A 116,808-nucleotide genomic window follows, 5' to 3' on the forward strand; every position below is an offset into this window, starting at 1 on the left:
AAATGAATAGATGAAGCACAGACTGGAAGAAAATATTTACAGCACAGGTATCTGAAGAAGGGCTCTGTGTGCAGAATACATAAAGAACTCCTATGATGTTATAAAAAATGGCAAACAAGCCAATAAAAATTGAGGAAAGACTTGAACAGCTAGAAAATAAAGGAAAATATACAAATGACCGATAAGGACACACACAAAAAAGTGCTCAACATTATCAGTCATCAGGAAAATGCAAATGAAAACCACAAAGACATCACTGGACATCACTCCTGTGGCTGAATTGAAAAAGAATGACACATCTCTTACTGATGAGGATCTGAAGCATTCAGAACTCTTAAAGGTTACTGTTGAAAGTCTGAAATGGTACAGTCATTTTGGAAAACTTCCAAAAATTATTTTGGCAGTGTCTTATGAAGTCAAACATATACATTTATGGTATAAAATTACGATAGCCTGGCAACGTCACTTGGATGAAAGAAAAACAAAATCACATTGCCACACAGGCATTGGCACATAAATGCTCCTCAGCAACTTGATTAGTGTTAGTCCCAAATTGGAAATAACCCAAAGAACAAATAATCAAATTTTGGCATATCCAGAAAATGAAGTACTATTCAGCAGTCAAGTAGGACAACCTACTTACACACAGAAGAACATGGGTTAATCTCAAAATTTTTTTGCTGAGATAAAGAAGCTGTATCTAAAGAATAAACTTGGTACGATTTCATTTGCATGAAGTTCTAGAAGAGGCAAAACTAATCTATGCCTCTAGAAGAAGGAAACTTACGGGAAAGAGGGAATTTTATGGAACAATGGAAATGTTCTATATTTTGTTTGAGATGATGTGTTCATAAACAGATGCATTTGTCAAAAATCACTGAACTACATTTAACATATTTGCATGTCACTGTAAAGTTATCTCGATTTTTTTTTAAGTAGGGATACTACTGGAAGGATAAAAAGAGTCCATGTGTGTAAAGGGGTATTCTAGATGCCACTTTCCTCTCAATGTTTGCAATGACTGCAACTGTAGATGTGCCCCCTGCCCACCCACACCGATTTGGTGTCTCATAAGACATTCATTCTGTAATGTTCCATTATCAAGTTTCAGAGCAGAAATACAGACCTTGCCTCCCATGGTCTCCAAAGCCTCAACTAGCAGAGTCTAGCCTGTTCTTCATGCTTCTGCCTTTGGTTTATTGAACATAACTCATCACAGAGTCTAATAAACTCAATATGTCATAGACAACTAGAGTTTTTCTCATTCTGGCAGTACAAGTCACCTATTACTTATCTCAGAGATCAAAAGTCTACTGTTCCGTTCCAAGCTCGTAAACCTGAGCCCAGATCTCTGCAGACATCTTAAAGCCTGCTGTCCACAGACTTTTTTCCTCTTATATTCTATACACTAACAATAAATAAATAATAACACTCCAATATCCACTTTGCATTTGCTTTTATTATTGCAGTTAGACACATCTTTTGGTTTTCAAGTGACCTGAATATGCTGAAACATATACTGACATCAAGCATGTTGCCATGGGAACTGAATGCAGTTACACATTGAGATTTACAGGCAGGTAATTTAAGAAGTCCTGGAGCAAAGTATGAGTGCTTCATAGTGTCCTAAAACCCTCATACCAGGGCATATGAAAATTAAATAAAGCACCAAGTCTTGAAGTAAGGGGTGACCATTATATAGTGAACAGTAACTGAAAGAATAAAGCATTTCCCCCTAAACATCAGGTTATTAAAATATGCATTATTATATTCATTTGATGAGAAAAATCAGGTCTAGATTCTATCTGTGCTTACTCACTATGTCAAAAAACATGATGGTTTGAAAATCATTGAGTATGTGCTTTATTAACAATATTATTTGCCCTCAAAAATGGATTAATCGTAAATATATAAAGACAGAACCATAAACTTAGAATTAAAGGAATCCTTAAAAGTAATTCACAGATTAGGGTTCAGTGACCCGATGCCCTGACTCCAGAGAAGGGTCCGATCCTGTATAACATTGACAGCCCCAGTTTGGAAACTACTGATACCATTACTCTTCCTAAACAACAAAAATACATCCATGCCAAATCATGAATAAGTGGTTTTCTGACCTCTTTATAAACACATCCAGTCGCATGATGCTCATAGCCTCACAAACTTAATAGTTGTAAAATATAATTCTTGCAAGAGACCTAAATACTGGGAGGTTTGATCTTCAATCACTATCTCTTCTGCAGATCAGCAAAACTGAGGGAAAAGTGAATTTTATCTTCTTTACCTTCCTACCTACTTACTAGCATGGCCATTTTCCTAATGTTAGTTTAAAACACTCAGGTTGTCAAAATCAAAATTCTTAGGGTGCCTGCGTGGCTCAGTTGGTTAAACTTCCGCCTCAGTTTTGGCTCAGGTCATGATCTCACAGTTTGTGGGATCGAGCATAGCGTTGGGCTCCAGTCTGACAGCATAGAGCCTGCTTGGGATTCTCTTTCTCCCTCTCTCTCTGTCCTCCTCTCTCTCTCTCTCTCTCTCTCTCTCTCTCTCTTTCTCTTTCTCTCTCTCTCAAACTAAATAAATAATTTTTTTAAAAAAAATCAAAATTCTTAATAATGACAAATTCCTCATACTCTGTAAAATGTTTCCTATAAATTGTCTGATTTTGGGGAAAAAATTGTTTGATTGCAAAATGTCCCTGATTCTACAAAAAATTTAATACTTTCTACAAGTAAATTGATAATTAAATGATACACTAGAAAGAACACAAGATTTTAAGATTTCAAGTCAGAAGAACTCATCTTGAGTCTTGAGCTTGCTACATACCAACTGTGTGATATTGGCCAAGACTTTTAATTTCTCTATATCAAAATTTCTCTCTTTGGAAAGTGGTGACAATAATCATGCTTAGCTCCCAAGGTTAATTATTAGATTCCAAATGATAATGCACATAAAAGTTTTTAAGATCATAAAATAATAGACAATTATAATATTTGATATTTTGAAGCTGAAAATTATTACTTGTTCCCACCATTTCTTCCCTGACAATGGGGAGTAAGCTTAGATAACATAATTGTAATATGGGATTATAAAGATAAAGATCACAATTCAGTGATGAAGGAAGCTTGCACAGTTAACACAGCTCAAGTAATAATAACAGTTATCATTTGTTGAATGCCAATCAAATGCCAAGAAGTCTACATTCTATCATTCAATCCTACTAACAACACTATGAGATAGATCTTAGCTCCGTTCTGGAGATATTACAATTGGGTATTGTGAGCATATTGTTTTTATCCACCAGCATCACATCCTTGAGGGAACCACTCATCCCCATTCCATGATGTCCTGGAGAAGTCTTCCATTGCAGCTTCCTGGCTTCCCATGGCTTTAGGAGTGGAAATATGCAAAATGAGACCAATAAGTCATCTCTGTGGATAGCTATAAGAACTTTGGGAGGAAATTGCCCTGAGTTGCTAAAGGATTAGAGTCCGAAGGTTTGATCTGGTGGTCACCTTGCCTACTGTGTGCCACAAACCTCCATGCAGAATAAAGTTGAGCAGAGACAAGCAGGTGAAGCCCTCGTAGCATCTTTATAACCTGATTTAACCAAATGGAATCTGGATGGACCTTTCTCTCAGACCCAAGTTATAGTAGTAATGAATTCCATTTCGGTTGAGCTTATATGAATTACTGTGAAAGGGTCCTGGAAGGAAATAGAATTTCCTGTGACATAGTAAAGCTCTCATGCCTGAAGCTCTGCCCAGCTCATGAAGTAGACATTGAACTTTGCTATCTAATATTTTACTAGCCTTGGTGATATTCTATCATTCTGGCTTCATCTTCGGGATGACACTGTGAGTCTGCTGACTCGCCAAAGCATGGGATAACACAAACCAGTCACACCTCTCTCTTCACCACATCAAGGAAGCAACATTGTATCATTCAATTCCACATTTCTTTCTGAGTGAACTAAGTTCCCAAATAGTTTGGCATTGTTTGGGGACAAAAAGAGGAATCTAAATGCAACATGGGCAGAAGAAACCTTTAAAAAGCACATTGAACATCAGAATAAAATGGGAAATGTAATTATAGAAGGCTTAAACTAAAAACTGTGCTATGAAAATGCATTTGAGTTTAAGATTACTAATGGCAGAGGTTTGAAATAAAGGATGCCATTTTGGAGATGATGTATTACAATGTATACTTAGAGGCAAGACTGGGCTTTATGTCTTCAGAGGAATGAAGTATGGCCACAGTCGTTCTTTTAATTCATACGACAAATGGTTATCGAGCCCCTATTATGTGCTAGGCACTGATTTTCCTGCCTATGTACAAATCAACCTCATCCTACAGAGGATTACTCTTACAATGTTAGACCTACAAAAAAATTGGGGTCACTTTTGAAAGAATGTTGGGGATAAAGTGTCAAGAATCAAGGATAGAAAGATTTTAAAGGACTCTAAAATATTTCTCAAATTTGGGACAGGATGCATTTCATGAACTTCACAAGAAATTCTGACAATAGGCCATGATTTTTCCTCATGCTACGACATGCACTTAGACGGAAAGAAGAGAAATAGAAACCCCATTGGAAAACCAGATTATGCAACTGTGGGCAACTTCAAGAGTTCCAGATAAAACTTTCTTAAAAAAGGTAGTAGATGTTTAAAGAGCATTAGAACAAAGGCTAATCTGAGTGACTGAAGGCAGAATCCGTGAATAAACTTCAGAGAATGAGCTGGAACTTGGTGGGAGGAGGAGAACAGGCAACAATTACTAATATGTGTGAGGTTGTCCAGTTCAAAAAACATTTTGATCCCAAGTCTGTGTAAAGTCAGTATACATTTAGCCTTAATTTATAGGAAAGGAAATTTGTGTTGAAATATATTGAAATTTTCTTTTAAGCTCTTCAATAAAATGTTTTTCCTTCAGTGTTTACCAGCACTAACATGGGTAAGAGTCCCTGAACTACAAAAGGCAGGGTTTCAAACATCAAACATTTTGTATCCTATTTTTATTCACACGTTTTTTGCCCTAATTTCTAAGTATAGTTGAGAAATTTACTTTAATTATCTCTGTTCTCCTCTCTGTTATTGTCAGCCCCACGCTATTCTGCAGTGTGAAATTGATAATGAGAAGAAAGCTGATAAAATATGTAGGAACAGAGGCTGAAATCAAACGCAAGATGTTGAACTATTTTTGCAAGTAAAATAACATAGATTTTTAGGGAATTTTGGATTTGTTTTATTTTTAGGATTTTTTAAAAAATTAATTTCTATTCATGCTAGAACCAGAACAGAGTACTAAATCAAGGTAACAAAGTCAAAGCTGAACTAACAAGTCTTGTAATTCTGTAAGAGTCAATAAATAAGACATCTCTCTGTTGCTACCTGGTATACCATGGCAGATTGTGTCTGGAATGGCCTAGAAAGATGGGCTCTTTTATACAAATTCGAAACAAAATCCTCTAGACTACTTAACCCAAAAAGAGGCATCATCTTTACACCAAGTTTATGATTTCTCACTGGGCACAATTTTTTTTCCATTTTTGTTTAAATCCAGACCTTAGATGCTGACGAAGTCAAGGGCTGGGTTCTGCCTCTGATGCACATAATAAAAATCTCTTTTGGATGAGGAGAGACAGTTAACATAAATTTATTCTGACATCCTCCAGTCTGCCACAGTAAACAATCCAAATATGTGCATAACAGGATCATTTTTTTAAATATTAACATATCTTCCCAAGTGTATTCCCTTATTTGACCTTCAAACTTCCCCGCATCCCACATGCTTGCAGGCAGAGTGAGGCTGCTTCTGCTGCATGCTTTGTCTTAGTCTGTCCAGGCTGTTATAATAGAAGACCACAGATTGAGAGGCTTATAAACAACAGAAATCTGTTTCTCACAGCTCTGAAGGCTAGGAAGCCCAAGATAAAGGTACCAGAAGATTCACTGGGGAGATCCTGCTTCCTGGCTTACAGATGCCCATCCTCAGCCGTCTCCTCACCCATACCTCAAGTGGTAGAAAGGGGCAAGGGAGCTCTCTAGGGTCTCTCTTATAAGGACACTAATCTCAGGGCGCCTGGGTGGCTCGGTTAAGCATCTGACTTTGGCTCAGGTCATGATCTCACAGCTCGTGAGTTCAAGACCCGCATCAGGCTCTGTGCTGACAGCTCAGAGCCTGGAGCCTGTTTCAGATTCTGTGTTTCCCTCTCTCTCTGCCCCTCCCCTGCTCACTCTTTGTCTCTCTCTCTCTCTCTCCTTCAAAAATAAATAAACATTTAAAAAAATGTATAAGGATACTAATCTCATTATGAGAGCGGCAACCTCATGACCTAACCATCTCCTTAAGGCCTCACTTCCTAATGCCATCACACTGGGGATTAGAATTTCAATGTGTGCATTTGGGGGGACATATATATCCAGTCCATCGCAATGGTTGCCTTAGAAAAGAAGCGTCAAGGCAAAAGGTCTGAAAGAGCCTGCAGACTTTTTGGCTTTGGTCTCCAAAATGGAAACAGAAAGCACTTGGGACTGAGGCCTCACTTTTGAAAAAAGTGAAGATTAGAGAGAGGGACACTCACCTTTGAGTCTCCACGATGTTCTCTCAGAGTGCGAAGGGAATTTGGGGAAAGTAACAGGAAGAGAGGGAAGAGAGGGAATGAAAATGGATACACTGGAGATATTGGAGGTTGGAGGAAGTGCTAACATAAAAGGCTCCTCAGGGGGCGCCTGGGTGGCGCAGTCGGTTAAGCGTCCGACTTCAGCCAGGTCACGATCTCGCGGTCCGTGAGTTCGAGCCCCGCGTCAGGCTCTGGGCTGATGGCTCGGAGCCTGGAGCCTGTTTCCGATTCTGTGTCTCCCTCTCTCTCTGCCCCTCCCCCGTTCATGCTCTGTCTCTCTCTGTCCCAAAAATAAATTAAAAAACGTTGAAAAAAAAATTAAAAAATAAAAAATAAAAGGCTCCTCAGAAAGGCATAGTTGAGCAACCAGAAGCTGTGCAGGACAAGTTAATCATCATTTCCATGCTTCCTGTCACTACTCAAGTGAGTGTGAACATAACAAATAACTGCCTTTCTTACTGGCTTTCTGATGGGACTTCCCTCTGACAACTGCCAGTACTTCTTTAGAAGATGAACCATCAAGAAGCAGACCACCTCCAGTGTCCTGAGAATTTGCTCAGTCCCCATCTAACTTACTCCATATGGACCAAACGCTAAATGCATGCTTTGCTACATATCAGAACAGAGTAAGTCAGAAAGAAAGAAGGAGAGTAGTGTCCCAAATGCAGAGTGACCTGGTGAGAGGAAGGTTATGGGAAGTGCCATGAGATACTCATCTGGTAGGAGCAAAGTCTAGAAAGAGTAAGTTCCTTTCTCCCCACTGGGATCCCTACCAACACCCCTCCTCCTGTCCAGCCACTCCCAACCCTGCTCGCCTCCCTGGCCTTGCTTACCTGTGCCAAGAAGAAACGGTTATGACAACACTCACCACGTTTTATAGTGTACCAAAGGCTCTTTCGTACACAGCTTCATCTATCTGCACAACTCTACAAGATAGGTCCATTCGCATTGTTGTCTCTAATTTACAGATGAGTGAAGGTAAGACCTTGAAAGGCTATGTAACTTACCCAAGAGCACACAGGTGCTAGATCATGACAGAACTAGGACTCACCTGGTCTCAGTGTGTCCATTCTCTGTGGTTACATTGCTCCTTTGCTACTGCTTTGGCTCTGCTCCAGGACAGGGCAGGCGTCCCTACGGTTTAAGAAGCACTGGAAGGCCTTTCTTCCCAAATGTTCCTTCCCAGACCTTCTTCAGTCCCAGAATACCTGGCCTTACAGACATTCCTCTAAGTTTAAGCAAAGTCTCCGGGAGCCCCTTGGTAAAATAAGACAATACATTAAGCCATTCATTCAATCCAGGCTCCCTTGCCTAAGACTTCTATGGGACAGAGTGCTGCTTAAGAAAGTTAAATGGGAAGTCACCAGGCAACGTGACTAGTATGGACTAGGTGCTCAATAAATTCGGGGGAATTTTTTTCTAGTTAAAAAAATTTCAGGAACGTTTTGACCCCCATGAGATAATCCCCATGCTTTTCCCAAAAATAAACAAACAGCATAGCCGTGGGTAATATAACTTCTTATAACTCTAATAAGAAAATGAAATCTCAGGGGAAAAAAAAATTAATCTCAACAAATCCGAATCTCTCTGAACATAACAAGCATGTGAAATTAGAATCCTAAGGGAAAACAGTTAATTTACCTTAACTCTGTTATCAGTAGTAACATACTAAAAATTGTTTTCATGGAAATTGCTGCATTTATCAGGACCCCCAGCTCTTTGGCATATAAGCATAAAGAATAATGCACCCTGGGAATATGCAAAAACCTAGATTAATATTGAATGAACAGCAAAGGATAAACAGGACTTTCTGCTCTGCTCTCACTAAAGATAAACACAAACAGTAAGCCAAGAAGCAGGCATGAATCAAACCAGTGAACGCATGCATTGGCTACTGCAATACCAACAGGGCTTTTAAAATGTCAAAAGAAAAGTATACTTTAATAAAAATACATAAAAACCGTGCTGAAAAATTAATGTAACACACTGTGTGCAAATAAACCCTGCATGAATAGAAAGTCAAGATTAACTTCAGGCATCAGTGAACTTAAGGTAATAAATCACTGATGGCAATTTCACTCCCCCTTTCAGATATGATTAGAGGTGTTTGGGGGATAGTTGATACAAAACGCTGCTCAAAAATTGTAATGCACACCACTTGGATATGCAGAGAAAATGTGTTGTTGTTGTTTTTAGTTTTACACATGAGACCCCATCCTCTGGCTGGGGGAAATTTTTAAATACGTCTCTAACCCAGTTTAAGCCTAGTCTGATTTGATTATTTCAATAATCTCTTAAGGCAATAGTCTTCCTAAGGGTAGAAAGAAAGTTCAGTGTCTCAGTTTTCCTCTGCCTTCTCCTACTCAGCTCTGAAAGAAGGCAGTTGGGTGTATGAAATGGGAGGCAAGGAAGAGAGTGTGTAATGGAGAGACACAGAGACCTTGAGCATGGTATTTTTCTCTCCTGGATGATGTTGTCTTGTCCATCTGGCTGCTGTCTGTCTTGCCATCCATGGCTAGAGTCTCTAACTGGTCTTATTCTCCCAATTTGGTTACAGCCAGTTCACTCTCTGGCCAATTCAGTCTCACTTTGGCACCTGCCGGCCCTGAATGCTGAGGTTCCTGGCCGGTCTCTGCTGCTAAGAGACTTCCCTGTGCCTCAGCAGACTCCAGGCCAACTCCAACGCCCGGACCCCAATCACCTTGGGAAGCCCAGGGAAGCAAGTCCTCGGGCTCTGGCTCACGACAACACCGCACAACCAGAGGAATGAAGGTGTGTTCAGTGTAGGATGAGTTGGAGTTCTGCCTTTGTGAGCCTCAGAAGGGAGTCAGGACCGACAGACTCCTCCCTTTACCTCCCTCACAACCAGGGTCCTGCATCTACCCGCAGTCCAGAGAGTTGGAGTGGAGGCACACATCTGACCAACACACTCTTTCCTTCTCTTCCTCTCTCTCCCCTTCCCACTATCCTCCTCCAGGCCTGGGAAAGATGTAGGCTTTGCTTCTCTTTCTCCTACATTTCATCTCTGTCAAGAGCAGGGTTTTGCTGTCATGGATGGAAGGGTACTTTCTCCGCTATGGGATCCTCTGGGTTGAGTACCTGATATGTTAGAGGGCAAAAAACAAAAATATTTGGGAAACTGTCTCTCGGGATCATCGTCTGACTTGTAATGCTTTTATGTTGCCTTATCCCTGCTTTTCATGCCAGGAATTATATATTGTTCTGTTTTTCTCTTCATCATTTTTATAATAAATTCTTTTCCCCTGTCAGGCAGATTTGCTGTCTCAGATTGACTGGGCCAAAGGTCATGGACTCTGAAAGGTAGATGCATTAGTAATTTCCAAAAATGATACCACACACCCCCATTTCCATAGATAGATAGATAAATAGATGATAGATAGATATGGTTGGCTGTTCTTATATGTCAACATTACATGTTTAAGACAACATAGATGGGTGTGCAAAGCTATCATTTCATATGAAAATTTTGTTATGTAATATTTATTAAAAAGTGTTTCTGCTATGGTTTGTTTTTAACATATGACATCTATAGAAGATGATTTTAATGACTATCATTTCTGTGGCATTACCATGAAGAAAGACAAGTTCTTAATTTTATGGCAGATATGATAAACTTATGTGTTAACAAATATTTGTTTTACAGGTGACTGGAGTGAATGGAAAATTTATCCTGATAAGGAAACGTTGGGGGTGGGAAAAGTGTATGGGAGAATAATACAGCTGTCTTCAAATGTATAAGGGGTTTAGAAGTAGAGAAGCTAACTTTGTTACACATGACTCCAAGAGACAAATTTAAGATTAAGGAAGAAGTAAACGGGTAATACAATGTGGTTTGGCTTTCTAATAATCAAAGCTGTCTAAATATGGAGTGGGTTGGTGCCTGGAGATTCAATTATTATACAATAGGGATGGTTCAAGGTGGGCCATGTGACCATTTAGCGAGAATGTCATGTCAATTATTTAAGGATGTTAAGCTTGTTTCCAACACCCTGAATTTCTATACTTAGAATCTTCAAGTCTGAGAACTACAGAAGTTAAATAAAAGAATAAAAGAAAGATTCATAGGAGCATACATGGCACTGGCAGAAAAATTGACCATGGCCATTTGGTGATGATAATCACTCAGTAAATAGGAAAAAGTCCAAATTGCCTATTTAAAACAGAATCCAATTTTAAATTACAGATTATGGCAAAATTGGTGAAAGTAAGCCCATAGAAGAAAAACCAGAATGTTTTGGCAATGGATATTTCAAAGAATTGAAAGAAACTGAATACAACTGATTTCCTGGTTTGGTAAAACAAGAGAGAAAAGTCGTCACTAATAGGGATTCTATAAATAGGGAAAGAAAGAGTATAAGGTGCAAAGCTAAAATGGTGTTGCTGTTAAATTTAAGATGATGCCATTTTTGAAGATTTTACTTATTTTAGCAAGTCTCAAGACATCTCAGCTTATATCTTTATGGATTCTTTCCTGTCCTCCTTTAGTGTTCTGCCAAGAGAAATAACGGTAGAAAGGATAGATGTGTAACTGATAACTGTCAACAGGTAGTTAACCAAAAACAGGTAGACAGGTGTTAGGAAGAAGTGTGGAAGGAGAGGGCAATTTGAAGGCTATGGATAGGTAGCTGCATCATCGGTCATCCTTGTCATATGTCATGACCCATCAGAAAGAAGGCTGGGAAAGGGAAAGAGTCAAACTGGCCAGACAGGTCTCTAGTGCCTGGAAAGTCAGTGAGTTTGGCCAGCGCAGGAGGAAGCATGGCCAGTGCAGGAGGAAGTATACATGTCTCTGGGAGTGGAGGTCAGGAGAAAGGAAGTATATAGGCATCGAGCTTGTGGTGGGTACCAGCCACTGTGATAAAAACTGTATACTGTTAAGTTATGAATTCTTCACTTGTATCCTAATAAGAAAGTATTAATATTCTTTTTTTATATTTAACGAAAATGAAACTGAAGCTCAAAGAGCTTACGTATCCCAGGTCACACAGCTAGTAACTAGTCACTGGTATTTCAAATCCCAAAGCTCACAGTCTTTCCACTAGATCACACTAGCAAAATGTGCTTAGGTATGAGCAGATAAAGATAAGTGACAAGTGATACCAGGGGCAGGAGCCAGGTGGCAAAAATAAATCAAGCTGGAATGAATAAAAACAATGAGGCACGGGGTGGGGAGGGTAGAGACATAGGGAGGGCTGGAATGTCTAAGATTCACAGCCACTATTTGAGTCAATTTGAACTAAGCAAGAATTCTACCCAAGAGTCAGAAAGATACCAAACATGGAAGATGGTGGGGGGTTGAAAAAGCAAGGATGTTTTTAAAAAGGAACCCCACACAAAATACTCCTAAACATTTGGGTACTGTTACTACAGTCTTGTCTTTTATTAATTCTTCATTCTCCTTTATTAGGGGTTTCCATATGCTGAACTGAGGGGAAGAAGGAACTTTTGGCTTCCTCATATCATCCTTCATTCTTACTTGATCAGCACTATAATCTGTGATTATGAGCTCTTCAAGGTCAAACTGCAACAAGAGGTAAGAATTGAAATGGAAAGACTTTGGAGAGATTTCAGAAAGGAGTCACCACAGTGTTTCTTCTCAAATTTGGGGGATTCATTTTTCCATAGAATCCATGAATTTCCTCATCATGAGTAGTTCACAAGTCACCAGTATCATCTGAACAACAAGAAAGAGGAACAGAGGCAAAATGAGCAAGAGGAAAAATCCTGCCACTTTATAGGCTGCAGCTTGCGTGTCAGATTTAGCAATTTTTATCAACCGGAAGAAGCCCTTTTTGCATTTGGACAACAAAAGTCCTTGTTTAGTCATTTTCCAAGTGGAAGCATGAAAAAGAATGTCTTAAAACTAAACAAGTCAAAGGATATACTATGTGAGACACTCTCAAAGAATGCAGTAATTACCACAAATATAATAAACTACAATTATGTTCTCAGAAAGAGGTCTATTCAAAGAAGTCATTCGAATATGTGATAACGCATGACAGCAAAGTGAAGGCGGCGTTAGCAAGCGCTGTCAATATGCAAATGCTTTGTTGCTACCAGGCCATTCTGATATTGTTTATCAAATGGAATGAAACATTGGAAAAGAAATAGACTTCTCTTATTTCCCTAACACACAGCAAACGTCTCTATTTCCAGACACGTGAAATAGTCTCTTCCTTTATCTCAATACCTTGCTAATAACTAGACTCATCTTCTTTGGATTTTATTTTTAAGGGTAAAATTTTTCATAGTTACTAGATTTTATTACAATTTAAAAACAACTCATTTAGAAGTTTTGTATTACTGGGAAAGTAGAATTACCAGTTAGAAATTGCTGCTGGGGCGCCTGGGGTGGCGCAGTCGGTTAAGCGTCCGACTTCAGCCAGGTCACGATCTCGCGGTCCTTGAGTTCGAGCCCCGCGTCAGGCTCTGGGCTGATGGCTCGGAGCCTGGAGCCTGTTTCCGATTCTGTGTCTCCCTCTCTCTCTGCCCCTCCCCCGTTCATGCTCTGTCTCTCTCTGTCCCAAAAATAAATAAAAAAACGTTGAAAAAAAAATTAAAGAAAAAAAAAAAGAAATTGCTTTGCTGACCCAAGGAGTATATTTTCAGACATACCAATGCCAAATTAGCTCCTATGAAAACATCTAGGTGCACACATATGTACAAATACACACATATACATCTACCCGCACACTTTCTCTCTTTCCCCATCTTTCAGAGGAAATCCATAACATCTTTTACTAGCTGCCCATTATAATTTAGCTCCATATGATTGAAATATAAACTTAACCATTGTGTAAGATCTCCTACAGACATCATTTGAAAGCTTCAGGCTAAGGGCCCCGTGGCATATTTGTACAGATGTTACCTTTGCTGGCTTTTCACAAATGGCTCCATCAAAGCATAACATGTGACTCCCATAACTGAATGCTAGTAATATCACAAGGAAAAGGGGTTGTGTAACCATAACATTGCTGAGGCCCATGATTTTTGTGTTAGTGACTAAAGAAAACTCTTCTGTTTCCAGGAAAGTCGTCTCCTGGTTAGTCCTGGATTTGATTAGCGATCCCACTCATGGGTGGGTAAAGCCAGAGAGCACTCCGTGTGCCCAAGCATAGGCATCACTTAAAAGCAAGAGGAAGAAAGCAGTCTCGAGCTTGGACCTTAGCGACATCCGCATCCCACCCCTACAGAGGGGCAGACCCCGTGCTGTAAGTGCCAGCCACGTGAGACTCTTGAGGCATGTAAATGGGGGTGAGTGCACAGGTCCAGGAATAGGAAAGTGGAATCATATAGTAACAGTTTGTAAATGAGCACAGGAGAAAATTTTATATCCGGGCCATGGACTCCCCCTCCCAGATTTCCAGAGTCAATGTGAGGAGCACACAGGGCCATACAAGAGGAAAGCCAAAAACAAAACAAAATCTTAAAGCAACAACTCTCACATGCTCACAAGGGGCCCAGAACCTTCTAGAGGGAATCCATTTTGCCCAAAATTTGGGGTATTCCTCAAATCCAGGAACTATAGTTTCTTCGTATCCATTTGTCTGCCATAGCAAATTGAAATGTGCTAGCTTCAGAACCTTGTGGGAGCAACTTCCTTTGCATTACCCATTATGTCTGTCTCTGTCTGCCTCTCAGTTTCATTCAGTATTTGTGGAACACCTGTTATATTCCATACCTCTGTACTAGGTATTATGAGGACACCCCAGATGAATAAAACCTAGTCTCTGGCTTCATAGAACAGACTGCTTGGTAAGAGAGACAATCCTGTAGAGAACCAGTCTAATCCAGTCTAGTAAGAGAGATATATATTTTTATAACTGTTTATAGTACAATAAGGAGCAACTTGATTGCTTAGGAGAGGCGACAGATTTCAAGTAAAGAACATCAAATCCCTGGTTCCATCAAAGCTCAAACCCTGATGTGTAATATAGGGAAAATCACTAATATCTGTTGCTTTTTCTCAAAAATGGGAATGATCACACCCACCTTCCTTTTTCCCTCATTGTCTTTGGGATCAAATGAAATGTATTGACAGAGTCTTTAGAGATTGGACAGTGATTCACAGGCCTAGAAAAGCTAATATTAATTAATTTGTCTGTGCCCCACACTGTGTTAAATAATTTAAATATTTTCTGTTTTAATCTTCATAACAACCCAGAAGCTTAAGGAACATGCTTGAGTTCACAAACTGACTCCTAACCACACTGTTATACAATTTGTTCTCTGCTACTGATAAGCTCAATGACTTTGGACGACTCCTTTAACACTTTTGATTCTCAAATGTTTTCATCAGTAAAATAAAATTGGTCTCAATGAAATCGTCTTTTTTTAAATGTGGTGCATATAAAATGAGATCTACTCTTTTAACAATTGTTTAAGTACACAATACAGTATGGTTCACTATAGGTACAATGTTGTATAGCAAAGAGTAAGTATAGAACTTACTCTTCTTTCCTAACTGAAATTTTATGCCTGTTGAACTGCAGCTTCCCATTTCCCTCTTCCCCAGGCCCTGGCAATCACCATTCTACCTTCTGTTTCTATGATTTTCATCATTTCGGAGACCTTGTGTACATGGAATCATGCCATCTTAGTCCTTCTGTGACTGGCTTCTTCTACTTAGCATAACGTCCTCCAGGTTCATCCACGTTATCGCATATGGCATATGGTTGTCACGTATTTCCTTTTTTAAGGCTGAACAATATTCCATTGTGTGTATGTACCACATTTTCAAGAAAGTTTCTTAGACTGAACAGTACTAAATGCTACAGTAAAGGTTTATCTTTTAATGTATATTTTGGCGGGGGGGGGGGGAGAGCAGAGAGAGAAGAAGAGAGAGAATCCCAAGCAGGCTCCACTCTGTCAGCACAAAGCCTGACATGAGGCTAGATCTCACAAACCGTGAGATCATGACCTGAGCCAAAATCAAAAGTTGGACACTTAACCGACTAAGCCACCCAGGCGCCCCTACCTCCATGAGGTTTAAACGGTTTGGGGAGCACAGAGAAGTCCCTATTAGTCACGGGTTTATTGGTGTGACATAAACCCCAACTCATTACCCCACTTTTTTTTTTTAATTTTTTTTTTTAACGTTTTTTATTTTATTTTTGGGACAGAGAGAGACAGAGCATGAACGGGGGAGGGGCAGAGAGAGAGGGAGACACAGAATCGGAAACAGGCTCCAGGCTCCGAGCCATCAGCCCAGAGCCCGACGCGGGGCTCGAACTCACGGACCGCGAGATCGTGACCTGGCTGAAGTCGGACGCTTAACCGACTGCGCCACCCAGGCGCCCCGTCATTACCCCACTTTTGATGTGCCTGCTTGATCAGAGCATCCTTTTATGGTTTTACTGACACTCTGAGTCCTACTGGCAGCTAAGCCTTATTCATTGTTATCACCTTCCTGAGACCCATGCAGATGTTTGTTGAAATGACTAGATGAATAAGTGGGTAGCTGGATCATACCTGATAACCTGGCCAATGTTGGTCTTCATTATCTTTCTTTTTCTGATCCCTTCCTTACCTTCCTAAACTTCTGGACCAGGTAAAGTTCCCTTGCTATGTATCCCTATAACTTTTTGTACATTAATGTGATTGCCTATGGATGTTTGTCTCCTCTACCAGACTTTAAGTTTACTGAGATGAACACCATCTGTCATGTTTACCACTGTGGCTCCAATGCCTAGCTCATAGCAGGTAATCATTAAATATTTAAAAAGCAGTGAATGACTGAATGAATTTTCCAAAGCCCATCTTTTTCAGTGACCTAGTTTTTGGCCATCCAAAAATAAATTTTGCTCTTAAAAAACCTTACTGACCTGGTATTGCTGCTCTATTTAAGATAAAATACTTAGCATACTTTATTCAATACTTGTAAATATCAGAAGACTAGATATAAGTTATCCTTTTAAAATCTATTTTCATGATAAAATACATATACACACGCAAACACACCACATACACCAGACTGATAAAAGGATGGTTTTTAAGAACTGCCTCAAAGTTGCAAACTGAAGATGAATTATATTTTAGTCCAACTATCTGCAGATTCTATTTTAATATCTCGATACTAGATACCCCGAGAAACACTACAAGAATCTAAAGCATCAGAAGAAGTAAACAAAATTCAGTCTTGTTTACTAATGCAGGAGAAAAGAAAGAGACATTTCAGAAAGATCTTTAAAGATTTTAGTGTTTTCTAGATACCCTTGAGTTAAGCGGAATGTATCTGAAGCGGAGTATTGTTTAAGCCCCATGTTTTTACTAGAAAAAGCTAAATAACGTTAAATATTTGAATCGTGCAACCAAACTGCCCTTTATCTTATTCCCTGCCTATTCCATCATTCAAGGTCCAACCAGGAAAACAGAAGACGATACAAGGCATTCAAAACGCAAGGGTATTTGATGCAGAGTCCTGGTTGCACAGATGTTAGAATTGCCGAGAAGCTGGGGAGGAGTTGGAAAGGCAGATGGAGGGATTGACAATAGCAGGAAGCTGCAAACACTGCTCAGCTAAAGAGACAAAGGGAAGAGAGCCTGGTGCTGGAGCCTGAGGGCCGGGACACGTCACGGAAACTGGAACCAGGCAGGAGACAGCCACCACCAGCGAAGCCACCTATGGCAGAGATAGATGAGGACACAGAACTTAACTTTTTCCCCCTCCTGACCTCTGATGTGAGGAGTCAGCTCCTCTGTGACATGGAGAAGAGAAAGGGAAGGCCAAGGAAGCTGTGAGGGCACACAGCCCGGCCCGAAACCAGAGCTCCAGTCTCCTGGTGATGTGCTTATCTAGTTGCAGAGTCACGGAAACAAATATCAGGTTGACAATTGATTTCCCATTAATATTAACAAACTGACATTCTGATTTAAAATATTGTATTATTGCTCAAAAAAACCTCTTCTGGAACTGTTGTTCTTAAGTTCTTTTCTTTTATACTCATTTCACATTTAATGTTTCTGTTTCAAAAGACAACACTAACCTGCACATTATTATGTAAAAGACACATTACCAAAAAAAAAAAAAAAAAAAAAAAAAAGCACAACTATTCAATGTTAAGGATTATTCATAAGAGCAGAGGAAATCTGCCATGAGGAGAGGCATACTAACATTGAAAGAGCTAGAATACTAAAAAAAATTTCTGACAAATTTCTGATGTCAATAAGAATCATTTTGGAAAACAAAATCTTTTGTCTTTAATTTATTTTAGAAAAGGAGCATGTGCAAGTTGGGGAGAGGGGCAGAAGGAGAGAAAGAATCTGAAGCAGGCTCCACGCTCACCATGGAGCCAGACACAAGGCTGGATCCCTGGACCCTGGGATCATGACCTGAGCTGAAATCAAGAGCTGGACATTCAACCAACTGAACCGCCCAGGCACCCCAACAAAATCTTTTTTAAAGTATGCCTAAAGTCATCATTGTCAAAGAGGTCTTATAGAAATTTGGGGTACCTGGATGGCTCAGTTAGGCATCCTACTTCAGCTCAGGTTATGATCTCACAGTTCCTGGGTTCCTGAGTTCAAGCCCTGCATCAGGCTCTGTGCTGGTCAGCACAGAGATCTTCTGTCTCCCTCTTTCTCTCTGCCCCTCCCCCTCTCTCACATGTGCTCTATTTCTCTCTCAAGAGCAAACACTAAAAAAAAAAGTCTTACAAAAATTTAAATCACTTGACTATTCAGAAAACATATCTTGGAATATACAACTTGCACAAGACTTGCCCAGCTCATATTAAATATCCGTTTTGATAGGCTAGCTCAGTCACTCCGCTCACTCCAGACTTGCTCGTGACCAAATTTCTTTGGTCCGTGACCTCATCAGATCTTACAAGCCAAATGACGGCCAGGTGTTGCCATCACCGTTTGGGTGGGGTCTTTCCTACCCATGTAAACCATGGTACAGGTTGATCCTAAAGAATCTATCAGACGACCAGATTTGGTGTCAGTGCTTTCTCATTCCCCACTACAACTGACTCTTCCAATCTCAAGACCAATTTTCTTTTCAAAACAAAACAGAGCATGCGTTGTCATTAAAATCACCAGGAAGCCTGCCTAGACATGCCCAGTCCCCACTCTGCTGAGACGAGCTCAGTCTTGTGAGGCGTGTGAAATTCAGAGCTCTAAACCACTAGTGACCATTAAGGATTTTCTGGCAATTTTCATATGATTAGGAATGGCCAAACTGCAGCTGGGGAAATTACATTCTCACTCCTCCCAACCCCCCTGCGGTTTTAAATACATTAGATCTTTTCTGCTTTTCCTGCTTTAGAAAGGTAAATTAAGTAGTGCAGTTGTGCACTACTAACCAGCTACTGTACTCCTTCCCAGGAGGGCAGAGTAGAAGGGGAAGGAGTCTCATTAATTCAGCACAATTCTTAGCCATTACTTGCCCCTATCACAACAAACCAAGGAGCACGGTTTACCTGCTTAGAACCACTTCCCTCAGAAATTTTGACTACTTAGATGAGGTCAAGAACAAATCAATTTTTGTCCTAAAATGTGCCAAAATGCCTCAATAATATAGTTTCATTATTTAATGTACCTTTAAACAAAAGGGTGACTGGATGGCTCAGTCGGTTAAGCACCCAACTTCAGCTCAGGCCATGATCTCACAGTTCATGGGTTTGAGCCCTGCGTTCAGCTCTGTGCTGACAGCCCAGAGCCCAGAGTCTGGAGCCTGCTTCAGATTCTGTGTCTCCCTCTCTCTCTGCCCCTCTGCCCCTCCCCCATTCATGCATGTGTATGTGTGTGCGCTTTCTCTCTCTCTCTCAATCTCTCAAAAATAAACATTGAAAAAATTTAATATGCCTTTAAGCAGAAACAAAGGTGAGAAATGCACACCATGGATGAGAAAATACTCAGATATGTCAACATAGAGATCAGTTTTAAATCAGGCCAAATGATGAAAAGAAAATAGAACTGAGAGGAAAAATGAAAATTTTTACCCTAGAAGTAAACACAGATGTGCGTATCAGAAGATGTTCTTTCTACTAGTTTTAGAATGATCCCTACAAATTTTTCAACTTTGATAAAAATTGAAAACCCAAGGCAAAAAAACATAGGGGCTGTTATTATTTGTATCCTGTGGTCTCCCCCCTCTGCTTAAGGGTAGACAAAATTCTTTTGCACACTTTTCACAAACTTAATAAAACCAGACCCTGATCCCACATCAAGAAAATATTGTTACTGAAGTCACTACTATTTCTTAGTGGGCACCAGGCTTTGCATATACCTGACACACATACACTAATCTAAACTCTTCAGCATGAGTGATGATAACGATCGAGTAACTTGGACTTCCTACTGGCCAGTCTAGGTATGTGCAAAAGCCAATACCTCTGGCTACACCTGGATTAATGGCATATTTAACTGGGTTTGCTCTAGCTATGAAGCCTGGCTATATTTATTTTCCAAGGAGTCCCTGGTTACTGTACTGCAATCACAGTCATAATCAGACTCATCAGATGTCACCTAAGACAAACAGATTTGGCCCAAGCACCTATTGCACTGTATTGGCATAAGGATAAGCAATCGATGGAACCAAATGGATAATCTAGAAATAGATCCACCCATATCAGTTGTTTTTTGACAAATGTGGCTGGGTATTTCAATGGAAAAATGATTGCCTTTTCAATAAATACGTGACATCTATGTGAAGAAAAGAGAACTTCATCCTTCACTTCATACCATATATAAAAGTCAACTCAAACGTAAACCTTAATACTTATACTATAAAACTTCCAGAATTAACCATAGTAATATATTTTTTTCAAATGTGGGCTAAATAAACATTTATTAAGAAACCAAAAGCACAAACCATGAAAGAAAAAAAGTTGATGAATCTTGATCCTCACCAAAAATAAAAGCGTCTACTCTTCAAAAAATAGCCAAGAAATAAAAAAAAAAAAAAAAAAAGTCAGACTGTGGAACAAAATATTTGCAAAACACATATCTCATGAAGGACTGTGTCCAGAATATATAAAGAAAGCTTGCAAAACAATAATAAAACAAAAATCCAATTTAAAAATCTGCAAAAGAAAAAAATTAATTAAAAATAAAAATATGCAAAAGAGTTTGACACTTTATCAAAAAAAAGAGATAAGGATAAAAGCAACACATAAAAAGATGTTTGCCATCATTAGTCATTAGAGAAGTTCCTAAGAGCCACAATGAAAATCAAAATTCAAATGTGTAAGAATTTTCAAACAGTGGTGGTTGGACTGTTTGGTTGGTTATTCTCAAAAGAGAATAGCTGTTTAGAAAACACACGTCCACACAAAGACTTGTACTCAAATGTTCTTAGCAGCTTTTTTCAAGATAGCTGGGAAGTGGAAACAACCCAAACATCTACCAACAGGTAAACAGAATTTAGTAAATTCATGCAATGGACCACTACTGAGCAATAAAAAGGCAGAGAAACACTGATATATGTGAGATGGGAAAATCTGAAAATCATTATGCTGAATGAAAGAAACTAGACATCGAAAAACACATACTATATTTTTTTCATTTATATAATGTTCTAGAAAGTTGCAAACAAATCTAGAGTGACAAAAACAGATCAGTGCTTGTCTGGGGTAAGGGTAAAAGGAAATATGGACTGCAAAGGGGTGTAGAAATCTTCTGGCATGATGGAAATGTTCTGCATCATAATTGGAGCCATGATTTAATGAGTATGTGCATATATATGATTTCTTGTATATTGTAAAAACTCATCAAATTGTAAACCTTAAACGGATTTATTTTACATAAATTATGCTTCAATAAAAATGATTTTTAAAAAGCCCATTGTAAAGGGAGGCTTAAGTTAACATGATTAACTCAAGGTCTCCAAAGAAGTTTCTGAGTTTCAACCCAATAGGTTTCTCTTTTCTGAGTTGGGAAGATGTTACAGGATCAACACCCAAAAAGCTAATAGTCCAACTGCTACTTACAAAGGATTCCCTGAAAAGGGCAATACTCTTGATGAAAGCAACATCACTTCTGCATGAGGAGAAGGACAAAAGCAAAGTCTAGCAGCACATCGTCTTTCCCATACCGGTGGTGCAGCACCCACAATGGCTCCTGAGGCCCTGAGCTCAGCATGGCAGAAAGCGCCGCCTGTAAAAGGCTTCTGAAGCCCAAACAGTTCCACTATTCTGCAAGGTCGTCCCTCAAACATCCAAATATGCCAACCTAGAACTGCAGTACACTGCCATCATTTCGCTTTTGAGCGGTTGAAATCGAAGAACTTGCACAAGTCCAAAATTTGTCTCCTAAAATGGCCTCCATTTCAAGTCAATACTTCAGTAAGTTCAGTATTCTAGATGAAAGTGCACAAAAGAAATTCAGTACAGAGGTGCCCTAAAAGTTCTCTCCTTCTCTAAAATTAAGAGCAACTTTTCAAAACCTTCTTTTAAAAAATGAACTGCCTAACTTTGGTGCAGATATATAGAGATTTGGCTTTTCCATCTTTATGGTCTTTATGAAACCAAAACATCCTGATAGAAAACAAGTTAATTCAATTATTCAATTATTCATAAACTGGAACAGAGTTTCTAGATTTTCCTCCCAATTATCCAGAATTCTGTTATCCTAGGAGAGGAAAAGTATTCTAAATGATTTATTTTCACTTTAAGAAGAAAATGATTTATTTTCCCTTTAAGAGCAGCTTCTGTATATTGTAGATACAGTCTTGTAGCAATGTATCTTCTTAGTAAAATGCCCCACATTTAAGAGCATCTTCCTGCAGGATGTGGTTTGTTTTCCTAATCGTCCATCATAGTGATAACCCTCTCCTCCCCTGCTTCCCAGTGTGGTCCCCCGCATGGCTAAAATAATGCAGTTGAAGCAGTCTGTTGGCTGCAGGAGCCGTTTTGAAAACTTAGCAATTGGTCTAAGTTTTAGTTTAAGTAAAAATGACTTAAACATTGAAATGGTTTTCTTCTTACTATTTGAGGATCTAACTAGACTAGACTACAAAATGATTAGGGGTAAAGGAAGCACGCATTTTCTGTGAGGGAGAAAGACAGAGATGGAAGTTCTCGCACTGCCTGGATGAGGAAAGATGACAAGTGGTAGGAGATTGATGAGCTGGCCGGCATTCCCTGTTCTAGATTTGCAAACAAATCCTTAAAAAAGAAAGATTTTTGATTCAAAATTCAAGTAATAGCCACCTAGGGAGACATAAGGTGTGGTATGTATGCCCCCCAAAATGGAAAAAATAGTATGAAAGAATATTAAGTGAAAATGATTTGACAAGAGATAGAGATCAAGAAATGGTACTTCACAGGTCCAGAATATTTGAATTATTCATCTTCTTCTTTTAAATGTGTCGGTTGTAGTGAACTTCACCAGAGCTTTTCACACCAACGCTTTTTACACCAAAGTAATTAATGGTGCATTATACTGAGAATAAAAAGTAAAATTAATACCCTTTAAACAAAAGTGTGTTTTCCTTTAAATTATTATTTTTAAAAGAAAATAAATTAGATACTTAAATTAATGAATCTAACATCTTAAACAATTTAGCCACCCATGTGTCTATCAGTTCTTTTAATAAAACATGGAAATAAACATATTGTCCAGTAACAAAATAATAAGAAGGTGAGGGGAAAAGGAGCCCCTGGGTGGCTCAGTTAAGCATCCGACTTCAGCTCAGGTCATGATCTTACTGTTGGTGGGTTCAAGCCCCACGTCATCAGGCTCTGTGCTGACAGCTCAGAGCCTGGTGCCTGCTTCAGATTCTGTGTCTTCCTCTCTCTCTGCCCCTCTCCCCTCGTACTGTGTCTCTCTCTGTCTCTTGAAAATAAATAAAAGTTAAAGAAAAAAAATTTTTTAAAAAGAAGCAAAGTGGAAAAGCATAGACTGGACTGCAAACAAACAGCGTAAGTCTAAAAATGTCCCCTTGTAAAATTCAGAAGCTGGGCCAAACATCTGTTTGGCTGGCTAGTGGCCATCCTAAGCAATGATCCATGCCTTTTACTTCCTGGGAAAATAATTAAGCAGTAAATCCAACAGTTCCTTCCAGCTCCCCCAAGAGCTGAAAGTGCCAATGACTCAGGAGTTTGTTATAAAAAATTTTTTTAACTATGGACCTTGAGTAACAAGGCTGCTCAGAATCAGAAACAAGGCAGAGATGTAGGCATGGCACAGAGCCCAGCCCAGTGACTTGTGGGTTCTGTTTTTGGTGTTTGGGGTTGTCACGAAGCCTCCCCAAGGCCTGCATGAATGACCTACCATCGTAGGCTTCTCTCCTTTCTTTCAATCCTTCCTCTCCTCCAAAGGAATCTAGATGAAGCAGAGACCTGCAAGGACCAGTCCTGACTCTGTGAAGCCCAATTTCCTCTATGAAAACAAAACATGTGTCCACAGGAGCTGAGGACGTAAGAAGAACAAATTCATCTGCTTTTGCTTAGATTATCCTAATCAATAAGACAAAACACACCGATATAGTTCCAGCTCGTAAGAAAAGAAGGGAAGGAAGGCCACAGTTCTATGGTACCTAATTAAGCTTTCAGTGAGTAAAGTAGGGAAAGTCTCCTATCTATGCTATGCACTAGTATATTAGGGATGTTACTCCATTAATGCGTAATGTAAAAGAGAATTAAACCTGTTCAGAGAAAGATTTATTTTACATTATCATTTAATTACCAACAGGTCTCTATATTCAATTATAGGACTATCGTTTCATTAGGCACATGCGCTAAGATTTTCTAATTAAAACCTTCCCAGATAACCTGATGCTTCAGCAGATTTGATTAGCATTTTTATCTTTCTTTTCCTCATTGAAAGCAAAATAACCTATCTTTGTGTTTAAGTCAAAAATAGCAACCTTCTTCCTAGGTCTCTTTTGCACAGACACTATTCACCACAATTTCCTGCAGGTTGTCTCCAGGGACAATCTCACCTTGCACAATTCTTTTAGAGGAGGCTATGACTTTATGGAACAGAATACTGAGTCTCCCTGCACTAGTACGGGTTAAAAATTTAAAGGCTTTAGGGGCATCTGGGTGGCTCATTCAGTTGAGCATCTGACTTGATTTTGGCTCAGATCATGATCTCATGGTTCCTGAGATTGATCCCTGCATCTGTCAGTGCAAAGCCTGCCTGGGGTTCTCTCTCTCTCTCTCTCTCTCTCTCTCTCTCTCTTTCTCTTTCCCTCCCTCTTCTCTGCTTTTTCTCTTTCTGTCTCTCAGAATAAAAACAAATAAACATTAAAATAATTAAAGTACAAAATTAAAAGGCTTTGGAATCACCTCCACCACTAACCTGTTACACTTCTTGCAAATTACTTGATTTCTGCAACAGTTCCACATTTGTAAATTGGGGAGTGTTATGAGGAAAAAACAACAAAATACGTGACATATTTAGCCCAGCATCTGGCACATAGTAAGTGGGAATTTTTACTGTTGCTATGGTCATTTTCGTTGTTGCTGCTGTTACAAAGTATGGATAAGGAAAATATTCAGAGATATCAATTATGGTGTATGTTCTCAGGCAACTTAGTTTCTGAAAGTCTATACTATAAGCATCTTGCTCCATAGACTGATTGGCACCCATCCATTTAGTATTAAGGTTTGAGCAAGTTATTTGTTCTGGTTATTCTCTGATTGTACCACCTAGTCGTTTCTCTGCCCCTCCTGGCTCTGTTTTGTATCCCTGGGGACTGACCCACACAGTTTTCATCACTGGAGCTCTCCTGCCTCTGGCTTCTGGTTGGATCCAGCCAATATGAGGCATCAACTGGAAGTCTGAGAGTGAGAAGACAGGTCAGGAAGATCTTCCTTCACTGCCACCCTGGGGCCATTGTTCTAGCAAGGGTCACATTCCTCTGCACCCATCACCCAAGGCCCTTCCACATCTCCAGCTCTCGCTAGACTCTGCTAACGACCCTGTTTCTTCCCGTTGTTCCTTCAGACCCACAGTGGTGTTTGCTTCATCTCTTACTAGTACTTGGGTTCGGAACACTCCTCACTGGTTTATCTATACTTTGTAAATAGTCTCTTCATTAAATTCTCATTAGAACTTCATCCAAGTATGCTTCTGTTTCCCGTTGGAATCATAAATAAAAGTGGCCCTTGCTTAACATATTTTCCTGTAGCCAACAAGATTAAGGTTAATCTTAAAACATTCAATTAAGCCCTTACTATGTGCTAAGCACTTGGCTAAGTACAAAGTGCCAGGGAACAGTAATATATCTATACATTTAAATGTGCACGTGTGTGTGTGTGTGCGCGCGCCATAGTCTTTCTTTTCAAAGACTTCAGTCTTCACAAGAAGCTAGATCTATAAGCTGTAAGTCATAATCCAGTATAACAAATGTGGTATGTGTATATACAGAGTACTACGAGTACATGAATATTTATATTCTAACTTATTGTAAGGATGGAGGGGCAGTCAGGAAGAATAACACAAAAAATCTTTCAGTTTGACCCACAGGAGAACAATTTAAGGGGCAGAATCATGAGAAAGTGGTATTTGAGGCATAGAGAATGTTTAAGAGTCATGAGGACACGAATATACACAGCGCGTTTAGTGAAAAGCAAAGTCATGCAGGGTAAGCAGAACATAGTGCTAAGATTGGAAATGTAGCAAGGTGGGTGGAAGTCATCATGAAGTATAGTGAAGTGGCTGGGGATCGCCAGGTTTTGAAGGACATCACCGCAACAGGAGCAAAAGAGTGAAGGCTGTGGAATGATTTGACCCTAACTAAAATTTGAATTGATAATTTTGAAGATAATGAAAATAGGGTGAACAGTTCAATGGATTGTAATAATACAGATGGAAGATAAAAGTCTAAAATAGTAGCCACTGGAGGACATACTGAACAAATATTTCAGAGAAAATTAGCAAGATTTCAAGACCTTTGAATACAGGAGGCAGAGGGGGATTAGCTGAGATGTCTTGTTTAAACCATGTCATAAAGTGACTTTGTTAACTGAAACAGGAAAGAGAGGAAAGGGAGAAGATTAGGCAGAGGTAGATGAGTTCCTTTTGAAAGAAAAAGTATCAACTGTGGGGGTTACAATAATTGGTTTAAAAGAAAGATATGAGTGTCACTTTAAGAGAAAAGGAAATAATCTCACGATTTAAAAAAAATATTCATCGGGCACCCAGATGGCTCATTCGGTTGCTCATCCAACGCTTGGTTTCAGCTCAGGTCGTAATCTCACGGTTCGTGGGTTGGAGTCCCACCTTGGGCTCCACTCTGAAGCTGCTTGGGATTCTCTTTCTCCCTGCCCCTTCCCTGCTTGCTCTCTCTGTCTCTCTTTTAAAATAAATAAATAAACTTAAAAAGATAATAAAATCAAAATCACTACACCAAATGCCTCTCAAGTGCAAGGGATTTCAAAAGTAAATGCTTTAGAAGTGTTGAGTCAGACATTCACTCTACTTTGAGATCCTCCTTGTATATCAAGCACAGTTAGCCTCCGTCTATGCTGCACTTCCACAGCATCACCACATTGTACTCTTGTTTGTTACCCGTATCTTTCTGTCCCCCTAGCTTACTTTGACATATATCCATAGTGACCTATGCAGGGCTTGGCAAGTGGTAAGGGCACTTAATAATCAGTTTTTAGAGGCACCTGGCTGGCTCACTTGGTAGAGCATGCAACCTTTGATCTCAGGGTTATGATTTCAAGCCCCAGTTTGGGCATGGAGCTTACTTTTAAAAAATAAAATAATGGAGGTGGCGGGGGTGGGGGGGGGTGCGGCTGGGTGGCTCAGTCAGTGAAGTGCCTGACTCTTGGTTTCAGTTCAAGGCATGATCTTGCAATTTCTTGAGTTCGAGCCCCACATTGGGCTCTGCCCTGGCAGTGCAGAGTCTGCTTGGGATTCTCTCTTTCCCTCTCTCTCTCTGCTCCTCCCCAACTCATGCTGTTTCTGTCTCTCTCAAAATAAATAAATATACTTTAAAAAATAATCAGTTTTTAGTATCATACTTTGGTAAATGCCAAAATTATGACACCTTCCTGTGTTTTAACATTAAATTCCAAAATAATAGGAGACATGTTATTTTTTTCTCATCAAGTATTCTAGTCATCAGTAATTTTTTAAACTACACGGATGCTTCCTCCCACTTATTACAAAAATAGTTATATAAGGCAGATATTTTACTGAAGTACAATTAAGCTTTTGAAAACAGGATCACCTATGACGGTAAATCTCAATCTGAAAACCCAATAATTTGCTCAAATAGTTCCCTTAGCAAAATTTTTTACAGTTAAAACTGTCAGGCTTTAGAATCTACGCACATTATAATTATTGTTTTCTCCCCTCACATTACCATGTTAAGAAATATCACTGGATTTTTGAGACTGGCAATATGAATATTAAACCCCACTTTATTCAAGTGAAGAGTGTGGACACACACACACACACACACACCGTAATACATTCCAGTATAGCAATCATGTCACCACATCTTGGATCTTATGCAGAAACATCCAGGACTTTACCTCCAGGTATTAGAAGTGTGTTCAAGTAATTTCAAACACAAAGTATCTCTCTGTACTCTATCAGAGATAATTAACTGATCCATATGATGGAAATGTTGATTGCTAAATTAGGATAATACATCACTTCTCTAGGGGGACCTATAGAAGGGGAATAAAAGGCTAAATGGATTCATTATTCTTGGTTGTTCTTATTCTTTTAATTAAAACCAAAACTAAAAATGAAATTATATTTGACTCTGCTTTGCCATTAAATTCATTCACAATTTTACTTTCCTATTTGCCTTTTTAGAAGAGTCTAAACATTCTGTTTTTGTGACGTCTTGCTAAAGGAAGTAGAATACAGTGAAAAAACCTTGAATTCAGTGTTTAAAGACCTGGATTTACTTGAAGACTAATAGCGGGGAAAGGGAGTTACTAGCCCAACCAGATATAAACATATCCTAAGGCCTCTATAATTAAAACAATGTGTTGTTGACATATGACTAGCCAGGTAGAACAGCAACAACAACAAAAAGAACCCAGAAATACACATGATTAATTGTAGTATTCAATGAAAGTGAAATCACGAATCAAGTGGGAAACATGGGCATTTTAATAAGTGGTACAAAAATAACTGGGAAGTAATAGGAAAAAATAAACATGGGATTTATTTCTTACACCCCAAACTAGTGAAAATTCCAAAAAAAAAACCCTAGAAATTTAAGTGTAAAATATGAAACTACACAAGTACAAACATTCGTAAATTTCTCTATAACCTAGAAGTGAATAAAACTTTCTGACTCAAAATCTTAAAGCAATAAAAAAAAATAATTAATAAATCTGACTACATAAAAGTTAAAAATGCATGGTAAGTACAATTTCATTAGCAAAGTAAAAGATCAATAATGCTATTAAAAAAACAGTCTAGAGATATGAACAGTTTCTACAAAAGAAATTACAGGGACACTTGGGTGGTTCGATCTGTTAAGCAACCGACTCAGTCTCACTCAGGTCATAATCTCGCGAAGTGTGAGATCGAGCCCTACATCGGGTTGCATGCTGAGAGCTTTGAGCCTGCTTGGGATTCTCTCTTTCTATCCCTCCCTCTTTTGTGCACATGCATGTGCACGCACACCCTCCCTCCCAAAATAAATAAAATAAACTTTAAAAAAAAGAAAATACAAATGGTCCTCACATGTTTGGGACTCTCAAGTACATGAGGCTCATAATTAAGAGACTAGCTCACAGAGAAATACAAATTAGTATCACACAGATATATTTATCTTATTTATCAAATTAACAGAAAAACAAAAGCTTGACCACATACTTAGTTGGAAAGCATAAGGGGAAATAAATACATATGCATTATTAAAAAGAATGCAAAATGTTACAAGTGTTATGGAGACCAATTTGACACTATTTAGCAAAATTGCCTATTATGTATGTTTACCTCTTCTCTAGGAATCTATCTCAAAGATAAAACAATAAAATGTGAAAAGATATACATACATAGACATTGTAAATTTTAAAATGGTAAAAATCCAGAAACAACTTAAATTTTCATCAAAACAGATGAATTAGATTAATTCTGATATACTTACAATGGAACGCTATACAACTGTAAAAAAAAAGAATTATTACTTTCTCATGTGTGATCCTCCGTATACACCATGAAATGAAAACAGCAAGTTGTAGAAGCAATATGTACATATACACCGTATTACCATTTATCTAGGAAAGGGAGGATATGTCTGTGTAGGTGTCTGGACATACACACAATGGGATATTACACTATAATTACATGAAATTATCACATGTGATAAGAGAAAACATAAATTAGATATAAAATTCCAGAGCAGGAAATTTATAAAATGAATCTGAATACTTTGCTATTCCATAAAGCAAAGAAGTTATCAGTATCTGAATATTGTCGGAAGGATTCATGAGCCATCTTGAAGCAGCTCCCACTGTTCAAAGATGAGTCATTTACAGCATCAATAAGAGTAATAACATCAGAGGATATAATGAATCAAATATGTTAAAATCCAGGAATTTGCAATGATCATTTTGAAAAAAAAAATTGATCACCTTTGGAGGATGCTGGGAAAACCAGCTCATTATTCTAAATACTAGTAAATATTATTGGCCTATGAAATATTTTTACATGTATGATTTTTTACCTTACCCATTTTCAGTCAGAATTAGACACCATTAATCATTCTGGATATTCCCAACCTATCAGCATTGAGGGCAAATGGCCATTAAAATAAATAAATAAATAAATAAATAATAAATAGCTAGCTAGATAAAGTAAAACTTTATTTATTTACAGTAAAACTGTATTTATAGTAAATAAATAACTTTATTTACAGTAAAAACTGTACCTCAGGGTATTAAAAATGTTGATGAGAAAAAAAATTCCTTCTACAGAAGTATTCCAGCTAGCATGTAAGGATGTAATAAAATAATTGGAATGTCACCATTTTGCAAACACCTAAGTACACTCTGAATCTGGGGAATGATTCTTAATGGCAGTTAACATCACAGCAGAAGACAGCTGGACATTATGCATCTCTTGATGGCAATTCACAACACCACTTAAGAAATAGTCTTGCCAAAAAATATAACCTAAATACGACCAAGCCTTTTGATCTAACCCACAGGACAGGAGACTATAGGGAATGGAGAAGTAGATTTGGGGGGTGGGGTTGTTTTTTGGCTTTTGTTTTTTAAGTGAGAATGCAATCAGCAATATACAGAATGTAGGAAAGTTCACAAGACAAATTACTCGGTTTCTTCAACAAACCAATTTCAACTAAAAAATTTGAAAAATAAAAGTTAAGTAACCTATGAAATAAAAAATCTGTAAGAGACCTCCCAACAGAATGCAGTGTGCAGACTGTTGGATACCAGTGCAAACAAATCAGTAATATAAAATCTTTAGACAAACAAATAAAACTGTGTATGAGAAAATACCGACTGGATATTTGATGATGTGAAGACATTACCAGAATTTTTCTATGTATGAACAAGGCACTATGACTGCACTGTTTAACAGAAGTTATTTTTTGTTAGAGGCACATACTCAAATATTTATGGAGGAAATACGTCTGGGAACTTGTTTCAAAAGAATTCTGGGGGCAGAGACACTAATGGTGTGCAAATGAATGCAAGTATGACTGTGAACAAGTGTAACTATGTTAAGTCTGAAAAACGGGTACAGGCAGATGCCTCATTCCTTTCTCGCCACAATGTGTGTTCAAAATTGTCCAAATACACTATTGGTGGGAATGTAATATGATGCAGCTGTTATGGAAAGTATCATGAAGTTCCCCCAAAAATTAAAAATGGAATTACCATATCCAGCAATCTGACTTCTGGGTATCTTTCCAAGAGAATTGAAATCGGGATCTCAAAGACGTATGTGCACTGTACATCCATTGTAGCATTATTCAAAAGCCAAAACATGGAAATAACCTAAATGGCCAGTGGTAGATGAATGGATACATAAAATGTGGTATATACATACAATGGAACATTATTCAACTTTAAAAAAAAAAAAGACATCCTACTATATGCAACAATATAAATGAACCTGGAGGACATTATGCTAAGTGAAATAAACCAGTCACAGGAGGACAAATACTGCATGATTTTACTTACATAAAAAAATTGAAAAAAAAGTGACCACCTTTGGAGGATGCTGGGAAAACCAGCTCATTATTCTAAACACTAGTAAATAAAGAGAATCTTACAGATAACTTCTGTTTCCAGTAAAAACTGTACCTTAGGTATTCAAAACGTTGATGAGAAAAAAAAAATTCCTTCTACAGAAGTATTCCAGCCAGCATATAAGGATGTAATAAAATAATTGGAATATCACCATTCCAATTGGAGATTGGGGATTATGAGGGAAAAGAGGAGGTGGGAATCAGGAATTACCTCACTCAATAGGTATAAATTTCATCTATGCAAGATGAATTAGTTCTAGAGATCTGTACAACGCTGTGCCTATACTTAACAATACTGTATTGTGCCCTTCAAATGTTTGTTAAGAGGGTATATCTCATGCTAAATGTTCATAGTACAATTTTTAAAAAAGTATCCATAATAATAAAAAAAATGTATATTAAAAAGGACCTAAGTACAAATCCTGGATCCACCACTTGTTGTCTATTTAATACAAACCAGGTCACTTATACATTCTGAGCCACCATTTTCTCATATGTAAAACAGGATATAATACTAACAATCTTATAGATTGGTTTGGCACCTCTACTCTTGGAGCTTGATAATGGTTAATTGAAAAAAAAGAAGAGGTTTGAGAGTCAAAGATGACTCCCACTATGATATTACCCTTCTATGACGTTAGGCAAATACCTGGCTTCTCTGAGCCTTATTTTCTTTCTCGTTAAAATGGGGATCATACTAGCATCATACCATTTTTATGAGAACTACGTAAAGTTGGCACCATATAAATAGCACTTTCTCTCCTCCATGAATCCAGTTTGACTCCCAGTTGGAAATACTCTCCTGATAAATATACTTTGGTTATTATTATACCATTAATCTCCTTTGACTTATTACCTAATAATTTTTTATTACAAGGCTCTGGGCCCCTTAAAAACAGAAACTATTCATATCCTTCCCCTCATGGAAAGTATATCACACATAGTTGGAGATCAATAAATTCCGATGAATTAAATCCCTTAAATAGATTAGATGCTACCTTCACAAATTGATTAATCCCCTGAAACTCCTGACCCTAAAGGCTGTTGCCAAGTATTACTTAACAATTGTAAGATGTACATAAGAACCTGGGAAAAAGTCAGATAATTTCTTGGACAAACCATGAATGTGATAGGCGAAAAACAGGGTAGGATTTGTAGTCCACGATGATCAACACGGTGACCTGGGCAATTTATTGACAGGTGACAAGCTATAGGATGACTGTCCGCCCTAGGTTTGTCAGCTCCTACATGCCATACAAACGTGTCGTGGATCCAGTAGAATATTGTTTGCAGCATAAAGTGTCAGCTTTGTTCCAAAACTTGTGTGGCTGTGAAGAATCACCTCGCACAGCTCCCTGCCGTCACAATGGGCAGTGGGAATGGAGCAGCGGAGTTTCATACAGGTGCCATTCCCCTCAGATCAGGTCAATAATGAACGGGAAAATGAATGGGGCCTCCAAAACACAACAGATTCCAAAAGGACCTAAGGTTGGTGATAAAACAACCAACCTTAAATGTAGTTTAAACGTATTTCTACTGGGGGCTAAAACTCAATTCCAGCACTTTGACAACGTCTTGACAACATAGTTTTTACTTCTGAGAATTGTTAAGGCCGTTTCCTCATAAAACTTGAAGAAAGCCAAAAGCAGTTCAATTAAAATGTCTAAATGCGGTCATCTGTTACCTACAGCTCAGTGGGACAGCTCAGCTCAGCTGAGGATGATGGAGTGGAGCTGTGCACTCTTCCCAGAGTATTCCCGAAAGATTCTCTGAAGCTATTAATTGTGCAGGTCACTGTAGCAAAACTCACTCTTCAGTGCTCTCCCTTGATGTTCACAAGCAAATACTTGAGTATCGCGGAGATAAATGGAGGCTTTCTCTCTAATTAAAGGAAAGATCGTGATCTATAATTTCAAAGCCCGTCAAACATAATCCTATAAAAATATATGAGCTATGCATTAAGCAATGGGGTCTATATCCCCCCCCAAAAAAAGATAATAAAATTAAACCAAGCTTAGTTTACACCTTACAACATAAGATATTTGACAGGAGATCATTGCAACATCATTAGTTCACCATAAAGCAATGTTTTGTAAGACCAGGACTGTACTAAAATCTTTAAAGTCTCCACGCAATTGTGTCAAAGCATGTTTGATGCCGTAACTCACAATTTTATTAACGTTCTTAATTTACATCAAATATTTTACATAGTGTGATAGGGGGATTTTATTTCACTTCCTGGAAAATATTATGCTTAAGAAGGGATGTGGAGCACTTGCAATATATTCCGTAGAGTTTTCCTCAATTTACATTATTACATTCTGGAGTGAGTTGAAATATGCCAAGACTTTATGTAACTGAAATTTTCTATTATTTTCATGACTTGAAATGGGAAAGGGAGTGAAAAATCAGTCTGTAAAAGAACAAAACATAAATCCATTGTCGTCACGTGTTGCCATAATCAGGAAAACCCTGTAGAATTGCTTAAGAAAGAATCTGAACAAATGACTGCATATATTTCGCGGAGGCTGTACTCATGACAACAAACTACAGTTTAATTTCTCCTTTAAAAAAAATCTGTTAAAAGTCAAGATAAGATTCATTATCCATGAACCAGAAATCATAACTCCTGCCATACATGTCACAGAAAATGTTTGTGACATTAAAAAATGAGCTAATATACATGGGAATGGAGAAGCTTTGTAAAAAGCAAAGGAGCAGACGCATAGAAGTGATAACCAAGAGGATGATCATTACCTGCTTATTTGACAAAAATAGATGATATTACACCCAGCGTGTAGCAAAGTACTTAGCACAGAGTGTCTACTATGTTTTTTTAACTGAAATATTAATAGATGTTGGGCAGGCACATTGTCAAACATACTTCTTTAAGTAAAATTAAACACAAAACGAATCTGGAGCATCTTGCAATGCCAGAATGTAAGGACATACTAAAAAAATAAAAACAAAAAACAAAAACCACCCCAAAATGACATGACATAGCATGCCAAGGGAACTCCGGAACCAGAGAAACAACTTCCAGTGGCCAAAGCTGCAACAATCTGAGCATCAAAATAAATAAGATAGAATTGGACTATAACCCAATATAACCCCAAATATAAGATAAAAACAATCAGCCCATAGTGTAATTAATAAACAAATTTAAAAATGAATGGGGGAGAATTAACAAACTCTTGGGCAAAAGAATTCCGAATAATTTATGGAGATATTTCAACCTCAAGGAGAGGTAGCATAACTCCCTACTCATTAAGTGTGGGCTGTGGACAGTGTGGGAAACAAAGGCGAGAAGGAGGAACTTTCCAGTGGAGAAATCTGACACCACCTCAGCCCTCGATCAAGGTTAACATTAACAGTGATGAGTCATGTTGGTGGTGTATACCCCTGATACGATGTGATGAGAATGGCATTTTGCCTCAGTGGTCTTCCACCCCAAAACCCATAACCCCAGTCTAATCACGAAGAAAACATCAAACAAATCCCAGGTAAAGAACATTAGATATGGAGGGTGGAGTGTCAAGGAGTATATGGGAATTTTCTGTACTATCTGCTCATGTCTTCTATAAATCTAAAATTTTAACTTAGAAAGAGGCCTATCAAATATGCCTTCTTCTTTTCTTTATAGATGGTGCAGGAGACAGCAGCAACTTGCCTTCCAACTTGAAGAAGATATCGCAATGTGTTCCTGAGCATTGGATTTCCAGAAACTTCACTAAGACGACAGTCTTCTGAAAGATGGTAGGATTTTATCTCCCTGCTCCTGGTTGACACATGTCTTTCTAAGGCATAAAAAGTACTTTATTAACAAACACGCTAAGGAGGAAAGAGTCTTGGTAGTGCGGACACCGACCCTCTGGGAGGTCATGGGGGGAGGAGGGGTGGGTGGCTTTAGTCTGCAGCCTAGGAATCCCCGATGATCTTTGTCCTGTGCTGGTGCTGGTGCTGGAGGGCTGAGGGGCGGCAGAGCTGGTGCAGGGGGTGTAGTCCTCACAGCAGAGCACACGGATGTGGTAGTTGAGGGAAAGAGAGAGTGTTATATTACACAGCCCTAAAAAAAGACTGGGATCGTGTCATTTGTGACAGCATGGATAGACCTAGCAGGGATTATGCTAAGTGAAATAATTCAGCCTGAGAAAAACAGGGGCACCTGGGTGGCTCAGTTGGTTGAGCAGATCATGATCTCACAGTTCTGGAGTTCAAGCCCCAGGTAGGGCTCTGTGCTAACAGCCTGGAGTCTGCAGCCTGCTTCAGATTCTGTGTCTCCCTCTCTATCTGCCTCTCTCTCTCTCTCTCTCTCTCTCTCTCTCTTTCTGTCTCTCAAAAGTAAATAAACATAAAAAAAGTTTTTTAATTCCATATGATTTCACTCATAAGTGGAATCAAAAAAAAAAAAAGAAAAAAGAACAAAAGAACAAATGAATTGAATAAACAAACAAAAAGCAGAATCAGACCTCTATATACAGAGAACAAACCGATGGTTGCCAGAGGGGAAGAGGTAGAAGATTAGGCAAAACGGGTGAAGGGGAGTGGGAGATACATGCTTCCGGTTATGGAATGAGTAAGTCATGGGGATAAAAGGCACAGCATAAGGAACAGAGCCAATGATATCACAGTCGTGATGTGGGTGACAGATGGTAGTTACACTTGTGGTGAACACAGCGTAATGCATATACTTGTCCCACCACCATGCTCTACACCTGAAACTAATGTAACATCGTGTGTCGACTATACTCAAATTTTTATAAAAAGGCAGTCTCAGGGGGTGCCTGGATGGTTCAGTCAGTTAAGCATCTGACTCTTGATCTTGGCTCACGATCTCACGATTCGTGAGGTGGAGCCCCGCCTGGGGCTCTGTGCTAACACTGTGCTGACAGCAGGGAACCTGCTTGGGGTCCTCTCTCTCCCTCTCTCTCTGCCCCTCCCCTGCTTGCACACGGTCTCGCTCTCTCTCAAAATAAATAACAACTTAAAAAAAATTTTTAAGGCAGAATCAGACCTATAAATACAGAGAACAAACTGATAGCTGCCAGAGAAGAAGAGGGTAGGAGGATGGCAAAACGGGTGAAGGGCAGCGGGAGGAAAAGAAGGTACTTGACCACGTGTTGCATTATATCTGAACAGCATGATGTCCTCAATGTAGTGACCCCAGTGACATTTGGTCCAATTTCAAAGCAATAATGATCTCTGAAGGCTATATTGCAGCAGAGAGTAGGTAGGCTGACAGGCAAAGCAGTGAAGGTGTAATACTAGCTCAGGTTAAAGCAAATACCTTTGGTGATCCTTACAATACGAAGAAAAGAACACTGACCAGGTCAATAACTGCATATCCAGTGCCAGAAGCTATGCTAGTTTTCTTCAGTAAAGATGCTCTATCTTGAACAACAACTGCTGTCTCCATCTGATAAAATTTACAATAATCCACAGTCACTCTCCAAAATCTATCCAACTCCTACATAGGCCAAATAAGCAAGTTAAAAAAGAATGTCATAGGTATTACCCGCCCCCCTCACTTTTTGCCTTTGATGGTATCACTAATATGTGAAAATCCTCCCAGAGATGTGGTATTGCTTCTGGCTTACTACTGTGGTGAGAAGCAGAAAAGTTCAGAAGTTTCCATTAGCCCTTCCTACCATGATGGCCCTTAACCGATGGGTCACAGGCCAATGTGGGGATTCTTCCAAGTGCCAAGTATTTCCAATCCAATTCAGAAATTAGTGAAATGATAACAAAGTGGGCCTATGAACTAGCTGGTTATGCTGTGGGTCACACCTGGGTTGACTCCTTGTGTCACCTGGTCACAACTACACTGGGGTCACCAGGAATTAGCAACAATTTAGAGACAGTGTTTAGCAATTCCCAGAGGTCTGAGAATTTTTCCCTGATGCAGAGTCACTCTAGTAAATGTATGCAAGCTTGAAGATAGATTCATAGTTTATACTTATGGCAATGTTTCAGGATTCTTCCTGAAAAGAACTTGACTTTCCCTTCAATTAAGAAGCTCTGGATCTATGAACAGGCTTAGGTCTGGACACCCAGGGAAAGGCCATGACCCTCCTCAAGCATTTAATCACTAGTCCTAAAGGGTTTTCTGTTATAATTAAGCCATTTTCTCATAGACTTCCCATCTACTCCATTCCTAGGAAAACTGTGATCTATTTTCTGTAAGTTCTGATTATCGTTATGTCCCTGCTGACCTTTCTAATAAATGTGACAACTTATCTTTCCTCAACTGGTCACTTGTCTTCTGATACTCTAAGATCCTATCAACTCTATTAAAATCAAGGAATCTATGCCAATGATAACATTACCTGCATTCATGCTTGGCTACAAAGGACAGTGAGCCCAGATCTTTTTTAAGGATGCAGGTGATCCCCTCCTTAATGTATTTGTCATCACCTGGGTAAAGAGATTGAAGTCTGGGCATTTTAATTCCTAAAATCACGCCATATAAGCACTTGTATCTCAGCATCATTAAACATAAGCCACCACTGACTTTAGAGTTTGGTCAACCAACCAAAGAAATTGTTAGAGTCACTTCCAACTCCATGAGCTAGCACAGTCAATGCAAAATTTCAGCAATTGCACCTATATCAATGTACTTAGTCCCACGCTTCCAGTGTCGTTTCTGTCCTTCTTGGTCTAACACCCCCAGAATCCACTTCCACATACATTCCCCATGTTATGGATTATAATCAGCAAACTTTGCAATTCTATTTCTTCTTGACTTCTATACCTGAGTTCTGAAACATATTGAGATTTGGCCCCAGTTATAGGTCAAGTGGCAACAAGGGGTGGATATGAAAAAGCATGAACATCCCCCTTACAAGACCTGTGCCCAAGGTAAGTTTGTCATGGATTTTCCAGCAAAGAAATTCCCATACCCTTAGACACAGGAGGGAAAGCTATTTCCACTGGCAAGAAAGACTCAGAGTAACGTGGGAAGTTCAAGACTGTTTCCATCCGATTCCAACCAGTTGTCCTGATTTTAGTTTTTAGGGTCTCATTTGTTACAGTTAATTATGTAAATTTCACATGAGAAAAGGTTGAGGCTTTTGGTTCAGCTGATGTTGTAATTCTGCAATGCTTAAAATTAATTTTGTGTTTGATTTTCAGCCATGAAATTTCTCTGATTCTGAGATCATGACATAAGCAGAGAATTTAAAGAAGGACCTTAGCTTATCATTTGTTTTTTTTTCTGCAAGTGATCCAATTTCCTTATGAAAAACAACATAGTTCTTGCAGTCACCACTGCTGCCCTAACAGTCAAGTATAGCAGCCACTTGGGCTCTCAAGGCATTTGGTTCAAATTGGCACTTCATTACAATGACAGATGATGGATGGCTTCATTAATCGTGATGCTACCGTATGTCATGGACTATCATCCCATTTTCTCCTGATAAAAAGTGCAGCACTGCACCAGACCCCAAGGACATGACCAGACCAATCTCGAAAATTCCATCTTTAAAGCCTTTTCTATGAGGACCATTCTCATCATCAGTTCTATAGCTGCTCATGTCCAATCAAAAACCAGAAGCCACACAGTAATTAGAACACAGAAATTTTCATTCAAAAATAATCAACTAGTAAAAGGTGGTTAATTGTTAAAAGGAGGAAATAGGACTATAAAGGGTTCAGAAGTAGCAAATACAGAAAGCAAGAGGAACATGCAGACTGACAATGGCCGGAAGACAGGTGCTTGAGCTGGTCTACAGAAACAGCAGACCCAGGTTTGGAGAAACTTGCCTGAGGGTCCAAGGAAGGCAGAGGACTGGTGGCTATTTTTAAAGGGTGAGCTGTATAGGCAAGAAAGCAGAGACCTGGAACTAAACAGGTACACAAACTTGAGCAGGAATTATACGTGGTAGTTGCATCCTCTGGGATGTGGACACCAAGATGGACTTAGAAGTACATATATGCTGGGAGCAAAACCTGTGAAAGATGAAGGAAAACTGGGGCAAGGTCAGCAGAGAAAGGCTTAAGACCATGATGCAGGTCCAACACGGGTGACAGGGAAAAGGAAAGGAAAAATGGCAGGAAAAGACTCAGACTGTGGTGAAAGTCTCATTTAGCCCAATGGTTGTTCACAGAGGAGTTCCTCACAGGCCAGATATAGTGGGCATTTTTGTCACCACCATGTTCAGTCATTAGTTGAGGGTTGCCTTGAAAGCACAAGACTTCAACTCAAAGCAGAAGATCCTAAAAGCACCTGCAGTCAGGGGTTTTCGGCTAACTGCACTCCCCAAAGTAAGATCTGAGCACGGTCCTCCATGACTATCACCTAAGTTAGGTCCAGTTGCTACCAAGAGGATAAGTGTGACCATAGTGGATGGAGTAGGCTGGGACTAGAGAGAGGGAAGAGAGGCACACAGGGTGCAAAATTCAAAGAGGCACTTGCTCGCAGGGGCCCGCCATGTACTTGCACGAGTCTAAAGTGAGTGTCTCCAATTTTGCAAGCTGTATGCCTCCCTTGCCTCTCCTGAGTCCCAGCCCTGCACAAATTCACTATTCAGATACTACAGTTCACTTTATTATATTTGCTTTTTCATATATTTATCCAGCCAACAATTCATCTTTTTAAAAAAAAAAATTTAACGTTTATTTATTTTTGAGAGACAGAGCACAGGCGGGTAGGGCGGAGAGAGAGGGAGACACAGAATCCGAAGCAGGCGTCAGGTTCTGAGCTGTCAGCACAGAGCCTGATGCGGGGCTTAAACTTACAAACTGCGAGATCATGACCCGAGTGGAAGCTGGACGCTTAACCAACTGAGCCACCCATGCACCCCTCACCCAACAATTCATTTTAATTTTTTTATGTTTTTTGAACTATGCTCGTTTCTGAATATTTCTCCTTTTGTTTTATTAACTAGAGTTTACCATTTTTATGGTTTCATTTTTGAGATAAAATTATATACAGCAAAATGTAAAAATTTTCATTGGATGTTTACTGAGTTGTAAAAAATGTAAACATCAATGTAGCATAAACCTCTGTCAAGATACATAACAAGATAGCTCCCAGACAGTCCCCACACACCCCTTGCCAGTGAGTGTCCACCTCCCCCGCAAGAGGCAGCCACTGTTTTAAGTCTTTTTTTATTATTGTTAGGGACTCGTTTTACCTCTTCTAGAAATTCGTATAATAGAGTCCCATAGCCTAACTATGCTATGTAGAGATGGCATGTTTGTGATTCTGTACAGAGTTTTTTGAACAAATTTTGCTGAAACTTGGTACCTGGGTTAAGAGTTTGTCATTACAAAGGAATTTATACCAGTTTACCTAGAAGGATTGTCCCTACTCCAGAGGTATTTGTCTACATTTCACAGGGGATGAGGCCCAGACCTTTAGAGTCACTGGATTCTGTTATTTTCCTCAAAAGTATAATGGTTAGTTGGTTCGTTGATTGGCTGCTTGATTGGTCTGTGTTAGCAAACAGTTTAGCTGGACTAAAATCCCTTTGATGAGTGGAAGACGAAATCTATGTTAAAGTGTTTGTTTGGCTCATTGGTTGGTTTTAAATCCTTAGTTGGTTTGCTTATCATCCACCCCTACATACGGAGCTCAGAGGTCAGCCAGAGAATTGAAAAGAGTTTATATGTAGAATGTAAATCTTCAGCTCTCTGGCTCTCCTCTTCCTGAGACTGAATTCCCTTCTACTTTCAGTCTACTGTGGTCATCCAAACCCTATCCTCTGGTTTACCAAGCCAGTGAGACTGCACATTTCTACCAGAGTGTCAGTTATCTTTTATGATGCTGACAGGGCTCTGCACTCAGGCAAAGGGCCAACCAGTGTCATTCCCTTCTTCAAACAGTTGTTTTTTTTTACCCTTTTAAGAGAGTTTATAACTGTTATCTGTAGAATACAAAACCTCCTCCACACTGAGTTTTTTAAAGGCTCAGAAAAAAATAGCATATGTCACATCTATTTTTCGTATCATTTGCGCAGCATATTGTGTTTTCCTAAATGACTGCAACATTACCCCCCCTCCCCCCGCCGCGCCCCAGCCCTCGTTTCTTTTTCAAAGTGACTTTAGCAGTCCTCACACCAAGAGCTTTCATCTATGGGGATGGGGCTTGTGCCCACTCTGACCACTACAGTACAGTGAAAGTAAGGCCGTCTAACTTCAAGTCTAGGTCTTTACAAGGATATGCATCCACATGTCTTTCTCTTGGGCTGTTAGGTCTGGGGGACTGAACCAGCCAAAACCCCTGATCACCAAATAAGTGAGTGAATGAGCCTTTGGATGATACCAAATTCCAGCCTTCGAGGCTTCCAGCTGACCCTAGACATCACGGAGCTGGAACAAGCTGTCTCATTGTGTTCTCCCTAAACTACTGACCCATAAAATTCTTGGCTGGTTTTTACTAGTAAGTTTTGGGGTAATTTATTACAGAACATAAATGACCACAATGACTTAGATGTTAGGATTATCCAGGTATGACATCTGTAACACCAATGATTTCCAGATTTATTTGGGTTGATATGGATGCTAAAAAAGATGCTCCCTTTTTCTCTCCCAATTTCCTCTTAAAGTGGCAAGTTAAGAAAACGAAGTTAAATTTTCCAGATAAAAGAGGACTGTTGTTGACTGAAATGTATTCCTTCATTGGGATTTCCTGCCCCTTGAAAATTTTAAATGATTTGAACCTGAATTCTCTGTTTCTAAGAATCAATAATTCAATTTTTATTTGAACTATTTATGATTAATTGTAACACTTCCTGTAATATCATATATGCAAGGTCAATCTTTTACTATACAAGCCAGCGTTATTGAATCTTAAACAGGACATGAATGCTTTTAGAACAAATTCAACAAAGGAAGAGTTCAGTAAATTCTATCTTTTGTCAAATAATAAACTGCATATTAGTAAACAATTGCAAATAATAATAAAGTATACATACATAGCTCCATACCCGGGGGGAAAAGGCTAAGTTATAGATAAACCCCTTTTTAGAGGAAAAAAATTGACAATGGATTCAACATCAAGGGGAATTATGTAAAATCTGTTGTATAAAAGTGGATTAATGTTTTGAAAGAAAACAATTTCCATGCTACATTTCTTTTGATTTATTCACAATTTCTTCAAAAGTTATTGATATACATGATCTAAAATCTATCTAAAATCTATCACGTACAATTACAGGAGAAAACAAGAGAGGTAGATAATGGGATATTAATGCTAGATTGTTAAAGACTAACTCATTTATCACTAATGGCAACATAAACTGGTACAATGCTTTTGGAGAGCCATTTGGCAACGTCTATCAGGAGGAATAAAACTGTTCATACCCGATGACTCAGTGGTCCCACTGCTGAGATATAAAAGCTATAAGTATGAAGGTTTCTATTACATAAAACTTCTAAACTAAAAAATGGCAACAATATAAATGTTGAACAATTAGGGAATGATTTTAAATAGCCAGTGGACTTTTATGTAGTTATTAAAACTAATAATTTTAAAGGCTATGTAATGCCTGGAAAATATACTAGTTTATGATAAAACATTAAATGATAATATAATAATACAAAGAACATTATTAAATTAAAAAATAAATATAAAGGTAGACAAGTACTAGAAGGGAAAACATAAAAATAAAAATGTATTGGTTTTTAGGAGTTGTGAGCATCTTCAGTTAATTTTACCTTTTAAAATTCTGATACTGTTTAACTTAGAAGCAATGCTGATTGTACAATCAATTATAATGGACTCATACTCTTTATTTTGTTTTTTAAAAAAAACGTTTATTTATTTTTGAGACAGGGAGAGACAGAGCATGAATGGGGGAGGGTCAGAGAGAGAGGGAGACACAGAATCCGAAACAGGCTCCAGGCTCTGAGCTGTCAGCGCAGAGCCCGACACGGGGCTCGAACTCACAGACCGCGAGATCATGACCTGAGCCAAAGTCGGATGCTTAACCAACTGAGACACCCAGGCACCCCTAGACTCATACTCTTTAAAACACTGTTGGCTATTTACTTAGACCTCTGTCATTTCTGACAGCATTAATAAAAAATTATGCTAACCATTCAACATGATATCTCATTGTGGTTTTGATTTTCATTTCCCTGATAACTTGTGATATTAAACATCTTTTCATGTACCTGTTGGCCATTTGTATGTCTTCTTTGGAAAAATGTCTATACAGTTCCTCTGCTCATTTTTTAATTTGATTGTTTGGCCTTTTATGTTAATGAGTCATGAGTTCTTTATATATTTTGAATATTACCCGCTTATCAGAAGTATGACTTGCAAATATTTTCTTCCACTCTTTAAGTTGCTTTTTCATTTTGTTGATTGTTTCTTTTGCTATGCAGAAGCTTTTTCATTTAACATACTCCCTGTTAGAATGACTATCATCAAAAAGACAAGAGATTACAAGTGTTGATAATGACGTAAAGAAAAGGGAACACACTGTGCACCGTTGGTGAGAATATAAACCGGTACAGCCATGATGGAAACCAGGAGGGAGGTTTCTCAAAAAATTAACAACAGGACTATCATATGATCCAGAAATCCCACTTCTAGGCATATATATAAATGAAATGAAAACAGGATATCAAAAAGATATCTGTACTCTCATGTTTTTTATTGTCGCAGTATCCACAATAACAAAGATATCGAAATTGTCTGTTGATGGGTGAAGATGCACCTTATACACATATATACACACACTGTATATACCCAATATGGTGTGTGTGTGTGTGTGTGTGTGTGTGTATGTATACACACATACATACACATATATATAACAATATATATATACATATATATACATATATATATATATATATACATACACACACTGTATATACCCAATGTGGTGTGTGTGTGTGTGTGTGTATATATAATATATACACACATATATATACCACATATACGTATATACATATATATACCACATATATATATATATACACACACACTGTATATACCCAATATGGTGTTATGGTGTATATATATACACACACATATGTACACATATATACTCACACATATGTATATATATATATATATATATATACACACACACACACACCCAATATGGTGTATATATATATACACACACATATATATACATACATATATATATACACACATATACACACACATATATATGTATATATGTGTGTGTATATACAATGTATACAATATACATATATATATACATATACATAATATACAATATATACAATATATGTGTGTGTGTGTGTGTGTGTGTGTGTACAATGTAATATTATTCAGCCATGGAAAAGGAACTCCTGCCATTTGGAACAACATGTATGGACCTTGAGGAAATTATGCTAAGTGAAATTATGCTTAGTCAGACAGAGAAAGACAAATACCATATGATATCATTTTTATGTGGAATCTAAAAAGACTGAATTCATAGAAATAGAGAATAGAATGATGGTTAACAGGGGTTGGGGCTGGGGGAAGTGGGGAGATGTTGGTCAAAGGAACAAACTTTTAGTTAGAAAATGAGTAAGTTCTGGGAATCTAAGGCATAGTGTTGTCATTTTAGTTAACAATACTGTATTGTATACTTGAAAAGTGCTAAGAGAGTAAGTCTTAAATGTTCTCACCACTAAAAAAAGGTAATTATGTGATGCGATGGAAGTGTAGTTAATGCTATCGTAGTAATCTTACTGCAATATAAAAGAGTATCAAATCAACACATTGTGTATCTTAAATTTGCACAATGTTATAGGTTAATTGTATCTCAATAAAACTCGAAAAAAATGTATGCAGCAACTCAGACATAGCTGTGAAGGGAGTGAACTGTTTAAGGAGCCGAAATTTCCTAAAGCTGAAAGTTTTCAGCTTAAATAATACATATACACATGGCAGCCCTTGCCTCTTTGAAGCCCTATGATTTGAATAGATTATCCTAGTAAATGGAAAATACTTTGTTCCATAGTCCTCACTCTGCTCCAGATTTTACAAGCTTTTTCCAATTTTTTTCAGAATCTGCATTTTGTTTTAACATAGCGTTAACTAATGCTATCCTGGTTTGACAAGAGATTTTTCAGGGAGAGGTAAAAACACAAGTGGCTTGGAGTTAAAGGTAAAAGACACAGTTAAGCAAATATTTAATAAAAAGGAGACTAAGTTTCACCTACTTGATAATTTTGTTTGAGATGGACCTATTGATGGCCCCATAGTACAGGGGTTCTTACACTTCACTATATTTAGGAACAGCTTGAGGTATGGAGTTTTTAAAATATAACTTGTACACCAGTCCACATGCCTAAAGAAGATGCTTGAATTTATGAAAACTGGCCCAGGATCTACGTTGTAACCAAGTTCCAAAGTGATTCTGATACAAGTGGTCCCAAGACCATGCCTGGGAAACTTTGATATAAAATTTAAATGGATGTGCCTGGCTTTTCTTTTCAGATAGTCCTGGTCTGGTCAAAAAACGGGGGAAAATATACATTATACATATATATATATATATATATATATATATATATATATATAGAGAGAGAGAGAGAGAGAGAGAGAGAGAGAGAGCTTCCATGATATTCTTCTTTGTTTAATTTCATTGCTTTGCCCCAAGTGGAAGAGAACACAGAAAAACAAAACCTATTTTAAGACAGAAAGATGTTACTATTTGCAAAATGTTCTCCATGACTGACTAAATCATAATAAGGTTATCTATAGAAAACAGTGGGAATTTACTTGGTAAGCCCCAGGATGGAGGCATGCTGGGAGACAGGCTACTGCCCAGATCTCTCTGTCCTCAGTTCTCCAGACTCCCAGGTGGACCAGAGTGAAGGCAGCAACACTGCGACCAGTTCTTCGCTCTCTCACCTCCTCTGATTGTGCTTTCCATTTAAGAGTTATCACTTTGATACATATCAAACCTGATATGTATCAGAAATAGGCCTTCGAAAAGAAAAAAAAAAAGAAACCCTGAGAATTCTGGCAAAAAAAAAAAAAAGGAGTCAACCTATTTAAAAATTCCATAGTCATCAAGGAAAACCAACCAAACTGGTGGAAGTCATGGACATTTATGTCTTTCTTGCTCCCCAGTTTCCATGGGTCATTAATACTGAGAATTGTGAACATTCTCACCTGCTAAAGAAAATTTGAAAAACCTTAAAACACATGATAGGTTTAGCACTTCCATGTTTTGGCCTTCACATTAGCTGTGTCTGGAGCCATTGAAGCTTAGTACATGCAAAGCCTGTAAGAAAAGAAAGAAAGAGAAAGAAAGAAAGAAAGAAAGAAAGAAAGAAAGAAAGAAAGAAAGAAAGAAAAGAAAAGAAAAGAAAAGAAAAGAAAAGAAAAGAAAAGAAAAGAAAAGAAAAATAAGAAATATTTAAGAATAACCTATGGCAAAAGGAACACTGAAGATGTGATGTGCTGCAGATTGCCAAGAGAGCACTATAAATGTCAAATTGTGTCACACCAAAGCCCTGAACTGCAAAGGGTAAAAAGACTGAGAAGAGTTAAGAAGAGAAATTAACAGAGCGAGGGAAAGGGAAGAGAGTGAAGAGGAACAGAAATGGAAAAGGGAAAAGTCAGGGGCACTGCTACGAACAATGGGGAAGGCTGCTGCAGGTACATAAAAACAACTGGGCAAAATAAAAGACATGTCTTAGAAGAGAGAAAACTACCAAATAGAACCTGACAGTCTGAGAACATTCAAGGAAGAGCAAGTGGCGTGAACTCTCCTCCACAGTCCTCGCGGACCGATTGCATCTTCCGTGAGAAACTACAGAAGAAACATGGCTCCGGTTCAGCAGCGGAAAAAGCTGTGTTAAAGGCTATTCTAACCTCTCTGCAGACAAAGCCTGGAAGAAATATAAAAAGGTTGGTGTCACCTTCTCAGAAAATGGAGATCTACCTGCATTTTGTAACCTAAAATAGGAAAACTTTGAAAGATCAATAAAATATCGATTCAACATTTTATATGACATTGAGAACCATAAAGGAGATATTACATTCTTTGTAGATTCTGAGGCAAATAAGGTTCATCAGCATGGCCCTCTCATGAAGTCACACTAATTCAAAACATTCTTTGCTTGGTCTCATTAAAAAAATCACTCTGTCCAGCTTTGTCCCAAATGTGCTAAACATGTTGCAGATGATGTTTATGATGGCAATGAAGTGCATATTGGAGTAAAAAAATATATATATCCTGACGTTTAAAAATTTTTTTTTCAACGTTTTTTATTTATTTTTGGGACAGAGAGAGACAGAGCATGAACGGGGGAGGGGCAGAGAGAGAGGGAGACACAGAATCGGAAACAGGCTCCAGGCTCCGAGCCATCAGCCCAGAGCCTGACGCGGGGCTCGAACTCACGGACCGCGAGATCGTGACCTGGCTGAAGTCGGACGCTTAACCGACTGCGCCACCCAGGCGCCCCTATATATCCTGACGTTTAAATTATACCTTCCACATTCCTAAGGTCAAGATGGGGAAATATAAAGAATTCAAGGAGTGCTGGGTGGCTCAGTCAGTTAAGCATCTGGCTTCAATTCAGGTCATGATCTCATGGTTGCTGAGTTTGAGCCCCACATGGGGCTCTCTACTTTCAGCCCAGAGCCCACCTCAGATCCCCTATCCTCCTCTCTCTCTGTCCATCCCCCCACCACGTGCATATGCATTCTCTCTCTCTGTCAAAAATAAATTTAAAAAAATTTTTAAAAGAATTCGAGAGAAGCTCCTTTAAAGAATAATTGCTTTTGCTGACTCTCAGAAACAAATTTCAAGGGATTCATCTCTGTGTTTTGGGTTTTGTTTTAAACATATTTCAAAAGGTAAGATAAAGTGTGAAAATGGAGTCACTGGCAAAGCACTTCCCATTCAAAATTCTTCACAAATATTTGTAGCAGTCATGTGGCTCTCTGACCTGCTGCAGGACATATTATAGATCGCAGTTGAGAAAAAGACTTAAAAAGGTAAATGAATTTTTAACACCAGGGTTTTATCAAATTGCCTCAATTTTTGTGTAATTGCCGGACCCTGAGTGCCTTGCAGATGTCTGTAATTAGCAAAGTTATAAAATATTCTAAAAGCCAACAGGAGGTTGACTGCATAATGAAAGTTTTGTGTCCTTCCTGACTTACAACATGGCTGCCCTGAAAATGCCAACTTTGGCTGTGATGTTTTCAGAGATGTCTGAAGCTAAATGCTAAAAACATAGGCAAACAGGTTCAGCTCTGGACTAGGCTGACCATATGCTAAATATGCTATCAGCCTTGCCGGGCATGTTTTCACCTTTATATAAGAATTTTTTTTTAACTTAATGGAATTGACTTCTCAACTGCAACTATTCGAATATATCCCCAAGTCTCAGGATATATCCTCTATAACTGGATAATTCCTCTAGTCTTCTTCATATCCACTGTTTGGCAGTCAGTGTGTTGGGACATTTGGTTAAAAAGCAGACCTCAGTGGGGGCACCTGGGTGGCTCAGTTGGTTAAGCGTCTGACTTTGGCTCAGGTTGTGATCTTGCAGTTCGTGAGTTCGAGCCAAATATCAGGCTTGCTGATGTCAGCACAGAGCCTTCTTCAGATCCTCTGTTCCCCTCTCTCTGCCCCTCCCCCACCCATGTGCACTCATTCTCTCTTCCTCTCTCAAAAATAAATAAAAACTTTTTTTTAAAAAAATAGTAAAATCTAAAAAGCAGACCTCAATGTCATGTATGTATACAATAGGGTTACATTTAAAGAACAGGACAAATGACCCAGTCTTATCAGCTGGTTAGTGTATACCACAAAACCAGATCTTCCAGCCTCCTGGAAGATCATAGGTGTTGAAGTTCACAGACTTAGATCTAACCCATCCCGACATGTACTAGCTGAGCGACCTTGATTAAGTTACTTAATTTCCTTGTGCTTCAAGTTTTTCATGAATAAAATGGGGCTATATTGTGTAAAGTTGCCGTGAAGATTTAATGAGCCAATGTGTGCACAAAACAGCCCAGGGACTAGCACCGGACAAGATCTCAATAAGTATTAGATACTAATTTCAACATTTTAACCAGATCATTCTAAGTTATTTGGGTCCCTTGGGACTACTGTGGTTTAACTGAGCACTTAACTACCAGACAGAACTTCAAACTACAATAAAATATTAGCCCAATATTAAAAATGCTCTAACAGAAATATAAAGTGAGTAGCAGGAACTGATGTGAATAAATGTACGATTCCATGATGGATGGCGGAGGGGGGAAACTTTCCAAATTGATAGAGTTACCAGATTCAAATTTCAGGTTAGACTCACGCCAGTCAGAGTGGCCAAAATGAACAAATCAGGAGACTATAGATGCTGGCGAGGATGTGGAAAAACTGGAAACCTCTTGCACTGTTGGTGGGAATGCAAACTGGTGCAGCCACTCTGGAAAACAGTGTGGAGGTTCCTTAAAAAATTAAAAATAGACCTACCCTATGATCCAGCAATAGCACTGCTAGGAATTTACCCAAGGGATACAGGAGTGCTGATGCATAGAGGCACTTGTACCCCAATGTTTATAGCAGCAATTTCAACAATAGCCAAATTATGGAAAGACCCTAAATGTCCATCAACTGACGAATGGATAAAGAAGTTGTGGTTCATATACACAATGGAATACTACTTGGCAATGAGAAAGAATGAAATATGGCCTTTTGTAGCAACGTGGATGGAACTGGAGAGTGTGATGCTAAGTGGAATAAGCCATACTGAGAAAGACAGATACCATATGTGTTCACTCTTATGTGGATCCTGAGAAACTTAAAAGAAACCCATGGGGAGGGGAAGGAAAAAAAAAAAGAGGTTAGAGTGGGAGAGAGCCAAAGCATAAGAGACTCTTAAAAGCTGAGAACAAACTGAGGGTTGATGGGAGGTGGGAGGGAGGAGAGGGTGGGTGATGGGTATTGAGGAGGGCACCTTTTGGGATGAGCACTGGGTGTTGTATGGAAACCAATCTGACAATAAATTTCACATATTGAAAAAAAAAAACAAATTTCAGGTTAGACAATTAGTACCTCTATCTAGAGGGGTTTTTTGTTTGCTTGTTTTAATCTCCAAAAGCTTTCTGAACCAAAAACCTTATAAAGGCATATGTATATTATTTACTTTGTCACTCTCCAAACAATTTTCTGAGGGTTTGAATAGTTATATTAATTTGGCCTCATATAAATCCTTCCTCCACAACTTTTAGGCACCACGAGATATTGCAATAAAAATTAGAAAGTGATCTAAAAACATAAATCATGCCACTTACAAAGATTCAGATGCTACCTTTGACAGTAAGGACTTGGCCAGTAATTTATAATTCTGCCTTCTCAATGTATTAGCATCTTGAATATTCTGAGCAGTGGCTGTATCTTGCTGAGCCTCAGGGTTCCTCGGGGGTGTCTCACGGGCAACACCGGGGGTGGGGAGAATGGGTGGATTTCTGGGCTGTCCATACATGCCCCACTTTCCCAAGCCAGTTCTAGTTCAACTTTTATCTATTTCATATATGATGGTAATTCTCCTTAGTGGAAAAAAATGGTTTTACTCCTATTCAGTAGTTTGACATCTCTAAATACTACCATGAAATTCTAAATAAAAAAATATTTTCATTCAAGAACCCCACTTCTGGAACTTCTCTTGGCTATACTTCTTTCTGAGTCTTGCCCTTCCAAACAAAAGTGTTTTTTCCAAATGTAGAAAATTGTAAATTTCAAAGTTTTAAGCCTAACTCATGCTTAAAGACATTGCTAAAATCTCTAGGCCACCTTGTACTCTCCCTTCTCTGATCTGCTAAAGAAGTGAGTGTCCACACCTCTCCCAGGGCCCCCAGTACTGTCCACACCACTCCTCCAACAGCAATGTTGGTCTTCTGTTGTTCCCTCTCTCCTGGGTGCATGCTTCCTTCCTCCATTGAGACCACACATTTTCCAATGTCAAGACTATGCCTTAGAATTCTTTAGTAGATTTTACCTTCCTGCCCATTAGACGTGAAGAACCCAAAAAATATTGGCTGAACAAAATTAAAACATTAGCTATAAGTTTGCAGAACGTCTTCAGTGGGAAAAATGAAAGGCAGAATTCAGTTTTAGGGTTTAAACACACACCCCTGAAAAAAATTAGCAAAAATACAAAAGCATGGAAGCTGGAAGTTTTAATATGTTCTTGAAAGGCAACAAAGTAGCAAATGTAAATCAAACATCAGTCTCCCTGTAGTGCAGTAGGGTGGTAATAGTTTTCAATTTCTAATAAACACACAGGATTTTTTTTGGCAGACTGTAATAATCGAAAAATTGGGTAAGGCACCCAACTGGGGAAAAATGACAATGTAGGCTTGGTCTTCCCAATTGTTTCTATGATTAATGATTACCATCACATAAACCTCCCAGCAAACTAACCCTAAAACTCTGAGAAGTAAAGACATGACTCAAAAAATATATAAATAATGGAACAAACAGATTGGGGATGCATTAGTAAACTATTTAATACCAAAAAAAAAAGTGTCCAATAAGAATTGGACAAGAGATTTGTTTTTTATTACCTTCTAATTATTCCAGGGTACCAAGCAAAGCTCAACACAAGCAAAATTTTTCTTCTAGGAATCTCCTCAGTCCCTCTATTTAGGTAAGAGCAGAACTTCCTCTTCCATAAAAAATGCACTTGAATCCAGCTGTGATCTAATTGTCTCCTGTGGCTACACGTGCATAAATGTTTGTGTACATATTCCTATCAACAAAGTTATGAATCAGAAATGTGTTTATGCATTTTTTGAAAATAGTAATAAATGTTTACAGTGGTAAGATTGTATGTCCTAATGATTATAATAATCCTTTCAATTTGTGTTGAGCTTTACAGTTTATAAAGTGGTATTACTTAGTTTCATTTTATTCTCACAGTTACCCTGAAGGTAGGTGTAACGCAGTCACTGGCAGATCCACTGGGTAGATGAAGGTGTTGAGACTGGTGGAGCTGGAACCATCTGCACAGTTATATGGGGACAATACACATATGTCCTCAGCACAGTCAGTGAAAACGATGTATAGACGCACAAGGGAAAGTCAACTCTTCTGAGTACGGATCTGCTGCCACATGAACACTTTTAGCTGCCATTATTTTTAAATATATTCTGAATCTACATATCTGATACGACACACAAAATAAAAATGTCAAATACAGTATCTTCCAATGATATTAGAACTATAGTAACAAGCCACTGATTAGAATCAGTAAAGCAAATAAAATAATGAATCTCATTTATCTTCCCTGTTGCGGTCTTAACTTTATATACCAATGACATCTTTCTAAAATCTATACGTTTGCTTTCTTTCATTCATCCAGTCACTCGGCAGATGTTTACTTGGTCTTCTATTTTTCCAGCTAGGTGCTTGAGATACAGAGCTGAACAAAACAAAGCCACCCCATCAGTCAGGGAGCTGATAGTCTGCTTACAGATGCAGACATTAGGCCAACAGGCAAATGCAGAAGTTGTGAGATTGGTACAAAGGAAAAGAACAGAATGGTCTGAGATAAGATAGTGAGGGTCTTAGACTGGAAAACAAGCAGCCTTCTCTGGGTATGTAACATTTAAGCTGCTGCCTGAATGGTTTTTCTGTTTCTTTAACACTATTTCCTGCATACATTCACTGTGCCAGCCAGAGTTCCCAACGGTGCAGTCCTACAAATGCTGTGATGTACAAGGATAAGCAGGACAGCTCTCAGGGAGCTCATTGTGCAAGGGTAACGGTGCAGCCAAACTTGATTTGGAGCTTGGAAAACATATATTTAGCTATTGAGCTCGAAATAATCAACACAGCACATTCTTGCTGGATACATTATTTTAAAACCTAAATCCAGACCTAACTCATTCATCCCATAAGATTGAGCAGATCTTCACCCTTCAGTATCATCACTGAAAGAAATGTCCCATGGGAGTCTGATCCAAGTATTAACTTGAGAATATTGGGATAAAGCTTTGCAATAAGCAAAGATCACAAGAGACACCATTATCTTACTACCCTTACCCATTCTTTTCTAATTGTAAATGTAATGTCTTAATTTTTTATACTTCTCTGACATAATTTCATATTTTCCAATGAATCATATTTACCTAAATTGGATTAATTAAAATTAGCTGTCATATAAATATCCATGTATCAGTCCACCCAACTGAAGAATATTATCATAAATATGTTGATAATTATAAGTATTGAATCATGAAAACAGTCAATCTTAAAATATATTGCAAACTATGATAATCTATTTTATTTCCATAATTTTTTTCTCCTTTTAGCCTGTCTTTATTATTTAGCTATTTTTATTTAGCTATTTTATTTTTATTTAGCCTGTCTTTATTATTTAGCTATTTTAGCTACTCAAGAATAATGTCTTTGGGGCACCTGGGTGGGTCAGTTGGTTGAGCAACTGACTCTTGATTTTGGCTCAGGTCATGATCTCACAGTTTATGAGATGGAGCCCCCTGTGGGTCTCTGTTCTGACAGTGCAAAACCTGCTTGGGATTCTCTCTCTCCCTCTCTCTGTCCTTCCCCTGTTTGCATGTGCACACACAAGCTCTCTCTGAAACAAACAAACAAACAAAAGAATGTGTCTTAGTCATGAATCAAAATAACAAGAAAAGAGATATATATCCCTAAAGTTATTATGAGAACGGAAGCATAAAAAAAAAAAATCACTATGGCAATGCTAGGCTTTCTTGCTCTAACTGTAGAAGTTTACCTGGGCTTCTATTTCCACTCAAGCTTATTCTTCTAATGAAACACGATCTGCATAGAAAAATAAAGAATAAAAAAATCAGTTATCAGATCCATTACTTATGATTACTGGAGATTTTGTGACTCTTTGTATTCCAAAAGTTTGTTTAATTCTCTTTATATGGCTTGTCTAGAAGAATTAATACACAGTTTTCTGGTAATCAACACTCAGTCTTCAAAAAAAAACAGAGCACAAATCATAAATTAGGTGTTAAAGGTATTTTGTGTACTTGGGGCACCTGGGTGGCTCAGTCAGTTGGGCATCCGACTTCAGCTCAGGTCATGATCTCATAGTATGTGAGTTCAAGTCCAGTGTCGGGCTCTGTGCTGACAGCTCAGAGCCTGGAGCCTGCTTCAGATTCTGCGTCTCCCTCTCTCTCTGCCCCTCCCCTGCTCATGCTCTGTCTCTCTCTGTCTCAAAAATAAATAAAAACATTTTTTAAAGAAAGATATTTTGTGTACTAAAAAAAAAAAAATCAAATATGTTGAAACAAAAGAACTTTAACAAATCCCATCAGGGGCACCTGGGTGGCTCAATTGGTTGAGCATCCAACTTTGGCTCCGGTCATGATCTCATGGTTTGTGGGTTCAAGCCCATCATTAGACTTGCTGCTGTCAGCACAGAGCCCACTTTGAATCCTCTGTCCTCCTCTCTCTCTGTCCCTCCCCAGTTCTCACTCTCTCTCCCAAAAATAAATAAAACGTTTTTTTTATCCCATCAAAGTTTCATTTTCCAAGTAGTTTTTTCCAACTTTCAGCACGTGCAATGAAGATTGATGTCTATTTCAGTTTGATTAGAACCTAATCTTGTCTTTTCGTTCTCAAATACCATGTTCCAAATTTATATTTCAGTCTCAAACACTCATGACAAAGCACTTAATTCAAAACATCAATCCTCTTTTTCTTAGTTTTTATAATTATCGATTAGTTTTACAAACCATTGAAAATGTGACCCAAAAGTATGTTGCTTCTCACAATAGGTGGCATCTTTGATTCTGTGAAATGTATTATGTGTTATATACCTTGACATTTACAAATAATCTAACATAAATTGAGAGCAGAGGGGAAATGAATTGAGTTAGAATAGGTATATTAATTTCTCCATCTTAACAACTAGAATTCAAAAGATGTTGTTAAAGCCTTCAACTAAAACAACAAAGCATAAACGTTTATCATTATAAAGTACTAAGAATGAAAAAATTAACTAAAATATAGTGGAGAAAAGAAGAGAAATACACTAGTTTTATGACTGTTCATAGCAGGGAAGTAAAAGATAATGTCTAAAGTATTAGAGAATTAACAAAAATATATAACATAATAGCTGTAAGTTAACTACTGGAACAAAAATGCAAATCTTCTTAAATATAGGAATTATTTCCTATTCATAAAGAATTACACAATGAAAGTGAAGAATAGGGACTATATATGATTTTTGAAAGAGTGAAAGCATAAAGTATAAATAATTTCAAAGAACTAGCTTCAAATATACCTATCGTATCAATAAATATAAATGGATAAAACTCATATTTTTAAGAAAAGAAAGAAAACTGTGGACAAAGTTATCTAAAGCAAATGTAGAAAAAGAAAGAAAGAAGCGGGAAGAGGAAGAGAAGGGAAAAAGGTAGGAGAGGGAAGATGGGGAAAGGAGGAGAGAAAAGAGAGAGAAAGGAAAGGAGGGAAGAAAGAAAGAATCCATTGTAACCTTAATATCAACTCGTTTTAATTCGTGTCATAAAACATAAACAAGACAAAATGTCACTGTATAATGTTAAAAGCAGATATTCATAGTAAAGATTTTAAAAGGTCAAGACTATCAATACATCAAAAGATATATCACAAAACAAGAACTATAGGCATTACAAAGAAAAACACAAAAGTAGAATTTTAGTCACCTCTCTTAGTCTTTGACAGACCAGAAAGAAAAAAAATTAAGGAATAATATAGAAGATCTAAGTGACATAATTAAGTAGGACTAACTATAGATCAAACTCTGTTCCCTGAAATAAAAACTACAATCTATGTTTACATAAAACCATCATAAAATGACCAACAGCCCCAATAAAAATCACAATTAATTCCAAAATGTTAAAATAATACAAGCAACATTCTCTGATCATAATGTAAAAACCCCTAGAAATTAATAAATAAAATCAAAGATAAAAGTATACTTATTAATTATGTGGCTTTGTACAAGTTACTTATCTTTCAAAGCCTTCATTACATCAACTGCAAAATGAAAATAATACTGAAATCATAGGGTAATTTTGACATTTTTTTAAATTTTAAGACATTATTCAAGTAAAATATTATCCATGAAAAATCATATTCCTCTTCACACTTGAGAAGTGACTTATTTGGCAGCTCTGAACATTTGAGCAACTTGGTCTATACTATCTACATATGGCTATTTAAATAAATCAAATTAAATTATAAAATTTTAGATTCCAACATTAGCCGCACTTAAAAAGCTCATTAAAAACATTATGCTAAATGAAAGAAGCCAGTCACAAAAGACCACATATTGTATAATTCCACTGATATGAAATATCCTGAACAGGCAACTCTATAGAGACAGAAAGTACATTAGAAGTTGCCCAGCACTTGGAAAGGGTGTGAGAGAGCGGTGAGGGACTGCTAATGAGTACAAGTTTTCTTTCTAGAGTGATGGAGCTGTTCTAAAATTAGATTATGGGGATGGAAGCACAAATCTGTATACTGAAAACCATCAAGTTATGCACTTTAAATGGGTGAATCTTCTGGTGTATAGATTATATCTCAACAAAGCTGGGGTTTTTTAATTGTGAAAAAAAAGTTCATTAGCTACATGTGGCTAGTGGCTACCATCTCGGACATCATAATATTTCCGTCATTGCAAACAGTTCTATCAAATACTACTCGCTTAGCTGATACTGAACAAATCAAACAAATATCCAGAAGTTCACAAAAATTATTTAAGCTTTACTTCAGCAAATTAACAAGGTCCTTCTAACGAGAGCCTCAGATGAATTTTTTTTCTCACTTCACTTACTAATTATACTAAAAGATCATCCTCTCACTTAATATAATCCAAATACATTAAGGTGCTAATTGAATATGCTGAATAAGCCGTGCATACTAATTGTCACTAATAAGTTTAATGCTGATTGTTTAAGTTTATAACAGCTACTCACCTACATAGTGGTTCAAGTCAACTTGATATCCCTCACTCTTCATTAAGAAAATGTGTTTCATTAACTTGATGTCATTATACGTGAGCTCAGAGGATTTACACCATGGGTAGTCCTTTTAACGTTCAAAAGTATACTAAATGTGAATCCTGAACAAACTGCTCATGCAGTTGAAGGTGACTCTTACATCATCCTCAGTCTTCCAATGATGCTTAGAGTATTCCAATATGGTAAGCTTTGAATCAATAAGTACTTCTATGTCTATTACAATTCTTTACTCATTCAGTATATTTTTAAATATCTAGCATTAATTATAGTCTTATGATCCTAGACAATTCTTCTCTGGGCTTCAGATTCCCCTTCTCAAAATTAAGGTGAGGGGGAAGGGTAGAGAAGTTGGTAGCCTAATTACAAGTTTATGTCACCTTTTCCCTCCCAGTTGAGGAAACTCTACCTAAAAAATACTGGAGATTAGAACTTAATTGTTCTCACCATGAGTAGAGAAATGATAATTATATGACATGATAAAGGTGTTAGCTAACACTACAGCAGTAATCATATTATAATATGTAAATATATGAAATCAACACATATACCTGTTATTTACACAATGTTATCTTTTAATTATATATCACCAAAAAAAGTAAGGCTCACCTGGGGAGCTTGGAAAGGTCACAAATATACCTAAGAAATGATTTTTTTTTTAATGACTATGTATCATTGTGAGCAATGTCAGGGAGAAGAAAGGAAAACCAGCTGCTCCTTCCCTGCTTCACTATGAGGTAAAGACCACAGGCCCTGAGACAGCCCAGAAAGCAGAGCATGGAGCTTTCTGCAAATGAAGAAGAACTCCCTCAAATGCCAATGTAAGAGAGGTTGGTTGACCCTGCATGGGCGGTGGTGCTAAAGGAAAATGACCATCTTGAGCTAATTCAATAAGCACTGAACAAGACTGTAACAATCTGATTGTTCCTTCCCCCTCACAGCTTAGAAACCTAAGAATGGAGATTTTCCATCCCTGACTTGATACAGAGATTCCATCTTGTCTGTCCTTCTGAGGTTGGCGGGACTACTGGAAAATAAATATCTGTCTTACTTTTCACCATCCCTAATCCACATCCATTTCACCTTCCCAGGAGCAAAAAACTACAAGATCTGCCAAAAGCAATAGGAGAAAAGACCAGGTGAGAGGATTCAGGGACCCAAAAGAGAAATATTAGGAAAGCCAACCTGTATATGTGTCCCCACTGGGCCAAAGCTAATGGAAGAAACAGAAAAAACCCACTAATGAAGCTTGCAGTAAGAGGATATGTGATCAAAACAATGAGACTCTAAAACGGGCAAACAAAAAGCTAATAATTGAAAATTAAAATACAATGGAAGAATTAGAATTAGCAAATTACAATTAGAAAATACATTGGCTAAATAAATAAAGAAGAAGAAGAAGAAGAAGAAGAAGAAGGAAGAGAAGGAAGAGAAAGAGAAAGAGGAGTGACAAAACAATTTTATGTCCTGGAAAATCAAGTGAAGTTGTTTCATCACACATAAGGAAAAAAAATTAAATAAAATTATGAATAAAGAATTTAGAGAAACCACCATACACCTATTATAATGGCCAAAATCCAGAACACTGAAAATATCAAATGCTGTGAGGATGTGTAGCAACAGGAACACTCATTCATTGCTGACAGGAAGGCAGAATGGTACAGCCACTTTGGAAGACAGTTTGACAGTTCATCAGAAGATTAAACATATTCTTACCACACAATCCAGCAATCACGTGCCTTGGTATTTAAACAAATGAACTGAAAACTTAAATCTACACAAAAAACTGCACATGGATGTTTATAGGAAAAACTATATTCATAGTTTCCAAAAATTGGAAGCAGCCAAGATGTCTCTTAGTAGGTCAATACATAAATAAGCTCTGGTACATCCAGAGAATGGAATATTATTCAGCACTAAAAAGAAATGAATTATCAAGCCATGAAAAGACATGAAGGAAACTTAAATGCATATTATGAAGTGAGAGAAGCCAATATGAAAAGGCTACATACTATATGATTCCAAATATGTGACATTCTGGAAGAGTCAAATTATGGAGACAACCACAGCAACAAAAAAATCAGCGGTTTCCAGAGGTTAGAAAGGAGAAAAGGATAAATAAGTAGAGCACAGATTTCTAGGGCAGTGAAAATACTCTGTGTGATACTGTAATGATGGGTACATGTCATTACAAATTTCTCCAAACGTACAGACTGTACAACACGGAGAGTTAACTCTAATGTAGACCATGGACTTTGGCTAATAATGATATGTCAATGTAGGCTCATCAGTTATGACAAATGTAGAGCTCTGAAGGGAGATGTTGATAACGAGGGAAGCTACACACGTGAGGGAGGCAGTGAGTATGTGGGAAATCTCTGTACCTCCTGCTCAATTTTGCTATGAACCCAAAACTGCTCTAAAAATAAAATCTATTAAAAAATAAGTTTAGAGACACATGAAGAAAGCAACTTCTGAAAACATAATATGAAAGAGGTAACAACCAATTAAAGAAATAATAGTACATTTTACTGAATTGAAGAAAAACTTGAACTCAGAGTACAAGAGAATCTCCAGGTTATAGGTGAGTCTAAAGAGAAAAAAAAAGGGGCGCCTGGGTGGCGCAGTCGGTTAAGTGTCCGACTTCAGCCAGGTCACGATCTCGCGGTCCGTGAGTTCGAGCCCCGCGTCGGGCTCTGGGCTGATGGCTCGGAGCCTGGAGCCTGTTTCCGATTCTGTGTCTCCCTCTCTCTCTGCCCCTCCCCCGTTCATGCTCTGTCTCTCTCTGTCCCAAAAATAAATAAAAAACGTTGAAAAAAAAAATTAAAAAAAAAAAAAAAAAAAGAGAAAAAAAAGGTCTATATCTAAATATACCTTTGTGAAATGTCTTAGACTTAACAGTAAAGAGAAAATGATATGACCAGTCCAAAATAAAAACTGGCTTTCAAAGTAAAAAGAATCAGACTTCTCACTGAAACCTTGGATGTCAGGAGACAGAGAGATATAATCTGTAATATAAAAAAACATCGAGGAGTCTTAGTCCTGGGCAAGAAAATGTTTGCAAATAAAATAAAACAACACTATTTTCAGTAATGGTAAGAAATATACCAAAAACAAAAGAAGATAAATGGTTGAACATAAAAGAAACAGGCAAAGTGTATCAAGTAAATGCAAAAATTATATAGAGATAGAGCAAAAGAATATAAAGTGAAATTCAAAATAGTATTTTATGCTTTAAAAATGATAATCTCTGAACAATATGTAAAAAATGCATATTTATGGACTAAAAATGAAAGCAAAATACACAAAACAAAACGAATATTAAAAACAGGACACTGATAAACTATGACAGGAATTTTATATATCTAAGTATTTGAGATCATATAAATGAAAACTATGTAAAAATATGCAGGATTTGAATAATGTAATCCTAAAGTTGGACTAAAAAATACACATTTTTTAAAGAGAGTATTTTACCCTTTAAGAGACAATAAACATCCTTCCTTCATTACTAGAAATATTTGCAAAAATGTGATCATTTACTAGACCAGAGAGAACAACCCTATTTCACTGAAGAAAGAAAAATTTGTGAAAAAACTTTTCACTCAAGAAAAAAAAAAATGTCATTTCTTGGACGTTATGCAATAAAACTTAAAATCAGCAATAAAAAACATTACCTATGAGAAAGTTCTAGAATCATAAGTATAGGAAAATACATAACTTCACATGCTTTTATATTTAAGAATGAAAGACTGACTATAAATATCATTAATATTAAATTTAGGAAACTAGAAAAATAATAAAACAAAAGGAAATAAAAGAAGGAAATTAATATAAATAAAAGTTAAACTTGATAATATAAGATTGGAGACGTACACCTACAGACTCTGAAGCCAAACCGCTGAGTTCTGCAGGGGAGGCAGAATTTTGCCTCTACCGTTCAAGGTCTTCCAGCTAGACTAAGAATTCAATTACATGAGACAGATTAACAGGAGAAAAAAAACCACAAAGTTTTCTCACACGTGCACGGAGGCCCAATAGTAAAATTGTGACCCCAAAGAAATGACCACTTTAGACACTTTAGACTTTAGACAAACTTTAGACAAAAAGATGATATTTTTTTTGAGGAATTTACAGGATAAGGAAAACAGGTGTTTGGGAGGTTTAATTAGTAAGGAATTCTAAGCAGAATTTGGGCCTAGGCAGTAGTTTAATTAAAACAACAAAAAGTGAGAAGGTTAATTTCTACAGCTTTCTCCAAAATCCTTATCTCTGGTGATAAGGATGTCTTTTTACTTAGTACAAGGAGGGTATTTTTCATATGGGAGATTTGTTTCCTGCTTTCGGGGAGACAGATGAGAGTTTGAGTGTCCTTACAATGGCTATTACCCAAGCAGCTTCAGCTTTAATTCAGAATGATAAAAATATGCCATTGGAGTACATTTGGGGGCAGTCTGCCCTGGGCTCCTGCATATCTAATTGCAGCTGTACCAGTTTTTGCTGAGTAACTTGGGCAATAGTTTTAATCTCCCTGTGCCTCATTTCTCTCATATATAAAGTGGGAAAAAATAATAACTAAAATATAGGGCTATGAAGAGAATTAAATGAATTCAAAGTTGCAGAGATTTTGGACAATGTCTGACAAATGTGTTTATATGCACATCGTTAAATAAAATCATAAAATAAAATAAAAGTAGCGAATAATGATAAATCAAGCACATTGATGTTTGTAAATATTTCAAAATAAATATCTTTGATATGAATTGACATATTAAAATAAAGTAATGAAATAGATAAGTTCCTAATAGTGTGGTTAGATCTCCTTGTTTTATTTTTATTTTTTTTTTTTAATTTTTATTTTTGGGACAGAGAGAGGCAGAGCATGAACGGGGGAGGGGCAGAGAGAGAGGGAGACACAGAATCGGAAACAGGCTCCAGGCTCGGAGCCATCAGGCCAGAGCCTGACGCGGGGCTCGAACTCACGGACCGCGAGATCGTGACCTGGCTGAAGTCGGACGCTCAACCGACTGCGCCACCCAGGCGCCCCTGATCTCCTTGTTTTATAGGGCAAAAGTAGGAACTGTATTTTAAGACTCAGGACAAACAAGAGTACTTGATTCCAAATAGAGTAAGCCTAAGAACAAACAGGCAGTTCAGGCCGGGGAAACCAGATGTCCAGAACCCAAGGACCCTGAAAACCATAGAACAACAGCTCTGGTTAGGGTGAATTTGAACACAGCCCCTCCTAATACAGTCCCAGATGCTTGGCCAGAGAGAACTCTGGAGTCATGTACAGGACAATCTACTTTATCACCCTCCCAACATCTACCCCACCTTCAATGAGTGAGTAATTACTGTGTCTTTCAACCTATTCCTGCACCTAGAGAAGGACAGAAAGCTTCCCAGTTCGTTTACAATAGCTTGACAAAAGTATAGGAAAGGAAAGGAAAGGAGAGGAGAGGAGAGGAGAGGAGAGGAGAGGAGAGGAGAGAAGAGAAGAGAAGAGAAGAGAAGAGAAGAGAAGAGAAGAGAAGAGAAGAAAAAAAAATAACCACAGGTCAATTTCACTTCTGAATATAAAATATTAAGTAAAATATAACAAATTGAATCAAACAGTGTATTTTAAGAAATAATACACAATGACTGTGCAGGGTTTGCCTTATGACTGAACGGATGAGTAAACATTAGTTGATCAATCAAAATAATTCATTATATCAAAAAGCGAAGGAAGAAAACGTTATGTAAAAAGATGTGAAAACAATCTAATTCCTCAGCTATTCTTCAAAAATTACGTAGCAACACTATGCAAGATGCAAGTTTTTATCAGATACTATCATTAAAATTATTTACATTGTGAAATATTAAGAATATTTCTCCTAGAATCAAGAATTAGATAAAGATGTCTTATGTGACTGGTAGTCAACATTTTTAAAGATCTAATGAAAAAGAAAATATAATTATTTTTATAAATGAAATGCTTATATACCTAGAAATCCAGGAGACTCAGTACCAAACCAGTTAGCACTGAAAAGGATAGAAAAATGAAGGAGGGAAATCTTAATTCACAGCAACAAAAATTATACCCGAGATAATCCAAATCAAAATAACCTATATTTCTAAAACCACAATAGTTTATCAAAGAACAGACTGTAAAACCTGAATAAATGAGGTAAAATGAAAGCAATAATTCTTCCTAAATTAACAGAGAAAATTTAGTGCAATTATAAACAAAATTCCATAGTTTTTTTTTTTTTTTTACTTGTATGTCTAGGTATGTCTAACATGTATATGGAAAAATGAAGGCATGGGGTCTGTCAAAAAAATTTTGATAATGAAGATTAGTGACCAGGGATTACTTACATATTATTAAAACTTACTATGAATCTACAACTACATATTATTAAACTCACTACAAAACTGCAGTATGGTATGAGCACAGGAATAGGCAAAAACATCAGTGAAGCAAATTCAAAAATCAGGAAGCAATCCAAGTATATGAAAGACCTTCATTTATGATAAAGGTGGCATGTCAATTCATTGGGAAAAAAATAAATTATTCAATAAACAGTGCTGGAAAAATTAGCTATCGGTGTGGAAGAAAACAATCAAATCTAACACCACAAATAATCTTCAACATCAGGATATTTAAATATACAAATATAAAAGTAAAATAAAATACTAGAAGAAAATATTAAGAAAAGTTTTATAATATTGTGATGTAGATGACCATCCAAACAATATAAGAAATGCTTAGCTATAAAAGAAAAAAATTGACAGATTTGATTAGATAAATATTAAAAAGCTTCAGTATTGAAGGGAAAAAAAACTGAACAAAGTCAAAAGATAATATTAATTATAATGGGATAAGAACCTATATGCTACTAAGAAAAATACAAACCACCTAATTTTTAAATGGATAAATTATATGAATAAGCAAAGAGAAAATATGAAAAACTATATATAAAAAAGACATTAAATGTCACTAAAAGTAACATTTTCTGCCATCACTTAACAAGATTTAAAATGACTGATAACATCCAGAATATTAAAAACATAGTTTAAAGAATACTTGCTTATATTGCTTATAAAATTAATATTTTAATATATACACCCTTTAACGCAGCAATCCTACCTATGTAAATGTATACTACAGAAAAAAAGCGTTGATACTTAATGCAACATTGATTCATAACAACAATTTAAATGTTAGTCATCCAAGTGATGTGATATATATACATATATATAGCATAAGACAAAGATTTGTTGAGTGTAAGAAGAAAAAGAGGAGAGAGGAATGGAGGAAGACAGGGAAGAAAGGAGGGAGATGCTAACACAGAAACCAACACAAAACAGAATCCATCATTAATATTATTACATATCTTTCTTCATGCTTCAAGGAATTAGATAATGCACCAAATGTAAAAGACATAATTTCCCTGGATTCAGAAGAAAATCATCCTGTGTTTGCATGTTTGCAATAAATTGAAGCAGAGAATTCGATTTTTTTTTTAATTTTTTATGTTTATTCATTTTTGAGCTACAGAGAGAGACAGAGTGTGAGCAGGGAGGGGCAGAGAGAGAGGGAGACACAGAATCTGAAGCAGGCTCCAGGCTCTGAGCTGTCAGCTATCAGCACAGAGCTGGATGCGGGGCCGAACTCAGGAACAGTGAGTTCATGGTCTGAGCCGAAGTCTCGGATGCTCAACCGACTGAGCCACCCAGACACCCCTAGAGAATTAGATTTCTAAGCAGAGAATGAAATTCCTATTCCAGCTGCGGACTCCTGCGGACCTGGGTTTCTGCCTGGGACAATATGCGGAGAAGAGGGGCTCTGCTCCTCCGCGACAAATAAGTCCTCATGTTCTCCACTGCCAGTGCTAGCTAGCTCTCCTCCACATCACTTGAACGTGAGGTTTCAGCCCTGGGCCCTGGGCCCCAGTCCCCAGCAAAGATCACATCCCAAGCCAGAGCCCCTTCCATCTACACAGGAGGGAGTGTGCTCAAGTTTCCTCCGCCGGTAGACACGGGAGGAGAAGCATGGCTAACTCATAGAGTCCTTTCCCCTGCAGTTCTAGTTTCCTCCAAAGAGTAGAGAATCGGGAATAAGCCCAGATGTTGAAGTTTAAAACAAATAATTTGGGAAGTTTAAAACAATCAATATATTGGAAACAATATAAAATCCCAAATACCAAATTAAGTATAAAAGCAAATACTGATTTAAGGTCTCTTTTTCCTTTTTGTTATCCATTTTTGGGGTTGTGATATTTTTCCTCGATCTTCATGATTTTAACCATCAGACATTTTGTTTTCTTTGTAGTGTTATAAAAGAGTTTTTGGCATCTTGAAGCTTCTGCCAGATTTATTTTGGTTTGTATTTCCACTGAATTTTTCCATCATGTTTGAATTTTCGTAGGGTTAATAATTCCAGAAAACATACAAATTAATTTGGATTCAGGCATACACGAGAGCAGCTCAAATTGAATTTAAAATCACCATTAAGTTACACTGAACTATAAAATGTGATTAAATAGTTCTATAAAAAATACATTACTTTCCTGAGGAATACACCCAGGAGTTTTGTCACTGGGACATTTGCTTCTTTAGGCCTTTCTGCTGAGTGTGGTTTTATCTGGAACTGCCAGATTTCATTAGGAAAAGATGCACTGATAAACTTAAGACACAGTGCAATCCACCAAGAGACATAAAACATGCAACTTTGCACACAGAGGTACACACTATTTGTAGTAGTCCAAATTGGTACCCTAGAAAGAATTCTGGTAAATTCTGTTTCACACGTCTCTCACCAAATGAAGTTAAAAAACCAAAGGTGTTTTCTACAGTAAATTCCTGACAAGAGTGAACTTCTCTTTTACCTAGGCATATCTGAACACCAAATCCTCCACGTTTAATTGTATACATTTGATGATCAGAATATTTTTCTAGACTAGCTTACAGCCCTGTACAATTTCAAACCTTATTTCTCCTCTAGGTATCGTATGGCCAGAGACAGTAGAACATCACAGATCACGATGCAGCTTCTGGTCTTGCAATTTCTGATGACCCAGGTAAGTTGGCCCAAAATGTCCTAAGAGAATTCCTGGAAGTCACAGCACAACCTGAACACGGATAGATACATGGAACTGACTGCAAATCACATAAATAATCCCACTGAACCCACTGAAATCTATGCCCCGCTGAAGTTCTTATTAGTCAGATCCCAAAAACGCTTTGGCCCGTCCACGGCCACCCAACATAAGGGTAGGTGTGACTGCAAGAAAGTTATGATGGAACTAGACAGCAGCTCTGATTGTAAATAAAATATTTAACTTTTGCAAATTAAAAAAAAAACTGTATAATCACACAACATATTGCCAGCAAATCTTCCCAGGATCTTGGAAGAGCCCTAGCCAGGTGAGGGTCTTGAAGATTGAGCTTTGTAAGTGTCACAGTGAATCTGCCTCTGGAGGGAAGATAACATATTTTCATATTGACAAACTTGCCCATTCATAAAATCTGCTTACTATTAACTCTTGTATCCTTAGATTCATGTCCCATTATTACCATCCATTACCAATCAGCAGTTGGTTGATATACCAACCAACAGTTCCGTTCTTTCTGAGAGGAAAGCAAAATCTTTAGTTTGATTTCATTATATATGTTTTGGGTTTTGTTTTTTTTTTTTTTAGACAAAGCTTTTTTTTTTTTTTATGTTTATTTTTGAGACAGAGAGAGACAGAGCATGAATGGAGGGAGGGTCAGAGAGAGAAGGAGACACAGAATCAGAAGCAGGCTCCAGGTTCTGAGCTGTCAGCACAGAGCCCGATGCGGGGCTCGAACTCACGGACCGCGAGATCACGACCTGGGCCGACGTCGGCCGCTTAACCGACTGAGCCACCCAGGCGCCCCGGGTTTTTGTTTTGTTTTGTTTTGTTTTTTTGTTTTTTTGTTTTTTTTTATTTCACACAGTTGCAAGAGGCAAAGGATCATTTAAAAATGAAGTCTCTGGCCCCGTTCAACTAAGGGCAGTGTCACCCAGTCTGAGGCTCAATGGTAGAAGGCACATAGGGGCCAACTTTGTGGGGACAAGAACAAAGGGATGTGTGATGGTAATAGGTCACCGTGAGCCAGAGAGGATGAAAGAGGCCTCACTGAGTTTTGGCAGAATTGGAGGCTCTGAAGGGAGATAAGCAGCTGCCTCTGCGGGGGGCCTCTCTCTTGTGAGATCAAATTGCTGAGGCAGCAGAGAGTGGGTGTGTCTGGCTCCAAGGTGAGGTCACTCCCCAGGCCACTCCATGCCTCATGCCCCAGGCAGGGCTCCATCTGGGTCCAGGTGACCAGAGAGTCCCTGGAAAACATGGTTGTGTGTTCTGTAATTGGTGCCCCTGGTCCCCCACCCATTTTTAGTCATTGTGGGTGTCCCCTCCCTCCTGGGACCCTGAGGCAAAAAGAGGATGGTGGGGAGTCTGGGGAGCTCAGTCGGTTAAGTGTCTGACTTCAGTTCAGCTCATGATCTCATGGTCTGTGAATTCAAGCCCTGCATAGGGCCCTGTGCTGACAGCTCAGAGCCTGGAGACTGTTTCAGATTCTGTATTTCCCTCTATCTGCCCCTACCGGACTCACGCCTCTGTCTCTCTCTCTTTCTCTCAAAAGTAAATAAACACTAAAAAATTTAAAAAGGGGGGAGGGGAGGGTGGCACCTGAGGATGACAAGGTTTACCCACCTGCAGTGAGCCCAGGGCCATGAGATGCCATGCATCCTTCTAAATGGTAAGAAGGAGCCTCTAGGAGCTGTCTTGATAAAAATCCTGAATAGCATGTGGACATGCTTAATATCTCCATGAGGAAACTGCTGCCACAGTTGTGCCAGAGAGTACGCTATGTTCAAGTAGGCACCAACATTTCAGAGCAACTTTATCCGGATCAACAAAAAAGAAGTGATCAATGTGTACACCCACGTGGGAATGCTAACTCTGAGTGTCACACTCCCCAGGGTCAAGCTTTGTCCTCACCAGCTCCACACTGGGAAAAGAACATGCTAAAGTGGTGGGGCCAACCAGGGCAAAAGCAGCAAGCCTAAGAAGACCTTAGAGCTAACCATGCTGCTTCTCTGGAAGTGGGTAAAGTTATCCACTCATGACCATGAAAAAAAGCTCCACCTGAAGCTTCGCCTGGTTACTCTTCTAACTTAAGCTGTGTGTCCCTTCAGATACAAGAGATCTTTTCATTTATTGGAAAAAAAGTTACTCACCTCCTAAAACCAACAGCAAAGGGTTATGCCAATACTCAGGCCATTTCATCTGGGGACAAAATGGACAGTACTGTCATTAAAAAAGAACAAGCCCAGGGTGCCTGGGTGGCTCAGTCAGTTAAACTTCTGACTTCAGCTCAGGTCATGATCCCAGGGTTGTGGGATCAAGCCCCACATTGGGCTCTACGCTGAGAGTAGAGCGCTTAAAATTCTTTCTTTCTTCCTCTGCCCCTCTCCCCACTCTAGTGTACTCTGTCTGTCTCTGAAAGAAAGAGAGAGAGAAACAGAGAGAGCTCAAAACAGAGTTATTTGCCCCCATGACAGCAAACCAAGATTTAATTACAGTTTCAATTTATCATAGGAAAATGTGACCTTTTAACCAGCAATCTAAAATTTCCTGACGAGCACTAATGATGTAATCTGCATGATAAAAACTCCCTTTGTTCCCTTCCCCCCAAAATGAAGATGTTCTGGCCTGAAACAATCCTTTCTTTTCTTTTGCTAATAACGTTTTCAGCCTGTTTTCCTACCTATAAAAACCTTCCATTTTGTAGAACTCATTGGAGCATCTCTCTATTTGCTAGATGAAATGCTGCTAGATTCATGAATCACTTGACAAAGCCAACTAGATCTTCAAATGTACTCTATTAAATTTTGTTTTATAACACTGTGTTTGAGGCAGAGAGGCATCTAGCAGTTATCTCAAAAGTTGGGCAGGATACAATCTATGACTAGCTCAGGGTCCTCCATGAGTCCAAGAAAAACTGCCCTTTGTTGGAGAACATTAGAGTCCATTTGACCACAGTGACCACAATTTCTAAAAATAAGACACCCAGCAGGACTGATTCTTTATTAAAGAACCTCAAAGCCCACCATGCTGCACATGCTTCAGAGGTGAACATTATGTCTAAGACTGTGGAGGAGAGCAGCATGGCAGAAGTCCCTTGTACCATGACACCTGAGACCAAGGAGACAGGAAACTTTCAAGCCCATCAGAAGGACTGAAAGCATAGGAACCAAGCTGTTTCCAGCTTAGTCTCCTTAGTTATAAATAAATAAAGTCATACAGTCTGAGAATGAAATGTTATTTTTTTTGAAGTGCTCTCTTTTTAAGTTTACATATTCCATAGCATAGTAGAGACCTCACAGTGGATTCCATGACATCAACTGTGCTGCAGTCTGACACCCCAGTTTTCTAGTAGAACAGAGCCCTACCTCACACCCATGTCAATAGAGACAGAGGAGTGCCCAATCTGTCTCAACCATTATCTGCCTTTGGTTCCCCCCAGTGATGGCTGAAAGTCATTCTGTGGGCTGAGAAGCACCACCACCTCCCTCTCGTATTCCTTGTTTTACCTCTGCAAGTCCCTGAATATAAAATTAAATCCTGTCCACTAATAAAAAAAAGAACAGGATTCATGTCCCCTCCAGAATATTCAGAGAAGGGAGGAAGTACACAGCATTTGTTGACAATCAGATTAAGATTACCATCTAGACTCAGCAATTCCATTTTTGGATATAAACCCTCACACATTTACCTTAGAAGACAACTGTGAAATGTTTTTAGCAAAATAATTTATAAGAACAAAACATTGGAAATAGCCCTAATTGTCCATCACCTGGAAAATGGGATACTATAACAACAATGGCAGCTACATTGGAATAAATGAATCTTACTGTTGAGTATCAAAAGCAAGTCACATAAGAACACCTGTGTTATAGTTCTATCTATAAAATAGTTCAAAATAGACTATTTAGAGCATATACTTGGCAAAATTAGAGGAACACAGTTATCTGTAGGTGGAAAGGAGGGAGATATCATCAGAGTTTGTATGCAAAAGCTGCAATAGTGTTAGGAATTGTTCTCCCTGATAAGCAACGAGGAGGGTAGTCAAATATTGCTTAATATTTTCACCTTTTGACACTTCTGAAATCAGGAGGATCTTAAAAGATACCTACCATTGTCATACAAATCTTAACCAATTTCTGTGTTGACAGTATGTGATATTAAATAGAAGTCTGAGAAATATTTGTAATAAGTACAAAATAAAAACTCAAAGGGACAAGATAAGATGTGTCCATAGGTCATGGTCTTAGACTTACAGTTCAACTGAAACATCGTCATTTATTCTGATTCTCACATCAAAGCAGCCACCAAAAGTATTTCCCAAGTTGTTTATAGCTTTGGATGGAAACTTAAGAGTAATCTTCAAAGACATTTTTGAGTATTCTTTTGGCATAAGTAGATAAATAAGCAGTTGAAATATTGCCCATAGTTCTGTGAGATTTACTAAAAATCTAAGTTTAACAAAAGAATTTTGAGTACAGTGGTCACGTAGTTACTAGAAAAATGTAAACCCAGTGACATCCAGCTGAAGGTCACATTTTTTTCAGAGCTTCACATACTGCCCAGCAGGGGTAAGTAAATCTCTTTGTGTTTCTGAGAACCTTCAGTTCCTTGGCCACTATCCCAGTATTACAGTAGAGTTCTACTATAAAATATAAATAAAACAATTTCATTCAAGGGTTGCTCTGCACACCAGAGTTAAGGAAAAAGAAAAAGAAGCCCTTTTTTTTCTTTAGCTTTAAGCCACTATGTTGTTTAATGTCTAAAATATAAGCTAAAACTCTCTTTCCATTTGATACCAATTCAAGTATAAAGACACTCTCTGGCACTTTTAGGTCCACGTTTCATTTATGGGGAAGATTCCTGGAGTAGTAGAAAGCAATTCTTTGTACATTATAAGAAAAGATGAAGGGGGGCGCCTGGGTGGCTCAGTCGGTTAAGCATCCGACTTCGGCTCAGGTCATGATCTCGCGGTCCGTGAGTTCAAGCCCCGCATCGGGCTCTGTGCTGACAGCTCAGAGCCTGGAGCCTGTTTCAGATTCTGTGTCTCCCTCTCTCTGACCCTCCCCTGTTCATGCTCTGTCTCTCTGTCTCAAAAATAAATAAACGTTAAAAAAAAATTTTTTTTAAAAGAAAAGATGAAGAGAGGTGTAGAATTGGTGAAGAGGGATACAATTGAGAAAATAAAAGTGAAAGAAAAAGTAACTAACCATTTTCTTTGTCCACAGAGGCATAAAAAAACAACAACAAATGTACCAGAAGCAAGACAGAGTGATAGCTCACTAAGAAACACCCAAATAGAGGGGCACCTGGCTGGCTCAGTTCATAGAGAATGTGTCTCTTGATCTCAGGGTTGTGACTTTAAGCCCCATGTAGTGCCTACCTTTAAAAAAAACCCTCAGTTGAACTGCTGAAATAAACAAAGGAGTTACTTTTGATTTTTTTGTAAAATAATTATTTCTATTCCATTCAGAAATAACCTGGGCATAGATCTGGTACCTTCATTCACATGACCCACATCCCTACCTTCCCTAAATAGACTTATAACACATAAACATAAAGGTAAATTGTTAAACTTCAAAACCAATCTGTTCTCATAGGCATGAGGAGGATAATTGTTTGAAAGAAAGAAAGAAAGAAAGAAAGAAAGAAAGAAAGAAAGAAAGAAAGAAAGAAACAGAAAGAAAGAGAGAAAAAGAAAGGAAAGTGGTAGACCTTGTTTATAAAAACCAGTGTGGTCACCTGCAGGAAGAGGTGACATCACATGAACATAAGGCAGACAGAAATGCCAGCCAAGTGACCAGCCTTATGTTAGCCAAGAAAAGTCTGGCCACCAGATTTTACAGGAAGAACTAAAACAGAATATGGGAAGTGGACCATCTCTCAGAATCCAACACAACTCAGCAAAAGGGTTATCCCATCCCTAAGCAGAAAGTGTTTACTGATCTTTTTTCTTGGATTCTACCCTTAACAAGACTCAAGGGTTCCACCTGCCACCACTACTGTGCACTTCTGTCCATTCTCTCTTAGATGGCTTCCACTCCATCACAGTTTCTACCTTGAACTCTCATCTGATTTTTGTGCTGTCTTCTCCTCAGACATCAAGCCACACTATAAAACTGCTACCAAATCACCAATGGTCTCTCTGCATAAATATCAAGCTTCCATTGGCTGAAGTTTCATACCGGAACAATTTAAAGGGTTCTGGTCAGGCTATGGACTGGCTATCCTTGCATCAAATGCCCTCTCTTGGTCAGATCAGCTCTGGACAGAGGCGATGGTGCAGGATGGGGCCTATCAGCTCTATGCCTAAGCAGCCTTTCAGAAGAGAGTTTTGTATGAGGATTGGCCTCTTCAATGCAGAAGACACAGTATACGTAGAATCCTCCATCACACAATTTCACATTCTGATATTGTCTGGGGCTCATCACACAAAACTTCAATTTGCTTTTAAGGCTCAATTCTAGCTTGGGTTTTTCTTCTTTTAATATTTTAAAGATCTATTGAATTTCTATGCTAAAGAAAGTAATGTACTAAGTATTGGGCATGAGGGGTGGGAAATAAAACATTCTAGCAAAAAAGATATTACAAAAAAAAAAAAAAAAGAAACAAAAGAAAAAGGGAGGGGGAAATGCCAGGTGTGGGAGGTACAGTGTAGCCTTCAAGAAGAGGTCACAAGTTAATCTCAGGCTGACCGGGGTTCAAATTCCAGTTTTGACATTTCCTAGCTGTGGATTTTGGATTTTGGACAAGTTGCTTACTGTCTCTGAACTTTAGTATCTTTACTATAAAACAAACATAATAATAGAACCTATTACAGGAATCCCCAGGATTGGTATTTAAATACTTAAGTGAACACACACACACACACACACACACACACACACACACACTTATATGCACACATACATAGATCCTGGGATATCACATTCACCCAGAACTTTTAAATTATGTTTTGCAAAGAGGAAAAAATGCCTTAGTTCTTGGCCGAGTCCAAAGGGATAATGGAGAAATGTCTCAGCAAAACACGAAGACTACTTCTTTCCTTTTGACAACATTTATTCTTTACCACCTACATCCTGTACCCACTTATGATCCAATCAGTGAGTGAGTGTCACAGCCCAAACCAACCCTTCCTATAGCCTGAACTCCATCCAGGGAGTGGTTTTACCAATCTCTCGTTACCAACAATTACAGCATCACTCGCAACAAATGCTTAGACCTGTAATCAGTAAGTATTCAGGAGCCATTTGGAGTGTGTGGAAGAGAAGGCAGTGTTAAATATTCCATTTTCTCCTCTACATTTCCTGGCCCTTTTATAGTTAGGTAAGAACATGTTCCAGTTCTGGAGAATTAAATGTGAACAAAAGTGACATGCATCACTTCTGGGTTGAGGTAATAAAAAGTTTATGTGCTTTTTTCTCTGTCTTTTTTCTCTGTCTCTGTCTCTGACTGGCAAAAATCCAATGGGAATAAATCTTTGTTGGGCTAAGCCCCAGCAATTTCAAGCTTAATTTGTTACTAAAGAATAATCTGGCTTCTACTGACTAATAAGAATGGCTTTCAGTACTACAGAAAATTATTACTTTTTATTTTTTTTAATGTTCATTTATTTTTGAGAGAGAGAGAGGGAAAGAGACAGAGCATGAGAAGGGGAAAGGCAGAGAGAGAAGGAGACACAGAATCTGAAGCAGGCTCCAGGCTCCGAGCTGTCAGCACAGAGCCCAGTGTGGGGCTCAAACCCACGAACTGTGCAAATTATTAAACTGATCTAAATAAAGACTCTTTTTGAATTCCAGGAGGCAAATAATGTAAATTTTCTTGTCATCTCACCAAAATCACCAGACTAAGGGCACCTTAAGTCAGTTAAGCGTCCAGCTCTTGATTTCGGTCATGATCTCATGGTTCATGAATTCGAGCCCTGCGCTGGTCATCCCAGAGCCTGCTTGGGATTCTCTGTCTCCCTCTCTCTGTGCCCCTCCCCCACTTGCATACTCGCACACTCTTTCTTTCTCTCTCTCAAAATAAATAAAAATAAGCTTTAAAAAGTTATAAAAATAAAAGATAAAAACACCAGTCTCAATTCCCTTTCTTAGCTGCTTCAAGTCCAGGGGCTGCAGAGGCTGGACCACAGATGGCGATGTAGCAATGTCAAGAAGACAGAAGACAATGTGTCATGCATTCCACAAACCATCAAGGTTAATAACGCACAAAGTATTCTTATTGTGCCAAGTTCTTCTCTGGCCAAAATGTCCATTATTTAGGTTACTTTTGGGTTCAGCAGTTCCATTAACAGCTAATAACCATAGAGCACTTGTGGTTCTACACACTTTGCAGGTAATAACTCATTTAATCCTCATAACAACCCTGTAATGTTGATACATTATTATCCCCATTTTCAAGATCCAGAAACTGAGGCAGTGTGGTCTCTTATCGTTTGGAGGAGACAAACTGGTTCATGGTCAAGTCAGAAGCTAATTATGTAGTACTGGGTCTGCAGACAGATTCACTTCACAATGTTGTTGAGATACTAAACAGCATAGCATTTGTTAAAAAACAAAAAACCACCTCAGCCACAGTAAACACCCAACAAGTATTTGCTATGATCATGATGATACTGATGCCAATGACTGAGAATGGAGCCAGTCATCCTTGAGTCTTCCAGAGAGAAATGTGTTCCGTTGCCACTTGGGCACGGTGGTCTGTGCTCCACTGATATGAACAGATATAATTCCAAAGACAGGAACTAAACTCCAATCAAGCTGAAAGAAAAGGCATCCAAGTAAGACTAAAAGTGCCCATAAGTTCTGTGCTATGTACCATTTAGGCAGTTGCTGGTTAATGTATTTCTCATGTTCCTGTCACTAACATAAATAATTTATACTAATAATCACTATAGAGACATTGTTATTATCTAAAATGACAGATAACCATATGGATGCAAGAAGTGTTTCCTGTAAAGGACTGTCTGGTGTCCTGGGCAATGCGTACTTGAATATCAATTCAAAAGTGATGACACATGAAGTTAAGTTTTAATTATTTTACTCAGTAACCGGAACATACAACTTGTCAATCCTAGGGAATATAAATCCCTTGTCAATAAACAAAAGGGAAGCCATGAAATTGAGGGAGGATGTCAGGCAATGAGTGTGATTTTTAGATCTTAGACGTATATCACATAGAGTATTATAAACAGCATCAAGTAAATCTGCACGTTGAATACTGAATGTGGGAATAGTATAAGGGCTCCGGTTTACTGTTCACAAATTATTCTGTGACATTTCAGAAATATTTCATAGACTAGGGGGCTTGGGTGTCCCAGTCAGTTGAGCATCTGACGATCGGTTTCAACCCAGGTCATGATCTCACCGTCATGGGATTGAGCCCAAGTTGGACTCTGCATTGACAATGCCGAGCCTGCTTGTGTTTCTCTCTCGCGCTCTTTCTCTGCCTCTCCCCCGCTCTCTCTCTCTTTCAAAAATAAACGAATGAACATTTTAAAAGGAGAAATATTTCAGACAATGATTTCTGACACCTGCCACTTACACAGGTACTGTCCTTTACTTTGCCATAAGCACCAACACAAGAAACTAGTCAAAAAGCCAAGAAAATAACCAACATGGCTTGTGCGTCTCTCTGTCTGAGCATTTTGTCATAATTTCTAAAGAAGCTGACTTTTTAAAATATTTATTTATCTTGGGGAGAGAGCAAGTGGGGGAGGGCCAGAGAGAGGAGGACAGAAGATCCGAAGCAGGCTCTGTACCGGCAGCAGTGAGCCCGATCTAGGGCTCAAACTCATGAAACCTCTTGACATGACCTCATGACCTGAGCTGAAATCAGAAGCTCAACTGACTGAGTCACCCAGGTGCCCCTAAAGACGCTGACTTTTAATATAAGACTGCATATTATATATCATGCCATCTTAAGTAAAATGGAGTTTTTTACCTTTTCAAATATAAAGATATAGCTTTTAGTTCACAAGTCAACTGGGAAAGGGAGGGGAGGCAGAAGGCCATTGTGGCATCTATTTTAACGCATTTTTTTAGTATATCATAAGCCTTCTTTTATTTCAGTTTATATGTTTCTTTATTTCTTCACTGTTATTATCCAAAGACCCTTATAAGAATTAGTGAGTTAGACCAGAGTTGACCAGATGGCCTAATTATTCTATAAAAATAATTTCTCTTTAAAAAAAAAATCGCATTGATCACAATTAGAGGATTCTAGGCAACCACAGAATGAATCTGAAAACTGCTAAAGAGAATGAACACTTACTCTGCTTTTCCTGCATGACCTAAGCATCTGAATAACAAACACTTAATGAGAACAGTGTGTCTTTAGAGAAGCATTATAGCTAACAAATGAAAAAAGAATGATAGATTTTAAATATGACTATTTTACAAACACTAATGAATTAATGGATCTATGCACTGATCATCAATGACAGCCAACATCACTAAAAGAAAGCAAGATATTTTGTGTGTCCTGTTGTAAGTATACATTACCTATGAAGTAGCCTTGTCATGAAAGTCAAACCTGAATTTCATCAAGCCTCTAGATCCTACCACCAACTTACAGAAAAGCAGGGGGTCAGAGGGAAGTGTTAGTTTCACAGGTATGTGATCAGGAAAATCCAGACTGTAGGAAATTCTATAGAACAAAGGAACTCACCCCTTCCACAAATACATTGCAAGTGGAAAAAAGAGATAATGAAGATATAGTTAAAAGGCACTTGAGAGCTATATCAAACAATTGCAATGTATTACATTCATTTAGAACGTATGCAAACAAATTGTATATTAAAATAATTTAAGAGGCAGGGAAATCTGAACACAATTATAATTAATTGTAAAACCAAAGTTTACTCTTAAGTGTTACAATGGTATGTAATTATTTTTAAAGCATATCTTAGAGCTAGAGATTTTTAAATGATACAATGTATAGAATTTGCTTCAAAATAATCTGGGGAATTGGTGAGGATAGAGAGGAAATATGATTGGCTAAGAGCTGGTGATTATTGGAGCCGGGCACAGAGTATATGAAGGTTCCGATGCTATTCCACCCGTGTTTGTGTGTTTCACATTTTTCATAGTACACGGTTGAAAAACATCTCTCTTTCAAATTTTAAAACTCAAAGGAAATCAGGCTGACCATAAAAGTTTGAAGGTGATCTGGAAGCTCAAATCCATTGCCTAAAAAATGATGAGTTCTTGTTATTTTCCACTGCAAATCATAAGCAAAAGCCCAATTTTGTTTCCATTTCCATTACACCATATGGTTTGGATGTTTGCAGAGGAGGAATTTTTCTCATCCAAACTCAATTTCAAGAAATGTCTTTGATCCATTTCTCTGTAAATTCAAGCAAGAATTTAAAAATTAAAGAAAATATATGCAGTACAACAGGTAGACAGGGAAGTCTGCAATGATAATAGTGATATTCATCTTTTACCATCAAAGGAGATATATATATATGGTGTTTGCCTTCTCCTGAGGAAATAATAATTTTACCTTGAAGCAGATAATGTGCTATTTCACGTACTTGGAGGAGATCTAGATAAGACACAGCCCTGCAGCCTTAGTGGCAATAAGGAAATACAGGTGGATTTTCACTGACCAAAAAGAAAACATTTATTTAATCAAAAAATCAACAAGTTTCTTACACTTACAGTGTACTTTATCTTTTTAGGCAATGATTTTCTATATAAAGCTTCACTGGTTATGTTTATCCTTTGATTCATTGGAAATAAAATAATAATGTTAATCACACACACTTTTCTCTGTTATGTCAATATTTATAATTTCACTTTTGAATTCTGAAAATTTGGATGGTAGGTAAGCTGCATTTTACCTACACCTAAAAACCTTTCTTCAAAAATCTTTAATTCACTGGTTTATTCATTAAAACAATGAACTAAACGTGGTGTTAGATATACATTAGTGAATAATAAATAGTCTGTGCTTCTTTGAGCTTATGGCATGGTTAGAGAGATAAATAACCAAGTAAGTAAACTATAAATGCACATTTTAAACTGTGATAAAAGCTTTGAAAGAAATAGTCAAGGTTAAGCGACATATACAATGAGTGAATTCTCTGACATTTATTCATTTACAAATGTTCACTGGGACTTCTGTTTCTTGTCAAGATTGAGTAACAGGGACCAGATTTTTCCTCCCACCTGGGAAAAAAGAAAAAGAAAACATATATACATATAAAAACAGTGATGTTGAAACATTGAATATCAAGAATTCAGGACAGTTGTTTCTGAAAAAAGGGAAACAAATGATGTGAGCCCTCTGATTACCTCAGCTGATTGCTCAGAGATTTCCAGGCAGCAGCAGAGGAAGCTGGAACACAAGTGGATTCCAGGACTCTCCCTGAGTTGAGGAGTCAGAACCAGGAGCCAAGAAGGCCAAAGCAACTAGAGTTCACAGGGAAGAGTTTCACAGAGATTGACATCTGCAGACAGAGCTCCCAAGATCTGCAAATGGCACCTAGCCCTTGAGTCTTCAGGTAGTACCAAGCAGTATATCGGAATAAAGACTGTGGGTTGTACCCAAGGCAGGAGAAAAAAACCAAGAGGAGTGGAAGGAAGAAACCCTGTCACTCGCCCAAGGCTGAGGATGTCATATGTTCTCACTCACTAGGGTAGAAAACTTCATAGCACACGACGCATCAGGTAAAGGAGTCAGAGGCAATTATTCCAATACTGGGAAAAAAAAATTAGGCAAACAATAAAAGCTGCATTGTCCCATCTAAAAAAAAGAAATGAAAGCAAGCTTTAAAAAGATCAAGATGTATCCAAGAAACTTACTTGTGTCCCAGAAAGTTCAAGAGAGTTTATAAACTACAAAAACATGTAGAACATAACAAAGTAAAATTCATATTCTATAAAAGGCATATTATGGCATTCAATATTAAAGTTACAAGGCATGCAAAGAAGCTAGACAATATGACTCTTCAATTGCAATAGACCTAGAAATAACACAGATAATAAAATTAACAAACAAGGACTTTAAAACAATTATCATAACTGTATTCCATAGATTACAAAGGCTAGAGAAATTATTGATGGTGTTAAATAAGGAAATAAAAGATCTAATAATGACTCATCAGACTTGTAAAAATGAAAGATACAATGCTTGAAATGAAAATTACAGTGGATGGGATTAACAGCATATTGGGAAAAGATCAGTGAACTTGAAGACATAACAATAAAAACAAACCAGACAGAATGAAACACAGAGAGAAAAAAGATTGAAATTTAAAAAGTAAACAAAACTCCAGAGATGTGGACAAATACAAGTGACATAACATATATAAAAGAGAGAAGGGAGAGGGGAGGGAAAAAAAAAGTTTGAAGAAATAATGACTGATGATGTTTTTGTAATTTGATGAAAATTATTAGACCACAGATCCAAGAAGCTAAAGCATGAATAAAACTACATCAAGGGATGTACAGTCATGATCAGATTGCTTTAAACCATAATAAAGAGAAAAATCTTAAAAGCAGCCAGAGGAAAGACCATTACATACAAGAGAGCAAAGAATAATGACAGACTTCTCAAAAACTATGTAAGCCAGCAGACAATGGAGAAAGATTTTTAAAGTACTAAATTCTTAAAATATCACTAACATAAGACAACACTCACAGAGATGAAGAAAAGATTAAGGGCTCCCAGGGCTAAAGACAGGATGGATTGAGGCATGTGTGTGGCTGTGAAAAGACTGCATGAGGGAGCTTTGTGGTTACATGTGATAAAACTGCATACAATTATATACTCATACAGGTGTGTGCAAAACTTGTGAAAATACTAATCAGGTGTATGGACTGTATCAATGTCAGGTTCCTGATTTAATATTGTACTAGAATATGCAAGATGTTACCTTTGGGAGAAACTGAGTGCAGGGTATAAAGAATCTCTCTATTATTTGCAAGTATCTGCAGTCTATATTTACTTCAAAATAAAACGTTAAAAAATAAGACAATATACAAAAATTAAAAGAATTCAAAATTAATAGAAAGGCACTTTAAGAAAAGGAAAAGGAAATCATTTTAGCAGAAAGAAAACAATACAAATGGAAATCTAGACCTACACAAAGGAGTGAATAGCTCCAGAAATAGAATATGTGAGTCCATTTTAAATCCATTTCTTATATTTGCATATCTTTAAATAATAATGGTCTGCTTTAAGGAAAAATAAGAACGCTCTATTGTGGGGCACCTGGGTGGGTTAGTGGTTGGGCAACCGACTTCGGCTCAGGTCATGATCTCACAATTCGTGAGTTCGAGCCCCGCATCGGGCTCTGTGCTGCCAGCTCGGAGCCTGGAGCCTGCTTCAGATTCTGTGTCTCCCTCTCTCTCTCTGCCTCTCCCCCACTCGCACTCTGTCTCTCAGAAATGAATAAACGTTAAAAAAAATTTAAAAAAAAAAAAAAAAAAAAAAAAAAAGAACGCTCTATTGTGAGATACATGACATGAGTTACATATAAAACACACATATAAGAACCCCAAAGATGAGGAGGGAGGAAATGGAAATGTATTGCTATAAATTTCTTATACCATACATGACATAATACAATATTACTCAAACATGGTCTGTGGTAAATTAAAAAATTATATTGAAAATTTTTAAATATTGATTTTTAAAAATAAATGTTGTAGATGGGGCACCTGGGTGGCTCGTTCAGTTGAGCGTCCAACTTCAGCTCAGGTCATGATCTCGGGGCTCATGAGTTCGAGCCCCATCTTGGGCTCTGTGCTGAGAGCTCGGAGCCTGGAGCCTGCCTGCCTCAGATTCTGTCTCTGTGCCTCTCTCTGCCCCTTCCCTGATCACACACTGTCTCTCGCTCTCTCTTTCATATAAATAAACTTTTAAAAAAAATTTTTTAAGTCGTAGAAAATATGCCAAAAGGATAATAAAAGTACTTAGTCCAAAAGAAGGCAAAAGGAAAGGGGGGGAAGAACATATAGGACAAATAGAAGGGAGTCAGATCTGAAACCATAAAATAGTAACATTGGCATTAAATGTGCATGCACAAAGACACCTGTTATGGATCGAATGTGTCTCTCTAAAGGATATATTGCAGTTCTAACCCCTAGTGGCTCACAGTGTGAGCCTATCCAGAAGTATGATGGTTGCTGAAGTACTTAAGATGAGGTCATACTGAAGTACAGTGAGTTCTTAATCTCATATGACTGCTATTCCCATAAAATGAGAAAAGATAATGTGAAGACACAGACACACAAGAACACCAGGTCAAGACAGAGGCAGAGATTGGAGTTATGTGGCCACAAGCTAAGGAACACTTGGGGCTACCAGGAGCTAGAGGTGCCAGAGGAGGATCCTCTCCGAGAGGGAACAGAGGGAGCATAGCCCTTGTGATACCTGGGTTGGAACCTCTAGTCTCCAGACTGTGAGAAAAGACATCTCTGTGATTTTATGCTTCCAGAATTGTGGCACATCATTCCGGCATCCCTAGAAACCAATACAGTATCCCAATTATAAAGCAGAGAATGCCAGATTGATAGACAGGCAAGTGCAGACTACACTCTGCCTGTAAGAGACCTATTTTAAATATAAAAACAGAAATCCAAACAGAATTATCCCAAAAAGTTAAACATAGAATTACCATAGAATTGACCCAGCAATTTCCCTTCTGGGTATATACCTAAAGGTATTCACATCAGGGACTCAAATAGATACAAGTGTTCCCTGCAGCATTATTCACAATAGCAAGAAGGTGGAAACAACCCAGATGTCTATCAAGAGATAAACGGACATACTAACAATTATGCCAATAAGGGCTTGAGTAGACACTTCACCAAAGATACAAGATGACAAATAAGCATGTGAAAGTATGTTCAACATTATTCGTCATTAGGAAAACACAGATTTTAACTACCATGAGATAAAACTCCTAAGATATTAGAATGGCTAAAATAAACTTTAAAACAGCAGTATCAGGGGCACCGGGGTAGCTCAGTTGGTTAAGCATCCCACTTCAGTTCAGGTCATGATCTCCCAGTTCTGAGTTCAAGCCCTGCATTGGGCTCTGTGCTGACAACCCAGAGCCTGGAACCTGTTTCAGATTCTCTGTCTCCCTCTCTCTCTCTGCTCTTCCCCCCACCTTCTCTGTCACTCAAAAATAAATAAAAGTAAAAATAAATAAAAATAAAATGACAATGCCAAGTGCCGGTGAGAACAGAGAGCAATAAGAACTGTAATATAGTGCTAAAGGGAATGTAAATGCAACTGTTGCCTTAGAAGACAGTTTGGCATTTCTTAAAAAAAAAGTTAGTGACAGCTCAGAGCCTGGAGCCTGCTTCTGATTCTGTGTCTCCCTTGCTCTGCCCCTCCCCCACTCATGTTTTCTCTCTCTCTCTCTCTCTCTCTCTCTCTCTCTCTCAAAAAAAAAAAAAAAAAGTAAATAAACATTAAAAAAAAAATTACACACATACCAGGAAAGGATCTCTTCCAGCCATCTCTTGTTAATTTCTTGGCTTGTGACCTTTTGGCCATGTAACTTCAATCTTCACGTGTGTTCTCTGCATGTATGTTCATCTGTGTCAAAATTTCCCCTATTTGTAAGGACACTAGTCATGTCACATTAGGGGCCCATCCTCCTCCAGTATGACCTCACCTTAACTAATTACATCTGTAACAACCCTATTTCCAGATAAGGCCACATTCTGAGGTCCTGGGGGTTAGGACTTTGTGGGGGAAATAATTCAATCCAGAATAGCCCTTATTAGAATGGCCAAAATCTTCTGTTCTTCTGGAGATCTATTTGTTTAGTTTTCAATTAACAAAGAGTGAAAATGAAAAACCTTTTCTGACATTTTTGCTTGGAGTGCTGGATTTAAAAGTAAGTCATTTATGTTCGATACATTTCATTAAATGTTTGGCATGAATTTACAAGGAACTACTATTTATTTTAATCAGTTTCAGATTGCAATAGGTCATTTAAAATTCCACTAGAGATTATTGATGACATTATTATTTTTAAAAAGCACATCTGATAGGATAAAATCTCTCTATTGCCAATTTTTGTATTCTTCTTTGATATATATACATTTTTTAATCTGGTAAATGTGTTAACCTCATCATCTCTTAGTAATTTCCTGATTTTGTAGTTTATGATTCAGATAATACTATTCATTCAGTGTGTCAGACTAATCAACTCATGCTCACTAGAAATAAATAAATTAAATTAAAAAACAAGAATAGAGAAAATAAAAAAGACTGACCATACCAAATATGTGGGAATATAAATTGAACAACCACTTTGGAAAAACAGTTTAGAAGTTTCTTTACAGGTTATACACATTCCTACCATATGACCCAGCTATTCCACTACTAGGTATTTACCTAAAAGTCATGAGAGTATACATCCATGCAAAGATTGTACAAGAATGTTCATAGTAGCTTTAATCATGCTTTCCAAAAACTGGAAACAATCCATATCCATCAGCAGGTGACTGGACAAACTGTGGTATATCCATACAATGGAATACTACTCAGCAATAGAAGGGAATGTACAACTGAAACACAACTTGAATGGATTTTAAAATAATCATGCTGAGTAAAAGAAACCAGGCAAAAAATTAGTATGTAATATATGATCCCATTATGCACACCTCTAGAAAATGCAAACTAGACTACAGGGGGATAAAACGAATCAGAGGCTGATAGAGGACAAGAGAAAGATGGGCAGAAGAGAGGATTAAAAAAAGTACAAGGAAACTTTTGAAGGTGATGAGTCTGTTCATTACATTGACTATGGTCATAGTTTCACAGGCGTATATATATATTTATATATATAAAGTCATAAAATTGAACACTTGAGAGAAGTTCGGTCTCCTATACCTCAATAAAGCTGTAAAAAAAATTCTGACTTCCTTAAAAGGGCATTATAGTTATCATAAATCTACAAAGTGCCTAGCAAAAAGCCAGATACACAGAAAGTATTCCCTGTAAACACGATAGCTGAAAAGAATACTAATTAAAAACTGTGAGTAAATTTTAAACTACCCTCAAAAAGTCTGCATTTATTAAGTATTTACTAGTCTGCGCAGGTACATAGCATAAACAAAAGTATAAGACAGACTAACATCAGCTTCTAAAAGCACCATTTACACAAAAATCACCTATTAAATGCAATTCATTTTTACCTGTTTTTTAAAATAGTTTCTCTAAAGATTCCTACCAGGTGACACTGCTAATATGATTTATTTAACATTTAAAAAATAAATCTCTGTAATCCATAACCTGAATTATATGCTTAGTTGCTTTATTACCACTATTACTATTATTATTATCCATTTAAACTACTTGGGCTTTCTCCCTATTCCCTCTCTGAGGAAATTAAAATTAATATAGTTCTTTTTCTGCCAAATGAATACTTAACAAGGCAGTTTCTACAATTTTTACTTCTTGCACTTGTTCCACTCACCTGAAATGAGTACTTTGCCACATTTCACTTATCCTCGGGCCCCATTCAAATACTTCTTTAGCACATGCATTAGCAACCCAGTGTCAGTTTGGCTAGATCATCTTAAAATACTTCTAAATGTGCAGCGAAAGTTTAACCTTTATTTTATTCTAATCGCCTATAATTTAAAAATATTTGAAGCTATCTTCCCTTCCCAGAGCATCTATTAAGAAGCCAAAAGATTTTATAAATCAGTTAGTGTCTTACTACAATTATTCTTATTCCAGCGTAGTTTCTCTATTAAAAAATAATCTTAGTGAATTTTATCTTCGGTCTTCCCATTTGACTTATGTGGTAGATTTTTACAATGGCAACTTTACCAAATCTCAATTTACAAAATCTCTGGAATGTGATATAGTATAATAAAACTTTGACTTGAGATATTAACTAGGTGATAAAATGCTACATAAGATTCATTTGTAAGGTGTAAACGGCTAGTTCTAACTTAATGCCCTGTAATTAGAGGGAAATATAAAACTCACGCCTGTGCCGTGAAGGAAAAAAAGGCAGAAGAACCAAGAAATTTGCCTTTTCATTATTCCAGCAGCCAGTATGATGACGTAAGATGGTGATCTTCTAAGTAGAAATCAGCAGAAAACCATTGCTCCTCCTGGGACATAGGATTCCCTATTCCTCTGTCAGGGCCCCAAAATCCAGGGCAAGGACAAAAGATCGCAACAACTCAGTGGAAATCAAATCTCAATCTGACACAAAATACAAGTTTTCTATCTGTCATTGTCTCTTCCCTTACCAACTCTCGCCCACTTTAGTTTGTTGTACAACTGACCTGACCTCTGCTCTTTTTTTTTTAATGTTTATTTATTATTGAGAGACAGACAGACACAGAGTGTGAGCAGGGGAGGGGTAGAGAGAGGGGAAGACACAAACTCTGAAGTAGGCTCCAGGCTCTGAGCTGTCAGCACAGAGCCCAACGCAGGGCTCGAACTCACAAACTGTGAGATCATGACCTGAGCCAAAGTCGGTCGCTTAACCAACTGAGCCACCCAGGCGCCCCACCTGACCTCTGCTTTTAAATATTGGTGGCAGCAGCAACTTCCTTTAAGAGACAGACTCCAAAGAGAATGTTACTTAGCTCAAATAAAAGTGAAAGGATGCAGATTTTGTGTTCAATTATTCCATTCTCTTCTTAGACTAGAAGAAGCTGTCTTAGGGAGAATATTTATATCATCAGACCTTTGATGCACCCCTCACTAGGAAGAATTTACACCCCAATGGAATCCCTACTCTCTCTCCTTAAGCAAGCTTAAAGAGAATTCCAGTCTTCCCTTTATTTTACTAGCCTGGAAAATCTGTCTTTCCTATTCATTCAATATCTGCGTCATACTTCAGTATCCTGTCATGTAATGAACATGAGTAATACTCAAAAATAAGAACTAGACTCCAAGTTATATTTTTCCCTGCATGGATTATCTTGATATGAGTCATTCATCAATGTAGTAAGGCACAATATCTGATATCTTCGTTTCATTGAAAAAATCAAGATGCTCTAGACTGAATTTGTCGTTTGTTGCTCACTAAAGCAGGCAAATATAGTTCACGAAATGAATTTCTAATGTTGTCCTTCAGCAAAAACTCTACTCAGGAGAAATTTATAGTTCTAAAAAGCTGGAACTCTGTGATTTGACTTCATTATCTGTAAATGGGTACTAGAACACCGAGACTATTTTCCATAGGTATCTGAAAGAATGACCTATTATAACTTAGGAAGTAGGGAAGATAAGGAACAAGAAACACTAATATGCATCCAGGAATCCCAACCCATCTATATATATCAAAACCAAATTCTCTAAGATCTCTTTTCTCAGGGTCAGTTCAATTCAAAGCGCAGCTAGGACTGTCCATGGGCTTATTGAATTGAATGACATACATGTTTTTTAAAGAAAGAAAGCATTTAAAAAATCATCATATACAAAATGTAAAGACAAAAGACAAACAAAAAACAAATTCACAATATACGAGACTGAGAAAGCCTTAATATCCATACTACATCACAGAGTACAAAGACATCATTAAGCAAAAGATAAATACTTCCATATTAAATTAGGCAATGTAGGGGCACCTGGATGGCTCAGTTGGTTAAGTGTCCAGCTCTTGATTTTGGCTCCAGTCATGATCTCAAGGTCATGAGATCCAGCCCTGCATCAGGCTCCACACTGGGAGAGGAACCTGCTTAAGATTCTCTCTTCATCTGCCTTTGCCCCTCCCCAGCTCTTGTGGGCTCTCTCTCTCTAGCTCTCTGTCTCTGTCTGTCAAAAAATAAAAAGATAAAATTTAAAAAAAGATAAAATAGGCAATGTATATGAACTATCAACCTCACAAGACAAATCCTCAAGATATTTTTAAATGATCACAGTAACAGAGGTTTGAAAATTAAAATAATAATAATATACTTTTCTCATTTGTCAAAGTGGAAAATATTTTTCCAATGATAATTCTCAGTGTTGGCAATGGAGTAGGAAGGAAGGCTTTCTCATATGTTGCTGATCACAAGGCAGCTTGCTCTTCGTAGAAACAATGTTTATTTGTATGATGTGTATACTAATTTATATATATTTGCAAATGTATACATATTTTAAAGGCAGGTATTATATATTTTAAATACATGCATATATTTATATAATGTATATTAATTTATATTAAATATTATGTATTTTAAAGCATAAACATTAAAATTATATGTATTATTATATATGTATACGCATATATATGTGGATTTTTATATTACATGGTTATTTTTAAAGACATATTTCTATTCCACTATTATTTTCTAACCAGCTAATTGAAGATATGGTGATCTAAGATTCTGGCTCTCCTAAAGTGGATGGCTTGCATGGTACATAGACAAGACTCTGGGGATTCTTCTCAGAATCTCTGATATCATGTATGCTAGCAGAGAATGAACAACGGACATCATTCTTCAACAAACCAACAAAACCAGATGTATTTCCAAGCATTACAGACACTCCCTCTACAGGCAGAGTAAATGGAATTTTCTTCCATTTGAATTTCTTCTTAGCAAAATAACGATTTAGAAGAAGCCAATTTTGCAATTTCCAGAAAAAAAAAGCCCACAAAATGATATCAGTACATGCATAATATGTGAAAATCCAAAAATGAGGTCACTAAGGCATCTGTAGTTTCCTCCAACTGTATGTTGAAGGAAAACGGAGTGGCTTCCAATTCCTTCATTACCCACTTCAAATTATTAGAATAAATGTCAGCAATTCTGGAGTATATGACATCATTGTAAAAGACTGATTTTGTTCTCATTGTGCTCCAAGTTGCAAATAAGTGCCACCATTTCCAGCACAAATGGATTCGCCAAAGTCACTCATTATGTAAGGCTTCTTTTATTTGACATTACAAAAAGCAATTTTGTAGAATGGATCAAAAAGAATATGGATTGGAGAAAACTTTAGTCTTGGTAAAATTCCAGACTTTAAATTGAAACTTCTTCAGATCACATTTTTTATCTGTGTTTTTGACTGACCATTGTAAGGGGCTCGTTGGTTCCAAGGGCTTTATGTTTCCTTTGTATGAGTTTTTCCATAAAGAAGTAGCTTTTGTGGCCCATCACATTTAATGATAAAAGCAAAACAAGTGAATGCATCAGCTAAATTATGCATTCTTTTGCCTTGACATTTTCAGCATCACCTTAAGCACAATACAAATACAGACTGGTCTCCATAATATGATCTCCAAGTTACACTTTTAAAAACACCGTCCGACTTCAGCCAGGTCACGATCTCGCGGTCCGTGAGTTCGAGCCCCGCATCAGGCTCTGGGCTGATGGCTCGGAGGCTGGAGCCTGTTTCCGATTCTGTGTCTCCCTCTCTCTCTGCCCCTCCCCCGTTCATGCTCTGTCTCTCTCTGTCCCAAAAATAAAATAAAAAACGTTTAAAAAAAAAAAAAAAAAAAAAAAAAAAAACAGTCTCAATGAGAAGCAATCATAGACATCATAACTTAGCAAAGTGTTGACTGATGGTTCTTGATTGTGTACTGAAGAATTCAATAACATACTTATGTCAAGTTAAACTATAACTTAAATAAAATAATACATTGTTAAAGATAATTTAACAAAGGAAATACTGAAAATTCCAGAAGGGAATAGGAAAATTTTTCACCTGGCGCAATATGTATCTGAGCTTATCCTGAGAAACAATAGAAACCGATAAAACCCATAGACTAAAGTCCAAAGTCCTCATCATTTTATAACAACCCAAATGACCAAATGTCTATTGAACACCTACAGAGATAACACAGGCATCTATGTCAATTACAAAATTGAAGGGCACGGCCCTTACCTTTGAAAAGCTGATAGCCCAGTGGGAGATACGAGTATCTAAAGAGATAATTTTAATATAATATGGTAACCACTAGGATAAAGGTAAGTAAAATAACACAAAAGCCTCGAAAAGGAATATTTATCCCTCAAGAAAAATCTCCTTGAGGAGCTGATGCCTCAGCTAAGTCTTAAAAATGAAAAGATTTCTTTTATCTTTTCGTACTCAGACCAAAAAAAAAAAAAAAATTACCTCATGTCTTCTTTGATAGATAAGAAATTCAGATGATAAATTATTAGACGTGTACTTTAAAACCATGAAATAATAGAGGCTAAGCAGTGCCTTTAATATCTGGGCCCAGCACAGGGTGTGCCATCAAGAGGCTTGGCTCTGGAGGAGAAGTGCAGTTTGAAAGAAATGTGCAATACAAACTGAATAAGAACCCGAACTAAGGCACATAAAAAAAAATTTTAAGTGTATTTATTTGTTCTGAGACAGTGAGCGAGAGCAGAGAGGGGCAGAGAGAGAGGGAGAGAGAGAATCTCAAGCAGGCTCTGCACCTGGGGCTCAGACTCACGAACCGTGCGACCATGACCCGAGCCAACTGAGCCACCCAGGCACCCCTGATGAGAAAAATATAAGAGAGAATAGGATTTGGTAAGTAATTGGATATACAAAGAATTAAAAAAAACAAAGGACAAAAATTTGTCTCTCTGAGTGACCTGGAAAGAGACAGCGATGATACATCACTAATTAAAGACAGAGGTCTCATGATGCAAAGGCAACCACCTTTGGAGAAAGCTGCTAAGTCTAGTGAAAACGTGCAGGCCTACTTCATGAGATCAGTCAGCCTGAAGGAAGAGGGACAGTGATACTGGGAGCTTGAGGAGAAAAACATGACAGCTCAGGGAAAGTGATCCATGAAACAAGAGAAGAAAGAAGTAGTGGTAAGAGCCCAACTAAAACTGGAGATCATCAGTCTACAGTGTAATAAATGATTTCGCCATTGCATGACTTTCTTCAGCAACATTCCATGACCTAGAAGCAAAAGCACGTACAACAAGTGCTGCTCAGAGAAACGGTGCCACGGAAAGGCAAAGAGGTAAATAAATCTACATGCCCAAATGAGTTTCCAATTAGTAGCTCATTCAGTTCTCACCAAATCTGATCCTGATCAGACCTACACTTGTCAAGCCTCCTAGAACCTTCCACATGCCCACAAACATGGCATCATTTTATAGTTGCAACATGAGTAGACATACTTGATGACTACTCATCACGGTACTTTGTTTAAAATGTTACTTTTGTTCTTATAACAGCAAATAATAACTTCAATAAGATTTATATATGTGTTCAATAATCTTCACCAGGAGTTCAACTCCATCCTTGGAGAATTCACTTCATCTTGTGAAATAGATTTTTATTTTGTTTCCATTGCAGGAAAAAGTAAGTTGAGACCCAAAGCAGTTAGCTAAGATCATTCCACTACCATTTGGTGGAGGAAGATTGAGGCTCAGACTCTCTGAGTCTTACTCTTTCTGCTGCACCAAAGTAGAAATGCAAAGTAGGCAAAGGAGAGAGAAAGTGGCCGTTCCTGAAGAAGGTAAGAATAAGATTTAGCAGATGTAAAGAAATGTCAGGTGAGTGTCAGATAAAAACAAGTTAGCAATCTGTGAGACGGAGCGGGGTTGATCATGACAAAATCCAGGATATGAGAGTGATAATGAGCAGTATTAGGAAGTGGAAGGTAAGGTTGCTGGCAGTATACTGAGTAACAAACTGATTTGGACATTAAGGTTGCTAAGTACTGAGTAGGAGATTAGAAAAAATATGAGAGAGTAATGTAAGCAGTAGCATGGTTACAATGTCCAAGCAAACCAATGGCAGGAAATAATTGAAATGCGAAAGGTATTGAAATATAGAGAATAGGCAAGCCCTTTTGGGTTTACCAGAATAATAAAAGAAGGCAAGATAGATATAGATAGATAGATAGATAGATAGATATTGATATAGAGATATATAGTTATATAGCTATACAGTTATTTATACACATATATATTTCATAATTGTTAGATATATGTATAGTTAGATACAGTCTTATTTGAAGAAGCCACATTTCCACTGAAGGAGTAAAGAAAGTCTGAAGATGACAGAAAGTTTCAAGCAGTGAAGTAAAACTTACATTAAAAAAACAAATAGGGGCGCCTGGGCGGCTAGTTGGTTAAGCATCCGACCTTGGAGGCTCGGGTCATGATCTTATGGTTTCTGGATTCAAGCTCTGCGTCTGGCTCTATGCTGACAGCTCGGAGCCTGGAGCCTGCTTTGCATTCTGTGTCTCCCTCTCTCTCTGCCCCTCCCCTGCTCATGCTCTGCATCTTTATCTCTCAAAAGTAAACATTAAAAAAAAATTTAAAATAATAAAATAAAATAACATAAAATAATATAAAATAACATAACATAAAATAAAATAAAATAAAGTAAACCATGGGAAAGGTTAAGTGAGAGAACAGGAATGGGTAGCTTATGAATGAAATTATTGGATGAGCTGAACTTGACTGAGTGTGTGTGGAGGAATCAGCAAAGAGGAAGACAAACCAGAGCGACAGCAATGAAAGATGTCAGAGCTTGGAAAGCACAGAGGAAGAAAGGAATATTTTTGTAGTAGTTTAATTCCAAAGTAAGTACACTATCACAAGAGTAGTTAGGCAGAGACTCTCATAAAATTTCACATAAGGTGCTATCTGACTTTAATGAGCTCTCTTTGGTCATGTACTTTGTACTTTACAGCAAGATCAAGCATTTACCCCGCCTGTTTTGTTCTTAAATATATCGCACATTAGAAGCAAGGTGTGTGCTTACCAGGAACATGTGGTACATCAAACTCTAGTCTATGAATTTTTTATAGGCAGAGAAGAATTAAAAGATCAGATTAAATTCAGAGCAATAACTGAAACCCTGCTCAGAATTAATGGGCCTCATTATTTGAGTGAAGGTTTCAAGAGTAAATACTGCTCATTTCGCAGTCAGAGCACTGAACTGGTGACATTGCTCAAGCAATTCACTCATACTTTAATATGATATTTCATAATTATGATAAAATATTCTAGGATGAAAATTATGTTTGGCCATTTATGTGCAAGTTTCATTTTGTGCAAGTTAATACAATTCATGACCTGGTATGCCTCAGGGCTTAAATATTTAAATGATGTTTAACATAATCTTTCCCAATGGATAAAACCCTTTTGGGAAAAAAAGCAAGATCTAAGTGATATTAAAAAAATGTTTACTTAAATTTATATTTGCTTGATGCTTAGAATAAATGCTTCAATTCATTTTAAAATCTACTCTGTTCCTCTATGCTATTTTTTATTTTTAGTATATCTGCCATTTGAATTTCTCTGTGTTTTAAATAACCATATATCAATCTTTATTAACTATGGTAGGTCATTTGCAAAGATGACCTCTAATATTCACACATACTTGCAATGTTACTCTCTTCTCCCCCCATGGAGAAGTAAAGTTTTTTCTCCACCCTTTGAATCTGGCCTTGGCCATTTGACTTGCTTTGGCCAATGGGATATTAGCAAGCATGAGATGAACAAAGACTCAAAAAAATACTTGCACATTAGGGCATGTTCTCCTTTGACTCCATTTGGAATCCTAAGACCACGGTGTGAATAACCCGGAACTAGCCTACGGGATAGACCATTTGGAGTGGAGCAGAGAGCACCCCATCTGGATAGACTGCTAACCACCTCACTTGTGAGTGAGCCCATCTTAGGCAATTGAGTCCTAGTTAAGCCACCAGAAGACTACAACCAAGTGATTGACCCAGAAAAGGCCATCAGCCCAATTGAGCTCAAAAGTTGCCCAAATTGATGACTCATAGAATCATAAGAATATAAAATTATTTTAAACCTATAAATTGTCATACAATTTGTTACACAGCAATACCTAACTAATATACTAATATACTTTTATCTTCTGAAAATAGGTAGCAATGGTTCATTTAAAGATGAGTGGTAAAGAAGAGAGGTGGTTAGCAAAGCAGTGCTTTAATTGGAAGAAAATGAAATGAAAGTATAGGTACTATATTAATTTTCAGTCTCACCCAATTTCAACTTATACTACCACTGACGCTTTCCAGCAAATGCTTAGTCTTCTAAATAAGCTCACAGTATTCAAAAACTCTAGAAACATGTAACTTCCAAACGGTTTCCATTTAAGCTATCCTATTATTCTAATAATCTATTTGTTAAACACTATTGCCTGATTTGTTAATAGTGGAATGCTGGGAAGCAGCCTCAGTGCTGGATTAGTTCATTGCTACATCCCTAAATTGATCACCAGATACCTGTCTCACTGTCATTCACTTTTATCATGCACAGGAAAGGCTGCTGGGGGAGAAGTCTCCACCAAGAGTTAGACTGAGGTTAGGCCACGCTTTCACTAAACCCTGTACCACAAGATAAGGCAAAAATTCATTACTGGTCAGGATCTGTGACAAAGATTTTTTTTTAATTTATTTAATGTTTATTTTTGAGAGAGAAACAGTGTGAACAAGGGAGGAGAAGAGAGAGAGGGAATCCAAACCAGTCCCCAGGAGGGGAAGAGAGAGAGGGAGACACAGAATCTGAAACAGGCTCCAGGCTCTGATTTGTCAGCACAGAGCCTGACACAGGGCTCAAACTCATAGACTGTGAGATCATGACCTGAGCCAAAGTTGGACGCTTAACCGACTGAGCCACCCAGGCACCCATGTGTGAAAAGGATTTTTAACCAGGGATGGGCATGATAATCACCAGTGGACTTTTTTAAACTACCAATTTTTTTCCCATCTACTGGAAATTTTAATTCATTAAGCCTGAGATGGGGATGGGGGGGTAACATTTGACTTGTTTTAACGTCACACATAATTGCCATTCACTCGGCTAACTAAGAATCACAAGTAAAAGCAAAGGAAAACATTAACAATGTGATATGATTTGAGGGGTAACGAGGATTTTTTAATAATATAACCCCCTTTGGGCGCCTGAGCAGCAGCTCAGCTGGTTCAGCTCAGGTCATGATCTCGCATTCATGAATCTGAGCCCCACATCGGCTCCTGCACTGACAGTGTGGAGCCCACTCCAGATCCTCTGTCTCCCTCTCTCTCTGCCCCTTCCCTGCTCATGGGCACATGCAATCTCTCTTTTTCAAAACAAACAAACATTTAAAAATAATAATATAATTTATAATAATAAAAATATATAATAATGTAACTAATATAGTGCCTGAAGTTACATTGGCTTTTTTCTTTGGTTAAAAATATATTATCCATAAACAGGGCAGTTTATTCAAGGGAAAAGCCTTGCATCAAAAGACCTGGATTCTCTTGTAATTACTTATCTAACCTTGGTGGAGTCATGTAACCTCTCAGTTTCTTCCCTGGAAAAATAGGGAAAGAAATATCTGCTTTCTAGGTTACTGTGAATGTCAAATGAGATGCATGAGAAAGTATTTTGCAAAGTCTAAAATGCCATCTAAAATAAGGAATTACCACCTTTCAGGAGGAAAAGCCATTAACTTCTCAGAACAACCTCACTTATTTGAATCACTAGCCTATTACCTAATAAAATGATGAGACTAGGCATGGGTAACTTTGGATTGGAAGGGAGGAAACCTCTGAAGTGGAATAATATCCAGGAACGAGGAACCAAGCTTTTCACCTCAAGGGGGAATCTTCCTCAAGTGGCTTGAGGACAATACAGATTAATGGAAGAGAGTAAGGAAGGTTCAAAAAAAAAAAAAAAAAGCCAGACGCAAGCATTCCCAACTTCCTGATTTAGCCTCAGATCAGCTCAACAAATGGCCCCAGATCAAAATGGTTCAGTGGCTTCATTTTATTCTTAAACGATGGGACAGACAGTGAGAGAAAGAATAAAATAAGATATACTTCCGAGTAATGCATTTGACTGGATATGTTTGATTTTATAGGCAGTTCTTCTCTTCATCTTTTTCCATTTGAAAATCAGGTTATATCCATTTTTCATATTTGGAAGCACAGACCTATAATAACAGAGTCAGAGGAGGAATTTTGCGAATACAGTAAAAATAAAGCTGAATTGCTCTTCTAATTGCCTTGCAGACTTAGGTTATATGAATAATTATTCATAATCTTCTTTGATGCTGTAGTGAAATAAGTTTTTTTTTTCTTTTGATGGCAATGAAATAGGTCCGTTCATTTATTGAGGTTATAATGATCAAAATGAAAACTTGAAAAATGATGGGCTCAGGCACTAGAGAGAAAAGAGTTTGAGTATTTAAAAATACTAAACAGTAAAATTAAGTTTTCTCACTTCAAGTTTTCAAAAACGTTGGATGAAGATGAATCCTGTGCACTTGGTTTATTTTTTTATGTTAATATATTTTTATCCAACCCATTATATCTAAAATATTATTTCAATAAGCAATCTAAAAATTATTGAGATATTTTATATTCTTTTTTCACACTAAGTCTTCAAAATTCAGTGTGTATAGGCTTGCTGTGTATTTCAAATTGGATTAACCATACTGTGGGTGCTCAGTAGACACGATGATGCTACCATATTGGAAGAATAGCACAGATTTAGAATATAAGAATATTCTTGGGTGAAGTGACAATTTAGCAAAGAAATTCAGGCAATCTACATAATTGAGAGCTCAGAGGTATAGGGCAAGTAGAATAAGGATAAATGCCTCTACACTTGAGCTTGAAAGAGGGGTGGGTAGGGGAAAAGATAGTGGGCTTTGAGGGGATAAGGTGCTGTGCTGTCTGGCTAAGTTGAGCAGTCAATAGGAGATGAAAAGGAAGATTTTATGACTTTACGAAGTATTAAGGGTCCATGGGTCCTTTGCATAGGGTTAAAAAAAAACCCTCAAGGTTTTGTTATTTTATAATATTTAGGTTTGCATGGACCTCATTCTTTGTCGAGAGAATTGCTGTAGATTACAACCACAAGGGTTAAAGCTTGAAAACGTTAATAAATACTTTAAAGGAGGAGGGCTTTAAGTCAAAGTACTGGAGTGGGGGGTGGGCATTAAATCCCTAATCCATCCTTGTTTTCAGTTCCATCGAATATGGCAGTGAACACTTCCTGTTGCCTTCTCTATGATTACCCATTGGAAGAGAAGCAACTAATCTGAAGGGTGAGAGTCTGACACTCACTGGGGCTCTTACTTCTGGGGAAAGGGCCCAGATGTTCATAGCCACTGGTCCAGCTCTCTTCCTCAATGCTGTCGGCTGCAGCATGGGCTTTCCCTTTGTGTTCCTCCCATGCTTGCTCTTGCTCAGCCTCTCTCAGGTGGTGGTAACAGACATGAAATTCCAGTACAGCACAGTAACTGCTTTACTGAAGCCTTATTCAAAGTAGCATAAGAGCATAAAGGAAGGAGGAAGTCAGGGGTTTGGAAGTCATTCTTCACGTCAGAGGGCTGTCTTTACTACTCATAACACCTTATGCCATTTTCTCATTCCACATTACTATGGAAATGTACTTTTCTCCCAGCTTTATTGAGATATAATTGACATATAATATTGTAGGAGTTTAAAGTCTACAACTTAATGATTTGATATATGTATATGTTGCAAAATAATTACCACTAAAAACATTAGTTGACAGTTCCATCATCTCACGCAGTTACAAATTTTGTATGTGTGGTGAAAACTTTTAAAATCTTCTCTTAGCAACTTTCAAATATACAAGACATTGTTGTTAACTATAGTCACCACGTCGTACATCATATCCCCAGAATTACTCATCTTACAACTGGAAGTGTGTACCTTTGACCACCTTCACCCATTCCACCACCTCTCACACCCTGATTTTGGCAATGACCATTCTATCTCTGTTTCTGAGTTTGGCTTTCTTAGACTCCGCTTACATTATTTGTCTTTCTCTGACTTATATCATTTAACATAATGCTCTCAAGTTTTATCCATGTTGTTACAAATAGCAAGATTTCCTTTGGTTTTATGGTTGAATAATATTCCATTGTATATATAACCATTTTTCTTTATCTATTCATCTGTCAATGGACACAAGTTGTTCCCATGTCTTGGCTATCATAAATAACCCTGCAACGAACATGGGGGTGCAGATATCTCTTCAAGATAGTGACTTCATTTCTTTGGGATCTATATTCCAGTAGAATTGCTAACTTATATGGCAGTTCTATTTTTTTTAACAATTTTTTTTTTTAATTTTTTAAACATTTTTTAAGTTCATTTATTAACTTTGAGAGAGAGGGAGGGAGGGAGGGAGATTCTTCCCCAGCTGCCTGGCCATAGACCCCTGGGGAACTCTCTCGTGTGGCTCCTTCCAGGCTTTCCACAGGCACCCAGAAGCCAGGCTAACCCTGGGGCACATTTCAAAACTGGCAGAGCCGAGTGAGGAGAGGGATGGCAATGGGGATACAGAGAACGGACACAAGAAGGAAAGTGAATTTAAAATTAAAGAATGGAAAACTAAAGTTCTGGAGGTTATTTCACTTTTTTTTTTTTATAAAGGGGCAATTTTCTCCAGGCCTTTGTAGCTCGAAACACAATTGTTTCAAAACAAGTTAAGTATCATATATTTGAATATTCATTAATAAAAATGATTTCAGATCTAACTCTGCACATGGGATTAAGGACCAAAAACATTTTTATTTTTCCAAAAAAAAAAAATAATAACACTATCAAGTACCTATCATATGCTAGGCACTAAACTTTATAAACGTTGCTTTGACTAATCCTTATATCCTTGAAAAATAATTATTAATATATGTATCTTACGGATAAGGAAATTGAGATGCCAGGATACGAGGTCCAACTCAGGGGGTTCCATTCCCACGTATTTCATGTGAACCGTGAAGAGTTCACATGAAAGAGTTGTACAGCCTGCTCAGGTCAAGTGTACCCATTTAAATGGAAAAGGAAACCCTGGTCCCTTGGCTCATTCTTTGTACTACACCAAAAAGTAAACGTTCATTGCTTCAGAATTTGGGGGAATTTAACTTTTCTGATTTGAGCTGTAATTTACAGTTACATAATTATTAGGTATCTATGGAGCCCTTACCACATGCCAACACAGTATTTGGTGTTCTACATGTTCTTTCACCTGATCTTCATAGCTTTCTGCTACAGATACTATCAAAGCCCCCATTTCACATACAAGGAGGCTGAGATGACAGGTTAATAAAGCTGCCCATGATAAGCAGGCAGTAACTGGTGGATTCAATATTGAACCCAGGTAATCCTTGACTGATTGTGCAAAGCTAATCTGAGAAACTATGGGGGACATCACACACTCCTCAGGTTGACGTCCCCACAGTAGTTAATCTGAAAGTATCTTCACATTTATCTCTTTCCTATTTAAACTGTCATGCTACTTTGCAATGATTTATCATCACACATCAGATTTTATAGTCACCTCCACACAAATCCGGGGCTGATTAATTAACTAAAATTGGAAGACATTTTGGTGATGAAAAGTGCTAAGCATTGCTATGAATAATAATTAGTATGCTACTCCAACTAAATTGTGTATGTCCGCATTGGGAATCAATCTGCAGGAGGAGGGTCCGACCTCAGATGGCCGAACTAGATAAGATGGATTAGTCAGAGCAACAGAAGTGACTCCAAGAGATATTAGCAGGAAAATCAAAAATAAACAGCAACAACAACAACAACAACAACAAAAAGCCTCACCGAACACCTAGTATATGCCATGCACATTCAGGATCCTCAAGACACAATGTTGAACACGACAGAGCTGGCGCCTGCCTCGGGGCGTCTTACAGTCCAGACCACAGCAGACATGAGCGATGGTCCCAGCACAGTGGTCCACTGTGTTGAGAAAGTCTTGCAGTCTCCAATAGAAAGCAAGTACATGGCCAGGGTCGCTGAGATTCAGAGCCCGCTCTCCAGTCCCCACAAGGGTTGGGATGGGGTAAAGTGTGGTTGCAGTCTTAGAAGGGAACCAGGACAGGCAAGGCTTTCCCTGGGATTCTGCAACAGAAATAAGGCAGTGACCGGCCCACAGGAAGTAGGCAAGAGCTTGGCTACTAGAAACAAATTAAGTCCTGATCATCAGGAAGAGTAAAATAAAGTTAGTCTTCAGGTCTGGAATTTTATAAAGCTCTCTGTGGCCTTCTAGAAACAGAAGTGAACCCAGAGGCTGAGGTACACTGTCAGTCCATCTTCTCCAGGGCAGTGACTGCTGCTGTGGGAACCAGGGAGCCATGAAGGGAGAGAGTCCAATAAGCCACCCCACTTTCCCGTGCTGCTTTCCTTCGAAGACGACTTACAACATTTATGTAGCTATAATGAGAGATCCCACCACCAGAAGTCCCAAACCGGAAGTTACCCAAATGATAGTCACACATAGGGCTTTCCCCTTCCCTACCAAAGAAACCTTTTCTGAGCATGAATTAGATAGAATTCTCACAAACTTTCTTGCCCAGTAATTCTGCCAGGAAGTAATTACTTCCTTCATTTCTGGAACCTGGACTCCCAGTACTTGTTCTAAGCGGTGAATTTACTCTAAAAAAGGAAGCAATCCTGAAGCAGGTGTGCATGCAGATATGTGGTCTTGGATTTCAGGAAGCCCCTGTGACCCACTCAGTTCTCTGATTTGAATTCTTATTGGGGAGTCAATTTCTTCCGAGGTGCCATTTCATCCATATCTAATTCTATGACTAATCCCCTTCTATACTGCATAAGGCAACTGCATTTCTTCACTTTTGCCTTGTTCTCGATAGCTTTTCAGGTGTGATAGGGGATCATTTTCCTTCTGTGATGCCAGTGGTGACAGGCACAAACTACATTTATTTGATCAAGCAAATTAGAACAACCGCCTTTTGCAGTGAGAAGCAATATTTTTTCAAAGAATGAGATTTTATTTCTATTACTTTTTTAATGTTTATTTTTGAGAGAGAAAGACAGAGTGTGAACACAGCATCTGTGTTAAGCTGTCAGCACAGAGCCCAACATGGGGCTCGGACCCACAAACCATGTGATCGTGACCTGAGCCAAAGTCAGATGCTCAACCCACTGAGCCACCCAGGCACCCTCCAAAGAATGAGATTTTAAAACAGGATGTTTCAAGTGTCGTTTCCCCCATTTTCTTTAAAGACGTTTCTTCTCAAGAGTGTAATTACAAACAATAAACTCCTTTGCATCTAAGCTTCGACCCAGACCTAGGTGTTGCCAAAGCTATCGTTTAAAACACGTATAAAAAAAGCTAAGTGACTCTTCTGTGAGCATATGGTAAATATTCAAGAGTCAAGTATTCTACGCAACTCCTGATGACCAACAACTTACAAGGTTCTTTCATATATTTCAGATTTTTTAATCAACAAAACAGATCAGAGTTATGATGTCCAATTGGCATTGACATGCTCATGTTTATACACCTAGACCCTGACCACAGCCCAGATCTCCTGACCATGAGTTCATATTCCTTTCTGAAGTGTACATGTTCAAAAACTATTATCTAAAATACAAAGAGGTATCTGTATCTCCCAAAGGCCCCACCTCCTAATACCATCACCCTTAGGGGTTAGGATTCAACACATGAATTTGGGAGAGGAAGGGCGCACTCCAACTATAGAACAGTCCTTTGCAATCTTCTTGCTAGGCTTGTTAACATTCTTCATATGTGAATCTCCTTATTACCATAAAAGAATTTCAAAGAAATCCAGACTTACAGACACAGATAGAAATGCAGAGTAGTACAAGAAGTTGCTTATATTAAAATAGAAAAAAAAAAAAAAAGCATGGCAGTGAGATAAATTGCTGTTATCCTTAGAGTGGCTGAGAAAGGTGAAGTTATCTCTTGATAAAAATTCACCCTGAAGTTACTGGGTTCTTTCCAAGAATGCTTATTAAGTTGGAAATGTTTAATATCAAAATAGACCCTTAAGGACACCCAAAAGTAGGCTAAAACTCTTGATTTTCTTCCTCACCCATCTAGTGCTCCTCAGGTTTCAAACTGGGAAGGCTCATCAGCAAAGACTCCTTGCCACAGAAGGTGACCAAAGAGTACAAAGTTGTCTGGCTCTTAACCACTCCACCATCCCACTTCTCATTGTGCTGTGTAAGTAAGCACACACAAACACACACACACACACAATGTGACTTTCACATGCCAGTCACCGCGGTAAGAACTTTGGCATGGCATTTCACTGTGTCACCATTGTAAGTGAGGCATAATTTCATTATTTTTGTTTCTATTTTTTCTAGCAAAATTTTCCTAATTTCAGAAATACAAATTTGAGACCTATTAAACTCTCTCTCATCTCTCATCTCATAAATGAGATGGGTTCTATAACTGGGTAGGTAATTAGGCTTTTTTAAAGAGTTAAAGAGGACACTGCCCACAAGAATAAAAATCGATGAGAGTAAAGACCTCACAAAGAAGACACTTGTACATCCAAAGTCCATAGATGAGAGTAATTCAAGACCCTGGAATAATGAGGCCATGGAGGCAGTTTCCAACAAGATTTAGGAATAAATAGCTCTGCAAAAGGCTTTGCCATAAACTTCAGAGAAAATAAATCTATAAATAATTTCATTTTCATGCTTGAAAGTGTAAGTATTTGGAAGTACAAGTTGCCGAATTTCTATTAAAAATCAGATATAGATAACCTCAGATGATGAGTGATCATAAAACACAGCTTTGCAGTTCTGAACCATGATTGAAAACAATCATTGTTCTCTCCCTTTCTCTCTCTCTCTCTCTCTTTCTCTCTCTCTCTCTCTCTCTCTCTCACACACACACACACACACACACACTTGCACACTAACACACAAAATGTAGTTTGCATTTTTATCCTATTTTCCAATATTCATAGGGTAATCACTGGTCGCATTCCTGCATTACCATGTTTTGTGCTTTCGTTCTATTCTCTTTTTTTTTTTAAGTTGATTTATTTATGAGAGATAGAGACAGCATGAGTGGAGGAGGAGCAGGGGGAGGGACAGAGAGAGAGGGAGAAGGAGGCTCCAGGCTCTGAGCTGTCAGCACAGAGCCCAACATGGGGCTCGAAACCAAGAACTGTGAAATCATGACCTGAGCCGAAGTCGGACGCTTAACCGACTGAGCCACCCAGGCGCCCCTAATTTCTTTTCTTTAAATAAAAGTCACAAAAGTTACATTAGGGTATTATTTGGACACACAAAAAAGCAATCTTTAAAATGTCTACACAGACTTTGAGAAATGCTAAACTATGTGAGCACCTTTTGAGACAACCAATCCCTTCCTACTATGTGAGTTGCCTTCCTCCTACATGCAAGGCATTTAGGAGAGTGCATGGCTCATAGTAAATGCTCTGCAAACCTTTGTTGCTATTGTTGTTGTTTTTTATCCTCCCCAGCACCTCCTCCTCTTCCTCCTCCCCCTCTTCCTCTAAAACTTGCCTCACTGCAATCTTCAATAATGGACTCTTGCAGCCATCACCCTGCCTCTTCCTTGGCCACAGATGGTTGAACCAGGAGTGGAAACCTGACTCGAGCCACTCAGATTTCCTCTCCCAGGAATTTATTTGGTGATTCCACATTGTCTCTGTTAGCATCAAGCTGAGTGGATAGATAGGGGTCTGGGAAGGCCATTTTACAATATGTGCACAAGTAAGTCAACCTGCTAAGTGAGAGGAAAATGAAGGAGCTGAGAGAGAAAGAGAGCAGAAATATCTTGTGGACCCATAGGAGGGGAGACAAAGAGAGTTAGAATGCTGTGAATTGGAATGACTTTCCATTTCTGGTTCCAGCTCTTTGTGAGCTGTGACTTCACTTCTTTCACTAGGTTGGTGTTACTTTCAACATGTTTCCATTGTTGCTTAAATTAATATGAATGGATTTTGATAAATGGCAAAAGTGATTGCTGATTATAACAAGAATACACTCCAAAATAAAAGGCGGCTAAGAAAATTTGAGGAGAAGCCACAAGACCCACATTCTAATTCACTTATTTTAGGAGAAAACACAAAAGTAATTTTAGATTGAAGTTGTTCTTATAATGTATTTGATAGGAATGATTCTACTTTGAGAGCCATTGAGTATACTCTAGTAGTTTGAGATTTAGATCTGTAGACTTTCTTAATGGCTTTCTGGAACATTTTTGAGGGTAAGCAGTGCTACTGTAATGCACAAAATTGTATCTTGGTGTACTGAAAGCATTAAAGAGCTTCTTTTATTAACCGACTTTCTACTAAGAAATGATTGGGGTACTGGTCAAAAGACAGAATTCTAACAAAGACTGCAAATACCTGATACTATTGATGCAACTGTGGGAAGTATTAATATAAATTTTAAAGCAATAAGTTCTTCAAGGAAGCATATATAAACTGGGGAAAAAATAAAATATCTTCTGCTTCTTCTAGAGTTACTAACAGTTTTTGGTGTCAGTACTGGTAATTACAAACAAACCACGTGAGCCTGTCCCCAAGCATGCCCATCGCAGTTATCCCGTTTCCTTGGATTTTATCCCATCACAGGTATCCCATTTCCTTGGATTTTATTTGTCTTACAAGTCATCATTTGCATACACGGAGCTCTTCTCAACAAATATTCATGAATCCAAAATGGACTAAGTGCTATATTTTCCTCAGCTTTTGTTAAATGCCATTGTCTGACTCACAAATCCTTAGTCTGGTGTAGCTGAATTCCCTGTCTCTTGTAAGAATTCTTCTTATGAATGGTTTGGGATTTGAAGTGTGAAAACATATACTTGTGCTATGGCTAGAAATGGTGAGACTGATTTCTATTATGAATTTACAATAAAAATATTTTCCCATTGCACATGCATGCACATGCACACACACACACACACACACACACACACACACACAGCATCTTGATTTACATACAATTCTTCCATGCTGAGGGCCAGGCTGTAGAAGTTCTTCTTTCCACCTCACCCTAAGTAAAGATCTCCTAGCCCCCCTTTCTTCTACACATGTGCACCTGCTCTGACAGTCCAGCACCACCTCCTATGCTTCTCCAACATCCCCTTCCTGTAGCCTCTACCCCCAGCCTCTGGGATCCCCTTGTCAGCCCTTCATCCAGGCCTGCTGGAGACCTCTTCCCAAACTGTGGAAACTAGATCAGTGACCTGATGAAGGGTCTCCGCTCATACTTCTGTGCATTCAGGAAAGGAGAGAGGAAAGAGAAATTACAGATATCTCAAGTTAGAATTCTGAATGTGTCTTCCAGTGGAAGCAATAATAGAAATAACATTACATGTGTAACATAATTGGTATTATTCTTCGGGTTTCTTTCATTCACTTACTTATGCTCCAAAATGTTTTTTGTTATCTACTATATTTCAGGTACCACTTATGAGCCCAGGGAAATGTCCATAACAAATAGATAAAATTATGGGTTTTTTATGGATTGGTCTTAATACATAAACATGATGAATAACATCGATCCTATAAGAAATTGTGCACTGAGTTCATAATAATCTCACAGAATGCAACCATCCCATCAGTCAGCTGAAGAATTCCTATATATATCTATATCTATACATGTATAAATACTAATTTCTTAGTCAAAATCTTAAAGGCCTATTTATTCATTCATAGACACAGAGCTAAATAAATATGCATGCTTAGTCTCCATTTACTATACCATAGAAACTGGTTTCCAGACCTCGAATCACTGAAAGTGATTTCTTCTCATTATTCCCCAAAACATCACATCAAATTTCTAACATATATTTTAAGTCTAAAATAAAGTTCCAAATCCAAAACATTGTTTAGGTTTCCACCTGGATAAAGCATAGTTGCTAAGGATGTATGCTTTGGAATCAGATAGACCTACTTCCGAATCTTAGTACTTTTGTCACTCTGTGCAACTTACAAAACTCTTAGCCCTTAAATTTCAGAACTGTAATGAGGATAATGGTACATGTCATATAAGATTAACATGAGTATTAAATGAAATGAAGCAGTGTATACATTAAGCCCACCATGGCTAGTACAAGGTAAGTACTCAAAAACTTATACTTATTAATATGAAATGGCTATACTTCATCTATCTCATGAGCCAAAGAATTAGTTGAAGAATTCAAAAAGAATTAGTTGACTTCAAAGCCCTTGAGAAACAATAGGCTACCGTGTCCTCTTCTGATGAGAGTATATTTAGAAGGTGAAAGTACAACAAATCACATTTTGTAGATAGGTGTTCAATTCTATTTTTCTTTCTATCTTTGTTTCTTTTGCTTTTATCATGCCCCATGGTACGTGTTCAAAACTTCCCATCTACCATGCTAAGGAAGCAACTATAGTAATTCCATTAATACAAATACATCAGCCTGGAAAGTCATATGAACACTCCAACCAAACTCCAAAGGAGCAACTGAAGGTGATTTTTTTAAATTACATCTCTGAATCCATCTGACCAAACCTAGGGGGCAGAAATGGATCAAATGATGTATGAACGAGCAGGTAACCGTTACCCATAAATAATTTCCTTTCAGGACTTAGAAATGACATTGATTGAGAAATGACATGCTATTTCTCACATGAGCTATTAGCTAGACGTCTCTTTAACATTCCTTTTTTCCGCCTATCTCCCCAGGGGAGCATTTTAATATACAATGCTAGTCTGGAATGGGCATTTGTTCAGAAGGAGAAATACAGTTACAAGTAGCTCTTCCTGAACAGCTTCTCCGGTGAGGAAACAGCTCATATGCCTTTGTCCCAGGCATCCATCCTCCAATTAGGATGCATCCTCCAGTTAGCGGAGAATTAAAACCATCCTTTTCCCAGTAATAAAAGTCCTTCTAATCCCAAGTGGGAGGCACAGGGGGAAAGGGGGGTTAATTAAAAGTTAAAAGCCTCAGGTAGAAAGTAAGTCCACATGACCACATCGTTGAGAACTATGCCATCTAATTTTTTTTTATGTTTATTTATTTTTGAGAGAGAAAGTCAGAGTGTGAGCAGGGGAGAGGCAGAGAGAGAGGGAGACACAGAATCCAAAGCAGGCTCCACAGTCAGCACAGAGCCTGATGCAAGGCTTGAACTCACAGACTGTGAGATCATGACCTAAGCCAAAGTCGGAAGTTCAACTGAATGAGCCACCCAGGTGCCCCGACAAGTATGCCATCTAATCAAGCAATGCGGGTGCTGGAGGTGAGGATTCACCCAAAGAAGGAAACATTGGCTTACGTGGGAAAACTTTCAGATAATAAATGGATAATTCAAAGTTTTTCTGTTTTCTGGCCTTAAGTGTGAAATGCAGAGCTGCTTCTTCACTAGAACCTAAAGAATTCATTATCCTTGGGCTGTGACTCTCACACGTGTAATTTTCTTTCCTTATTTGCATCTATTCAACCAGATGTGCAGGCCTTCTAGTGCTACTTTGGAAATAAGAATGAAAACAGGACCCCTGGGTGGCTCAGTCGGTTAAACGTCCAACTTTGGCCCAGGTCATGATCTCATGGTTTGGGAGTTCAAGGCCCACATGAGGCTTTCTGCTGTCAGCACAGAGCCCACTTTGGAGCCTATGACTCTCTCTCTGCCCCTCCCCTGTGCTTTCACATGCTCTCTCTCTCCCTCTCTCTTAAAAATGAATAAACATTTAAGAATTAAAACAAACAAGGCTAATAATAATCAAGGGGTAGACATAAAATAAATACAACTGTTTTATCTTGCCCTCATTGTTTCTTTACATCTTGTTTTTGAAGAATCCAAGTCCACGTATGTATCTTTGCAAATGCTGTGCATAGATCAGTAAACTTTATATTGAAAATACATTGAAATGGTCTCTATATATCTATCTGTCTCTCTCATTAGACTCTAAGTTCCTAGTTACAGAATCTATGACTTATACATCTTTGTAGTATGCCATAGGATAGTGTCTTGGAAATTTTGCCTCTGTTTTTAACCTGTTTACATTTAGATAAGACTTAACATGAAACAAACGTAGCCAAATTCAAGGATGAGTTTGAGTAGGCATTATTTGAAATGAAGGCAGTTTGTGTCTGTCAAATACTAAAGAGAACTTCTAGCTCTGAAACCGGAAATATTTGTATGAACTTTTGACCTTTAAAAAATATATTCTTTTCCAAAAACATAACGGCATTGCAAATTAGTGAGGAAAAGATAGACATTTCTAAATGACATTGGAATAAAGGATAGCCATGTGGAAAAAGAAATTTCATTTCACCCTAACACCACAAACATCTGAGATCTGAAATACAAAAAATTAAAGTAAGGAAATTATACAATATAAAAATAAAATCAGGATAAGTTTCTTTACAACTTGGGAGTTGGGAAAATATACCTTATTCACAACTTAGAAACAATAAAAGAAAAAATAAGTTTGACTACACTAAAATAAAAAAAATTATATAAGAAAAAATATCATAAATAAAAAGGACAAACTAAGAAAAGATATTTATAACTTATAGACATAGTGGTGATATTTTTATAACATGAAGATATCCTAAAATTTGAGGCAAAAAAACTCTACAACAAACAAATAGAAACAACCAATGTGAACGAACAATATACAGAAGAATGAAACATATGACAAGATGCTCAACACCATCCATATGTTAAAATTTTATTAAGATCTCACTTCCAATTGGCAAAAATGCAATATGTTGGCAATGTATTGTTTTATTTTAATGGAACAACCCCATGACAGGTGAGAATACAAATAGAGGTAACAACAATAAAGGATGATTCGACAGTAACTAAAAGAACTACTTATATACTCACTTTTTGACTCAGCAACTCCACCTCTAAGTATCCATCAAAAAATGGCAGAATTGTGAAATATTTTATATACAAAGTTATTCATTGCAAAAAAATTTTTTTTAAACCAGAAACAACTTAAATGCTCATCTGTACAGACTGGTTAAATAAATTATGGTAAATTAAATAGTGTGCAATCAGGCCACCTGGGTGACCAAGTAGGTTAAATGTCCGACTTCAGCTCAGGTCATGATCTCGAGGTTCTCAGGTTCAAGCCCCATGTCAGGCTCTGTACCGACAGCTCAGAGCCTGGAACCTGCTTCAGATTCTGTGTCTCCCTCTCTCTCTGCCCCTCCCTGGCTCATGCTCTCTCTCTCTCTCTCTCTCTTTCCCTCAAAAATAATAAAAACATTAAAAATTTTTTAAAATATACTGTACAATCATAAAAAGGACTGAAGAAGATTGCTATACATATGAAATGATATGAAATGATACGAAATGATCTCCAAGATATATTAAGTGGAAAAAGAAAAATGCAGAAGAGCATCTATAGCATGCTATTTTTTGTATAAGAAAAGAATTTGGTTTATTTAGCAAATTACATTTGTAAAAAGAATTTTTTGTACTAAACCTGTACGAATTACAACTTTTTACAAAAAATTAGTAGCTATAGAAAAAGAGAAGGGACAGAACAGAATAGATTGGAATGGAAGCAAGAGCCCTAAAATATGAAAACTAAAATAAAAAATAAATTTAATTGTATATCAAGTTAAAGACATAAGCACGCGCGCACACACACACACACACACACAATTCTTTTTTCACATAGTATTTTAACTTTCAATACTTAATGGAATAGAATATATTTCATGGACAAATACAGTTCAAAAAAATCGTAATGGTAGTTTGTTTGTTGGTAATACTATTGGTAATTTTATTTTAACATTATCTGTATATACACACAAATATATAATTAAATTAAATTTAATATTATTATATAGTAAAATACTCCATGTAAGAGAAACACAATATAAGCACATAATCAAAAACTTGATTCAAATATTTTAATGTTAATCCTGAATTTGAAGTATCATAATAAATTCATGATTTCTTCTCCTTTGAAAAAATTCAAGTGCCCTAACTCTGCCCACTGAAGAGGCTGGAATTAATGACCGCCAAATGGCACTGAGCACAGCTAACACCCATTGAGCATATCTAGCATTATGGTTTCCAAACGCCATTTCCTTCTAAAAGTACTCAGACACCAAAAATCATAAAATACCTAGGAATAAACCAAACCAAAGAGGCAAAAGATCTGTATGCTGAAAACTATAGAAAGCTTATAAAAGACATTGAAGAAGACACAAAGAAATGGAAAAACATTCCATGCTCATGGACTGGAAGAACAAACATTGTTAAATAGTACCCAAAGCAATCTACACATTCATTGCAATCCCTATCAAAATAATAGCAGTATTCTTCACAGAGGTAGAACAAACAATTTTAAAATTTGTATGGAACCAGAGAAAAGAATCTGCATAGCCAAAATAATGTTGAAAAAGAAAACCAAACCTGGAGGCATCACAATTCCAGATTTCAAGCTGTATTACTAAGCTGTAATCATCAAGACAGTATGGTACTGGCACAAAAACAGACACATAGATCAGTGGAACAGAATAGAGAACCCAGAAGTGACCCAACAGATGTATGGCCAATTAATCTTTGACAAAGCAGTAAAGAATATCCAATGGAAAAAAAGACAGTCTCTTCAGTAAATGGTGTTGGGAAAACTGGACAACAACATGCAGAAGAATGAACCTGGACCACTTTCTTACACCATACACAATTAATAAACTCAAAATGGATGAAAGACCTAAATGTAAGACAGGAAACCACCAAAATCCTAGAGGAGGAAACAGGCAACAACCTCTTTGACCTCAGGCACAGCAACTTCTTACAAGATATGTCTCCAGAGGCAAGAGAAACAAAAGCAAAAATGAACTATTGGGACTTCATCAAGATAAAAATCTTCTGCACAGTGAAGGAAATAATCAGCAAACCTAAAAGGCAACTGATGGAATGGGAGAAGATATCTGCAAATGACATCAGATAAAGGGTTAGTTTCCAAAATCTATAAAGAACTTATGAAACTCAACACCCAAAAAACAAATAATCCAGTGAAGAAATAAGCAGAAGACATGTTTTCCAAAGAAGGTATCCAGATGGCTAACAGACACATGAAAGGATGCTCATCACTCATCATCAGGAAAATACAAATCAAAACCACAATGAGATACCACCTCACACCTGTCAGAATGGCTAAAATTAACAACTCAAGGAAACTACAGATGTTGGCAAGGATGTGGAGGAATTTTTGCACTGCTAGTGGGAATGCAAACTGATGCAGCCACGCTGGAAAACAGTATGGAGATTCCTCAAAAAATTAAAAATAGAACTACCCTACAACACAGCAATTGCACTACTAGGTATTTATCCAAAGGATACAAAAATGCAAATTCCATGGGTCACATTCACCCCGATGTTTATAACAGTAGTATCAACAATAGCCAAACTATGGAAAGAGCCCAAATGTCCATCGACTGACAAATGGGTAAAGAAGATGTGGTATACATATACAATAGAATATTACTGAGCAATCAAAAAGAATGAAATCTTGCCATTTGTAACAACATGGATGGAACTAGAATACATTATGTTAAAGGAAATAAGCCAGAGGAAGATAAATATCATATGATTTCGCTGATATGTGGAATTTAAGAAACAAAACAGATGAACATAAGGGAAGTGAAGGAAAAGTAAGATAAAAACAGAGAAGGAGGCAAACCATAATAGATTCTTAAATACAGAGAATAAACTGACGGTTGCTGAAGATGTATTGGGTGGGGGATGGGTTAAATGGTTAATGGGAATTAAGGAGAGTACTTTTTGGGATGAACACTAGGTGTTATATGTAACTAATGAATCACCAAATTCTACTCCTGAAACCATATATATATATTAAACACTATATATTAACTAACTTGGATTTAAATAAAATTTTAAAAATTAAATAATAAAAAGTAAAAGGACTCAGGGACTTCTGAAAAATATCTGATTCTCAATGTGGATCTGGAAATTTACAAGATGAACATTCTGCTCTGTCAAGGAGTAAGGAAATTGTCAAAGTCGAAGGGTCATTTCCAAAGGTCACAGAAGCCAGTATGAAGGAGTGCCTATTGGCCAAACTTGAAACGATTTGAGTGTCAAGTATAATGAATGTAATTGTTTAAGCATTTAATATAGATGTATTTTAAATGGGTAAATAATAATAAAAAAGGAAGAAAGCAAAAAAAAATCTAATACACAGCATTTAAAAAATCTTTACTTCAAAAAATGTCAATTAAAAGGATGGAATTAAGTGTCCATCTTGCCTTTACTCTATTAAGTATATTTCAGAGATCCAAAATTATTCTTCTTTATGCAAGAAAGTTCTTTACCTAATGGTGGGGATGAAATTATAGGATTGTGATATAGAAATTACAGATTTCTCAAAAACACATTTTATAACCTGAAATGAAATAATTGATTCAAACCTCATCAATAGATAAAATCATTGGATGACAGGGATATTTACAATGGAGGGAGGGACCAGGCTACCACCATCCAAAATCCCCTGATCATTCATTCTTTGCATCACAAAAATGTAGGTAATCCGTTCACCTTAATGTGTTGTGACATAAGACACATTATGCCATCTATAAGAAATTCTTAACAAAAAGTGTGAAGGAATTACAATAAGGGAATAGGACGTTCTTGCCTTAACTGGGGTGGACACCAAGAGCATTCCAGTAGCCATCACCCAGAAATTTACATACCACACACATTCCACAGTCATAAAGTTTTTTGAAAAGAACTGAAAATACCCTCCCTGATAACTGTCAGCTCTAGGACAGGTAGCTGTCTCTGAGATCTGCAGTGAAGCAGAAGGAAGGAAATAATAAAGAGAAAAGTACAAATCAATGAAATATGAAACAAAATACAATAGAAAAAAATCAATGAAACCAACAGTCAGAATGATACAGAAAAAAAGAGCAAAGACACAAATTACCAATGTCAGTAGTGAAAAAGGACACTTCAATAGAAATCTGAAAAGACATTACAAAAATAATAAGGGAGTAGCAAGCGTTTGCATTACTTGAAAAGCAAAGAACTATAATTGTTTGTATGATACTTTTACAAATACACTTAGGAGGGGATGTAGATGGAATGGGATTAATTGCTTCTGGCTTGTCTGAAGACTAAGGACCTCCCAAGAAATCTGCAAGGTGCAAGACTTTTTCTTTCTTCGGAAAAGAAATAGGAATCCCATAGAAATATACAAAATGAGGCAAATCAAGATGTAAAAACAGCTTTTTCATGCCAAAGACAAAACATTAATAACACCTCAAAGTGAGCCCATAGCTGGACTTGAAGAAGTACTCCTGGAATAATACTACTAAAAAGAGCACACAATGAAAAAGGGGGAAATCCCAACTTTTTCCAGGAATGTGATAAGGTTTTTCCATTGAGTATGAAATACATTCTTTTTTATATTTTTATACCACATCTTCTTTTTTTTTAATTTTTTTTAAATATGAACTTTATTGTCAAATTGGTTTCCATACAACACCCAGTGCTCATCCCAACAGGTGCCCTCCTCAGTGCCCATCACCCACCCTCCCCTCCCACCCATCCCCCATCAACCCTCAGTTTGTTCTATGTTTTTAAGAGTCTCTTATAGTTTGGCTCCCTCCCTCTCTAACCTTTTTTTTTTTTCTTCTTCCCCTTCCCCATGGGTTTCTGTTAAGTTTCTCAGGACCCACATAAGAGTGACAACATATGGTATCTGTCTTTCTTTCTCTGTCTTATTTCACTTAGCATAACACTCTCCAGCTCCATCCATGTTGCTACAAAAGGCCATATTTCATTCTTTCTCATTGCCACGTAGTATTCCACTGTGTATATAAACCACAATTTCTTTATCCATTTGTCAGTTGATGGACATTTAGGCTCTTTCCATAATTTGGCTATTGTTGAAAGTGCTGTTAAAAACATTGGGGTACAAGTGCCCCTATGCATCAGCACTCCTGGATCCCTTGGGTAAATTCCTGGTGGTGCTACTGCTGGGTCATAGGGTAGGTCTATTTTTAATTTTTTGAGGAACCTCCACACTGTTTTCCAGAGTGGCTGCACCAGTTTGCATTCCCACCAACAGTGCAAGAGGGTTCCCGTTTCTCCACATCCTTGCCAGCATCTATAGTCTCCTGATTTGTTCATTTTAGCCACTCTGATAGGCATGAGGTGATATCTCAGTGTGGTTTTGATTTGTATTTCCCTGATGAGGAGCGACGTTGAGCATCTTTTCATGTGCCTGTTGGCCATCTGGATGTCTTCTGTGAAATACATTCTAAGGAAACGTATTGATATGCCATTTATACCAGGGAATATTAATAAATTATATTATAAATTCTCTCAATTTGAGAGGAACTCCTATTATGATTGGTTTATAAAGACTAATTACGCTCTTATTTAAACTAGCCTAGGGAAGCAAACTCCAAGAAAGGAAAGTAAAAATGCTTTTGAAATGCTGGCCCTTTAAGAATTTGAAAAAGTCGAAATTCGTGAGGAAAGAAAGAAAGAAAAAGAACAAGTTCACCTGAATCATATTAATGGATTTAGTTGCTACATTATAAGATAAAGAGAAAATAAATGCCGGTTTAATCAACCTATCAAAAAGTTTGTCTTTTTTTTTTTTTAAGTAGAACTTTAGTTCTTTTAAGTGAAGTTTAAAGAACTTTTAATATTGGTCATGTAAATACAGAAAAATTCCATAAGGATAAGTTTGGGTAATATTCCTAAACAAAGCAAATCCTGCTAAGGTGCTAGTGTGTGACAGTTCTCAGTTACCTACTTCCCAGTTTTCTCTATAACTGAATAACTAAAAGTTGCTTAGGTTTTTTTTTAAGTTGAAGCTAATATAGATGATATGGAGTTGCAAAGAGATACTGGTATGGTATGATAGGTGTGTTTTACATGTTTCTCAAGGCAACCAATGCAATTTTATTAGGATGGCAAATTCAGTGAGGGTAGCAATTGTCCTGACCTGCTGATGAGGCTAATATTTTTTTTAATATTAAACACCTAAGTAATTTTATGCCTATTTGTGCATGTTTAAATACATGCATATATAAATGCATACAGTAGAAAACAAAGAAAGCTTAAAAATCATAGTTCAGAAAAAGATTGATCTTTGAGTATAATTTTTGTGTTTTTTATGCTCTTAAACCATTTTTTAAATTGTTATTTCTGTTTCCAATTGTGGTAAAATACATATAATTTAAGTCATTTTTAACATGAACGTTCTTTGTTTCTGAAAAGCCTGTGGTTTCAAATATCTGTTATACTTGCTATTATATTTACTTTAAATATTTTAAATATTATGCCTTTTCTAAACCAAGTAATAGTTTCCTAACTTTAGGCATCTGTGATTGAGGCTATATCGATGTAATGACCAGTTTCCTCTGACAAATCTCTTTAAAACTGTCTTTCCCAAGTGTAGGCCCAAATTCAGAATGATAAAATTCTTAACATACGTTTTTCACTCAAACAATCCTTGGTGCTCCTCAGATAGGTCGCTGAGTTTACTACTTTACCTTATAAAGGATGGATACTGGATATAATTGAAATATTATTTCTACACATATTAACAATCTCAATCACCATGAAAGCTAACTAATATAAATGGCCCAGAGACCCTCTCTTGGCATCTAGAATCAGAAAATTCCTTTTCCTTTCTTAAGTAGACCTTACAACAACTCTCGAATTCAGGCACCCCATTTATAAAAACCCTTCTCATTAAAGGTAGAAGAAAAAACTGTGCTTTGTGATGCTTATCTCCCAAACTGGAACCTTGTCATAAACCCATTGTTTTCCTTGGCATTTTTCTTGATCTTGTGTGTTGATTCATCATGGTTACAAGTGGGAGGGCAGCAGCTCCACTTGTTAAAGTCTCCGTAGAAGGTATTCTGGCCTCGCCTGTCCCACTCTGACTCTCTAATAGAGTACAGGCCTCATTACTCCAAACTAGCACCCAGCACTTCCGGGCCAGCCTGACTACCACCAAAAAATCTACTTTGTCTGTTTCTCATATAATTGTCAACTGCTGACCCAATCTAAATCCAGCCACATTACTACTCTCACTTCCTGGTAGACACGACTTCCATGACCATTTAACAGTTTTCCAATACTCTGTTATATCTGTTATATACTTGTAAGTCGCTTAGAGAGTTGATCTTAAAAACTCTCACCACTGTAGAACCAAACTAAAATGGAGTCACTAATGTCAAGGACAAAATAGAGGTGGTCAGCACAGGTGCGTGAAAGAAATGTAACCTAACCTAACACGAATTTATGGCTCTTCCCAGAAATCAGCAGAGGATACCAGCTCGTCCCTGAACATCACATCTGTTCATGCCGTCTCTGGACTTTCTTGTTCCCCTGACTCACCTACCCTGATTCAAATAGGGGAAAAAACCCACTAGGCAACCAGTTAGCTGCAAAATAATGTCCTCACTGACCCCATAAAAATCCCTCTGTGAACAACTCAGGGTTTACTGCTCCCGTAGCCTTGAGTTTTGCAGCTTGCAGGTGGAAAGCCTTGCAAGAAACACCTTTCTTCGTTTTATTCAGTATGCAGAGTTTGATTTTTGACACCACAAAAAAGACAGAGTAATCATGTGATGTGATAGAAGTGTTAGCTAACACTGTGGTGGTAATCATTTTGCAATATATAATTACATCGAATCAACATACTGTACATCTTAAATTTACACAATGTTGCATGTCAATTATATATGAATAAAGCTGGAGGGAAAAAAGAATTTAAATTAATAGCTGTTCATAATGCTCCATCTTGATTCAACTCATGTTCTCTTAAAAACCCTGATACATTATTTGTTGATGACACATATCTTAAAAATAATCAATGTATATTTTGTGCTGGGCAGTGTTTATAGAAGCTACCTCATTTAAAGCTTTAAGTTAACAGCTCTGTTGATAATAGATAAGACTTAGAAGTCATTCATGATTGCAACTTTGTTGGGTCCCCAGAAGCACATTCATTTGTGTAGAATATTTATTAGAGTGTACACTTGCCACACGAAGCACCCACAATGACAAAGGCAAATTGATCCAGACTTTTCAAAAATATTGGAGGGGGGTATTTCCCGAGAGATGTGACAGGTGACCAAATCTTGCCTTGCCTTTCCTGTCATTATCTTGACCCAGCAAAAGTGATAAAAGTATGGTATGACTCCCCTCAAGGCCAGTTTGAGCATTTACGAGATTTCATTTAGTTGCCCCAAAAACAAAGCTTTAATTAAGTTTTAGAAATATATATATATATATACACATATATATATTTTAATTTTCT

The 116,808-nt window shown here is 37.6% G+C and overlaps 1 long non-coding RNA gene across 2 annotated transcripts; it reads left to right on the forward strand.

Moving 5' to 3' along the window:
* Positions 1-11,310: 11,310 nt before the first annotated feature.
* LOC131495112 (uncharacterized) lies at positions 11,311-91,998 on the forward strand. 2 transcript variants are annotated; one of them, XR_009253773.1, is made up of 7 exons: positions 11,311-12,176; positions 13,671-13,854; positions 35,437-35,549; positions 66,059-66,108; positions 66,731-66,806; positions 74,933-75,034; positions 91,074-91,998. It is a non-coding gene; the product is annotated as an uncharacterized LOC131495112 (long non-coding RNA). The 2 variants fall into 2 exon arrangements; XR_009253772.1 differs by lacking the exon at positions 91,074-91,998 and having other exon boundaries at positions 74,933-75,035.
* The last annotated feature ends 24,810 nt before the right edge of the window (positions 91,999-116,808 follow it).

This window comes from Neofelis nebulosa, chromosome 14 (genome assembly GCF_028018385.1).
Source record: "Neofelis nebulosa isolate mNeoNeb1 chromosome 14, mNeoNeb1.pri, whole genome shotgun sequence".
Taxonomy (NCBI): Eukaryota; Metazoa; Chordata; class Mammalia; order Carnivora; family Felidae; genus Neofelis; species Neofelis nebulosa.